We start from the raw sequence: 144,179 nt of genomic DNA, 5'->3' as shown, positions 1-144,179 counted from the left end.
AACCGATCTCCTCCCCTTGTAACCGATCTCCTCCCCCCTAGTAAGTGATTTCCTCCCCCTAGTAACCGCTCCCCCTCCCCCTAGTAACCGATCTCCTCCCCTTGTAACCGATCTCCTCCCCCCTAGTAAGTGATTTCCTCCCCCTAGTAACCGCTCCCCCTCCCCCTAGTAACCGATCTCCTCCCCCTAGTAACCGCTCCCCCTCCCCCTAGTAACCGATCTCCTCCCCTTGTAACCGATCTCCTCCCCTTGTAACCGATCTCCTCCCCCTAGTAACCGATCTCCTCCCCTTGTAACCGATCTCCTCCCCTTGTAACCGATCTCCTCCCCCTAGTAACCGATCTCCTCCCCCTAGTAACCGATCTCCTCCCCTTGTAACCGATCTCCTCCCCTTGTAACCGCTCCCCCTCCCCCTAGTAACCGATCTCCTCCCCTTGTAACCGATCTCCTCCCCTTGTAACCGATCTCCTCCCCCTAGTAACCGATCTCCTCCCCCTAGTAACCGCTCCCCCTCCACCTAGTAACCGATCTCCTCCCCCTAGTAACCGCTCTCCCCCCCTAGTAACCGATCTCCTCCCCCTAGTAACCGCTCTCCCCCCCTAGTAACCGCTCCCCCTCCCCCTAGTAACCGATCTCCTCCCCTTGTAACCGATCTCCTCCCCCCTAGTAAGTGATTTCCTCCCCCTAGTAACCGCTCCCCCTCCCCCTAGTAACCGATCTCCTCCCCTAGTAACCGCTCCCCCTCCCCCTAGTAACCAATCTCCTCCCCCTAGTAACCAGTCTCCTCCCCCTAGTAACCGATCTCCTCCCCCTAGTAACCGATCTCCTCCCCTTGTAACCGATCTCCTCCCCCTAGTAACCGATCTCCTCCCCCCTAGTAAGTGATTTCCTCCCCCTAGTAACCGCTCCCCCTCCCCCTAGTAACCGATCTCCTCCCCTAGTAACCGCTCCCCCTCCCCCTAGTAACCAATCTCCTCCCCCTAGTAACCAGTCTCCTCCCCCTAGTAACCAGTCTCCTCCCCCTAGTAACCGCTCCCCCTCCCCCTAGTAACCAGTCTCCTCCCCCTAGTAACCAGTCTCCTCCCCCTAGTAACCGCTCTCTCAGGGGGTCACATGACCGGTGTGGGCGTGGTCGGGGTACTTACCGCTCTTCCCCACTCCTCCGGCCCCTAACATGACGAGTTTGTACTCCCGGGACCCCGCCGGTCCTCCTCCCCCTCCCCCACACGAGGGCCGCCCGCCCGGCTCCATCACCTTCCCGACACACAAGATGGCGGCCCGACCGGGCTTCCTGATAGGCGGGACCCGTACAACGTCACCGGCCCCGCCCACCCTCTCACCATGGTGACTGGAGAGGCGGGAAGAGCGCGAGTGACGTCATCCTTCCAGCCTGAGGGCGTGGCTGTCATGAGAGTGCGACCAATCAGATTCCAGAGAGATGACAGTTCTATATGACAGAGGAGAGGGCGGAGCCTTCCTCGGCTATACAACCCAATCAACAAACTTCAGGGTGACTCCGCCCCTTCCCTCAGGAAGAGGTCACACCCCTGGCTCTGATTGGACACAAAGTGCGGTCACCCGGCTCTGATAGGACAGGAAGTGAGGTCCCTGGCTCCGATTGGACAGGAAGTTTATTCCCCCCAACTCTGATTGGACACAAAGTGCGGTCCCCTGGCTCTGATTGGACAAGAAGTTGGGTCCCCCCGGCTCTGATCAGACAGGAAGTAGGGTCCCCTGGCTCTGATTGGACAAGAAGTGGGGTCCCCCGACTCTGATTGGACAGGAAGTGAGGTCCCCTGGCTCTGATTGGACAGGAAGTGGGGTCCCCTGGCTCTGATCGGACAGGAAGTGGGGTCCCCTGGCTCTGATTGGACAGGAAGTGGGATCCCCATCTCAGATTGGACAGGAAGTGGGGTCACCCGGCTCTGATTGGACAGGAAGTGGGGTCCCCGGCTCTGACTGAACAGGAAGTGGGGTCACCCGGCTTTGGACAGGAAGTGGAGTCCCCCAGCTCTGATTGGACAAGAAGTGGGGTCACCCGGCTCTGATTGGACAGGAAGTGGGGTCACCCGGCTCTGATTGGACAGGAAGTTGGGTCCCGGGCTCTGACTGGACAGGAAGTGAGGTCCCCTGGCTCTGATCGGACAGGAAGTGGGGTCCCCATCTCAGATTGGACAGGAGGTGGGGTCACCTGGCTCTGATTGGACAGGAAGTGAGGTCCCCCGCTCAGATTGGATAGGAAGTAGGGTCCCCTGGCTCTGATTGGACAGGAAGTGGGGTCACCCGGCTCTGATTGGACAGGAAGTGGGGTCCCCTGGCTCTGATTGGACAGGAAGTGAGATCCCCGGCTCTGACTGAACAGGAAGTGGGGTCACACGGCTTTGGACAGGAAGTGGAGTCCCCCAGCTCTGATTGGACAAGAAGTGGGGTCCCCTGGCTCTGATTGGACACAAAGTGCGGTCCCCTGGCTCTGATTGGACAGGAAGTGGGGTCACCCGGCTCTGATTGGACAGGAAGTGGGGTCACCCGGCTTTGGACAGGAAGTGGAGTCCCTCGGCTCTGATTGGACAAGAAGTGGGGTCCCCTGGCTCTGATTGGACAGGAAGTGGGGTCCCCTGGCTCTGATTGGACAGGAAGTGGGGTCACCCGGCTCTGATTGGACAGGAAGTGGGGTCACCCGGCTTTGGACAGGAAGTGGAGTCCCTCGGCTCTGATTGGACAAGAAGTGGGGTCCCCTGGCTCTGATTGGACAGGAAGTGGGGTCACCCGGCTTTGGACAGGAAGTGGAGTCCCTCGGCTCTGATTAGACAAGAAGCGGGGTCCCCCGGCTCTGATTTCTATAGGAAGTGGGGTCCCCGACTCTGATTGGACAGGAAGTTGGGTCCCCGGCTCTGACTGGACAGGAAGTGTGGTCCCTGGCTCTGATTGGACAGGAAGTGGGGTCCCGACTCTGATTGGACAGGAAGTGGGGTCCCCTGGCTCTGATCGGACAGGAAGTGGGGTCCCCTGGCTCTGATCGGACAGGAAGTGGGGTCCCCATCTCAGATTGGACAGGAGGTGGGGTCACCTGGCTCTGATTGGACAGGAAGTGAGGTCCCCTGGCTCTGATTGGACAGGAAGTGAGGTCCCCCGCTCAGATTGGATAGGAAGTAGGGTCCCCTGGCTCTGATTGGACAGGAAGTGGGGTCACCCGGCTCTGATTGGACAGGAAGTGGGGTCCCCTGGCTCTGATTGGACAGGAAGTGGGGTCACCCGGCTCTGATTGGACAGGAAGTGGGGTCCCCCGGCTCTGATAGGACAGGAAGTGGGGTCCCCCGGCTCCGATTGGACAGGAAGTGGGGTCCCCCGGCTCCGATTGGACAGGAAGCGTGGTCCCCTGGCTCTGATTGGACAGGAAGTGAGGTCCCTGGCTCTGATTGGACAGGAAGTGGGGTCACCCGGCTTTGGACAGGAAGTTGATTCCCCCAACTCTGATTGGACACAAAGTGAGGTCCCCTGGCTCTGATTTCTATAGGAAGTGGGGTCCCCCTACTCTGATCGTAAAGGAAGTGGGGTCTCCCGACTCTGATCGGACAGAAAGTGGGGTCTCCCGACTCTGATCGGACAGGAAGTGGGGTCCCCAGCTCTGATTGGACAGGAAGTGGGGTCCCCCGACTCTGATCGGACAGGACGTGGGGTCTCCAGCTCTGATTGGACAGGAAGTGGTGTCCCTGGCTCAAATTGGACAGGAAGTGGGGTCACCCGGCTCTGATTGGACAGGAAGTGAGGTCCCCTGGTTCTGATTGGATAGGAAGTGGGCTCTCCTGGCTCTGATTGGACAGAAAGTGGGGTCCCCTGGCTCTGATTGGACAGGAAGTGGGGTTCCCCGGCACTGATTGGACAGGGAGTGGGGTCCCCCGACTCTGATTGGATAGGAAGTGAGATCCCCTGGCTCGTATTGGACAGGAAGTGGGGTCAACCGGCTCTGATTGGAAAGGAAGTGGGGTCCCCCTGCTCTAATTGGACAGGAAGTGAGGTCACCCAGCTTTGGACAGGAAGTGGAGTCTCCTGGCTCTGATTGGACAGGAAGTGTGGTGACCCGGCTCTGATTGGACAAGAAGTGGCGTCCCCCGGCTCTGATTTCTATAGGAAGTGGGGTCCCCCGACTCTGATCGGACAGGAAGTGAGGTCCCTGGCTCTGATTGGACAGGAAGTGGGGTCCCCTGACCCTGATTGGACAGGAAGTGGGGTTCCCCGGCACTGATTGGACAGGAAGTGAGGTCCCTGGCTCTGATTGGACAGGAAGTGGGGTCCCCTGACCCTAATTGGACAGGAAGTGGGATCCCTGGCTGATTGGACAGGAGGTGGTGTCCCTGGCTGATTGGACAGGAAGTGGGGTCCCCCTACTCTGATCGGACAGAAAGTGGGGTCCCCTGGCGCTGATCGGACAGGAAGTGGGGTCTCCCGGCTCAGATCAGACAGGAGGTGGGGTCATCGGCTTTGATTGGACAGGAAGTGAGATCCCCGTCTCTGATTGGACAAGAAGTGGGGTCCCCTGGCTCTGATTTCTATAGGAAGTGGGGTCCCCCGACTCTGATTGGACAGGAAATTGGGTCCCCGGCTCTGATTGGACAGTAAGGGTGGTCCCTGGCTCTGATTTGACAGGAAGTGGGGTCCCCGACTCTGATCGGACAGGAAGTGGGGTCCCCCGACTCTGATTGGACAGGAAGTGGGGTCACCCGGCTTTGGACAGGAAGTGGAGTCTCCTGGCTCTGATTGGACAAGAAGTGGGGTCCCCTGGCTCTGATTGGACAGGAAGTTTGGTGACCCGGCTCTGATTGGACAAGAAGTGGCGTCCCCGGCTCTGATTTCTATAGGAAGTGGGGCCCCCCGACTCTGATCGGACAGGAAGTGGGGTCCCCGGCTCTGTTTGGACAGGAAGTGGGGTCCCCCGACTTTGATTGGACGGGAAGTGAAGTCCCCTGACCCTGATTGGACAGGAAGTGAGGTCCCTGGCTGATTGGACAGGAAGTGGTGTCCCTGGCTGATTGGACAGGAAGTGGTGTCCCCCGACTCTGATCGGACAGGAAGTGGGGTCCCCTGGCTCTGATCAGACAGGATGTGGGGTCTCCCGGCTCAGATCGGACAGGAGGTGGGGTCATCGGCTTTGATTGGACAGGAAATGAGATCCCCGGCTCTGATTGGACAGAAAGTAAGGTCCCCGGCTCTTATTGGACAGGAAGTGGGGTCCCCTGGCTCTGATTTCTATAGGAAGTGGGGTCCCCCGACTCTGATTGGACAGGAAGTGTGGTCCTTGGCTCTGATTTGACAGGAAGTGGTGTCCCCCGGCTATGATTGGACAAGAAGTGGGGTCCCCTGGCTCTGATTGGACAGGAAGTTGGGTCGCCTGGCTCTGATTGGACAGGAAGTGGGGTCACCCGCCTCTGATTGGACAAGAAGTGGGGTCCCCTGGCTCTAATTTCTATAGGAAGTGGGGTCCCCCAGCTCTGATTGGACAGGAAGTGATATCCCCGGCTCTGATTGGACAGAAAGCAAGGTCCCCGGCTCTTATTGGACAGGAAGTGGGGTCACTCGGCTCCGATTGGAAAGGAAGTGGGGTCCGCGGCTCTGATTGGACAGGAAGTGGGGTCACCCGACTTTGATTGGACGGGAAGTGAAGTCCCCTGACCCTGATTGGACAGGAAGTGAGGTCCCTGGCTGATTGGACAGGAAGTGGTGTCCCTGGCTGATTGGACAGGAAGTGGTGTCCCCCGACTCTGATCGGACAGGAAGTGGGGTCCCCTGGCTCTGATCAGACAGGATGTGGGGTCTCCCGGCTCAGATCGGACAGGAGGTGGGGTCATCGGCTTTGATTGGACAGGAAATGAGATCCCCGGCTCTGATTGGACAGAAAGTAAGGTCCCCGGCTCTTATTGGACAGGAAGTGGGGTCCCCTGGCTCTGATTTCTATAGGAAGTGGGGTCCCCCGACTCTGATTGGACAGGAAGTTGGGTCCCCGGCTCTGATTGGACAGGAAGTGTGGTCCTTGGCTCTGATTTGACAGGAAGTGGGGTCCCTGACTCTGATCGGAAAGGAAGTGGGGTCCCCGACTCTGATTGGACAGGAAGTGGGGTCACCCAGCTCTGATTGGACAAGAAGTGGGGTCCTCCGGCTCTGATTTCTATAGGAAGTGGGGTCCCCGACTGATTGGACAGGAAGATGGGTCCCTGGCTCTAATTGGACAGGAAGTGTGGTCCCCGGCTCTGATTGGACAGGAAGTGGGGTCCCCCGACTCTGATTGGACAGGAAGTGAGGTCTCCAGCTCTGATTGGACAGGAAGTATGGTCACCTGGCTCCGATTGGAAAGGAAGTGGGGTCCCCCGGCTCTGATTGGACAGGAAGTGGGGTCACCCGGCTTTGGACAGGAAGTGGTGTCCCCCGGCTCTGATTGGACAAGAAGTGGGGTCCCCTGGCTCTGATTGGACAGGAAGTTGGGTCACCTGGCTCTGATTGGACAGGAAGTGGGGTCACCCGCCTCTGATTGGACAAGAAGTGGGGTCCCCTGGCTCTAATTTCTATAGGAAGTGGGGTCCCCCAGCTCTGATTGGACAGGAAGTGAGATCCCCGGCTCTGATTGGACAGAAAGCAAGGTCCCCGGCTCTTATTGGACAGGAAGTGGGGTCACTCGGCTCCGATTGGAAAGGAAGTGGGGTCCCCGGCTCTGATTGGACAGGAAGTGGGGTCACCCGGCTTTGGACAGGAAGTGGAGTCCCTCGGCTCTGATTGGACAAGAAGTGGGGTCACCTGGCTCTGATTGGACAGGAAGTGGGGTCCCCTGCCTCTGATTGGACATGAAGTGGGGTCACCCGGCTCTGATTGGACAGGAAGTGGGGTCCCCCGGCTCTGATAGGACAGGAAGTGTGGTCCCCTCTCTCTGATTGGACAGGAAGTGTGGTCCCCTCTCTCTGATTGGACAGGAAGTGAGGTCCCCGGCTCTGATTGGACAGGAAGTGGGGTCACCTGGCTTTGGACAGGAAGTTGATTCCCCAACTCTGATTGGACAAGAAGTAGGGTCCTCTGGCTCTGATTGGACAGGAAGTGGGGTCACCCGGTTCTGATTGGACAAGAAGTGGGGTCCCCCGGCTCTGATTTCTATAGGAAGTGGGGTCCCCCGGCTCTGATAGGACAGGAAGTGGGGTCCCCCGGCTCTGATTGGACAGTAAGTGTGGTCCCCTGGCTCTGATTGGACAGGAAGCGGGGTCACCCGGCTTTGGACAGGAAGTGCAGTCCCCCAGCTCTGATTGGACAAGAAGTAGGGTCCTCTGGCTCTGATTGGACACAAAGTGCGGTCCCCTGGCTCTGATTGGACAGGAAGTGGGGTCACCCGGCTCTGATTGGACAAGAAGTGGGGTCCCCCGGCTCTGATTTCTATAGGAAGTGGGGTCTCCCTACTCTGATCGGAGAGGAAGTGGGGTCTCTCGACTCTGATTGGACAGGAAGTGGGGTCCCCAGCTCTGATTGGACAGGAAGTGGGGTCCCCCGACTCTAATCGGACAGGAAGTGGGGTCCCCAGCTCTGATTGGACAGGAAGTGGTGTCCCCGGCTCAGATTGGACAGGAAGTGGGGTCACCCGGCTCTGATTGGACAGGAAGTGAGGTCCCCTGGTTCTGATTGGATAGGAAGTGGGGTCTCCCGGCTCAGATTGGACAGGTTGGGGTGTCACCTGTGTTAACAGTGACCTCGGTGACTATGTTGGGGCCGCTGTCCCCACTTCATCCCAGCAGGAACTGCTATGATAGAAGTTGGAGTGATCCCGGGACGGCCCCATATTCTGGGGGTTGTAGGGTCCAGAGACCCCCCTAGAAAGGAAAAATCTCTGAGGAGGTAATTTATAAATAGGGAGGACGGGTGACCCCGGGAGATGACCTCTGACATCTCAGATTTCGGGGAGGGTCAGATGAAGAACCCCACTTTGTTTCCCACCAGGGTACAGGTCACAGTGTGAAATGGGGGGCCGGGGGGATATTCCACTGTGAACAGCTGGGGGTACCCCGACATTTCAGGGTCAGAGTCTTATATTTGGTCCATGTACCAGAGGAATGAAGAATTACCCCCACACCCCATCTTCACAGCCCACTTCTGATTATTGAGGGGCCCCTCAGTCAGGGGACAGCCGTACATTTCGTGGTCCCTGAGTCAGCCCCCAGGTTCCTGGAGGAGGTCCCTTTAAGAATCATCTCTGAGGAGATTGTTTGATATGTTCAGAAAAAAGGGGTGGGGGCCCCTGAGATCTTTACCGCCCCGGGTACCCCACATATCTCTGTGTGTAACATGGAGGATGTACCATCCACAGACTGAGGGGATCAGAACTTCATCCCCCGGGTGATCTCTGTACATTGCAGATTCCTTCCTTCTGTTATTGTAAAGAAATAGCTGTGTGTTTCTCTGTGTCCATGTGCACCGTGAATGGGAGGGACTTTATAATTATCAATCAGCTGCTGCACCTGCAGGGCTCTAATGAAGAAAGTGGGAGGGTCTGCATCCCTTTACACGTGATTTCCTATTGGGAGAATTTCACCAAAAGTGACATTTGTGTTGCAGGGGATGCCTAATATCTGACTTGTACAGTGGGGCAAAAAAGTATTTAGTCATCCACCAATTGTGCAAGTTCTCCTGTAATTGTCATCATAGGTATACTACCTCAACTATGAGAGACAAAATGTGGAAACAAATGCAAATTTGCAAATTATGGTGGAAAATAAGTATTTGGTGTCCTACAAACAAGCGAGATTTCCGTCTCTCACAGACCCGTATCTTCTTCTATAAGAGGCTCCTCTGTCCTCCACTCATTACCTGTAATAATGACTCCTGTTTGATCTTGTTATCAGTATAAAAGACACCTGTCCACAACCTCAAACAGTCACACTCCAAACTCCACTATGGTGAAGACCAAAGAGCTGTTGAAGGACACCAGAAACAAAATTGTAGACCTGCACCAGGCTGGGAAGACTGAATCTGCAATAGGCAAGCAGCTTGGTGTGAAGAAATCAACTGTGGGAGTAATAATTAGAAAATGGAAGACATACAAGACCACTGATAATCTCCCTCGATCTGGGGCTCCACGCAAGATCTCACCCCGTGGGGGCAAAATGATCACAAGAACGGTGAGCAAAAATCCCAGAACCACACGGAGGGACCTAGTGAATGACCTGCAGAGAGCTTGGACCAACGTAACAAAGGCTTCCATCAGTAACACACTACGCCGCCAGGGACTCAGATCCTGCAGTGCCAGACGTGTCCCCCTGCTTAAGCCAGTACATGTCCGGCCGTCTGAGGTTTACTAGAGAGCATTTGGATGATCCAGAAGAGGATTGGGAGAATGTCAGATGGTCAGATGAAACCAAAGTAGAACTGTTTGGTAGAAACACAACTCGTCGTGTTTGGAGGAGAGAGAATGCTGAGTTACAACCAAAGAACACCATACCTACTGTGAAGCATGGGGGTGGCAACATCATGCTTTGGGGCTGTTTCTCTGCAAAGGGAACAGGATGACTGATCCGTGTACATGAAAGAATGAATGGGGCCATGTATTGTGAGATTTTGAGTGTAAACCTTCTCCCATCAGCAAGGGCATTGAAGATGAAACGTGGCTAGGTCTTTCAGCATGACAATGATCCCAAACACACCGCCCGGGCAATGAAGGAGTGGCTTCGTAAGAAGCATTTCAAGGTCCTGGAGTGGCCTAGCCAGTCTCCAGATCTCAACCCCATAGAAAACCTTTGGAGGGAGTTGAAAGTCCGTGTTGCCCAGCGGCAGCCCCAAAACATCACTGCTCTAGAGGAGATCTGCATGGAGGAATGGGCCAACATACCAGCAACAGTGTGTGACAACCTTGTGAAGACTTACAGAAAACGTCTGACCTCTGTCATTGCCAACAAAGGAGATATAACAAAGTATTGAGAGGAACTTTTCATATTCACCAAATACTTATTTTCCACCGTAATTTGCAAATAAATTCTTTCAGAAATCAGACGATGTGATTGGATTTGTTTCCACATTTTGTCTCTCATAGTTGAGGTCTACCTATGATGACAATTACAGGCCTCTCTCATCTTTATAAGTGGGAGAACTTCCACAATTGGTGGTGACTAAATACTTTTTATTGCCCCACTGTCTATTATTATTATAGTCTGGGATTTGATTTTATAGGCACATCACTTTACATAACAATTTAGTTTTTTCGGTTTTTGCTGCAGGTTCAGCAGATCATTAAGAGGATAGTGCAGCACATGATTTATTTATTTAACAATATATAAATCTTGTATAATAATAATAAAATATAAGTCCTGTATAATAATAATAATAATATATAAAGCCAGTATAATAATATATAAATCGTGAATAATAATATATAAATCCTGAATAATAATAATATATAAATCATGAATAATAATATATAAATCCTGAATAATAATAATATATAAATCCTGTATAATAATAATATATAAATCCTGTATAATAATAATATATAAATCGTGAATAATAATATATAAATCCTAAATAATAATATATAAATCCTGAATAATAATATATAAATCCTGAATAATATATAAATCCTGAATAATAATATATAAATCCTGAATAATAATATATAAATCCTGAATAATAATATATAGATTCAATATAATGTAGCGCTGGTAGATTTGTGATCTACCATCTGATAGGTAAATTTAGTAAATTGCTCGTTAGGGGAAGTTAGATTTGCCTCTGTTCCAGCTTGGCTGACGTTGTTCGTGTTTCCATACTGACCGGTGGGTGTCGTTGTTACTATCGGTCAGTGTTGGAAAGGCAACATGTCAAAGCATATGGATGGTCTTCTGTCCCGGAGACAACTCGGTGGAGGTGGTCCTCCGAGTGGGATTCTGGGAGAGGGTATTTATGGGACAGACGCCATGTTTTGGGGTCATTTTACAGCCACCCGATCGCCCTCCTGGCCAACAGGAATGCATTAGAGTGCTACCTCGTGGTCCTCCGTTCTGGAGGCCCGCGTCGCAGGGGTGGGCCCAGAAGCTTGTCTGGGGCCTTCCACAGCAGGCGAGGAATGGTCCTGAGCTGTCTATCCTGAGTGAAGAAGCTGGACAACTGAGGAGATCCCAGGGGAGGACCCGTCATGGAAGGATCATGCAGAGTGCTGGTCTGGAGAGGGGCCTGGTGACTCGGTTGGAGGACGTATCCTGAAGTAACTATACAGCATGGTACTGCCAGGTTGGCTTAAAGGTCCAAGTACTGTGTCTGACATTCACCACAAAACCAATACATCCTGTGGCAGAGGATCGTACGGGTTCATCCCAAACAAGTCTGTGGCAGAGACTATTGTTGGTGTTACGTACTGGCTGCTAGACAAGTGAGAGAGGTCTACCCAGGCGAGCAAAGATCGTGTCCCACAAGGGGAGCGCATTCTACTGAAATATTCAACTCTAAAGGACGTTTGTCAAGAATCCTACAGAAAGGTATTTGAGCTTTCCCTGCAGTTTCCCTTCTGCCTCTTTCCTGCTACTTCCTTCATTAATTGTTCAATAAAGCATTGAAAACGTACTCCAGTGTTGGTGCGTGTGTCGTCCAGAGGTAAACTCAGCGGAACCCCTAGACCCGGTGCCGGTGACACAGAGGGAAGGAGAGTGAAGGTAACAGACCCGCTTAAACCAGCAGCTCCACCGAGAGTTATTGCTACATAATATTATTATTTAGGGTATTATTATTAAAATCCTGAATAATAATATATATATTGTAGCGGGGTGCCTGTGAAACAGGTTCATATTTACAGGAAAAGTGATTGATGGGGATATATGTTCCTCGACGGATTCTTGGGCCTCATACACACGAGTCGCCGGTACAAACTCTGCTGAACACGTCTTTAAAAGCTGAAACCGGCGTTTAGAAACATCTGTTTTGCCGCGTTTGCATTGCGTCTAGAAGCGTCTGCAGAGCAGAGAATGACACTTTGTGACCCAACTTTGGGGCCCCATAAGTCAGGGCCACTTAGTGCTAGGAACCCTACATTTGGATGTATTATACTGTTATTCCAACTGTGTTAGCACACCAAATTTGGGGTTCCTAGCACTAAGTGGCCCCGAGATATGGGGCCCCAAATTGGGGTCGCAAAATGTCAAGCACTTTTCTGCAGCGGACAATGACATTTTGTGACCCGACTAGGGCCCCGTATCTCGGGGCCACTTGGTGCTAGGAACCCTGAGATACCCCCCAAGAGGCCCCGAGATATGGGGCCCCAAAATCGGGTCATAAAATGTTCCTTTAAAAACACTTATAAATGCAAACGCGGCTAAAGGCTGTACTGGTGTTTAGCCGCGTTTGGTGTCTGAAACGTGGAAAACTTTTGTGTCTGAACCCATTTTTTTGCTTCTGGAAAAATGAGGTTAAACACAACTGCCTAAAAACGCCAAGAAACGAGACTGTGTACATAGACACATAGGATAACATTGAATGGGTTCAGGGGCAGTTGAAAAAAGTGTCCAGCTGCCTCTGAACGCGAGTTTAACAGCGCCTCGTGTGCATGAGGCCTTAGATTTGCAATCTAAAATAATTCCAAGAAAGACTTCAGGGTGAAGAAGGATAGTTCTTTACCCTGTATAGGTAAAGTCCATTCCGGGGCTGGTTTTATTGGGAGTCTGATAGAGATCCATGGACCATGGACCGCAGTTTAAGGTTTTCTTTTCAGGTCTAGATTAAGGCAGCTGGTCCTAGCTCTCATGGAGAGAGAGAGCGCCTCCAGATGAGAAGACATCTAGGAGCCTCCATATGAGAAGACATCTAGGAGCCTCCACGTGAGGAGACATCTAGGAGCCTCTACGCGAGGAGACATCTAGGAGCCTCCACGTGAGGAGACATCTAGGAGCCTCCATGTGAGGAGACATCTAGGAGCCTCCACGTGAGGAGACATCTAGGAGCCTCCACGTGCGGAGACATCTAGGAGCCTCCACGTGAGGAGACATCTAGGAGCCTCTACGTGAGGAGACATCTAGGAGCCTCTACGTGAGGAGACATCTAGGAGCCTCTACGTGAGGAGACATCTAGGAGCCTCTACGTGAGGAGACATCTAGGAGCCTCTACGTGAGGAGACATCTAGGAGCCTCTACGTGAGGAGACATCTAGGAGCCTCCATATGAGAAGACATCTAAGAGCCTCCACGTGAGAAGACATCTAGGAGCCAGGCTGCTCATCCCTGATGTTGGATATCAAGGATTTGCATTTGTAAGGACGCTTACTACAAGACCAAGGACTAGTCAGTCTATGGACACAGTAAGGCTCAGTAGAACAGAAGTTTATTGTTCGATTGCTGGAAGAGCTGGTGGTTTAAGGGACCAGAACCTGTAGCAGTAGTGCTGTTGAAGAGTAGCCAGGTGGGCTTGTATTTTCAATTGTGTCTGAATGACGTTTAAACCCCTGCGTGGGATTCCGGAGTGGAATTTTGTTTCGTTTTTATCATTTAATAAGCGTGGGCTACAAGGCCCTTAACTATAAACGCCTATCTGATGTAGACTCTACATGAAAACACATCTACCACTGAGCTGAACAAGCCCCCATGCTAATATATATAGAAAGATATCTCTATATGCTGTATAATATTATTTAAATCCTTAATAATGTACATATATACACAGTGAGGACAGAAAGTATTCAGACCCCCTTAAATTTGTCACTCTTTGTTATATTGCAGCCATTTGCTAAAATCATTTAAGTTGATTTTTTTTCCTCATTATTGTACACACAGCACCCCATATTATACACACAGCACCCCATATTATACACACAGCCCCCCATATTGTACACACAGCTCCCCATATTGTACACACAGCACCCCATATTATACACACAGCACCCCATATTGTACACACAGCCCCCCATATTGTACACACAGCACCCCATATTGTACACACAGCACCCCATATTGTACACACAGCACCCCATATTGTACACACAGCCCCCCATATTGTACACACAGCACCCCATATTGTACACACAGCACCCCATATTGTACACACAGCACCCCATATTGTACACACAGCCCCCCATATTGTACACACAGCCCCCCCATATTGTACACACAGCCCCCCATATTGTACACACAGCCCCCCATATTGTACACACAGCCCCCCATATTGTACACACAGCCCCCCCATATTGTACACACAGCACCTCATATTGTACACACAGCACCTCATATTGTACACACAGCACCCCATATTGTACACACAGCACCTCATATTGTACACACAGCCCCCCATATTGTACACACAGCACCTCATATTGTACACACAGCCCCCCATATTGTACACACAGCACCTCATATTGTACACACAGCACTCCATATTGTACACACAGCACCTCATATTGTACACACAGCACCTCATATTGTACACACAGCACCTCATATTGTACACACAGCACCCCATATTGTACACACAGCACCTCATATTGTACACACAGCACCCCATATTGTACACACAGCACCTCATATTGTACACACAGCCCCCCATATTGTACACACAGCACCTCATATTGTACACACAGCCCCCCATATTGTACACACAGCACCTCATATTGTACACACAGCCCCCCATATTGTACACACAGCACCTCATATTGTACACACAGCCCCTCATATTGTACACACAACACCCCATATTGTACACACAGCCCCCCATATTGTACACACAGCACCTCATATTGTACACACAGCACTCCATATTGTACACACAGCACCTCATATTGTACACACAGCCCCCCATATTGTACACACAGCTCCCATATTGTACACACAGCACCCCATATTGTACACACAGCACCCCATATTGTACACACAGCACCTCATATTGTACACACAGCACTCCATATTGTACACACAGCACCCCATATTGTACACACAGCACCCCATATTGTACACACAGCACTCCATATTGTACACACAGCACCTCATATTATACACACAGCACCCCATATTGTACACACAGCCCCCCATATTATACACACAGCACCCCATATTGTACACACAGCACCTCATATTGTACACACAACACCCCATATTGTACACACAGCACCCCATATTGTACACACAGCACCCCATATTGTACACACAGCACCCCATATTGTACACACATCACCCCATATTGTACACACAGCCCCCCATATTGTACACACAGCACCTCATATTGTACACACATCGCCCCATATTGTACACACAGCACCCCATATTGTACACACAGCACCCCATATTATACACACAGCACCCCATATTGTACACACAGCCCCCCATATTGTACACACAGCACCCCATATTGTACACACATCACCCCATATTGTACACACAGCCCCCCATATTGTACACACAGCCCCCCATATTGTACACACAGCACCCCATATTGTACACACAGCACCTCATATTGTACACACAGCACCCTATATTGTACACACAGCCCCCCATATTGTACACACAGCCCCCCATATTGTACACACAGCACCCCATATTGTACACACAGCCCCCCATATTGTACACACAGCACCCCATACTGTACACACAGCCCCCCATATTGTACACACAGCACCCCATATTGTACACACAGCACCCCATATTGTACACACAGCACCCCATATTGTACACACAGCCCCCCATATTGTACACACAGCACCTCATATTGTACACACAGCACCCTATATTGTACACACAGCCCCCCATATTGTACACACAGCACCTCATATTGTACACACAGCACCCCATATTGTACACACAGCACCTCATATTGTACACACATCGCCCCATATTGTACACACAGCACCCCATATTGTACACACAGCACCCCATATTATACACACAGCACCCCATATTGTACACACAGCCCCCCATATTGTACACACAGCACCCCATATTGTACACACATCACCCCATATTGTACACACAGCCCCCCATATTGTACACACAGCCCCCCATATTGTACACACAGCACCCCATATTGTACACACAGCACCTCATATTGTACACACAGCACCCTATATTGTACACACAGCCCCCCATATTGTACACACAGCACCCCATATTGTACACACAGCACCTCATATTATACACACAGCCCCCCATATTATACACACAGCACTCCATATTGTACACACAGCACCCCATATTGTACACACAGCACTCCATATTGTACACACAGCACCCCATATTGTACACACAGCACTCCATATTGTACACACAGCCCCCATATTGGACACACAGCACCTCATATTGTACACACAGCCCCCCATATTGTACACACAGCACCCCATATTGTACACACAGCACCCCATATTGTACACACAGCACTCCATATTGTACACACAGCCCCCATATTGGACACACAGCACCTCATATTGTACACACAGCCCCCCATATTGTACACACAGCCCCCCATATTGTACACACAGCACCCCATATTGTACACACAGCACCCCATATTGTACACACAGCCCCCCATATTGTACACACAGCACCCCATATTGTACACACATCACCTCATATTGTACACACAGCACCTCATATTGTACACACAGCACCCCATATTGTACACACAGCCCCTCATATTGTACACACAGCACCCCATATTGTACACACATCACCCCATATTGTACACACAGCCCCCCATATTGTACACACAGCCCCCCATATTGTACACACAACACCCCATATTGTACACACAGCACCCCATATTGTACACACAGCCCCCCATATTGTACACACAGCACCTCATATTGTACACACAGCCCCCCATATTGTACACACAGCCCCCCATATTGTACACACAGCACCTCATATTGTACACACAACACTCCATATTGTACACACAACACCCCATATTGTACACACAGCCCCCCATATTGTACACACAGCACCTCATATTGTACACACAACACTCCATATTGTACACACAACACCCCATATTGTACACACAGCACCTCATATTGTACACACAGCACCTCATATTGTACACACAGCACCCCATATTGTACACACAGCACCTCATATTGTACACACAGCCCCTCATATTGTACACACAGCCCCCCATATTGTACACACAGCACCTCATATTGTACACACAGCCCCTCATATTGTACACACAGCACCCCATATTGTACACACAGCCCCTCATATTGTACACACATCACCCCATATTGTACACACAGCACTCCATATTGTACACACAGCACCCCATATTGTACACACAGCACCTCATATTGTACACACATCACCTCATATTGTACACACAGCACCCCATATTGTACACACAGCACTCCATATTGTACACACAGCACCCCATATTGTACACACAGCCCCTCATATTGTACACACAGCCCCCCATATTGTACACACAGCACTCCATATTGTACACACAGCCCCCCATATTGTACACACAGCACCCCATATTGTACACACAGCACCTCATATTGTACACACAGCACCCCATATTGTACACACAGCACCTCATATTGTACACACAGCCCCTCATATTGTACACACAGCCCCCCATATTGTACACACAGCACCCCATATTGTACACACAGCACCTCATATTGTACACACAGCACCCCATATTGTACACACATCGCCCCATATTGTACACACAGCACCCCATATTGTACACACAGCACCTCATATTGTACACACAGCACCCCATATTGTACACACATCGCCCCATATTGTACACACAGCACCCCATATTGTACACACAGCACCCCATATTATACACACAGCACCCCATATTGTACACACAGCCCCCCATATTGTACACACATCACCCCATATTGTACACACAGCCCCCCATATTGTACACACAGCCCCCCATATTGTACACACAGCCCCCCATATTGTACACACAGCACCCCATATTGTACACACAGCCCCCCATATTGTACACACAGCACCTCATATTGTACACACAGCCCCCCATATTGTACACACAGCCCCCCATATTGTACACACAGCACCTCATATTGTACACACAGCCCCCCATATTATACACACAGCACTCCATATTGTACACACAGCACCCCATATTGTACACACAGCACTCCATATTGTACACACAGCACTCCATATTGTACACACAGCACCCCATATTGTACACACAGCACTCCATATTGTACACACATCACCCCATATTGTACACACAGCCCCCCATATTGTACACACAGCCCCCCATATTGTACACACAGCCCCCCATATTGTACACACAGCACCCCATATTGTACACACAGCCCCCCATATTGTACACACAGCACCTCATATTGTACACACAGCCCCCCATATTGTACACACAGCCCCCCATATTGTACACACAGCCCCCCATATTGTACACACAGCACCTCATATTGTACACACAGCCCCCCATATTATACACACAGCACTCCATATTGTACACACAGCACCCCATATTGTACACACAGCCCCCCATATTGTACACACAGCACCTCATATTGTACACACAGCCCCCCATATTGTACACACAGCCCCCCATATTGTACACACAGCACCTCATATTGTACACACAGCCCCCCATATTATACACACAGCACTCCATATTGTACACACAGCACCCCATATTGTACACACAGCACTCCATATTGTACACACAGCCCCCATATTGTACACACAGCCCCTCATATTGTATACACAGCCCCCATATTGTACACACAGCCCCCCATATTGTACACACAGCCCCCCATATTGTACACACAGCACCTCATATTGTACACACAGCACCCCATATTGTACACACAGCACCCCATATTGTACACACAGCCCCTCATATTGTACACACAGCACCCCATATTGTACACACATCACCCCATATTGTACACACAGCACCCCATATTGTACACACAGCACTCCATATTGTACACACAGCCCCCATATTGTACACACAGCCCCTCATATTGTACACACAGCACCCCATATTGTACACACAGCCCCTCATATTGTACACACAGCCCCCCATATTGTACACACAGCACTCCATATTGTACACACATCACCCCATATTGTACACACAGCACTCCATATTGTACACACAGCACCCCATATTGTACACACAGCCTATCATATTGTACACACAGCACCCCATATTGTACACACAGCCTATCATATTGTACACACAGCACCCCATATTGTACACACAGCCCCCCATATTGTATACACAGCCCCTCATATTGTACACACAACACCCCATATTGTACACACATCACCCCATATTGTACACACAGCACCCCATATTGTACACACAGCCCCCCATATTGTACACACAGCACCCCATATTGTACACACAGCACCCCATATTGTACACACATCACCCCATATTGTACACACAGCACCCCATATTGTACACACAGCCCCTCATATTGTACACACAGCCCCCCATATTGTACACACAGCCCCCCATATTGTACACACAGCACCCCATATTGTACACACAGCACCTCATATTGTACACACAGCCCCCCATATTGTACACACAGCAACCCATATTGTACACACAGCCCCCCATATTGTACACACAGCAACCCATATTGTACACACAGCCCCCCATATTGTACACACAGCACCCCATATTGTACACACAGCACCTCATATTGTACACACAGCCCCCCATATTGTACACACAGCATCTCATATTGTACACACAGCACCCCATATTGTACACACAGCACCCCATATTGTATACACAGCCCCCCATATTGTACACACAGCATCTCATATTGTACACACAGCCCCCCATATTGTACACACAGCACCCCATATTATACACACAGCACCTCATATTGTACACACAGCCCCCCATATTGTACACACAGCCCCCCATATTGTACACACAACACCCCATATTGTACACACAGCCCCCCATATTGTACATACAGCACCCCATATTGTACACACAGCACCCCATATTGTACACACAACACCCCATATTGTACACACAGCACCTCATATTGTACACACAGCCCCCCATATTGTACACACAGCCCACCATATTGTACACACATCACCCCATATTGTACACACAGCACCCCATATTGTACACACAGCCCCCCATATTGTACACACATCACCCCATATTGTACACACAGCCCCCCATATTGTACACACATCACCCCATATTGTACACACAGCACCCCATATTGTACACACAACACCCCATATTGTACACACAGCCCCCCATATTGTACACACAGCACCTCATATTATACACACAGCACCCCATATTGACAGAAAAACACAGAATTGTTCACATTTTTGCAGATTTATATAAAAACAAAACCTGAAATCTCACATGCTCCTAAGTATTCAGACCCTTTGCTCAGTATTTAGTAGAAGCCCCTTTTGATGAGTCTTTTTGGGAAAGATACAACAAGTTTTTCACACCTGGATTTGGGGATCCTCTGCCATTCCTCCTTGCAGATCCTCTCCAGTTCTGTCAGGGGGGATGGTAAACGTTGGTGGACGGCCATTTTTAGGTCTCTCCAGAGATGCTCCATTGGGTTTAAGTCAGGGCTCTGGCTGGTCCATTCAAGAACAGTCACAGAGTTGTTGTGAAGCCACTCCTTCGTTATTTTAGCTGTGTGCTTAGGGTCATTGTCTTGTTGGGAGGTAAACCTTCGGCCCAGTCTGAGGTCCTGAGCACTCTGGAGAAGGTTTTCGTCCAGGATATCCCTGTACTTGGCCGCATTCATCTTTCCCTTGATTGCAACCAGTCGTCCTGTCCCTGCAGCTGAAAAACACCCCCACAGCATGATGCTTCCACCACCATGCTTCACTGTTGGGACTGTATTGGACAGGTGATGAGCAGTGCCTGGTTTTCTCCACACATACCGCTTAGAATTAAGCCCAGAAAGTTCTATCTTGGTCTCATCAGACCAGAGAATCTTATTTCTCACCATCTTGGAGTCCTTCAGGTGTTTTTTTAGTAAACTCCATGCGGCTTTCATGTGTCTTGCACTGAGGAGAGGCTTCCGTCGGGCCACTCTGCCATAAACCCCCGACTGGTGGAGGGCTGCAGTGATGGTTGACTTTCTACAACTTTCTCCCATCTCCCGACTGCATCTCTGGAGCTCAGCCACAGTGATCTTTGGGTTCTTCTTTACCTCTCTCACCAAGACTCTTCTCCCCCGATAGCTCAGTTTGGCTGGACAGCCAGCTCTAGGAAGGGTTCTGGTCGCCCCAAACGTCTTCCATTTAAGGATTATGGAGGCCACTGTGCTCTTAGGAACCTTAAGTGCAGCAGAAATGTTTTTTGTAACCTTGGCCAGATCTGTGCCTTGCCACAATTCTGTCTCTGAGCTCTGTGCCTTGCCACAATTCTGTCTCTGAGCTCTGTGCCTTGCCACAATTCTGTCTCTGAGCTCTGAGCCTTGCCACAATTCTGTCTCTGAGCTCTGTGTCTTGCCACAATTCTGTCTCTGAGCTCTTCAAGCAGTTCCTTTGACCTCATGATTCTCATTTGCTCTGACATGCACTGTGAGCTGTAAGGTCTTATATAGACAGGTGTGTGGCTTTCCTAATCAAGTCCAATCAGTATAATCAAACACAGCTGGACTCAAATGAAGGTGTAGAACCATCTCAATGATGATCAGAAGAAATGGACAGCACCTGAGTTATATATATGAGTGTCACAGCAAAGGGTCTGAATACTTAGGAGCATGTGATATTTCAGGTTTTCTTTTTTAATAAATCTGCAAAAATGTCAACAATTCTGTGTTTTTCTGTCAATATGGGGGGCTGTGTGTACAATATGGGGTGCTGTGTGTATAATATGGGGTGTTGTGTGTACAATATGGGGTGTTGTGTGTACAATATGGAGTGCTGTGTGTACAATATGGGGTGCTGTGTGTACAATATGAGGTGCTGTGTGTACAATATGGAGTGCTGTGTGTACAATATGTGGTGTTGTGTGTACAATATGGAGTGCTGTGTGTACAATATGGGGTGCTGTGTGTACAATATGAGGTGCTGTGTGTACAATATGGGGTGCTGTGTGTACAATATGGGGTGCTGTGTGTACAATATGGGGGTGCTGTGTGTACAATATGGGGGGCTGTGTGTACAATATGGGGTGCTGTGTGTATAATATGGGGTGTTGTGTGTACAATATGGGGTGCTGTGTGTACAATATGGGGTGCTGTGTGTACAATATGGGGGGCTGTGTGTACAATATGGGGTGCTGTGTGTACAATATGGGGGGCTGTGTGTACAATATGGTGCTGTGTGTACAATATGGGGGTCTGTGTGTACAATATGGGGTGTTGTGTGTACAATATGGGGTGCTGTGTGTACAATATGGGGGGCTGTGTGTACAATATGGTGCTGTGTGTACAATATGGGGGGGGCTGTGTGTACAATATGGGGGGCTGTGTGTACAATATGGGGGGGCTGTGTGTACAATATGGGGGGGCTGTGTGTACAATATGGGGTGTTGTGTGTACAATATGAGGTGCTGTGTGTACAATATGGGGGGGCTGTGTGTACAATATGGGGGGCTGTGTGTACAATATGAGGTGCCGTGTGTACAATATGGGGTGCTGTGTGTATAATATGGGGGGCTGTGTGTACAATATGAGGTGCTGTGTGTACAATATGGGGGGCTGTGTGTACAATATGAGGTGCTGTGTGTACAATATGGGGTGATGTGTGTACAATATGGGGTGTTGTGTGTACAATATGAGGTGCTGTGTGTACAATATGGGGTGATGTGTGTACAATATGGGGTGTTGTGTGTACAAATGAGGTGCTGTGTGTACAATATGAGGTGCTGTGTACAATATGGGGTGTTGTGTGTACAAATGAGGTGCTGTGTGTACAATATGGGGTTCTGTGTGTATAATATGGGGTGCTGTGTACAATATGGGGGGCTGTGTGTACAATATGAGGTGCTGTGTGTACAATATGGGGTGTTGTGTGTACAATATGGGGGGGCTGTGTGTACAATATGGGGGGCTGTGTGTACAATATGGGGTGTTGTGTGTACAATATGGGGTGCTGTGTGTACAATATGGGGGGCTGTGTGTACAATATGAGGTGCTGTGTGTACAATATGGGGTGTTGTGTGTACAATATGGGGGGGCTGTGTGTACAATATGGGGGGCTGTGTGTACAATATGGGGTGTTGTGTGTACAATATGGGGTGCTGTGTGTACAATATGGGGGGCTGTGTGTACAATATGAGGTGCTGTGTGTACAATATGAGGTGCTGTGTGTACAATATGGGGGGTGTGTGTACAATATGGGGTGCTGTGTATAATATGGGGTGCTGTGTGTACAATATGAGGTGCTGTGTGTACAATATGGGGGGATGTGTACAATATGAGGTGCTGTGTGTACAATATGGGGTGATGTGTGTACAATATGGGGGGCTGTGTGTACAATATGAGGTGCTGTGTGTACAATATGGGGGGATGTGTACAATATGAGGTGCTGTGTGTACAATATGGGGTGATGTGTGTACAATATGGGGGGCTGTGTGTACAATATGGGGTGCTGTGTGTACAATATGAGGTGCTGTGTGTACAATATGGGGTGATGTGTGTACAATATGGAGTGCTGTGTGTACAATATGAGGTGCTGTGTACAATATGAGGTGCTGTGTGTACAATATGGGGTGATGTGTGTACAATATGGGGGGCTGTGTGTACAATATGGGGTGCTGTGTGTACAATATGGGGTGTTGTGTGTACAATATGGGGTGTTGTGTGTACAATATGGGGTGATGTGTGTACAATATGGGGGTGCTGTGTGTACAATATGAGGTGCTGTGTGTACAATATGGGGTGCTGTGTGTACAATATGAGGTGCTGTGTGTACAATATGGGGTGCTGTGTGTACAATATGGGGTGCTGTGTGTACAATATGAGGTGTTGTGTGTACAATATGAGGTGTTGTGTGTACAATATGGAGTGCTGTGTGTACAATATGGGGTGCTGTGTGTACAATATGAGGTGCTGTGTGTACAATATGGGGTGCTGTGTGTACAATATGGGGTGCTGTGTGTACAATATGGGGTGCTGTGTGTACAATATGGAGTGCTGTGTGTACAATATGGGGTGCTGTGTGTACAATATGGGGGGCTGTGTGTACAATATGAGGTGCTGTGTGTACAATATGGGGGTGCTGTGTGTACAATATGGGGTGCTGTGTGTACAATATGAGGTGCTGTGTGTACAATATGAGGTGCTGTGTGTATAATATGGGGTGCTGTGTGTACAATATGGGGTGCTGTGTGTACAATATGAGGTGTTGTGTGTACAATATGGGGAGCTGTGTGTACAATATGGGGTGATGTGTGTACAATATGGGGTGCTGTGTGTACAATATGGGGTGCTGTGTGTACAATATGGGTGCTGCGTGTACAATATGGGGTGCGGTGTGTACAATATAAGGTGCTGTGTGTACAATATGGGGTGCTGTGTGTACAATATGGGGTGTTGTGTGTACAATATGGGGTGCTGTGTGTACAATATGGGGTGTTGTGTGTACAATATGGGGGTGCTGTGTGTACAATATGGGGGGCTGTGTGTACAATATGGGGGGCTGTGTGTATAATATGGGATGCTGTGTGTACAATATGGTGATGTGTGTACAATATGGGGTGCTGTGTGTACAATATGGGGTGCTGTGTGTACAATATGGGGGGCTGTGTGTACAATATGGTGCTGTGTGTACAATATGGGGTGCTGTGTACAATATGGGGGCTGTGTGTACAATATGGGGTGTTGTGTGTACAATATGAGGTGCTGTGTGTACATTATGGGGGGGCTGTGTGTACAATATGGGGGGCTGTGTGTACAATATGAGGTGCCGTGTGTACAATATGGGGTGCTGTGTGTATAATATGGGGGGCTGTGTGTACAATATAAGGTGCTGTGTGTACAATATGGGGTGCTGTGTGTACAATATGCGGTGTTGTGTGTACAATATGGGGTGTTGTGTGTACAATATGAGGTGCTGTGTACAATATGAGGTGCTGTGTGTACAATATGGGGTGCTGTGTGTACAATATGGGGGGCTGTGTGTACAATATGGGGTGTTGTGTGTACAATATGGGGTGCTGTGTGTACAATATGGGGTGCTGTGTGTACAATATGGGGTGTTGTGTGTACAATATGGGGGTGCTGTGTGTACAATATGGGGGGCTGTGTGTACAATATGGGGGGCTGTGTGTATAATATGGGATGCTGTGTGTACAATATGGGGGGCTGTGTGTACAATATGAGGTGTTGTGTGTACAATATGGGGTGCTGTGTGTACAATATGGGGTGCTGTGTGTACAATATGGGGGGCTGTGTGTACAATATGGTGCTGTGTGTACAATATGGGGGGCTGTGTGTACAATATGGGGTGCTGTGTACAATATGGGGTGCTGTGTGTACAATATGGGGTGCTGTGTGTACAATATGAGGGGCTGTGTGTACAATATGGGGTGTTGTGTGTACAATATGGGGGGCTGTGTGTACAATATGAGGTGCCGTGTGTACAATATGGGGTGCTGTGTGTATAATATGGGGGGCTGTGTGTACAATATGGGGGGCTGTGTGTACAATATGGGGTGTTGTGTGTACAATATGGGGTGCTGTGTGTACAATATGGGGGGCTGTGTGTACAATATGGGGTGTTGTGTGTACAATATGGGGTGCTGTGTGTACAATATGGGGGGCTGTGTGTACAATATGGGGTGTTGTGTGTACAATATGAGGTGTTGTGTGTACAATATGGGGTGCTGTGTGTACAATATGGGGGGCTGTGTGTACAATATGGGGGGCTGTGTGTACAATATGGGGGGCTGTGTGTACAATATGGGGTGTTGTGTGTACAATATGAGGTGCTGTGTGTACAATATGGGGGGCTGTGTGTACAATATGGGGGGCTGTGTGTACAATATGGGGTGTTGTGTGTACAATATGAGGTGCTGTGTGTACAATATGGGGTGCTGTGTGTACAATATGAGGTGCTGTGTGTACAATATGGGGTGATGTGTGTACAATATGGGGGGCTGTGTGTACAATATGAGGTGATGTGTGTACAATATGAGGGGCTGTGTGTACAATATGGGGTGCTGTGTGTACAATATGAGGTGCTGTGTGTACAATATGGGGGGCTGTGTGTACAATATGGGGGGCTGTGTGTACAATATGGGGTGCTGTGTGTACAATATGAGGTGATGTGTGTACAATATGAGGTGCTGTGTGTACAATATGGGGTGTTGTGTGTACAATATGGGGTGCTGTGTGTACAATATGAGGTGCTGTGTGTACAATATGGGGGGCTGTGTGTACAATATGGGGTGCTGTGTGTACAATATGGGGGGCTGTGTGTACAATATGGGGTGTTGTGTGTACAATATGGGGGGGCTGTGTGTACAATATGGGGGGCTGTGTGTACAATATGGGGGGCTGTGTGTACAATATGGGGCGCTGTGTACAATATGGGGAGCTGTGTGTACAATATGGGGGCTGTGTGTACAATATGGGGTGCTGTGTGTACAATATGGGGGGCTGTGTGTACAATATGAGGTGCTGTGTGTACAATATATTGTGCTGTGTGTACAATATGGGGGGCTGTGTGTACAATATGGGGTGCTGTGTGTACAATATGGGGGGCTGTGTGTACAATATGAGGTGCTGTGTGTACAATATGAGGTGCTGTGTGTACAATATGGGGGGTGTGTGTACAATATGGGGTGCTGTGTATAATATGGGGTGCTGTGTGTACAATATGGGGGGCTGTGTGTACAATATGGGGGGCTGTGTGTACAATATGAGGTGCTGTGTGTACAATATGGGGGGATGTGTACAATATGAGGTGCTTTGTGTACAATATGGGGTGATGTGTGTACAATATGGGGGGCTGTGTGTACAATATGGAGTGCTGTGTGTACAATATGGAGTGCTGTGTGTACAATATGAGGTGCTGTGTACAATATGAGGTGCTGTGTGTACAATATGGGGTGATGTGTGTACAATATGGGGGGCTGTGTGTACAATATGGGGTGCTGTGTGTACAATATGGGGTGCTGTGTGTACAATATGCGGTGTTGTGTGTACAATATGGGGTGTTGTGTGTACAATATGAGGTGCTGTGTACAATATGAGGTGCTGTGTGTACAATATGGGGTGCTGTGTGTACAATATGGGGGGCTGTGTGTACAATATGGGGTGTTGTGTGTACAATATGGGGTGCTGTGTGTACAATATGGGGTGCTGTGTGTACAATATGGGGTGTTGTGTGTACAATATGGGGGTGCTGTGTGTACAATACGGGGGGCTGTGTGTACAATATGGGGGGCTGTGTGTATAATATGGGATGCTGTGTGTACAATATGGGGGGCTGTGTGTACAATATGAGGTGTTGTGTGTACAATATGGGGTGCTGTGTGTACAATATGGGGTGCTGTGTGTACAATATGGGGGGCTGTGTGTACAATATGGTGCTGTGTGTACAATATGGGGGGCTGTGTGTACAATATGGGGTGCTGTGTACAATATGGGGTGCTGTGTGTACAATATGGGGTGCTGTGTGTACAATATGAGGGGCTGTGTGTACAATATGGGGTGTTGTGTGTACAATATGGGGGGCTGTGTGTACAATATGAGGTGCCGTGTGTACAATATGGGGTGCTGTGTGTATAATATGGGGGGCTGTGTGTACAATATGGGGGGCTGTGTGTACAATATGGGGTGTTGTGTGTACAATATGGGGTGCTGTGTGTACAATATGGGGGGCTGTGTGTACAATATGGGGTGTTGTGTGTACAATATGGGGTGCTGTGTGTACAATATGGGGGGCTGTGTGTACAATATGGGGTGTTGTGTGTACAATATGAGGTGTTGTGTGTACAATATGGGGTGCTGTGTGTACAATATGGGGGGCTGTGTGTACAATATGGGGGGCTGTGTGTACAATATGGGGGGCTGTGTGTACAATATGGGGTGTTGTGTGTACAATATGAGGTGCTGTGTGTACAATATGGGGGGCTGTGTGTACAATATGGGGGGCTGTGTGTACAATATGGGGTGTTGTGTGTACAATATGAGGTGCTGTGTGTACAATATGGGGTGCTGTGTGTACAATATGAGGTGCTGTGTGTACAATATGGGGTGATGTGTGTACAATATGGGGGGCTGTGTGTACAATATGAGGTGATGTGTGTACAATATGAGGGGCTGTGTGTACAATATGGGGTGCTGTGTGTACAATATGAGGTGCTGTGTGTACAATATGGGGGGCTGTGTGTACAATATGGGGGGCTGTGTGTACAATATGGGGTGCTGTGTGTACAATATGAGGTGATGTGTGTACAATATGAGGTGCTGTGTGTACAATATGGGGTGTTGTGTGTACAATATGGGGTGCTGTGTGTACAATATGAGGTGCTGTGTGTACAATATGGGGGGCTGTGTGTACAATATGGGGTGCTGTGTGTACAATATGGGGGGCTGTGTGTACAATATGGGGTGTTGTGTGTACAATATGGGGGGGCTGTGTGTACAATATGGGGGGCTGTGTGTACAATATGGGGGGCTGTGTGTACAATATGGGGCGCTGTGTACAATATGGGGAGCTGTGTGTACAATATGGGGGCTGTGTGTACAATATGGGGTGCTGTGTGTACAATATGGGGGGCTGTGTGTACAATATGAGGTGCTGTGTGTACAATATGGGGTGCTGTGTGTACAATATGGGGGGCTGTGTGTACAATATGGGGTGCTGTGTGTACAATATGGGGGGCTGTGTGTACAATATGAGGTGCTGTGTGTACAATATGAGGTGCTGTGTGTACAATATGGGGGGTGTGTGTACAATATGGGGTGCTGTGTATAATATGGGGTGCTGTGTGTACAATATGGGGGGCTGTGTGTACAATATGGGGGGCTGTGTGTACAATATGAGGTGCTGTGTGTACAATATGGGGGGATGTGTACAATATGAGGTGCTTTGTGTACAATATGGGGTGATGTGTGTACAATATGGGGGGCTGTGTGTACAATATGGAGTGCTGTGTGTACAATATGGAGTGCTGTGTGTACAATATGAGGTGCTGTGTACAATATGAGGTGCTGTGTGTACAATATGGGGTGATGTGTGTACAATATGGGGGGCTGTGTGTACAATATGGGGTGCTGTGTGTACAATATGGGGTGCTGTGTGTACAATATGGGGGGCTGTGTGTACAATATGGGGTGCTGTGTGTACAATATGAGGGGCTGTGTGTACAATATGGGGTGCTGTGTGTACAATATGGGGCGCTGTGTGTACAATATGGGGCGCTGTGTGTACAATATGGGGTGCTGTGTATAATATGGGGTGCTGTGTGTACAATATGGGGGGCTGTGTGTACAATATGGGGGGCTGTGTATAATATGGGGTGCTGTGTGTACAATATGGGGGGCTGTGTGTACAATATGGGGGGCTGTGTGTACAATATGAGGTGCTGTGTGTACAATATGGGGCGATGTGTACAATATGAGGTGCTGTGTGTACAATATGGGGTGCTGTGTGTACAATATGGGGTGCTGTGTGTACAATATGGGGGGCTGTGTGTATAATATGGGGTGCTGTGTGTACAATATGGGGGGCTGTGTGTACAATATGGGGGGCTGTGTGTATAATATGGGGTGCTGTGTGTACAATATGGGGTGCTGTGTGTACAATATGGGGGCTGTGTGTACAATATGGGGGGCTGTGTGTACAATATGGGGGCTGTGTGTACAATATGGGGGGCTGTGTGTACAATATGGGGTGCTGTGTGTACAATATGGGGTGCTGTGTGTACAATATGGGGTGTTGTGTGTACAATATGGAGTGTTGTGTGTACAATATGGGGGGCTGTGTGTACAATATGGGGGGCTGTGTGTACAATATGGGGTGATGTGTGTACAATATGGAGTGCTGTGTGTACAATATGGGGGGCTGTGTGTACAATATGGGGTGTTGTGTGTACAATATGGGGTGCTGTGTGTACAATATGGGGTGTTGTGTGTACAATATGGGGTGCTGTGTGTACAATATGGGGTGCTGTGTATAATATGGGGTGCTGTGTGTACAATATGGGGGGCTGTGTGTACAATATGGGGGGCTGTGTGTACAATATGGGGTGCTGTGTGTACAATATGAGGTGATGTGTGTACAATATGAGGGGCTGTGTGTATAATATGGGGGGCTGTGTGTACAATATGGGGTGCTGTGTGTACAATATGAGGTGCTGTGTGTACAATATGGGGGGCTGTGTGTACAATATGGGGTGCTGTGTGTACAATATGGGGGGCTGTGTGTACAATATAGGGTGTTGTGTGTACAATATGGGGGGGCTGTGTGTACAATATGGGGGGCTGTGTGTACAATATGGGGCGCTGTGTACAATATGGGGAGCTGTGTGTACAATATGGGGGCTGTGTGTACAATATGGGGTGCTGTGTGTACAATATGGGGGGCTGTGTGTACAATATGAGGTGCTGTGTGTACAATATGGGGTGCTGTGTGTACAATATGGGGGGCTGTGTGTACAATATGGGGTGCTGTGTGTACAATATGGGGGGCTGTGTGTACAATATGAGGTGCTGTGTGTACAATATGAGGTGCTGTGTGTACAATATGGGGGGTGTGTGTACAATATGGGGTGCTGTGTATAATATGGGGTGCTGTGTGTACAATATGGGGGGCTGTGTGTACAATATGGGGTGCTGTGTGTACAATATGAGGGGCTGTGTGTACAATATGGGGTGCTGTGTGTACAATATGGGGCGCTGTGTGTACAATATGGGGCGCTGTGTGTACAATATGGGGTGCTGTGTATAATATGGGGTGCTGTGTGTACAATATGGGGGGCTGTGTGTACAATATGGGGGGCTGTGTATAATATGGGGTGCTGTGTGTACAATATGGGGGGCTGTGTGTACAATATGGGGGGCTGTGTGTACAATATGAGGTGCTGTGTGTACAATATGGGGCGATGTGTACAATATGAGGTGCTGTGTGTACAATATGGGGTGCTGTGTGTACAATATGGGGTGCTGTGTGTACAATATGGGGGGCTGTGTGTATAATATGGGGTGCTGTGTGTACAATATGGGGGGCTGTGTGTACAATATGGGGGGCTGTGTGTATAATATGGGGTGCTGTGTGTACAATATGGGGTGCTGTGTGTACAATATGGGGGCTGTGTGTACAATATGGGGGGCTGTGTGTACAATATGGGGGGCTGTGTGTACAATATGGGGTGCTGTGTGTACAATATGGGGTGCTGTGTGTACAATATGGGGTGTTGTGTGTACAATATGGAGTGTTGTGTGTACAATATGGGGGGCTGTGTGTACAATATGGGGGGCTGTGTGTACAATATGGGGTGATGTGTGTACAATATGGAGTGCTGTGTGTACAATATGGGGGGCTGTGTGTACAATATGGGGTGTTGTGTGTACAATATGGGGTGCTGTGTGTACAATATGGGGTGTTGTGTGTACAATATGGGGGGCTGTGTGTACAATATGGGGTGATGTGTGTACAATATGGAGTGCTGTGTGTACAATATGGGGGGCTGTGTGTACAATATGGGGTGTTGTGTGTACAATATGGGGTGCTGTGTGTACAATATGGGGTGCTGTGTGTACAATATGGGGTGTTGTGTGTACAATATGGGGTGCTGTGTGTACAATATGGGGTGCTGTGTATAATATGGGGTGCTGTGTGTACAATATGGGGGGCTGTGTGTACAATATGGGGGGGCTGTGTGTACAATATGAGGTGCTGTGTGTACAATATGGGGGGATGTGTACAATATGAGGTGCTGTGTGTACAATATGGGGGGCTGTGTGTACAATATGGAGTGCTGTGTGTACAATATGGGGTGCTGTGTGTACAATATGGAGTGCTGTGTGTACAATATGAGGTGCTGTGTACAATATGAGGTGCTGTGTGTACAATATGGGGTGATGTGTGTACAATATGGGGGGCTGTGTGTACAATATGGAGTGTTGTGTGTACAATATGGGGTGCTGTGTGTACAATATGAGGTGCTGTGTGTATAATATGAGGTGCTGTGTGTACAATATGAGGTGCTGTGTGTACAATATGGGGTGCTGTGTGTACAATATGGGGTGCTGTGTGTACAATATGAGGTGCTGTGTGTACAATATGGGGGGCTGTGTGTACAATATGGGGTGCTGTGTGTACAATATGGGGTGATGTGTGTACAATATGGGGTGCTATGTGTACAATATGGGGGGCTGTGTGTATAATATGGGGTGTTGTGTGTACAATATGGGTGCTGTGTGTACAATATGAGGTGATGTGTGTACAATATGGGGTGCTGTGTGTACAATATGGGGTGCTGTGTGTACAATATGGGGTGTTGTGTGTACAATATGGGGTGCTGTGTATACAATATGGAGTGTTGTGTGTACAATATGGGGTGCTGTGTGTACAATATGGGGGGCTGTGTATACAATATGGAGTGTTGTGTGTACAATATGGGGTGCTGTGTGTACAATATGGGGGGCTGTGTGTATAATATGAGGTGCTGTGTGTACAATATGGGGTGCTGTGTGTACAATATGAGGTGCTGTGTGTACAATATGGGGTGATGTGTGTACAATATGGGGGGCTGTGTGTACAATATGGAGTGTTGTGTGTACAATATGGGGTGCTGTGTGTATAATATGGGGTGATGTGTGTACAATATGGGGAGCTGTGTGTACAATATGGGGTGCTGTGTATACAATATGGAGTGTTGTGTGTACAATATGGGGTGCTGTGTGTACAATATGGGGGGCTGTGTATACAATATGGAGTGTTGTGTGTACAATATGGGGTGCTGTGTGTACAATATGGGGGGCTGTGTGTACAATATGGGGTGCTGTGTGTACAATATGGGGTGCTGTGTGTACAATATGGGGTGCTGTGTGTACAATATGAGGTGCTGTGTGTACAATATGGGGTGATGTGTGTACAATATGGGGGGCTGTGTGTACAATATGGGGGGCTGTGTGTACAATATGGGGTGTTGTGTGTACAATATGGGGGGCTGTGTGTACAATATGAGGTGCTGTGTGTACAATATGGGGGGCTGTGTGTACAATATGGGGGGCTGTGTGTACAATATGAGGTGCTGTGTGTACAATATGGGGGGCTGTGTGTACAATATGGGGGGCTGTGTGTACAATATGGGGGGCTGTGTGTACAATATGGGGTGATGTGTGTAGAATATGAGGTGCTGTGTGTACAATATGGAGTGCTGTGTGTACAATATGGGAGCTGTGTGTACAATATGAGGTGCTGTGTGTACAATATGAGGTGCTGTGTGTACAATATGGGGGGTGTGTGTACAATATGGGGTGCTGTGTATAATATGGGGTGCTGTGTGTACAATATGGGGGGCTGTGTGTACAATATGGGGGGCTGTGTGTACAATATGAGGTGCTGTGTGTACAATATGGGGGGATGTGTACAATATGAGGTGCTGTGTGTACAATATGGGGTGATGTGTGTACAATATGGGGGGCTGTGTGTACAATATGGAGTGCTGTGTGTACAATATGGAGTGCTGTGTGTACAATATGAGGTGCTGTGTACAATATGAGGTGCTGTGTGTACAATATGGGGTGATGTGTGTACAATATGGGGGGCTGTGTGTACAATATGGGGTGCTGTGTGTACAATATGGGGTGCTGTGTGTACAATATGGGGGGCTGTGTGTACAATATGGGGTGCTGTGTGTACAATATGAGGGGCTGTGTGTACAATATGGGGCGCTGTGTGTACAATATGGGGCGCTGTGTGTACAATATGGGGTGCTGTGTATAATATGGGGTGCTGTGTGTACAATATGGGGGGCTGTGTGTACAATATGGGGGGCTGTGTATAATATGGGGTGCTGTGTGTACAATATGGGGGGCTGTGTGTACAATATGGGGGGCTGTGTGTACAATATGAGGTGCTGTGTGTACAATATGGGGGGATGTGTACAATATGAGGTGCTGTGTGTACAATATGGGGTGCTGTGTGTACAATATGGGGGGCTGTGTGTACAATATGGGGTGCTGTGTATAATATGGGGTGCTGTGTGTACAATATGGGGGGCTGTGTGTACAATATGGGGGGCTGTGTATAATATGGGGTGCTGTGTGTACAATATGGGGGGCTGTGTGTACAATATGGGGGGCTGTGTGTACAATATGAGGTGCTGTGTGTACAATATGGGGCGATGTGTACAATATGAGGTGCTGTGTGTACAATATGGGGTGCTGTGTGTACAATATGGGGTGCTGTGTGTACAATATGGGGGGCTGTGTGTATAATATGGGGTGCTGTGTGTACAATATGGGGGGCTGTGTGTACAATATGGGGGGCTGTGTGTATAATATGGGGTGCTGTGTGTACAATATGGGGTGCTGTGTGTACAATATGGGGGCTGTGTGTACAATATGGGGGGCTGTGTGTACAATATGGGGGCTGTGTGTACAATATGGGGGGCTGTGTGTACAATATGGGGTGCTGTGTGTACAATATGGGGTGTTGTGTGTACAATATGGAGTGTTGTGTGTACAATATGGGGGGCTGTGTGTACAATATGGGGGGCTGTGTGTACAATATGGGGTGATGTGTGTACAATATGGAGTGCTGTGTGTACAATATGGGGGGCTGTGTGTACAATATGGGGTGTTGTGTGTACAATATGGGGTGCTGTGTGTACAATATGGGGTGTTGTGTGTACAATATGGGGTGCTGTGTGTACAATATGGGGTGCTGTGTATAATATGGGGTGCTGTGTGTACAATATGGGGGGCTGTGTGTACAATATGGGGGGCTGTGTGTACAATATGGGGTGCTGTGTGTACAATATGAGGTGATGTGTGTACAATATGAGGGGCTGTGTGTATAATATGGGGGGCTGTGTGTACAATATGGGGTGTTGTGTGTACAATATGGGGTGCTGTGTGTACAATATGAGGTGCTGTGTGTACAATATGGGGGGCTGTGTGTACAATATGGGGTGCTGTGTGTACAATATGGGGGGCTGTGTGTACAATATGGGGTGTTGTGTGTACAATATGGGGGGGCTGTGTGTACAATATGGGGGGCTGTGTGTACAATATGGGGCGCTGTGTACAATATGGGGAGCTGTGTGTACAATATGGGGGCTGTGTGTACAATATGGGGTGCTGTGTGTACAATATGGGGGGCTGTGTGTACAATATGAGGTGCTGTGTGTACAATATGGGGTGCTGTGTGTACAATATGGGGGGCTGTGTGTACAATATGGGGTGCTGTGTGTACAATATGGGGTGCTGTGTGTACAATATGGGGTGTTGTGTGTACAATATGGGGGGGCTGTGTGTACAATATGGGGGGCTGTGTGTACAATATGGGGCGCTGTGTACAATATGGGGAGCTGTGTGTACAATATGGGGGCTGTGTGTACAATATGGGGTGCTGTGTGTACAATATGGGGGGCTGTGTGTACAATATGAGGTGCTGTGTGTACAATATGGGGTGCTGTGTGTACAATATGGGGGGCTGTGTGTACAATATGGGGTGCTGTGTGTACAATATGGGGGGCTGTGTGTACAATATGAGGTGCTGTGTGTACAATATGAGGTGCTGTGTGTACAATATGGGGGGTGTGTGTACAATATGGGGTGCTGTGTATAATATGGGGTGCTGTGTGTACAATATGGGGGGCTGTGTGTACAATATGGGGTGCTGTGTGTACAATATGAGGGGCTGTGTGTACAATATGGGGTGCTGTGTGTACAATATGGGGCGCTGTGTGTACAATATGGGGCGCTGTGTGTACAATATGGGGTGCTGTGTATAATATGGGGTGCTGTGTGTACAATATGGGGGGCTGTGTGTACAATATGGGGGGCTGTGTATAATATGGGGTGCTGTGTGTACAATATGGGGGGCTGTGTGTACAATATGGGGGGCTGTGTGTACAATATGAGGTGCTGTGTGTACAATATGGGGCGATGTGTACAATATGAGGTGCTGTGTGTACAATATGGGGTGCTGTGTGTACAATATGGGGTGCTGTGTGTACAATATGGGGGGCTGTGTGTATAATATGGGGTGCTGTGTGTACAATATGGGGGGCTGTGTGTACAATATGGGGGGCTGTGTGTATAATATGGGGTGCTGTGTGTACAATATGGGGTGCTGTGTGTACAATATGGGGGCTGTGTGTACAATATGGGGGGCTGTGTGTACAATATGGGGGGCTGTGTGTACAATATGGGGTGCTGTGTGTACAATATGGGGTGCTGTGTGTACAATATGGGGTGTTGTGTGTACAATATGGAGTGTTGTGTGTACAATATGGGGGGCTGTGTGTACAATATGGGGGGCTGTGTGTACAATATGGGGTGATGTGTGTACAATATGGAGTGCTGTGTGTACAATATGGGGGGCTGTGTGTACAATATGGGGTGTTGTGTGTACAATATGGGGTGCTGTGTGTACAATATGGGGTGTTGTGTGTACAATATGGGGGGCTGTGTGTACAATATGGGGTGATGTGTGTACAATATGGAGTGCTGTGTGTACAATATGGGGGGCTGTGTGTACAATATGGGGTGTTGTGTGTACAATATGGGGTGCTGTGTGTACAATATGGGGTGCTGTGTGTACAATATGGGGTGTTGTGTGTACAATATGGGGTGCTGTGTGTACAATATGGGGTGCTGTGTATAATATGGGGTGCTGTGTGTACAATATGGGGGGCTGTGTGTACAATATGGGGGGGCTGTGTGTACAATATGAGGTGCTGTGTGTACAATATGGGGGGATGTGTACAATATGAGGTGCTGTGTGTACAATATGGGGGGCTGTGTGTACAATATGGAGTGCTGTGTGTACAATATGGGGTGCTGTGTGTACAATATGGAGTGCTGTGTGTACAATATGAGGTGCTGTGTACAATATGAGGTGCTGTGTGTACAATATGGGGTGATGTGTGTACAATATGGGGGGCTGTGTGTACAATATGGAGTGTTGTGTGTACAATATGGGGTGCTGTGTGTACAATATGAGGTGCTGTGTGTATAATATGAGGTGCTGTGTGTACAATATGAGGTGCTGTGTGTACAATATGAGGTGCTGTGTGTACAATATGGGGTGCTGTGTGTACAATATGGGGTGCTGTGTGTACAATATGAGGTGCTGTGTGTACAATATGAGGTGCTGTGTGTACAATATGGGGGGCTGTGTGTACATTATGGGGTGCTGTGTGTACAATATGGGGTGATGTGTGTACAATATGGGGTGCTGTGTGTACAATATGGGGGGCTGTGTGTATAATATGGGGTGTTGTGTGTACAATATGGGTGCTGTGTGTACAATATGAGGTGATGTGTGTACAATATGGGGTGCTGTGTGTACAATATGGGGTGCTGTGTGTACAATATGGGGTGTTGTGTGTACAATATGGGGTGCTGTGTATACAATATGGAGTGTTGTGTGTACAATATGGGGTGCTGTGTGTACAATATGGGGGGCTGTGTATACAATATGGAGTGTTGTGTGTACAATATGGGGTGCTGTGTGTACAATATGGGGGGCTGTGTGTATAATATGAGGTGCTGTGTGTACAATATGGGGTGCTGTGTGTACAATATGAGGTGCTGTGTGTACAATATGGGGTGATGTGTGTACAATATGGGGGGCTGTGTGTACAATATGGAGTGTTGTGTGTACAATATGGGGTGCTGTGTGTATAATATGGGGTGATGTGTGTACAATATGGGGAGCTGTGTGTACAATATGGGGTGCTGTGTATACAATATGGAGTGTTGTGTGTACAATATGGGGTGCTGTGTGTACAATATGGGGGGCTGTGTATACAATATGGAGTGTTGTGTGTACAATATGGGGTGCTGTGTGTACAATATGGGGGGCTGTGTGTACAATATGGGGTGCTGTGTGTACAATATGGGGTGCTGTGTGTACAATATGGGGTGCTGTGTGTACAATATGAGGTGCTGTGTGTACAATATGGGGTGATGTGTGTACAATATGGGGGGCTGTGTGTACAATATGGGGGGCTGTGTGTACAATATGGGGTGTTGTGTGTACAATATGGGGGGCTGTGTGTACAATATGAGGTGCTGTGTGTACAATATGGGGGGCTGTGTGTACAATATGGGGGGCTGTGTGTACAATATGAGGTGCTGTGTGTACAATATGGGGGGCTGTGTGTACAATATGGGGGGCTGTGTGTACAATATGGGGGGCTGTGTGTACAATATGGGGTGATGTGTGTAGAATATGAGGTGCTGTGTGTACAATATGGAGTGCTGTGTGTACAATATGGGAGCTGTGTGTACAATATGAGGTGCTGTGTGTACAATATGAGGTGCTGTGTGTACAATATGGGGGGTGTGTGTACAATATGGGGTGCTGTGTATAATATGGGGTGCTGTGTGTACAATATGGGGGGCTGTGTGTACAATATGGGGGGCTGTGTGTACAATATGAGGTGCTGTGTGTACAATATGGGGGGATGTGTACAATATGAGGTGCTGTGTGTACAATATGGGGTGATGTGTGTACAATATGGGGGGCTGTGTGTACAATATGGAGTGCTGTGTGTACAATATGAGGTGCTGTGTACAATATGAGGTGCTGTGTGTACAATATGGGGTGATGTGTGTACAATATGGGGGGCTGTGTGTACAATATGGGGTGCTGTGTGTACAATATGGGGTGCTGTGTGTACAATATGGGGGGCTGTGTGTACAATATGGGGTGCTGTGTGTACAATATGAGGGGCTGTGTGTACAATATGGGGCGCTGTGTGTACAATATGGGGCGCTGTGTGTACAATATGGGGTGCTGTGTATAATATGGGGTGCTGTGTGTACAATATGGGGGGCTGTGTGTACAATATGGGGGGCTGTGTATAATATGGGGTGCTGTGTGTACAATATGGGGGGCTGTGTGTACAATATGGGGGGCTGTGTGTACAATATGAGGTGCTGTGTGTACAATATGGGGGGATGTGTACAATATGAGGTGCTGTGTGTACAATATGGGGTGCTGTGTGTACAATATGGGGTGCTGTGTGTACAATATGGGGGGCTGTGTGTATAATATGGGGTGCTGTGTGTACAATATGGGGGGCTGTGTGTACAATATGGGGGGCTGTGTGTATAATATGGGGTGCTGTGTGTACAATATGGGGTGCTGTGTGTACAATATGGGGGCTGTGTGTACAATATGGGGGGCTGTGTGTACAATATGGGGGCTGTGTGTACAATATGGGGGGCTGTGTGTACAATATGGGGTGCTGTGTGTACAATATGGGGTGCTGTGTGTACAATATGGGGTGTTGTGTGTACAATATGGAGTGTTGTGTGTACAATATGGGGGGCTGTGTGTACAATATGGGGGGCTGTGTGTACAATATGGGGTGATGTGTGTACAATATGGAGTGCTGTGTGTACAATATGGGGGGCTGTGTGTACAATATGGGGTGCTGTGTATAATATGGGGTGCTGTGTGTACAATATGGGGGGCTGTGTGTACAATATGGGGGGCTGTGTATAATATGGGGTGCTGTGTGTACAATATGGGGGGCTGTGTGTACAATATGGGGGGCTGTGTGTACAATATGGGGGGCTGTGTGTACAATATGAGGTGCTGTGTGTACAATATGGGGGGATGTGTACAATATGAGGTGCTGTGTGTACAATATGGGGTGCTGTGTGTACAATATGGGGTGCTGTGTATAATATGGGGTGCTGTGTGTACAATATGGGGGGCTGTGTGTACAATATGGGGGGCTGTGTATAATATGGGGTGCTGTGTGTACAATATGGGGGGCTGTGTGTACAATATGGGGGGCTGTGTGTACAATATGAGGTGCTGTGTGTACAATATGGGGGGATGTGTACAATATGAGGTGCTGTGTGTACAATATGGGGTGCTGTGTGTACAATATGGGGTGCTGTGTGTACAATATGGGGGGCTGTGTGTATAATATGGGGTGCTGTGTGTACAATATGGGGGGCTGTGTGTACAATATGGGGGGCTGTGTGTATAATATGGGGTGCTGTGTGTACAATATGGGGTGCTGTGTGTACAATATGGGGGCTGTGTGTACAATATGGGGGGCTGTGTGTACAATATGGGGGCTGTGTGTACAATATGGGGGGCTGTGTGTACAATATGGGGTGCTGTGTGTACAATATGGGGTGCTGTGTGTACAATATGGGGTGTTGTGTGTACAATATGGAGTGTTGTGTGTACAATATGGGGGGCTGTGTGTACAATATGGGGGGCTGTGTGTACAATATGGGGTGATGTGTGTACAATATGGAGTGCTGTGTGTACAATATGGGGGGCTGTGTGTACAATATGGGGTGCTGTGTATAATATGGGGTGCTGTGTGTACAATATGGGGGGCTGTGTGTACAATATGGGGGGCTGTGTATAATATGGGGTGCTGTGTGTACAATATGGGGGGCTGTGTGTACAATATGGGGGGGCTGTGTGTACAATATGAGGTGCTGTGTGTACAATATGGGGGGATGTGTACAATATGAGGTGCTGTGTGTACAATATGGGGGGCTGTGTGTACAATATGGGGTGCTGTGTGTACAATATGGAGTGCTGTGTGTACAATATGAGGTGCTGTGTACAATATGAGGTGCTGTGTGTACAATATGGGGTGATGTGTGTACAATATGGGGGGCTGTGTGTACAATATGGAGTGTTGTGTGTACAATATGGGGTGCTGTGTGTACAATATGAGGTGCTGTGTGTATAATATGAGGTGCTGTGTGTACAATATGAGGTGCTGTGTGTACAATATGAGGTGCTGTGTGTACAATATGGGGTGCTGTGTGTACAATATGGCGTGATGTGTGTACAATATGGGGTGCTGTGTGTACAATATGGGGGGCTGTGTGTATAATATGGGGTGTTGTGTGTACAATATGGGTGCTGTGTGTACAATATGAGGTGATGTGTGTACAATATGGGGTGCTGTGTGTACAATATGGGGTGCTGTGTGTACAATATGGGGTGCTGTGTGTACAATATGAGGTGCTGTGTGTACAATATGGGGTGCTGTGTGTACAATATGGGGTGCTGTGTGTACAATATGAGGTGATGTGTGTACAATATGGGGTGCTGTGTGTACAATATGGGGTGCTGTGTGTACAATATGAGGTGATGTGTGTACAATACGGGGTGCTGTGTGTACAATATGAGGTGATGTGTGTACAATATGGGGTGCTGTGTGTACAATATGGGGTGCTGTGTGTACAATACGGGGTGCTGTGTGTACAATATGAGGTGCTGTGTGTACAATATGAGGTGCTGTGTGTACAATATGGGGGGCTGTGTGTACAATATGGCGTGATGTGTGTACAATATGGGGTGCTGTGTGTACAATATGGGGGGCTGTGTGTATAATATGGGGTGTTGTGTGTACAATATGGGTGCTGTGTGTACAATATGAGGTGATGTGTGTACAATATGGGGTGCTGTGTGTACAATATGGGGTGCTGTGTGTACAATATGGGGTGCTGTGTGTACAATATGGGGTGTTGTGTGTACAATATGGGGTGCTGTGTATACAATATGGAGTGTTGTGTGTACAATATGGGGTGCTGTGTGTACAATATGGGGGGCTGTGTATACAATATGGAGTGTTGTGTGTACAATATGGGGTGCTGTGTGTACAATATGGGGGGCTGTGTGTATAATATGAGGTGCTGTGTGTACAATATGGGGTGCTGTGTGTACAATATGAGGTGCTGTGTGTACAATATGGGGTGATGTGTGTACAATATGGGGGGCTGTGTGTACAATATGGGGAGCTGTGTGTACAATATGGGGTGCTGTGTATACAATATGGGGTGCTGTGTGTACAATATGAGGTGCTGTGTGTACAATATGGGGGGCTGTGTGTACAATATGGGGTGCTGTGTGTACAACATGAGGTGCTGTGTGTACAATATGGGGGGCTGTGTGTACAATATGGGGTGCTGTGTGTACAATATGAGGTGCTGTGTGTACAATATGGGGTGCTGTGTGTACAATATGAGGTGCTGTGTGTACAATATGGGGTGATGTGTGTACAATATGGGGGGCTGTGTGTACAATATGGGGGGCTGTGTGTACAATATGAGGTGCTGTGTGTACAATATGGGGTGATGTGTGTACAATATGGGGGGCTGTGTGTACAATATGGGGGGCTGTGTGTACAATATGGGGTGTTGTGTGTACAATATGGGGGGCTGTGTGTACAATATGAGGTGCTGTGTGTACAATATGGGGGGCTGTGTGTACAATATGGGGGGCTGTGTGTACAATATGAGGTGCTGTGTGTACAATATGGGGGGCTGTGTGTACAATATGGGGGGCTGTGTGTACAATATGAGGTGCTGTGTGTACAATATGGGGGGCTGTGTGTACAATATGGGGGGCTGTGTGTACAATATGAGGTGCTGTGTGTACAATATGGGGGGCTGTGTGTACAATATGAGGTGCTGTGTGTACAATATGAGGTGCTGTGTGTACAATATGGGGGCTGTGTGTACAATATGGAGTGCTGTGTGTACAATATGGGGGGCTGTGTGTACAATATGGAGTGCTGTGTGTACAATATGGGGTGCTGTGTGTACAATATGGGGTGCTGTGTGTACAATATGGGGTGCTGTGTGTACAATATGGGGAGCTGTGTGTACAATATGGGGGGCTGTGTGTACAATATGGGGGGCTGTGTGTACAATATGGGGGGCTGTGTGTACAATATGGGGTGATGTGTGTACAATATGGGGTGCTGTGTGTACAATAATGAGGAAGTAAATGAACTTAAATGATTTTAGCAAATGGCTGCAATATAACAAAGAGTGAAAAATGTAAGGGGGGGGGGGGGGTCTGAATACTTTCCGTCCTCACTGTATATAGTAATCAATGCATTTTTATAGCCCTGATCGCTGTATAATTGTCAATGGTCCCAAAAATGTGTCAAAATTGTCCGATTTCTTTCGCCATAATGTCGCAGTCACAGATCGCTGCCATTACTAGTATATAAAAAAATTAAATAATAAAAATGCTATAAATCTATCCCCTATTTTGTAGACGCTATAACTTTTGCGCAAACCAATCAATATACGCTTATTGCAATTTTTTTTTTTTTTTTTTTTTAAATATGGGGATATTTTTTTATAAACAAAAAAAACCACAATATTTGGTACTTTTTATTATAACGCAAAAAATAAAAACTGCAGAGATGATCAAATACCACCAAAAGAAAGCTCTATTTGTGGAGTAAAGAAAGGGCATCAATTTTGTTTGGGTACAACGTCGCATGACCGCGCAATTGTCAGTTGAAGCGACGCAGTGCCGAATCGCAAAAAATGGCCTGGTCATTGAGGGGGTAAATCATTCCGGGGCTGAAGCAGGTAACAAGACTCGTGGCCACTCATTAAAATTAGAAGAAAAGAGGTTTAACCTTAAACTATGTAGAGGGTTCTTTACTGTAAGAGCGGCAAGGATGTGGAATTCCCTTCCACAGGCGGTGGTCTCAGCGGGGAGCATTGATAGCTTCAAGAAACTATTAGATAAGCACCTGAATGACCGCAACATACAGGGATATACAATGTAATATGACATATAATCACACACATAGGTTGGACTTGATGGACTTGTGTCTTTTTTCACCCTCACCTACTATGTAACTATAATAATAATATATAAATCTTGTATAATAATAATATATACAGTATGTGACAAAAGTAAGTACACCCCTCAGTGACATTTGTGTAAATCTTTTCTTCTATCTTTTCATGTGACAACACTGAAGAAATGACACTTGTCTACAATGTAAAGTAGTGAGTGTACAGCTTGTATAACAGTGTAAATTTGCTGTCCCTTCAAAATAACTCAACACACAGCCATTAATGTCTAAACCGCTGGCAACAAAAGTCAGTACACCCCTAAGTGAAAATCTCCAAATTGGGCCCAAAGTGTCAATATTTTGTGTGGCCACCATTATTTTCCAGCACTGCCTTAACCCTCTTGGGTGCGGAGTGTGACAGACCTAGCCGGGACAGAGGCTTTTGGAGGGGACTGAATGCCAGCCTCTTGCCTACCGATTATGGGCCCTGGATTTTGGGGGAACGGTGCTCTTTTTGAGGTGTATGCCTGGGGACCCTTGAAGTAATGTTACTTTGGATTCAGGTCCATGTCCCCCCCAAGACACACAGACTCTGGGATTCCTGTATATGCCATTTTAGAAATGGTGACCGATTTATACTGTTGGAAACATAGAAGATGCTGATGTCATCAACTCCATCCGCCTGTCTGTTGTCTGCTATAATGTGTTTATTGTAAATACGTCTAGTGTGGGCTCTAAGAGTCTTTCACCCATTGTTGTTTGTGTTAATTAACTCTGCTATTGTGTGAAGGAGTTCTGTGTTGATATTTATGATCATGTGTATTGTATAGTCGGTGCGCTAGGAGACGTCACGGCTGCCCTGAAAGGTCATATCTCTGAGTCACCTTGTCTGGTTAAAGGATTAATTAGCTCATGTTAATTAAGTTTCTGGTTACAGTTTGTATTGTCATCCTGGAGTTCTTTTTTTTGTGTGAGATCTCAAATAAAGCAGGCTATTCCTGATCTACTCCAAGACTGGTGTTATCTGGTTCTTGGTGGTTACTATAGCCAGATCCTTTGGTCTCGTGTTCCAGGACTTAGGAAGCGATATACTGACGGAAGCACTCAAGCGGAGTGTGGGACGTTCCGTCACCAGAGCTTCACAGGTTGTCACTGGAGTCCTCTTCCCCTCCTCCATGATGACATCACAGAGCTGGTGGATGTTAGAGACCTTGCGCTCCTCCACCTTCCATTTGAGGATGTCCCACAGATGATCAATAGGGTTTAGGTCTGGAGACATGCTTGACCAGTCCATCACCTTTACCCTCAGCTTCTTTAGCAAGGCAGTGGTGGTCTTGGAGGTGTGTTTGGGGTGGTTATCATGTTGGAATACTGCCCTGCGGTCCAGTCTCTGAAGGGAGGGGATCATGCTCTGCTTCAGTATGTCACAGTACATGTTGGCATTCATGGTTCCCTCAATGATCTGTAGCCCCCCAGTGCCGGCAGCACTCATGCAGCCCCAGACCATGACACTCCCACCACCATGCTTGACTGTAGACAAGACACACTTGTCTTTGTCCTCCTCACCTGGTTGCCCCCACACACACTTGTCACCATCTGAACCAAATACGTTTATCTTGGTCTCATCAGACCACAGGACATGGTTCCAGTAATCCATGTCCTTAGTCTGCTTGTCTTCAGCAAACTGTTTGTGGACTTTCTTGTCCATCATCTTTAGAAGAGGCTTCCTTCTGGGATGACAGCCATGCAGACCAATTTGATGCAGTGTGCGGCGTATGGTCTGAGCACTGACAGGCTGACCCCCCACCCCTACAACCTCTGTAGCAATGCTGGCAGCACTCATACGTCTATTTCCAAAAGACAACCTCTGGATATGACGCTGATCACGTGACCTCAACTTCTTTGGTGGACCATGGCGAGGCCTGTTCTGAGTGGAACCTGTCCTGTTATACCGCTGTATGGTCTTGGCCACCGTGCTGCAGATCAGTTTCAGGGTCTTGGCAATCTTCTTTGGCCATCTTTATGTAGAGCAACAATTCTTTTCTTCAGATCCTCAGAGAGTTCTTTGCCATGAGGTGCCATGTTGTACTTCCAGTGACCAGTATGAGAGAGTGAGAGCGATAACACCAAATTTAACACACCTGCTCCCCATTCACACCTGAGACCTTGTAACACTAACGAGTCACATGACACCGGGGAGGGAAAATGGCTAATTGGGCCCAATTTGGAGATTTTCACTTAGGGGTGTACTGACTTTTGTCAGATACTGTATATCCTGTATAATAATATAATGAAGACCGATCTTGTTGCATGACAAAGTTAATTTTAAGGTCATAGAACATCAGATGAAGGCCTGTTTACCCCTCTGATCCTGAATGCGGTCAGATGATGTCATGCGGTCGGGGACAGATCACACCAGACTCCACACGAGTGAATCAGTTTTTATTGTGAGTAAACAAATCCAGGAAAGGTAAGTTAGCATAGTACATAGTAGTGCTGCACAGAGGTACGCATAGTGTTTATATCACAAGAACGGGGGAGGGGGAGGGAGGATCCCGCGGGATCTCCCATAATAGTAGAATATTGCAGGATTCCAGGATGATCTCCCCTCCCTGCAAACATCTCCACTGACTGCATAATAGTCCGGGGCCCCCGGGGACCGCACACAGGAGGGGCCACACCCAGCTTGGCACAGACATCACACCAGAATAATCTGCAGAGATCCCATCTCCACGCCGCCCGGATCCCATCTCCACGCCGCCCGGATCCCATCTCCACGCCGCCCGGATCCCATCTCTACGCCGCCCGGATCCCATCTTTACGCCGCCCGGATCCCATCTCTACGCCGCCCGGATCCCATCTCCACGCCGCCCAGATCCCATCTCTACGCCGCCCGGATCCCAGATCTACGCCGCCCGGATCCCATCTCTACGCCGCCCGGATCCCATCTCTACGCCACCCGGATCCCATCTCTACGCGGCCCGGATCCCAGATCTACACCGCCTGTATCCCAGATCTACAACGTGCAGATCTACACCACCCGGATCCCATCTCTACGCTGCCCGGATCCCATCTCTACGCCGCCCGGATCCCATCTCTACGCCGCCCGGATCCCAGATCTACACCGCCCGGATCCCATCTCTACGCCGCCCGGATCCCATCTCTACGCCGCCCGGATCCCAGATCTACACCGCCCGGATCCCATCTCTACACCGCCCGGATCCCAGATCTACACCGCCTGGATCCCAGATCTACAACATGCAGATCTACACCGCCCGGATCCCATCTCTACGCCGCCCGGATCCCATCTCTACGCCGCCCGGATCCCATCTCTACGCCGCCCGGATCCCAGATCTACACCGCCTGGATCCCAGATCTACAACGTGCAGATCTACACCACCCGGATCCCATCTCTACGCCGCCCGGATCCCAGATCTACACCGCCCAGATCCCATCTCTACACCGCCCGGATCCCAGATCTACACCGCCTGGATCCCAGATCTACAACGTGCAGATCTACACCGCCCGGATCCCATCTTTACGCCGCCCGGATCCCATCTCTACGTCGCCCGGATCCCAGATCTACACCGCCTGGATCCCAGATCTACAACGTGCAGATCTACACCACCCGGATCCCATCTCTACGCCGCCCGGATTCCAGATCTACACCGCCCGGATCCCATCTCTACACCGCCCGGATCCCAGATCTACACCGCCTGGATCCCAGATCTACAACGTGCAGATCTACACCGCCCGGATCCCATCTCTACGCCGCCCGGATCCCATCTCTACGCCGCCCGGATCCCATCTCTACGCCGCCCGGATCCCATCTCTACGCCGCCCGGATCCCAGATCTACACCGCCTGGATCCCAGATCTACAACGTGCAGATCTACACCACCGTGATCCCATCTCTACGCCGCCCGGATCCCAGATCTACACCGCCCGGATCCCATCTCTACGCCGCCCGGATCCCAGATCTACACCGCCTGGATCCCATCTCTACGCCGCCCGGATCCCATCTCTACGCCGCCCGGATCCCAGATCTACACCGCCTGGATCCCAGATCTACAACGTGCAGATCTACACCACCCGGATCCCATCTCTACGCCGCCCGGATCCCAGATCTACACCGCCTGGATCCCAGATCTACACCGCCTGGATCCCAGATCTACAAAGTGCAGATCTACACCACCCGCATCCCATCTCTACGCCGCCCGGATCCCATCTCTACGCCGCCCGGATCCCATCTCTACGCCGCCCGGATCCCAGATCTACACCGCCCAGATCCCATCTCTACGCCGCCCGGATCCCATCTCTACGCCGCCCGGATCCCAGATATACACCGCCTGGATCCCAGATCTACATCGTGCAGATCTACACCACCCGGATCCCATCTCTACACCGTGCAGATCTACACCGCCTGGATCCCATCTCTACGCCGCCCGGATCCCATCTCTACGCCGCCCGGATCCCATCTCTACGCCGCCCGGATCCCATCTCTACGCCGCCCGGATCCCAGATCTACACCGCCCGGATCCCAGATCTACACCGTGCAGACCTACACCGCCCGGATCCCATCTCTACACCGCCCGGATCCCATCTCTACACCGCCCGGATTGCAGATCTACACCATGCAGATCTACACCACCCAGATCCCATCTCTACGCCGCCCGGATCCCATCTCTACACCAACCGGATCCCATCTCTACGCCGCCCGGATCCCAGATCTACACCGCCCGGATCCCAGATCTACAACGTGCAGATCTACACTGCCCGGATCCCATCTCTACACTGCCCAGATCCCAGATCTACGCCGCCCGGATCCCAGATCTATGCCTCCCGGATCCCAGATCTATGCCTCCCGGATCCCAGATCTACGCCCCCCGGATCCCAGATCTACGCCCCCCGGATCCCAGATCTACACCACCCGGATCCCAGATCTACGCCTCCCGGATCCCAGATCTACGCCTCCCGGATCCCAGATCTACACCGCCCAGATCCCAGATCTACACCGCCCGGATCTACACCGCCCGGATCCCAGATCTACGCCGCCCGGATCCCGGATCTACACCGCCCGGATCTACACCGCTCGGATCTCGGATCTACACCGCTCGGATCCCATCTCTACACCGTGCAGATCTACGCCGCCCGGATCACAGATCTACACCTCCCGGCTCTATACCGCCCGGATCTACACCACCCAGATCCCAGATCTACACCGCCCGGATCCCAGATCTACACCGCCCGGATCTACACCGCCCGGATCCCAGATCTACACCACCCGGATCCCAGATCTACACCTCCCGGCTCTATACCGCCCGGATCTACACCACCCGGATCCCAGATCTACACCGCCCGGATCCCAGATCTACACCGCCCGGATCTACACCGCCCGGATCCCAGATCTACGCCGCCCGGATCCCAGATCTACGCCGCCCGGATCCCAGATCTACACCGCCCGGATCCCAGATCTACACCGCCCGGATCCCAGATCTACACCGCCCAGATCCCAGATCTACGCCGCCCGGCTCTACACCGCCCGGATCCCAGATCTACGCCACCCGGATCCCAGATCTATGCCGCCCGGATCCCAGATCTACGCCGCCCGGATCCCAGATCTACGCCGCCCGGATCCCAGATCTACACCGCAGGGATCCCAGATCTACACCGCAGAGAACATATGACAGATTACAGAGAGATCTGATCGGTGTGTGGAGATTACAGAGAGATCTGATCGGTGTGGAGATTACAGAGAGATCTGATCGGTGTGGAGATTACAGAGAGATCTGATCGGTGTGTGGAGATTACAGAGAGATCTGATCGGTGTGGAGATTACAGAGAGATCTGATCGGTGTGTGGAGATTACAGAGAGATCTGATCGGTGTGGAGATTACAGAGAGATCTGATCGGTGTGTGGAGATTACAGAGAGATCTGATCGGTGTGGAGATTACAGAGAGATCTGATCGGTGTGGGGGGATTACAGAGAGATCTGATCGGTGTGGAGATTACAGAGAGATCTGATCGGTGTGTGGAGATTACAGAGAGATCTGATCGGTGTGTGGAGATTACAGAGAGATCTGATCGGTGTGGGGAGATTACAGAGAGATCTGATCGGTGTGGAGATTACAGAGAGATCTGATCGGTGTGGGGGGATTACAGAGAGATCTGATCGGTGTGGAGATTACAGAGAGATCTGATCGGTGTGTGGAGATTACAGAGAGATCTGATCGGTGTGTGGAGATTACAGAGAGATCTGATCGGTGTGGAGATTACAGAGAGATCTGATCGGTGTGGAGATTACAGAGAGATCTGATCGGTGTGTGGAGATTACAGAGAGATCTGATCGGTGTGGAGATTACAGAGAGATCTGATCGGTGTGGAGATTACAGAGAGATCTGATCGGTGTGGGGGGATTACAGAGAGATCTGATCGGTGTGGAGATTACAGAGAGATCTGATCGGTGTGTGGAGATTACAGAGAGATCTGATCGGTGTGGGGGGATTACAGAGAGATCTGATCGGTGTGGAGATTACAGAGAGATCTGATCGGTGTGGAGATTACAGAGAGATCTGATCGGTGTGGGGGGATTACAGAGAGATCTGATCGGTGTGGAGATTACAGAGAGATCTGATCGGTGTGGAGATTACAGAGAGATCTGATCGGTGTGGAGATTACAGAGAGATCTGATCGGTGTGGGGAGATTACAGAGAGATCTGATCGGTGTGGAGATTACAGAGAGATCTGATCGGTGTGTGGAGATTACAGAGAGATCTGATCGGTGTGGAGATTACAGAGAGATCTGATCGGTGTGTGGAGATTACAGAGAGATCTGATCGGTGTGGGGGGGATTACAGAGAGATCTGATCGGTGTGGAGATTACAGAGAGATCTGATCGGTGTGTGGAGATTACAGAGAGATCTGATCGGTGTGTGGAGATTACAGAGAGATCTGATCGGTGTGGAGATTACAGAGAGATCTGATCGGTGTGGAGATTACAGAGAGATCTGATCGGTGTGTGGAGATTACAGAGAGATCTGATCGGTGTGAAGATTACAGAGAGATCTGATCGGTGTGGAGATTACAGAGAGATCTGATCGGTGTGGAGATTACAGAGAGATCTGATCGGTGTGGAGATTACAGAGAGATCTGATCGGTGTGGAGATTACAGAGAGATCTGATCGGTGTGGAGATTACAGAGAGATCTGATCGGTGTGTGGAGATTACAGAGAGATCTGATCGGTGTGGGGGGATTACAGAGAGATCTGATCGGTGTGGGGAGATTACAGAGAGATCTGATCGGTGTGTGGAGATTACAGAGAGATCTGATCGGTGTGGAGATTACAGAGAGATCTGATCGGTGTGGAGATTACAGAGAGATCTGATCGGTGTGGAGATTACAGAGAGATCTGATCGGTGTGTGGAGATTACAGAGAGATCTGATCGGTGTGGGGGGATTACAGAGAGATCTGATCGGTGTGGGGAGATTACAGAGAGATCTGATCGGTGTGTGGAGATTACAGAGAGATCTGATCGGTGTGGAGATTACAGAGAGATCTGATCGGTGTGTGGAGATTACAGAGAGATCTGATCGGTGTGTGGAGATTACAGAGAGATCTGATCGGTGTGGGGGGATTACAGAGAGATCTGATCGGTGTGTGGAGATTACAGAGAGATCTGATTGGTGTGTGGAGATTACAGAGAGATCTGATCGGTGTGTGGAGATTACAGAGAGATCTGATCGGTGTGGAGATTACAGAGAGATCTGATCGGTGTGGGGGGATTACAGAGAGATCTGATCGGTGTGGAGATTACAGAGAGATCTGATCGGTGTGGAGATTACAGAGAGATCTGATCGGTGTGGGGGGATTACAGAGAGATCTGATCGGTGTGTGGAGATTACAGAGAGATCTGATCGGTGTGGGGGGATTACAGAGAGATCTGATCGGTGTGTGGAGATTACAGAGAGATCTGATCGGTAGGGGGAGATTACAGAGAGATCTGATCGGTGTGGGGGGATTACAGAGAGATCTGATCGGTGGGGGGAGATTACAGAGAGATCTGATCGGTGTGTGGAGATTACAGAGAGATCTGATCGGTGTGGAGATTACAGAGAGATCTGATCGGTGTGGGGGGATTACAGAGAGATCTGATCGGTGTGTGGAGATTACAGAGAGATCTGATCGGCGTGGAGATTACAGAGAGATCTGATCGGTGTGGAGATTACAGAGAGATCTGATCGGTGTGGAGATTACAGAGAGATCTGATCGGTGTGGGGGGATTACAGAGAGATCTGATCGGTGTGGAGATTACAGAGAGATCTGATCGGTGTGGAGATTACAGAGAGATCTGATCGGTGTGGAGATTACAGAGAGATCTGATCGGTGTGTGGAGATTACAGAGAGATCTGATCGGTGTGTGGAGATTACAGAGAGATCTGATCGGTGTGGGGAGATTACAGAGAGATCTGATCGGTGTGGAGATTACAGAGAGATCTGATCGGTGTGGAGATTACAGAGAGATCTGATCGGTGTGTGGAGATTACTGAGAGATCTGATCGGTGTGGAGATTACAGAGAGATCTGATCGGTGTGTGGAGATTACAGAGAGATCTGATCGGTGTGGAGATTACAGAGAGATCTGATCGGTGTGGGGGGATTACAGAGAGATCTGATCGGTGTGGAGATTACAGAGAGATCTGATCGGTGTGGAGATTACAGAGAGATCTGATCGGTGTGTGGAGATTACAGAGAGATCTGATCGGTGTGGGGGGATTACAGAGAGATCTGATCGGTGTGTGGAGATTACAGAGAGATCTGATCGGTGTGGAGATTACAGAGAGATCTGATCGGTGTGGAGATTACAGAGAGATCTGATCGGTGTGGGGGGATTACAGAGAGATCTGATCGGTGTGGGGGGATTACAGAGAGATCTGATCGGTGTGGAGATTACAGAGAGATCTGATCGGTGGGGGGGATTACAGAGAGATCTGATCGGTGTGTGGAGATTACAGAGAGATCTGATCGGTGTGGGGGGATTACAGAGAGATCTGATCGGTGTGTGGAGATTACAGAGAGATCTGATCGGTGTGGAGATTACAGAGAGATCTGATCGGTGTGTGGAGATTACAGAGAGATCTGATTGGTGTGTGGAGATTACAAAGAGATCTGATCGGTGTGTGGAGATTACAGAGAGATCTGATCGGTGTGGGGGGATTACAGAGAGATCTGATCGGTGTGGAGATTACAGAGAGATCTGATCGGTGTGTGGAGATTACAGAGAGATCTGATCGGTGTGGAGATTACAGAGAGATCTGATCGGTGTGTGGAGATTACAGAGAGATCTGATCGGTGTGGAGATTACAGAGAGATCTGATCGGTGTGGAGATTACAGAGAGATCTGATCGGTGTGTGGAGATTACAGAGAGATCTGATCGGTGTGGAGATTACAGAGAGATCTGATCGGTGTGGAGATTACAGAGAGATCTGATCGGTGTGTGGAGATTACAGAGAGATCTGATCGGTGTGTGGAGATTACAAAGAGATCTGATCGGTGTGGAGATTACAGAGAGATCTGATCGGTGTGGAGATTACAGAGAGATCTGATCGGTGTGGGGGGATTACAGAGAGATCTGATCGGTGTGTGGAGATTACAGAGAGATCTGATCGGTGTGGAGATTACAGAGAGATCTGATCAGTGTGGAGATTACAGAGAGATCTGATCGGTGTGGAGATTACAGAGAGATCTGATCGGTGTGGAGATTACAGAGAGATCTGATCGGTGGGGGGATTAAAGAGAGATCTGATCGGTGTGGGGAGATTACAGAGGGATCGCTGTGGGGGAATACGGAGGGATCGTTGTGGGGGATTACGGAGGGATCGTTGTGGGGGATTACGGAGGGATCGTTGTGGGGGATTACGGGTGATCTCATTGGTAGTTGGTCTCTTTGATATGTTGGCTTTGTACTGGATCTGTTTCTCGGAGCCTCGGGGAATGGAATGATTGAAGTGATCTCTATGAGATTATGGAGGGATCCTGTAACTATATGGGATCTGTTGAACATTCGCACAATGAAGCTGAGATCCAGTGCCCACATCCAATAAGGAAAGTGGGATCTGTTATGTGACATTATTAGGAGGGATGCTTCTTGGCCTGACATTCATTGCTCATCCCGCCGTTGTCCATTATATTCCCTGAATTCCGGATATTTCCTGATCTTACAGCCTGACACCAGTTACAATGGATCCCTCAGCCTATACAATAATGGCCGTTCATTGGCTCCTCTGAGGTGTGTTTAGGACGTCCCCTGCACAACAAGCCACACCCTCCCGTATTCTTCCACACCCCATTCCTTGGGAACATCCTTGGCATGGTGTGAGTTCCGGTCCTGCCACAGTTCCCGGGGATTGGCTCCACGGCCCGGCTGAGGGTCCAGTTAGTATGATTAATGAGCTGGAAAATACGGGACAGGGCTATTGCTGAAAAGCGTCGCTGAGAGCGTCACCTGACACGAGAGCCTCCAACCAGCCATCTTGGACATCGATCGCCACGCTGCTTTTCCTTTTGAGCTCATATATATATAGAAATATAAATAAGACACAAAGCAGGAAACACTGGGGGGGAGGCATCACCCTGCTAGTACAAAGGGAAGGCGCCCAATGGCCTCCACTGGCCTCAGGGCCCCCCCGGGGATGACATGCACAGGGCGTCCGGACAGACAGACAGACATGGCCTGTCCACACATGCAAACACAGGAATATAGTCCATAGAGAAGAACGAATGCCATCACCTTCTCTGGTGCTTGAGTTAGTGTTATAGTGTCCTGCAAAACATTAGAAGTCTAGAAAAGTTTGATCTACCACTAAAACGAGGGTCAACCCCTTCAGCGTTGGGCAGCCCTTCCATACGGGATGTAGGAGGTGCCGGGTCACTGGGGGGGGGTTATACAGGATTACACAAACATGGACAATCTCCTGCCCACCTTCCTTCCATCCACCGTGTTCTCCCTTCCACCCTGCTTTTCTGCCCCGCTCGGAGAAGACTCCGCAGCCCGCTAGTACTCGGTCAAGCCGTGCCACTTGGCAACCAGCTTTCGTGGGTTATCGCACACCTCCCTCCAATGTTCCATGCCGTTGGCCGTCACGCTGTGCGCCCCCAGGATGAGGCGGCCCACCACTTGGTTCTTGGTGGTGCGGTCAAAGTCGATGACCAGAAACTCGATGCTGATGTCTGGGAGGAGTTCGGAGGGGATGTCGTAGATAAAAGACTCATTGAAGACCGGGCTGAGCGTGCACTTCTTGACGTGAGTCTTCTTCTTGGCAATACGTTTCCTTCCATAGTAAACGTTCACCTTGACGTACGGATCTGTGGAGCAGAAGACACTCACACGTTAGACTGTTCTGGGACTATAATGTTCAACCATCTGCATACAAAGGTAATGGCTTCCAAGGAAGGCCAAAGAAACTACGTGGGACCTCAACATGCATAAGTGGAACTCCAGACAAAAGAAAGCATGCAATGGAAATGCGAGTGTTGCACTCACAGACCACTGTGACAACTTTTCCCGATATTCCAACCTGAAGGCGATCCACAAGTCTCCTACTGCCACTGGCTCCACCACATCAATCCCAGACTCAGCCACACACCGCGAGTAATTTCATTCGGTCATTCTGGTGACTACTTCACGCTCACCTTTTCGACAGTGCCACATACTTCTCCCTCACAAGGCCACATACTTCTCCCTCACAGTGCCACATACTTCTCCCTCACAAGGCCACATACTTCTCCCTCACAGTGCCAAATACTTCTCCTTCACAGCGCCACATACTTCTCCCTCACAGCGCCAAATACTTCTCCTTCACAGCGCCACATACTTCTCCTTCACAGCGCCACATACTCCTCCTTCACAGTGCCACATACTTCTCCTTCACAGTGCCACATACTCCTCCTTCACAGCGCCACATACTCCTCCTTCACAGTGCCACATACTTCTCCTTCACAGCGCCACATACTTCTCCCTCACAAGGCCACATACTTCTCCCTCACAGTGCCACATACTTCTCCCTCACAGTGCCAAATACTTCTCCTTCACAGCGCCACATACTTCTCCCTCACAGCGCCACATACTTCTCCCTCACAGTGCCAAATACTTCTCCTTCACAGCGCCACATGCTTCTCCTTCACAGTGCCACATACTTCTCCCTCACAGCGCCACGTACTTCTCCCTCACAGCGCCAAATACTTCTCCCTCACAGCGCCACATATTTCTCCCTCACAGTGCCACATACTCCTCCCTCACAGTGCCACATACTCCTCCTTCACAGTGCCACATACTCCTCCTTCACAGCGCCACATACTCCTCCTTCACAGCGCCACATACTTCTCCTTCACAGCGCCACATACTTCTCATTCACAGCGCCACAAACTCCTCCCTCACAGTGCCACAAACTTCTCCTTCACAGTGCCACATACTTCTCCCTCACAGCGCCACATACTTCTCCTTCACAGCGCCACATACTTCTCATTCACAGCGCCACATACTTCTCCCTCACAGCGCCACATACTTCTCCTTCACAGCGCCACATACTTCTCCTTCACATTGCCACATACTTCTCCCTCACAGTGCCACATACTCCTCCTTCACAGCGCCACATACTTCTTCACAGCGCCACATACTTCTCCTTCACAGTGCCAAATACTTCTCCTTCACATTGCCACATACTTCTCCCTCACAGCGCCACATACTTCTTCACAGCGCCACATACTTCTCCTTCACAGTGCCAAATACTTCTCCTTCACAGCGCCACATACTTCTCCTTCACAGTGCCACATACTTCTCCCTCACAGCGCCACATACTTCTCCCTCACAGTGCCACATACTTCTCCTTCACAGTGCCACATACTTCTACTTCACAATGCCACATACTTCTCCCTCACAGCGCCACATACTCCTCCTTCACAGCGCCACATACTTCTCCTTCACAGCGCCACATACTACTCCTTCACAGCGCCACAAACTCCTCCCTCACAGTGCCACATACTTCTCCTTCACAGTGCCACATACTTCTCCCTCACAGCGCCACATACTTCTCCTTCACAGCGCCACATACTTCTCATTCACAGCGCCACATACTTCTCCCTCACAGCGCCACATACTTCTCCTTCACAGAGCCACATACTTCTCCTTCACATTGCCACATACTTCTCCCTCACAGTGCCACATACTCCTCCTTCACAGCGCCACATACTTCTTCACAGCGCCACATACTTCTCCTTCACAGTGCCAAATACTTCTCCTTCACATTGCAACATACTTCTCCCTCACAGCGCCACATACTTCTTCACAGCGCCACATACTTCTCCTTCACAGTGCCAAATACTTCTCCTTCACAGCGCCACATACTTCTCCTTCACAGTGCCACATACTTCTCCCTCACAGTGCCACATACTTCTCCTTCACAGTGCCACATACTTCTACTTCACAGTGCCATATACTTCTCCCTCACAGCGCCACATACTTCTCCTTCACAGCGCCACATACTTTTCCTTCACATTGCCACATACTTCTCCCTCACAGCGCCACATACTTCTCCTTCAAAGCGCCACATACTTCTTCACAGCGCCACATACTCCTCCCTCACTCACAGCGCCACATACTTCTCCCTCACAGCACCACATACTTCTCCTTCACAGGGCCACATACTTCTCCCTCACAGTGCCACATACTTCTCCTTCACATCGCCACATACTTCTCCCTCACAGCGCCACATACTTCTCCCTCACAGTGCCAAATACTTCTCCTTCACAGTGCCACATACTTCTCCCTCACAGTGCCACATACTTCTCCCTCACAGTGCCACATACTTCTCCTTCACATCGCCACATACTTCTCCCTCACAGCGCCACATACTTATCCCTCACAGCGCCACATACTTCTCCTTCACAGGGCCACATACTTCTCCCTCACAACGCCACATACTTCTCCTTCACAGGGCCACATACTTCTCCTTCACAGGGCCACATACTTCTCCCTCACAGCGCCACATACTTCTCCTTCACAGGGCCATATACATCTCCTTCACAGTGCCACATACTTCTCCTTCACAGTGCCACATACTTCTCCTTCACAGCGCCACATACTTTACCCTCACAGCGCCACACTTCTCCTTCACAGCGCCACATACTTCTCCCTCACAGCGCCACATACTTCTCCTTCACAGCGCCACATACTTCTCCTTCACAGTGCCACATTGCCACATACTTCTCCCTCACAGTGCCACATACTTCTCCTTCACATCGCCACATACTTCTCCCTCACAGCGCCACATACTTCTCCCTCACAGCGCCACATACTTCTCCTTCACAGGGCCACATACTTCTCCTTCACAGGGCCACATACTTCTCCCTCACAGCGCCACATACTTCTCCTTCACAGGGCCACATACTTCTCCTTCACAGTGCCACATACTTCTCCTTCACAGTGCCACATACTTCTCCCTCACAGCGCCACATACTTCTCCTTCAGAGTGCCACATACTTCTCCCTCCCAGTGTCACATACTTCTCCCTCCCAGTGCCACATACTTCTCCTTCACAGTGCCACATACTTCTCCCTCAAATCGCCACATACTTCTCCCTCCCAGTGCCACATACTTCTCCCTCAAAGCGCCACATACTTCTCCCTCAAAGCGCCACATACTTCTCCCTCAAAGCGCCACATACTTCTCCCTCACAGCGCCACATACTTCTCCCTCACAGCGCCACATACTTCTCCTTCACAGCGCCACATACTTCTCCCTCACAGCGCCACATACTTCTCCTTCACAGCGCCATATACTTCTCCTTCACAGTGCCATATACTTCTCCCTTGTATTACTACATACTTCTCCCTCACAGCGCCACATACTTCTCCTTCACAGTGCCACATACTTCTCCTTCACAGCGCCACATACTTCTCCCTCAAAGCGCCACATACTTTTCCCTCACAGTGCCACATACTCCTCCTTCACAGTGCCACATACTTCTCCCTCACAGTGCCACATATGTCTGCCACCTAATCCCACACACTCCTCCTTCACAGTGACACTTACTCCTCCTTCACAGTGCCACATACTTCTCCCTCACAGTGCCACATACTTCTCCCTCACAGTGCCACATACTCCTCCTTCACAGTGCCACATACTTCTCCCTCACAGTGCCACATATGTCTGCCACCTAACCCCACATACTCCTCCTTCACAGTGCCACATACTTCTCCCTCACAGTGCCACATACTCCTCCTTCACAGTACCACATACTCCTCCTTCACAGTGCCACATACTTCTCCCTCACAGTGCCACATACTTCTCCTTCACAGCACCACATACTTCTCCTTCACAGCACCACATACTTCTCCTTCACAGTGCCACATACTTCTCCCTCACAGCGCCACATACTTCTCCCTCACAGCGCCACATAATTCTCCCTCACAGCGCCACATACTTCTCCCTCACAGTGCCACATATGTCTCCCACCTAATCCCACCTCACAGTGCCACATACTCCTCCTTCACAGTGCCACATACTTCTCCTTCACAGGGCCACATACTCCTCCTTCACAGGGCCACATACTCCTCCCTCACAGCGCCACATACTTCTCCCTCACAGCGCCACATATTTCTCCCTCACAGCGCCACATACTTCTCCTTCACAGTGCCACATACTTCTCCTTCACAGTGCCACATACTTCTCCCTCACAGTGCCACATACTTCTCCCTCACAGTGCCACATACTTCTCCCTCACAGTACTACATACTTCGCCCTCACAGCGCCACATACTTCTTCACAGCGCCACATACTTCTTCACAGTGCCACATACTTCTCCTTCACAGCGCCACATACTTCTCCTTCACATTGCCACATACTTCTCCCTCACAGTGCCACATACTCCTCCTTCACAGCGCCACATACTTCTTCACAGCGCCACATACTTCTCCTTCACAGTGCCAAATACTTCTCCTTCACATTGCCACATACTTCTCCCTCACAGCGCCACATACTTCTTCACAGCGCCACATACTTCTCCTTCACAGTGCCAAATACTTCTCCTTCACAGCGCCACATACTTCTCCTTCACAGTGCCACATACTTCTCCCTCACAGTGCCACATACTTCTCCTTCACAGTGCCACATACTTCTACTTCACAGTGCCATATACTTCTCCCTCACAGCGCCACATACTTCTCCTTCACAGCGCCACATATTTCTCCCTCACAGCGCCACATACTTCTCCCTCACAGCGCCACATACTTCTCCTTCACAGCGCCACATACTTCTTCACAGCGCCACATACTCCTCCCTCACTCACAGCGCCACATACTTCTCCCTCACAGCACCACATACTTCTCCTTCACAGGGCCACATACTTCTCCCTCACAGTGCCACATACTTCTCCTTCACATCGCCACATACTTCTCCCTCACAGCGCCACATACTTCTCCCTCACAGTGCCAAATACTTCTCCTTCACAGTGCCACATACTTCTCCCTCACAGTGCCACATACTTCTCCCTCACAGTGCCACATACTTCTCCTTCACATCGCCACATACTTCTCCCTCACAGCGCCACATAATTCTCCCTCACAGCGCCACATACTTCTCCCTCACAGTGCCACATATGTCTCCCACCTAATCCCACCTCACAGTGCCACATACTCCTCCTTCATAGTGCCACATACTTCTCCTTCACAGGGCCACATACTCCTCCTTCACAGGGCCACATACTCCTCCCTCACAGCGCCACATACTTCTCCCTCACAGCGCCACATATTTCTCCCTCACAGCGCCACATACTTCTCCTTCACAGTGCCACATACTTCTCCTTCACAGTGCCACATACTTCTCCCTCACAGTGCCACATACTTCTCCCTCACAGTGCCACATACTTCGCCCTCACAGCGCCACATACTTCTCCTTCACAGGGCCACATACTTCTCAGTCACAGCGCCACTTACTTCTCCTTCACAGGGCCATATACATCTCCTTCACAGTGCCACACACTTCTCCTTCACAGTGCCACATACTTCTCCTTCACAGCGCCACATACTTCTCCCTCACAGCGCCACACTTCTCCTTCACAGCGCCACATACTTCTCCCTCACAGCGCCACATACTTCTCCTTCACAGCGCCACATACTTCTCCTTCACAGTGCCACATTGCCACATACTTCTCCCTCACAGTGCCACATACTTCTCCTTCACATCGCCACATACTTCTCCCTCACAGCGCCACATACTTCTCCCTCACAGCGCCACATACTTCTCCTTCACAGGGCCACATACTTCTCCTTCACAGGGCCACATACTTCTCCCTCACAGCGCCACATACTTCTCCTTCACAGGGCCACATACTTCTCCTTCACAGTGCCACATACTTCTCCTTCACAGCGCCACATACTTCTCCTTCACAGGGCCACATACTTCTCCTTCACAGTGCCACATACTTCTCCTTCACAGTGCCACATACTTCTCCCTCACAGCGCCACATACTTCTCCTTCACAGTGCCACATACTTCTCCCTCCCAGTGCCACATACTTCTCCCTCCCAGTGCCACATACTTCTCCTTCACAGTGCCACATACTTCTCCCTCAAATCGCCACATACTTCTCCCTCCCAGTGCCACATACTTCTCCCTCAAAGCGCCACATACTTCTCCCTCAAAGCGCCACATACTTCTCCCTCACAGCGCCACATACTTCTCCCTTACAGCGCCACATACTTCTCCTTCACAGCGCCACATACTTCTCCCTCACAGCGCCACATACTTCTCCTTCACAGTGCCACATACTTCTCCCTTGTATTATTACATACTTCTCCCTCACAGCGCCACATACTTCTCCTTCACAGTGCCACATACTTCTCCTTCACAGCGCCACATACTTCTCCTTCACAGCGCCACATACTTCTCCCTCAAAGCGCCACATACTTTTCCCTCACAGTGCCACATACTCCTCCTTCACAGTGCCACATACTTCTCCCTCACAGTGCCACATATGTCTGCCACCTAATCCCACACACTCCTCCTTCACAGTGACACTTACTCCTCCTTCACAGTGCCACATACTTCTCCCTCACAGTGCCACATACTTCTCCCTCACAGTGCCACATACTCCTCCTTCACAGTGCCACATACTTCTCCCTCACAGTGCCACATATGTCTGCCACCTAATCCCACATACTCCTCCTTCACAGTGCCACATACTTCTCCCTCACAGTGCCACATACTCCTCCTTCACAGTACCACATACTCCTCCTTCACAGTGCCACATACTTCTCCCTCACAGTGCCACATACTTCTCCTTCACAGCACCACATACTTCTCCTTCACAGCACCACATACTTCTCCTTCACAGTGCCACATACTTCTCCCTCACAGCGCCACATACTTCTCCCTCACAGCGCCACATAATTCTCCCTCACAGCGCCACATACTTCTCCCTCACAGTGCCACATATGTCTCCCACCTAATCCCACCTCACAGTGCCACATACTCCTCCTTCATAGTGCCACATACTTCTCCTTCACAGGGCCACATACTCCTCCTTCACAGGGCCACATACTCCTCCCTCACAGCGCCACATACTTCTCCCTCACAGCGCCACATATTTCTCCCTCACAGCGCCACATACTTCTCCTTCACAGTGCCACATACTTCTCCTTCACAGTGCCACATACTTCTCCCTCACAGTGCCACATACTTCTCCCTCACAGTGCCACATACTTCGCCCTCACAGCGCCACATACTTCTTCACAGTGCCACATACTTCTTCACAGTGCCACAAACTCCTCCTTCACAGCGCCACATACTTCTCCCTCACAGCGCCACATACTTCTCCTTCACAGTGCTACATACTTCTCCCTCACAGTGCCACATACTTCTCCCTCACAGCGCCACATAATTCTCCCTCACAGTGCCACATACTTCTCCCTCACAGCGCCACATACTTCTCCTTCACAGCGCCACATACTTCTCCTTCACAGCGCCACATACTTCTCCTTCACAGTGCCACATACTTCTCCCTCACAGTGCCACATACTTCTCCCTCACAGTGCCACATACTTCTCCCTCACAGTGCCACATACTTCTCCCTCACAGTGCCACATACTTTGCCCTCACAGCGCCACATACTTCTTCACAGCGCCACATACTTCTTCACAGTGCCACAAACTCCTCCTTCACAGCGCCACATACTTCTCCCTCACAGTGCCAAATACTTCTCCTTCACAGCGCCACATACTTCTCCCTCACAGCGCCACATACTTCTCCTTCACAGTGCTACATACTTCTCCTTCACAGTGCCACATACTTCTCCCTCACAGCGCCACATAATTCTCCCTCACAGCGCCACATACTTCTCCTTCCCAGTGCCACATACTTCTCCCTCACAGTGCCAAATACTTCTCCTTCACAGCGCCACAAACTCCTCCCTCACAGTGCCACATACTTCTCCTTCACAGTGCCACATACTTCTCCCTCACAGCGCCACATACTTCTCCTTCACAGCGCCACATACTTCTCATTCACAGCGCCACATACTTCTCCCTCACAGCGCCACATACTTCTCCTTCACAGCGCCACATACTTCTCCTTCACATTGCCACATACTTCTCCCTCACAGTGCCACATACTCCTCCTTCACAGCGCCACATACTTCTTCACATCGCCACATACTTCTCCTTCACAGTGCCAAATACTTCTCCTTCACATTGCCACATACTTCTCCCTCACAGCGCCACATACTTCTTCACAGCGCCACATACTTCTCCTTCACAGTGCCAAATACTTCTCCTTCACAGCGCCACATACTTCTCCTTCACAGTGCCACATACTTCTCCCTCACAGCGCCACATACTTCTCCCTCACAGTGCCACATACTTCTCCTTCACAGTGCCACATACTTCTACTTCACAGTGCCACATACTTCTCCCTCACAGCGCCACATACTTCTCCTTCACAGCGCCACATACTTCTCCTTCACATTGCCACATACTTCTCCCTCACAGTGCCACATACTTCTCCTTCAAAGCGCCACATACTTCTTCACAGCGCCACATACTTCTCCTTCACAGGGCCACATACTTCTCCTTCACAGCACCACATACTTCTTCACAGGGCCACATACTTCTCCCTCACAGTGCCACATACTTCTCCTTCACATCGCATCATACTTCTCCCTCACAGCGCCACATACTTCTCCCTCACAGTGCCACATACTTCTCCTTCACAGTGCCACATAATTCTCAATCACAGTGCCACATACTTCTCCCTCACAGTGCCACATACTTCTCCTTCACATCGCCACATACTTCTCCCTCACAGTGCCACATACTTCTCCTTCACAGTGCCACATACTTCTCCCTCACAGTGCCACATACTTCTCCCTCACAGTGCCACATACTTCTCCTTCACATCGCCACATACTTCTCCCTCACAGTGCCACATACTTCTCCCTCACAGTGCCACATACTTCTCCCTCACAGTGCCACATACTTCTCCTTCACATCGCCACATACTTCTCCCTCACAGCGCCACATACTTCTCCCTCACAGCGCCACATACTTCTCCCTCACAGTGCCACATACTTCTCCCTCACAGTGCCACATACTTCTCCTTCACAGCGCCACATACTTCTCCCTCACATCGCCACATACTTCTCCTTCACAGTGCCAAATACTTCAACTTCACATTGCCACATACTTCTCCCTCACAGCGCCACATACTTCTTCACAGCGCCACATACTTCTCCTTCACAGTGCCAAATACTTCTCCTTCACAGCGCCACATACTTCTCCTTCACAGCGCCACATGCTTCTCCCTCACAGCGCCACATACTTCTCCCTCACAGTGCCACATATTTCTCCTTCACAGTGCCACATACTTCTACTTCACAGTGCCACATACTTCTCCCTCACAGTGCCACATCCTCCTCCACAGCGCCACATACTTCTCCTTCACAGCACCACATACTTCTCCTTCACAGCGCCACATACTTCTCCTTCACAGCGCCACATACTTCTCCTTCACAGCGCCACAAACTCCTCCCTCACAGTGCCACATACTTCTCCTTCACAGCGCCACATACTTCTCCTTCACAGTGCCACATACTTCTCCCTCACAGCGCCACATACTTCTCCCTCACAGTGCCACATACTTCTCCTTCACAGTGCCACATACTTCTACTTCACAGTGCCACATACTTCTCCCTCACAGCGCCACATACTTCTCCTTCACAGCGCCACATACTTCTCCTTCACATTGCCACATACTTCTCCCTCACAGCGCCACATACTTCTCCTTCACAGCGCCACATACTTCTCCTTCACAGCGCCACATACTCCTCCCTCACTCACAGCGCCACATACTTCTCCCTCACAGCACCACATACTTCTCCTTCACAGGGCCACATACTTCTCCCTTACAGTGCCACATACTTCTCATTCACATCGCCACATACTTCTCCCTCACAGCGCCACATACTTCTCCCTCACAGTGCCACATACTTCTCCTTCACAGTGCCACATACTTCTCCCTCACAGTGCCACATACTTCTCCCTCACAGTGCCACATACTTCTCCTTCACATCGCCACATACTTCTCCCTCACAGCGCCACATACTTCTCCTTCACAGGGCCACATACTTCTCCTTCACAGGGCCACATACTTCTCCCTCACAGCGCCACATACTTCTCCTTCACAGGGCCACATACATCTCCTTCACAGTGCCACATACTTCTCCTTCACAGCGCCACATACTTCTCCCTCACAGCGCCACACTTCTCCTTCACAGCGCCACATACTTCTCCCTCACAGCGCCACATACTTCTCCTTCACAGCGCCACATACTTCTCCTTCACAGTGCCACATTGCCACATACTTCTCCCTCACAGTGCCACATACTTCTCCTTCACATCGCCACATACTTCTCCCTCACAGCGCCACATACTTCTCCCTCACAGCGCCACATACTTCTCCTTCACAGCGCCACATACTTCTCCTTCACAGTGCCACATACTTCTCCCTCACAGCGCCACATACTTCTCCCTCACAGTGCCACATACTTCTCCTTCACAGTGCCACATACTTCTACTTCACAGTGCCACATACTTCTCCCTCCCAGTGCCACATACTTCTCCCTCAAAGCGCCACATACTTCTCCCTCAAAGCGCCACATACTTCTCCCTCAAAGCGCCACATACTTCTCCCTCACAGCGCCACATACTTCTCCCTCACAGCGCCACATACTTCTCCTTCACAGCGCCACATACTTCTCCCTCACAGCGCCACATACTTCTCCTTCACAGCGCCATATACTTCTCCTTCACAGTGCCATATACTTCTCCCTTGTATTACTACATACTTCTCCCTCACAGCGCCACATACTTCTCCTTCACAGTGCCACATACTTCTCCTTCACAGCGCCACATACTTCTCCCTCAAAGCGCCACATACTTTTCCCTCACAGTGCCACATACTCCTCCTTCACAGTGCCACATACTTCTCCCTCACAGTGCCACATATGTCTGCCACCTAATCCCACACACTCCTCCTTCACAGTGACACTTACTCCTCCTTCACAGTGCCACATACTTCTCCCTCACAGTGCCACATACTTCTCCCTCACAGTGCCACATACTCCTCCTTCACAGTGCCACATACTTCTCCCTCACAGTGCCACATATGTCTGCCACCTAATCCCACATACTCCTCCTTCACAGTGCCACATACTTCTCCCTCACAGTGCCACATACTCCTCCTTCACAGTACCACATACTCCTCCTTCACAGTGCCACATACTTCTCCCTCACAGTGCCACATACTTCTCCTTCACAGCACCACATACTTCTCCTTCACAGCACCACATACTTCTCCCTCACAGTGCCACATACTTCTCCCTCACAGCGCCACATACTTCTCCCTCACAGCGCCACATAATTCTCCCTCACAGCGCCACATAATTCTCCCTCACAGCGCCACATACTTCTCCCTCACAGTGCCACATATGTCTCCCACCTAATCCCACCTCACAGTGCCACATACTCCTCCTTCACAGTGCCACATACTTCTCCTTCACAGGGCCACATACTCCTCCTTCACAGGGCCACATACTCCTCCCTCACAGCGCCACATACTTCTCCCTCACAGCGCCACATATTTCTCCCTCACAGCGCCACATACTTCTCCTTCACAGTGCCACATACTTCTCCTTCACAGTGCCACATACTTCTCCCTCACAGTGCCACATACTTCTCCCTCACAGTGCCACATACTTCTCCCTCACAGCGCCACATACTTCTTCACAGCGCCACATACTTCTTCACAGTGCCACATACTTCTCCTTCACAGCGCCACATACTTCTCCTTCACATTGCCACATACTTCTCCCTCACAGTGCCACATACTCCTCCTTCACAGCGCCACATACTTCTTCACAGCGCCACATACTTCTCCTTCACAGTGCCAAATACTTCTCCTTCACATTGCCACATACTTCTCCCTCACAGCGCCACATACTTCTTCACAGCGCCACATACTTCTCCTTCACAGTGCCAAATACTTCTCCTTCACAGCGCCACATACTTCTCCTTCACAGTGCCACATACTTCTCCCTCACAGTGCCACATACTTCTCCTTCACAGTGCCACATACTTCTACTTCACAGTGCCATATACTTCTCCCTCACAGCGCCACATACTTCTCCTTCACAGCGCCACATACTTTTCCTTCACATTGCCACATACTTCTCCCTCACAGCGCCACATACTTCTCCTTCACAGCGCCACATACTTCTTCACAGCGCCACATACTCCTCCCTCACTCACAGCGCCACATACTTCTCCCTCACAGCACCACATACTTCTCCTTCACAGGGCCACATACTTCTCCCTCACAGTGCCACATACTTCTCCTTCACATCGCCACATACTTCTCCCTCACAGCGCCACATACTTCTCCCTCACAGTGCCAAATACTTCTCCTTCACAGTGCCACATACTTCTCCCTCACAGTGCCACATACTTCTCCCTCACAGTGCCACATACTTCTCCTTCACATCGCCACATACTTCTCCCTCACAGCGCCACATACTTCTCCTTCACATCGCCACATACTTCTCCCTCACAGCGCCACATACTTCTCCCTCACAGCGCCACATACTTCTCCTTCACAGGGCCACATACTTCTCCTTCACAGGGCCACATACTTCTCCCTCACAGCGCCACATACTTCTCCTTCACAGGGCCACATACTTCTCCTTCACAGTGCCACATACTTCTCCTTCACAGTGCCACATACTTCTCCCTCACAGCGCCACATACTTCTCCTTCACAGTGCCATATACTTCTCCCTCCCAGTGCCACATACTTCTCCCTCCCAGTGCCACATACTTCTCCTTCACAGTGCCACATACTTCTCCCTCAAATCGCCACATACTTCTCCCTCCCAGTGCCACATACTTCTCCCTCAAAGCGCCACATACTTCTCCCTCAAAGCGCCACATACTTCTCCCTCAAAGCGCCACATACTTCTCCCTCACAGCGCCACATACTTCTCCCTTACAGCGCCACATACTTCTCCTTCACAGCGCCACATACTTCTCCCTCACAGCGCCACATACTTCTCCTTCACAGTGCCACATACTTCTCCCTTGTATTACTACATACTTCTCCCTCACAGCGCCACATACTTCTCCTTCACAGTGCTACATACTTCTCCTTCACAGCGCCACATACTTCTCCCTCAAAGCGCCACATACTTTTCCCTCACAGTGCCACATACTCCTCCTTCACAGTGCCACATACTTCTCCCTCACAGTGCCACATATGTCTGCCACCTAATCCCACACACTCCTCCTTCACAGTGACACTTACTCCTCCTTCACAGTGCCACATACTTCTCCCTCACAGTGCCACATACTTCTCCCTCACAGTGCCACATACTCCTCCTTCACAGTGCCACATACTTCTCCCTCACAGTGCCACATATGTCTGCCACCTAATCCCACATACTCCTCCTTCACAGTGCCACATACTTCTCCCTCACAGTGCCACATACTCCTCCTTCACAGTACCACATACTCCTCCTTCACAGTGCCACATACTTCTCCCTCACAGTGCCACATACTTCTCCTTCACAGCACCACATACTTCTCCTTCACAGCACCACATACTTCTCCTTCACAGTGCCACATACTTCTCCCTCACAGCGCCACATACTTCTCCCTCACAGCGCCACATAATTCTCCCTCACAGCGCCACATACTTCTCCCTCACAGTGCCACATATGTCTCCCACCTAATCCCACCTCACAGTGCCACATACTCCTCCTTCATAGTGCCACATACTTCTCCTTCACAGGGCCACATACTCCTCCTTCACAGGGCCACATACTCCTCCCTCACAGCGCCACATACTTCTCCCTCACAGCGCCACATATTTCTCCCTCACAGCGCCACATACTTCTCCTTCACAGTGCCACATACTTCTCCTTCACAGTGCCACATACTTCTCCCTCACAGTGCCACATACTTCTCCCTCACAGTGCCACATACTTCGCCCTCACAGCGCCACATACTTCTTCACAGCGCCACATACTTCTTCACAGTGCCACAAACTCCTCCTTCACAGCGCCACATACTTCTCCCTCACAGCGCCACATACTTCTCCTTCACAGTGCTACATACTTCTCCCTCACAGTGCCACATACTTCTCCCTCACAGCGCCACATAATTCTCCCTCACAGTGCCACATACTTCTCCCTCACAGCGCCACATACTTCTCCTTCACAGCGCCACATACTTCTCCTTCACAGCGCCACATACTTCTCCTTCACAGCGCCACATACTTCTCCTTCACAGTGCCACATACTTCTCCCTCACAGTGCCACATACTTCTCCCTCACAGTGCCACATACTTCTCCCTCACAGTGCCACATACTTCTCCCTCACAGTGCCACATACTTCTCCCTCACAGTGCCACATACTTTGCCCTCACAGCGCCACATACTTCTTCACAGCGCCACATACTTCTTCACAGTGCCACAAACTCCTCCTTCACAGCGCCACATACTTCTCCCTCACAGTGCCAAATACTTCTCCTTCACAGCGCCACATACTTCTCCCTCACAGCGCCACATACTTCTCCTTCACAGTGCTACATACTTCTCCTTCACAGTGCCACATACTTCTCCCTCACAGCGCCACATAATTCTCCCTCACAGCGCCACATACTTCTCCTTCCCAGTGCCAAATACTTCTCCTTCACAGCGCCACATACTTCTCCCTCACAGCGCCACATACTTCTCCTTCACAGCGCCACATACTTCTCCTTCACAGCGCCACATACTTCTCCTTCACAGCGCCACAAACTCCTCCCTCACAGTGCCACATACTTCTCCTTCACAGTGCCACATACTTCTCCCTCACAGCGCCACATACTTCTCCTTCACAGCGCCACATACTTCTCATTCACAGCGCCACATACTTCTCCCTCACAGCGCCACATACTTCTCCTTCACAGCGCCACATACTTCTCCTTCACATTGCCACATACTTCTCCCTCACAGTGCCACATACTCCTCCTTCACAGCGCCACATACTTCTTCACATCGCCACATACTTCTCCTTCACAGTGCCAAATACTTCTCCTTCACATTGCCACATACTTCTCCCTCACAGCGCCACATACTTCTTCACAGCGCCACATACTTCTCCTTCACAGTGCCAAATACTTCTAATTCACAGCGCCACATACTTCTCCTTCACAGTGCCACATACTTCTCCCTCACAGCGCCACATACTTCTCCCTCACAGTGCCACATACTTCTCCTTCACAGTGCCACATACTTCTACTTCACAGTGCCACATACTTCTCCCTCACAGCGCCACATACTTCTCCTTCACAGCGCCACATACTTCTCCTTCACATTGCCACATACTTCTCCCTCACAGTGCCACATACTTCTCCTTCAAAGCGCCACATACTTCTTCACAGCGCCACATACTTCTCCTTCACAGGGCCACATACTTCTCCTTCACAGCACCACATACTTCTCCTTCACAGGGCCACATACTTCTCCCTCACAGTGCCACATACTTCTCCTTCACATCGCATCATACTTCTCCCTCACAGCGCCACATACTTCTCCCTCACAGCGCCACATACTTCTCCTTCACAGTGCCACATAATTCTCAATCACAGTGCCACATACTTCTCCCTCACAGTGCCACATACTTCTCCTTCACATCGCCACATACTTCTCCCTCACAGTGCCACATACTTCTCCTTCACAGTGCCACATACTTCTCCCTCACAGTGCCACATACTTCTCCCTCACAGTGCCACATACTTCTCCTTCACATCGCCACATACTTCTCCCTCACAGTGCCACATACTTCTCCCTCACAGTGCCACATACTTCTCCCTCACAGTGCCACATACTTCTCCTTCACATCGCCACATACTTCTCCCTCACAGCGCCACATACTTCTCCCTCACAGCGCCACATACTTCTCCCTCACAGTGCCACATACTTCTCCCTCACAGTGCCACATACTTCTCCTTCACAGCGCCACATACTTCTCCCTCACATCGCCACATACTTCTCCTTCACAGTGCCAAATACTTCAACTTCACATTGCCACATACTTCTCCCTCACAGCGCCACATACTTCTTCACAGCGCCACATACTTCTCCTTCACAGTGCCAAATACTTCTCCTTCACAGCGCCACATACTTCTCCTTCACAGCGCCACATGCTTCTCCCTCACAGCGCCACATACTTCTCCCTCACAGTGCCACATATTTCTCCTTCACAGTGCCACATACTTCTACTTCACAGTGCCACATACTTCTCCCTCACAGTGCCACATACTCCTCCTTCACAGCGCCACATACTTCTCCTTCACAGCACCACATACTTCTCCTTCACAGCGCCACATACTTCTCCTTCACAGCGCCACATACTTCTCCTTCACAGCGCCACAAACTCCTCCCTCACAGTGCCACATACTTCTCCTTCACAGCGCCACATACTTCTCCTTCACAGTACCACATACTTCTCCCTCACAGCGCCACATACTTCTCCCTCACAGTGCCACATACTTCTCCTTCACAGTGCCACATACTTCTACTTCACAGTGCCACATACTTCTCCTTCACAGTGCCACATACTTCTCCCTCACAGCGCCACATACTTCTCCTTCACAGCGCCACATACTTCTCCTTCACATTGCCACATACTTCTCCCTCACAGCGCCACATACTTCTCCTTCACAGCGCCACATACTTCTCCTTCACAGCGCCACATACTCCTCCCTCACTCACAGCGCCACATACTTCTCCCTCACATCACCACATACTTCTCCTTCACAGGGCCACATACTTCTCCCTCACAGTGCCACATACTTCTCATTCACATCGCCACATACTTCTCCCTCACAGCGCCACATACTTCTCCCTCACAGTGCCACATACTTCTCCTTCACAGTGCCACATACTTCTCCCTCACAGTGCCACATACTTCTCCCTCACAGTGCCACATACTTCTCCTTCACATCGCCACATACTTCTCCCTCACAGCGCCACATACTTCTCCTTCACAGGGCCACATACTTCTCCTTCACAGGGCCACATACTTCTCCCTCACAGCGCCACATACTTCTCCTTCACAGGGCCACATACATCTCCTTCACAGTGCCACATACTTCTCCTTCACAGTGCCACATACTTCTCCTTCACAGCGCCACATACTTCTCCCTCACAGCGCCACACTTCTCCTTCACAGCGCCACATACTTCTCCCTCACAGCGCCACATACTTCTCCTTCACAGCGCCACATACTTCTCCTTCACAGTGCCACATTGCCACATACTTCTCCCTCACAGTGCCACATACTTCTCCTTCACATCGCCACATACTTCTCCCTCACAGCGCCACATACTTCTCCCTCACAGCGCCACATACTTCTCCTTCACAGCGCCACATACTTCTCCTTCACAGTGCCACATACTTCTCCCTCACAGCGCCACATACTTCTCCCTCACAGTGCCACATACTTCTCCTTCACAGTGCCACATACTTCTACTTCACAGTGCCACATACTTCTCCCTCCCAGTGCCACATACTTCTCCCTCAAAGCGCCACATACTTCTCCCTCAAAGCGCCACATACTTCTCCCTCAAAGCGCCACATACTTCTCCCTCACAGCACCACATACTTCTCCCTCACAGCGCCACATACTTCTCCTTCACAGCGCCACATACTTCTCCCTCACAGCGCCACATACTTCTCCTTCACAGCGCCATATACTTCTCCTTCACAGTGCCATATACTTCTCCCTTGTATTACTACATACTTCTCCCTCACAGCGCCACATACTTCTCCTTCACAGTGCCACATACTTCTCCTTCACAGCGCCACATACTTCTCCCTCAAAGCGCCACATACTTTTCCCTCACAGTGCCACATACTCCTCCTTCACAGTGCCACATACTTCTCCCTCACAGTGCCACATATGTCTGCCACCTAATCCCACACACTCCTCCTTCACAGTGACACTTACTCCTCCTTCACAGTGCCACATACTTCTCCCTCACAGTGCCACATACTTCTCCCTCACAGTGCCACATACTCCTCCTTCACAGTGCCACATACTTCTCCCTCACAGTGCCACATATGTCTGCCACCTAATCCCACATACTCCTCCTTCACAGTGCCACATACTTCTCCCTCACAGTGCCACATACTCCTCCTTCACAGTACCACATACTCCTCCTTCACAGTGCCACATACTTCTCCCTCACAGTGCCACATACTTCTCCTTCACAGCACCACATACTTCTCCTTCACAGCACCACATACTTCTCCTTCACAGTGCCACATACTTCTCCCTCACAGCGCCACATACTTCTCCCTCACAGCGCCACATAATTCTCCCTCACAGCGCCACATAATTCTCCCTCACAGCGCCACATACTTCTCCCTCACAGTGCCACATATGTCTCCCACCTAATCCCACCTCACAGTGCCACATACTCCTCCTTCACAGTGCCACATACTTCTCCTTCACAGGGCCACATACTCCTCCTTCACAGGGCCACATACTCCTCCCTCACAGCGCCACATACTTCTCCCTGACAGCGCCACATATTTCTCCCTCACAGCGCCACATACTTCTCCTTCACAGTGCCACATACTTCTCCTTCACAGTGCCACCCTCACAGTGCCACATACTTCTCCCTCACAGTGCCACATACTTCTCCCTCACAGCGCCACATACTTCTTCACAGCGCCACATACTTCTTCACAGTGCCACATACTTCTCCTTCACAGCGCCACATACTTCTCCTTCACATTGCCACATACTTCTCCCTCACAGTGCCACATACTTCTCATTCACAGCGCCACATACTTCTCCCTCACAGCGCCACATACTTCTCCTTCACAGTGCCAAATACTTCTCCTTCACATTGCCACATACTTCTCCCTCACAGCGCCACATACTTCTTCACAGCGCCACATACTTCTCCTTCACAGTGCCAAATACTTCTCCTTCACAGCGCCACATACTTCTCCTTCACAGTGCCACATACTTCTCCCTCACAGTGCCACATACTTCTCCTTCACAGTGCCACATACTTCTACTTCACAGTGCCATATACTTCTCCCTCACAGCGCCACATACTTCTCCTTCACAGCGCCACATACTTTTCCTTCACATTGCCACATACTTCTCCCTCACAGCGCCACATACTTCTCCTTCACAGCGCCACATACTTCTTCACAGCGCCACATACTCCTCCCTCACTCACAGCGCCACATACTTCTCCCTCACAGCACCACATACTTCTCCTTCACAGGGCCACATACTTCTCCCTCACAGTGCCACATACTTCTCCTTCACATCGCCACATACTTCTCCCTCACAGCGCCACATACTTCTCCCTCACAGTGCCAAATACTTCTCCTTCACAGTGCCACATACTTCTCCCTCACAGTGCCACATACTTCTCCCTCACAGTGCCACATACTTCTCCTTCACATCGCCACATACTTCTCCCTCACAGCGCCACATACTTCTCCCTCACAGCGCCACATACTTCTCCTTCACAGGGCCACATACTTCTCCTTCACAGGGCCACATACTTCTCCCTCACAGCGCCACATACTTCTCCTTCACAGGGCCATATACATCTCCTTCACAGTGCCACACACTTCTCCTTCACAGTGCCACATACTTCTCCTTCACAGCGCCACATACTTCTCCCTCACAGCGCCACACTTCTCCTTCACAGCGCCACATACTTCTCCCTCACAGCGCCACATACTTCTCCTTCACAGCGCCACATACTTCTCCTTCACAGTGCCACATTGCCACATACTTCTCCCTCACAGTGCCACATACTTCTCCTTCACAGGGCCACATACTTCTCCCTCACAGCGCCACATACTTCTCCTTCACAGGGCCACATACTTCTCCTTCAGAGTGCCACATACTTCTCCTTCACAGTGCCACATACTTCTCCCTCACAGCGCCACATACTTCTCCTTCACAGTGCCACATACTTCTCCCTCCCAGTGCCACATACTTCTCCCTCCCAGTGCCACATACTTCTCCTTCACAGTGCCACATACTTCTCCCTCAAATCGCCACATACTTCTCCCTCCCAGTGCCACATACTTCTCCCTCAAAGCGCCACATACTTCTCCCTCAAAGCGCCACATACTTCTCCCTCAAAGCGCCACATACTTCTCCCTCACAGCGCCACATACTTCTCCCTTACAGCGCCACATACTTCTCCTTCACAGCGCCACATACTTCTCCCTCACAGCGCCACATACTTCTCCTTCACAGTGCCACATACTTCTCCCTTGTATTACTACATACTTCTCCCTCACAGCGCCACATACTTCTCCTTCACAGTGCCACATACTTCTCCTTCACAGCGCCACATACTTCTCCCTCAAAGCGCCACATACTTTTCCCTCACAGTGCCACATACTCCTCCTTCACAGTGCCACATACTTCTCCCTCACAGTGCCACATATGTCTGCCACCTAATCCCACACACTCCTCCTTCACAGTGACACTTACTCCTCCTTCACAGTGCCACATACTTCTCCCTCACAGTGCCACATACTTCTCCCTCACAGTGCCACATACTCCTCCTTCACAGTGCCACATACTTCTCCCTCACAGTGCCACATATGTCTGCCACCTAATCCCACATACTCCTCCTTCACAGTGCCACATACTTCTCCCTCACAGTGCCACATACTCCTCCTTCACAGTACCACATACTCCTCCTTCACAGTGCCACATACTTCTCCCTCACAGTGCCACATACTTCTCCTTCACAGCACCACATACTTCTCCTTCACAGCACCACATACTTCTCCTTCACAGTGCCACATACTTCTCCCTCACAGCGCCACATACTTCTCCCTCACAGCGCCACATAATTCTCCCTCACAGCGCCACATACTTCTCCCTCACAGTGCCACATATGTCTCCCACCTAATCCCACCTCACAGTGCCACATACTCCTCCTTCATAGTGCCACATACTTCTCCTTCACAGGGCCACATACTCCTCCTTCACAGGGCCACATACTCCTCCCTCACAGCGCCACATACTTCTCCCTCACAGCGCCACATATTTCTCCCTCACAGCGCCACATACTTCTCCTTCACAGTGCCACATACTTCTCCTTCACAGTGCCACATACTTCTCCCTCACAGTGCCACATACTTCTCCCTCACAGTGCCACATACTTCGCCCTCACAGCGCCACATACTTCTTCACAGCGCCACATACTTCTTCACAGTGCCACAAACTCCTCCTTCACAGCGCCACATACTTCTCCCTCACAGCGCCACATACTTCTCCTTCACAGTGCTACATACTTCTCCCTCACAGTGCCACATACTTCTCCCTCACAGCGCCACATAATTCTCCCTCACAGTGCCACATACTTCTCCCTCACAGCGCCACATACTTCTCCTTCACAGCGCCACATACTTCTCCTTCACAGTGCCACATACTTCTCCCTCACAGTGCCACATACTTCTCCCTCACAGTGCCACATACTTCTCCCTCACAGTGCCACATACTTTGCCCTCACAGCGCCACATACTTCTTCACAGCGCCACATACTTCTTCACAGTGCCACAAACTCCTCCTTCACAGCGCCACATACTTCTCCCTCACAGTGCCAAATACTTCTCCTTCACAGCGCCACATACTTATCCCTCACAGCGCCACATACTTCTCCTTCACAGTGCTACATACTTCTCCTTCACAGTGCCACATACTTCTCCCTCACAGCGCCACATAATTCTCCCTCACAGCGCCACATACTTCTCCTTCCCAGTGCCACATAGTTCTCCCTCACAGTGCCAAATACTTCTCCTTCACAGCGCCACATACTTCTCCCTCACAGCGCCACATACTTCTCCTTCACAGCGCCACATACTTCTCCTTCACAGCGCCACATACTTCTCCTTCACAGCGCCACAAACTCCTCCCTCACAGTGCCACATACTTCTCCTTCACAGTGCCACATACTTCTCCCTCACAGCGCCACATACTTCTCCTTCACAGCGCCACATACTTCTCATTCACAGCGCCACATACTTCTCCCTCACAGCGCCACATACTTCTCCTTCACAGCGCCACATACTTCTCCTTCACATTGCCACATACTTCTCCCTCACAGTGCCACATACTCCTCCTTCACAGCGCCACATACTTCTTCACAGCGCCACATACTTCTCCTTCACAGTGCCAAATACTTCTCCTTCACATTGCCACATACTTCTCCCTCACAGCGCCACATACTTCTTCACAGCGCCACATACTTCTCCTTCACAGTGCCAAATACTTCTCCTTCACAGCGCCACATACTTCTCCTTCACAGTGCCAGATACTTCTCCCTCACAGCGCCACATACTTCTCCCTCACAGTGCCACATACTTCTCCTTCACAGTGCCACATACTTCTACTTCACAGTGCCACATACTTCTCCCTCACAGCGCCACATACTTCTCCTTCACAGCGCCAAATACTTCTCCTTCACATTGCCACATACTTCTCCTTCAAAGCGCCACATACTTCTTCACAGCGCCACATACTTCTCCTTCACAGGGCCACATACTTCTCCTTCACAGCACCACATACTTCTCCTTCACAGGGCCACATACTTCTCCCTCACAGTGCCACATACTTCTCCTTCACATCGCATCATACTTCTCCCTCACAGCGCCACATACTTCTCCCTCACAGTGCCACATACTTCTCCTTCACAGTGCCACATACTTCTCCCTCACAGTGCCACATACTTCTCCTTCACATCGCCACATACCTCTCCCTCACAGTGCCACATACTTCTCCTTCACAGTGCCACATACTTCTCCCTCACAGTGCCACATACTTCTCCCTCACAGTGCCACATACTTCTCCTTCACATCGCCACATACTTCTCCCTCACAGTGCCACATACTTCTCCCTCACAGTGCCACATACTTCTCCCTCACAGTGCCACATACTTCTCCTTCACATCGCCACATACTTCTCCCTCACAGCGCCACATACTTCTCCCTCACAGCGCCACATACTTCTCCCTCACAGTGCCACATACTTCTCCCTCACAGTGCCACATACTTCTCCTTCACAGCGCCACATACTTCTCCCTCACATCGCCACATACTTCTCCTTCACAGTGCCAAATACTTCAACTTCACATTGCCACATACTTCTCCCTCACAGCGCCACATACTTCTTCACAGCGCCACATACTTCTCATTCACAGTGCCAAATACTTCTCCTTCACAGCGCCACATACTTCTCCTTCACAGCGCCACATGCTTCTCCCTCACAGCGCCACATACTTCTCCCTCACAGTGCCACATATTTCTCCTTCACAGTGCCACATACTTGTACTTCACAGTGCCACATACTTCTCCCTCACAGTGCCACATACTCCTCCTTCACAGCGCCACATACTTCTCCTTCACAGCACCACATACTTCTCCTTCACAGCGCCACATACTTCTCCTTCACAGCGCCACATACTTCTCCTTCACAGTGCCACAAACTCCTCCCTCACTGTGCCACATACTTCTCCTTCACAGCGCCACATACTTCTCCTTCACAGTGCCACATACTTCTCCCTCACAGCGCCACATACTTCTCCCTCACAGCGCCACATACTTCTCCTTCACAGTGCCACATACTTCTACTTCACAGTGCCACATACTTCTCCCTCACAGCGCCACATACTTCTCCTTCACAGCGCCACATACTTCTCCTTCACATTCCCACATACTTCTCCCTCACAGCGCCACATACTTCTCCTTCACAGCGCCACATACTTCTCCTTCACAGCGCCACATACTCCTCCCTCACTCACAGCGCCACATACTTCTCCCTCACAGCACCACATACTTCTCCTTCACAGCGCCACATACTTCTCCCTCACAGGGCCACATACTTCTCCTTCACAGTGCCACATACTTCTCCTTCACAGTGCCACATACTTCTCCTTCACAGTGCCACATACTTCTCCTTCACAGCGCCACATACTTCTCCTTCACAGCGCCACATACTTCTCCTTCACAGTGCCACATACTTCTTCACAAGGCCACATAAGTCTCCCACCTAATCCCACATACTTCTCCCTCACAGCGCCACATACTTCTCCTTCACAGCGCCACATACTCCTCCTTCACAGCGCCACAGCGCCACATACTTCTCCTTCACAGCGCCACATACTTCTCCTTCACAGCGCCACATACTTCTCCTTCACAGGGCCACATACTTCTCCCTCACAGGGCCACATACTTCTCCTTCACAGGGCCACATACTTCTCCCTCACAGCGCCAAATACTTCTCCTTCACAGCGCCACATACTTCTCCCTCACAGCGCCACATATTTCTCCTTCACAGCGCCACATACTTCTCCTTCACAGCGCCACATACTTCTCCTTCACAGGGCCACATATGTCTCCCACCTAATCCCACATACTTCTCCTTCACAGCGCCACATACTTCTCCTTCACAGTGCCACATACTCCTCCTTCACAGAGCCACAAACTCCTCCTTCACAGAGCCACATACTTTTCCTTCACAGGGCCACATACTTCTCCTTCACAGCGCCACATACTTCTCCTTCACAGGGCCACATATGTCTCCCACCTAATCCCACATACTTCTCCTTCACAGCGCCACATACTTCTCCTTCACAGTGCCACATACTCCTCCTTCACAGAGCCACAAACTCCTCCTTCACAGAGCCACATACTTCTCTCTCACAGTGCCAAATACTTCTCCTTCACAGGGCCACATACTTCTCCCTCACAGTGCCACATACTTCTCCTTCACAGTGCCACATACTTCTCCCTCACAGTGCCAAATACTTCTCCTTCATATGTCTCCCACCTAATACCACATACTTCTCCCTCACAGAGCCACATACTTCTCCTTCACAGGGCCACATACTTCTCCTTCACAGGGCCACATACTTCTCCCTCACAGTGCCAAATACTTCTCCTTCATATGTCTCCCACCTAATCCCACATACTTCTCCTTCACAGGGCCACATACTTCTCCTTCACAGGGCCACATACTTCTCCCTCACAGGGCCACATACTTCTCCTTCACAGTGCCACATACTTCTCCCTCACAGTGCCACAAACTCCTCCTTCACAGAGCCACATACTTCTCCTTCACAGGGCCACATACTTCTCCTTCACAGCGCCACATACTTCTCCCTCACAGTGCCACATACTTCTCCTTCACAGCGCCACATACTTCTCCTTCACAGCGCCACATACTTCTCCTTCACAGTGCCACATACTTCTCCCTCACAGTGCCACAAACTCCTCCTTCACAGAGCCACATACTTCTCCTTCACAGCGCCACATACTTCTCCTTCACAGCGCCACATACTTCTCCTTCACAGCGCCACATACTTCTCCTTCACAGGGCCACATACTTCTCCTTCACAGGGCCACATACTTCTCCCTCACAGGGCCACATACTTCTCCTTCACAGCGCCACATACTTCTCCCTCACAGTGCCACATACTTCTCCTTCACAGGGCCACATACTTCTCCTTCACAGGGCCACATACTTCTCCTTCACAGTGCCACATACTTCTCCCTCACAGTGCCACAAACTCCTCCTTCACAGAGCCACATACTTCTCCTTCACAGGGCCACATACTTCTCCTTCACAGTGCCACATACTTCTCCTTCACAGGGCCACATACTTCTCCTTCACAGTGCCACATACTTCTCCTTCACAGCGCCACATACTTTTCCTTCACAGCGCCACATACTTCTCCTTCACAGGGCCACATACTTCTCCTTCACAGCGCCACATACTTCTCCTTCACAGCGCCACATACTTCTCCCTCACAGCGCCACATACTTCTCCTTCACAGGGCCACATACTTCTCCTTCACAGCGCCACATACTTCTCCTTCACAGCACCACATACTTCTCCTTCACAGCGCCACATACTTCTCCTTCACAGCGCCACATACTTCTCCTTCACAGGGCCACATACTTCTCCTTCACAGCACCACATACTTCTCCTTCACAGCGCCACATACTTCTCCTTCACAGGGCCACATACTTCTCCTTCACAGCACCACATACTTCTCCTTCACAGCGCCACATACTTCTCCTTCACAGCGCCAAATACTTCTCCTTCACAGTGCCACATACTTCTCCTTCACAGTGCCACATACTTCTCCTTCACAGCACCACATACTTCTCCTTCACAGCGCCACATACTTCTCCTTCACAGGGCCACATACTTCTCCTTCACAGCGCCACATACTTCTCCTTCACAGTGCCACATACTTCTCCTTCACAGTGCCACATACTTCTCCTCCTTCACAGCGCCACATACTTCTCCTTCACAGCGCCACATACTTCTCCTTCACAGCGCCACATACTTCTCCTTCACAGTGCCACATACTTCTACTTCACAGCGCCACATACTTCTCCTTCACAGCACCACATACTTCTCCTTCACAGCACCACATACTTCTCCTTCACAGCACCAAATACTTCTCCTTCACAGCGCCACATACTTCTCCTTCACAGCACCACATACTTCTCCTTCACAGCGCCACATACTTCTCCTTCACAGGGCCACATACTTCTCCTTCACAGCGCCACATACTTCTCCCTCACAGCGCCAAATACTTATCCTTCACAGCGCCACATACTTCTCCTTCACAGCGCCACATACTTCTCCTTCACAGCGCCACATACTTCTCCTTCACAGGGCCACATACTTCTCCTTCACAGTGCCACATACTTCTCCTTCACAGTGCCACATACTTCTCCCTCACAGCGCCAAATACTTCTCCTTCACAGCGCCACATACTTCTCCTTCACAGCGCCACATACTTCTCCTTCACAGGGCCACATACTTCTCCTTCACAGGGCCACATACTTCTCCTTCACAGTGCCACATACTTCTCCCTCACAGTGCCACAAACTCCTCCTTCACAGAGCCACATACTTCTCCTTCACAGGGCCACATACTTCTCCCTCACAGCGCCAAATATTTCTCCTTCACAGCGCCACATACTTCTCCCTCACAGCGCCACATACTTCTCCTTCACAGGGCCACATACTTCTCCTTCACAGTGCCACATACTTCTCCTTCAGAGCGCCACATACTTTTCCTTCACAGCGCCACATACTTTTCCTTCACAGCGCCACATACTCCTCCTTCACAGGGCCACATACTTCTCCTTCACAGGGCCACATACTTCTCCTTCACAGCGCCACATACTTCTCCTTCACAGCGCCACATACTTCTCCTTCACAGGGCCACATACTTCTCATTCACAGGGCCACATACTTCTCCTTCACAGGGCCACATACTTCTCCTTCACAGGGCCACATACTTCTCCTTCACAGCGCCACATACTTCTCCTTCACAGGGCCACATACTTCTCATTCACAGGGCCACATACTTCTCCTTCACAGGGCCACATACTTCTCCTTCACAGTGCCACATACTTCTCCTTCACAGCGCCACATACTTTTCCTTCACAGCGCCACATACTTCTCCTTCACAGGGCCACATACTTCTCCTTCACAGCGCCACATACTTCTCCTTCACAGGGCCACATACTTCTCCTTCACAGCACCACATACTTCTCCCTCACAGGACCACATACTTCTCCTTCACAGCGCCACATACTTCTCCTTCACAGGGCCACATACTTCTCCCTCACAGCGCCAAATACTTCTCCTTCACAGCGCCACATACTTCTCCTTCACAGCGCCACATACTTCTCCTTGACAGTACCAAATACTTCTCCTTCACAGCGCCACATACTTCTCCTTCACAGGGCCACATATGTCTCCCACCTAATCCCACATACTTCTCCCTCACAGTGCCAAATACTTCTCCTTCATATGTCTCCCACCTAATCCCACATACTTCTCCCTCACAGCGCCACATACTTCTCCTTCACAGCGCCACATACTTCTCCTTCACAGTGCCACATACTTCATCTTCACAGGGCCACATACTTCTTCACAGGGCCACATATGTCTCCCACCTAATCCCACATACTTCTCCCTCACAGCGCCACATACTTCTCCTTCACAGCGCCACATACTTCTCCTTCACAGCGCCACATACTTCTCCTTCACAGCGCCACATACTTCTCCTTCACAGGGCCACATATGTCTCCCACCTAATCCCACATACTTCTCCTTCACAGCGCCACATACTTCTCCTTCACAGTGCCACATACTCCTCCTTCACAGAGCCACATACTTCTCCTTCACAGTGCCACATACTTCTCCCTCACAGTGCCACAAACTCCTCCTTCACAGAGCCACATACTTCTCCTTCACAGGGCCACATACTTCTCCCTCACAGTGCCACATACTTCTCCTTCACAGTGCCACATACTTCTCCCTCACAGTGCCAAATACTTCTCCTTCATATGTCTCCCACCTAATCCCACATACTTCTCCTTCACAGTGCCACATACTTCTCCTTCACAGTGCCACATACTTCTCCCTCACAGGGCCACATACTTCTTCTCCTTCACAGGGCCACATACTTCTCCTTCACAGCGCTACATATTTCTCCTTCACAGGGCCACATATGTCTCCCACCTAATCCCACATACTTCTCCCTCACAGTGCCACATACTTCTCCCTCACAGTGCCACATACTTCTCCTTCACAGCGCCACATACTTCTCCCTCACAGTGCCACATACTTCTCCCTCACAGTGCCACATACTTCTCCCTCACAGTGCCACATACTTCTCCCTCACAGCGCCTCATACTTCTCCTTCACAGTGCCACATACTTCTCCCTTACAGTGCCACATACTTCTGCCTTACAGTGCCACATACTTCTCCTTCACATTGCCACATACTTCTCCTTCACAGTGCCACATACTTCTCCTTCACAGTGCCACATACTTCTCCTTCACAGTGCCACATACTTCTCTTTCACAGTGCCAACTACTTCTCCTTCACAGTTCCAAATACTTCTCCTTCACAGCGCCACATACTTCTCCTTCACAGTGCCACATACTTCTTCACAGGGCCACATGTCTCCCACCTAATCCCACATACTTCGACCTCACAGCGCCACATACTTCTCCTTCACAGCGCCACATACTCCTCCTTCACAGCGCCACATACTTCTCCTTCACAGGGCCACATACTTCTCCTTCACAGTGCCACATACTTCTCCTTCACAGCGCCACATACTTCTCCTTCACAGCGCCACATACTTCTCCTTCACAGTGCCAAATACTTCTCCTTCACAGGGCCACATACTTCTCCCTCACAGGGCCACATACTTCTCCTTCACAGCGCCACATACTTCTCCCTCACAGTGCCAAATACTTCTCCTTCACAGCGCCACATACTTCTCCCTCACAGCGCCACATACTTCTCCTTCACAGCGCCACATACTCCTCCTTCACAGTGCCATATACTTCTCCCTCACAGCGCCACATACTTCTCCCTCACAGTGCCAAATACTTCTCCTTCACAGCGCCACATACTTCTCCTTCACAGGGCCACATATGTCTCCCACCTAATCCCACATACTTCTCCTTCACAGGGCCACATACTTCTCCTTCACAGCGCCACATAATTCTCCCTCACAGTGCCACATATGTCTCCTACCTAATCCCACATACTTCTCCCTTGCTGTGTAACCATCTTCTCCTCAGTCTCTTAAATAATTTCATAGATTTCCTTTTATTTCCAGCCAGAAGAAGCAGCATCTATATGACCTGCTGTATCCTGTCCTATCATTGTTATTTGGCGGGGGGGATAGAGATGGGGGACATCATTGCTGACACATTTTGATAGGCCAGGCCAGAGCTGGGGTCATGGTATTACTACCTAACAAGTTGCTGAGCTGGAACAAGCATGCTGCCAGTGAAATGTGAAAAGTCTGAACTCTCATCCTGCATCCTTACATCACCTCAAAGACCTGGATTCTGCACCTTTAAATTGCCAGCAATGGCTGCTCCCAGTGGGTTCCCATTAACCTTGCAGTTGTCTGATTGGCCAGAGTGCAGGGAGTAGAAGGCAAGTACAGTGACTCTGCCCTAGAATGGATTAATAGCTGCTACCTGACAGTCCGGTGATGTCCACCCTCGGGAGGTGTTTGGCCTTCAGCACAACAACGGTCATCCTCTGTGCCACGGGCTGGTAAGAGAGCGATACCTGCAACTCGCCCCGACTCATGCACTTCTGTGGAGAGAAGGACTGCAATTACAATGGTGGCTACAGCCTGATTTCCAACCTGCGAGCCTCTGGAGTTCCACTGAGGCTTGTTATCTGGCTACTGAATGCTGTGCTAATATCTCCATCCCTAACCACCTACACAAAACCACCCCCAACATGTCTGGTATTTTCACAGCACGAAAAATGGTTTAAGAGTTTTTGACCCAAAATGTGAGCTGTAACTGCTGACAGGAGATGACCTAGGAGGAAGGAGTTCTAGTGGGGGTTGGATCACTTGGCGATGAAGGTTTTGCTGACTAGAGCCGGGTATCTTGTAGAGGATAGAGCGCTGTGAGGAATTACCATGACTTGGACAAGACCTAAATATGAGGTGACAGGATAATAAAGTGAACATAGATTGGACGGTGAGGAAACCCTTTAACAGCTGACACCTTCAATCAATTGTCAGAATGACCAAAACCTACAAAAGTCTGTGAACCCCTATGACTGGGACAAGTGACAAAACGCAGCTGGCTGTGTATGTAATAGTAGGGAAGCCGATCCCGGAGATCCAGAAGATGGGCTTCAAGGATCTCATGACACGTGTGATTTAGCACTGTCATTGTGTTGACCTGGACATTAAGAAACCCCTCCCCCTATCCCCCCCCCCCCCCTGTTCGTGAAGATGGGCTTCAAGGATCTCACTAGACATGTGGGGCTCAGGAGTGATCTGGCATTGAGTTAACCTGGAGGTGAATAACCCCCCCCCCCCATGTTCCTGAAGATGGGCTTCAAGGATCTTGCGACACTTGTGATTTAGCGCTGTCATTGTGTTGACCTGGACATGCAGACCCCCCCCCCCCCATTCCTGAAGATGGGCTCCAAGGATCTCACTAGACATGTGGGGCTCAGGAGTGATCTGGCACTGTGTTAACCTGGAGGTGAAGACCCCCCCCCACATGTTCCTGAAGATGGGCTTCAAGGATCTTGCGACACTTGTGATTTAGCGCTGTCATTGTGTTGACCTGGACATGAAGAACCCCCCCCCCCGTTCCTAAAGATGGGCTTCAAGGATCTCACTAGACATGTGAGGCTGATTGGAGAAAAGCCAATGTAGCACCAATATTTAAAAAGGGCCCAAAAAACATCCCTGGGAATTACAGACCAGTTAGCCTAACATCAATAGTATGTAAACTCTTGGAGGGGATGATAAGGGACTATATACAAGATTTTAGTAATAAGAATGATATCATTAGCAGTAATCAGCATGGATTCATGAAGAATCGTTCTTGCCAAACCAATCTATTAACCTTCTATGAGGAGGTGAGTTGCCATCTAGATAAAGGAAGGCCCGTAGACGTGGTGTATCTGGATTTTGCAAAAGCATTTGACACAGTTCCCCATAAACGTTTACTGTACAAAATAAGGTTCGTTGGCATGGACCATAGGGTGAGTACATGGATTGAAAACTGGCTACAAGGGCGAGTTCAGAGGGTGGTGATAAATGGGGAGTACTCGGAATGGTCAGGGGTGGGTAGTGGGGTTCCCCAGGGTTCTGTGCTGGGACCAATCCTATTTAATTTGTTCATAAACGATCTGGAGGATGGGATAAACAGTTCAATCTCTGTATTTGCAGACGATACTAAGCTAAGCAGGGCAATAACTTCTCCGCAGGATGTGGAAATCTTAAAAGAAGACCTGAACAAATGAATGGGGGAGGGGCAACTACATGGCAAATGAGGTTCAATGTAGAAAAATGTAAAATAATGCATTTGGGTGGTAAAAATCTGAATGCAATCTATAGACTGGGGGGAGAACCTCTGGGGGAATCTAGGATGGAAAAGGACCTGGGGGTCCTAGTAGATGATAGGCTCAGCAATGACATGCAATGCCAAGCTGCTGCTAACAAAGCAAACAGAATATTGGCATTAAAAAGGGATCAACTCCAGAGATAAAACGATAATTCTCCCGCTCTACAAGACTCTGGTCCGGCCGCACCTGGAGTATGCTGTCCAGTTCTGGGCACCAGTCCTCAGGAGGGATGTACTGGAAATGGAGCGAGTACTAAGAAGGGCAACAAAGCTAATAAAGGGTCTGGAGGATCTTAGTTATGAGGAAAGGTTGTGAGCTCTGAACTTATTCTCTCTGGAGAAGAGACGCTTGAGAGGGGATATGATTTCAATTTACAAATACTGTACTGGTGACCCCACAATATATAAATACCGGACTGGTGACCCCACAATATACAAATACCGGACTGGTGACCCCACAATATACAAATACCAGACTGGTGACCCCACAATATACAAATACTGTACTGGTGACCCCACAATAGGGATAAAACTTTTTCGCAGAAGAGAGTTTAATAAGACTCGTGGCCACTCATTACAATTAGAAGAAAAGAGGTTTAACCTTAAACTATGTAGAGGGTTCTTTACTGTAAGAGCGGCAAGGATGTGGAATTCCCTTCCACAGGCGGTGGTCTCAGCGGGGAGCATTGATAGCTTCAAGAAACTATTAGATAATCACCTGAATGACCGCAATATACAGGGATATGTAATGTAATATGACATATAATCACACACATAGGTTGGACTTGATGGACTTGTGTCTTTTTTCAACCTCACCTACTATGTAACTATATATGTGGGGCTCAGGAGTGATCTGGCATTATGTTGATCTGGAGGTGAAGAATTCCCTCATGTTCCTGAAGATGGGCTTCAAGGATCTCACTACACATGTGGGACTCAGGAATGATCTGGCATTCTGTTGATCTGGAGGTGAAGACCCCCCCCCCATGTTCCTGAAGATGGGCTTCAAGGATCTTGCGACACTTGTGATTTAGAGCTGTCATTGTGTTGACCTGGACATGAAGAACCCCCCCCCCCCGTTCCTAAAGATGGGCTTCAAGGATCTCACTAGACATGTGGGGCTCAGGAGTGATCTGGCATTATGTTGATCTGGAGGTGAAGAATTCCCTCATGTTCCTGAAGATGGGCTTCAAGGATCTCACTACACATGTGTGACTCAGGAATGATCTGGCATTCTGTTGATCTGGAGGTGAAGACCCCCCCCCCCCCTCCCATGTTCCTGAAGATGGGCTCAGGAGTGATCTGGCATTATGTTGATCTGGAGGTGAAGAACCCCCCCCCCCTGTTCCTGAAGATGGGCTTTAAAGTGCAACTACAATCTATATTTTGCTAGGCTTAAAACAGCTACCATCCCCCTTCTAACTCCTAGCAGAAAATACCCAAGCTCAACCGCACAATTGGAAAATACTTGCTGAGATTTGGTGCTCAGGCTGGGGCATCCCCACTCTGCCGTTCAAACGTCCAAAGCAGCAATTAACCCGGCAACTCGATAACTCCTTAGTATTATCCTTTCTTTGGCTACATCATATACACAGGATCAATGCTGGCATCTTTCGTCTATTACAGCCTTAGTCATACAGTAGCATCATTGCTATGAGTAAGGCTGTAATAGACGAAACATGTCAGCATTGATCCTGTGTATATGATGTAGCCAAATAAAGGATAATACCAAGGAGTTATCGAGTTGCCGGTTTAATTTCTCCGCTTCTAACTACCCTGTAGTTGGAAGATTCTTATACTTACCTATTATCAGGGCACTCTGGTTCAGTCACATGATTGGCACCCAGAGGCGGCTTCAGGGGAGAGGAGGGACAGCCGACAGCAAATGCCCCATAGTAAGCCTATAGGTGACATCACTGCCCAGGCATTTCAGCTGTTGTTGATGATCTCTCCTGAGACCAATCACTGGAGAGATCATGTGACCGGACCGAAGCGCCCTGAGAATAGCTTCTACAGCGTAGTTAGAATAGGAATTAGAAGGGGTTTGCCAGAAGTTTTAAGCTTAGTTAAATATCGACTTGAATTCCACTTTATATATGTGGGAATCAGGAGTGATCTGGCATAATGTTGATCTAGAGAGGAAGAATTCCCCCATGTTCCTGAAGATGGGCTTCAAGGATTTCATGAGACATATGTGGATCAGGAGTGATCTGGGATTGTTGCCACAGAGGTGAACCCCCCCCCCCATATTCCTGAAGATGGGCTTCAAGGATCTTACAACACATGTGGGGATCGTATAATAGACTCCATGTACAAAGACTTACCTGAATGTTCCTTTTGGAGATCTCCCTGGTTAGCTGCACCTTGCCAGTGCTGGGGTCCACACCAGCCAGCGGCACCATCACCTCTCCAATGACATCATCTCGAGAGAAGCGGTCAAAGCTCAAGACAAGGAAGTGAAGGACGAGGTCCTGGAGCTGGCTGTAGGGGATACCATAAAAGGTGAAGGTTTCATCAAAGATGGGATTGAGGGTCTTCCTCAGAACCCGAGTCTTCACCCGATGTTTCTTGTCTGGAAGGATGGTCATCTTAATGTACGGGTCAGAACCATGGGACTGTTCATCCATCACTGGTAGATTGTGGGCCTCCTGTATAGTGACCACCAGAGCTTTCTTCGGGAAGTTATAATCTACAGAAAGGGTCAGTGTCCCGAGGGTCACGTCTTCATCTGGAGAGGATGGCGATGAAGTCTTACTGCCGCTGGAGGTCAGACTTTGACTTGGGCTTACTTCCTCCCCATAGTTCATAGTAATGGGCAGCTGGCTGACGGGTGTAGCGGTGGCCAGGCCATTCGGACCTTTCTCTGAGGTCATCAGACCCACCTCGACATTGTCCAGCAAGACATTTCCTGCCCGCAGGTTCTCGGCATCTACGGCTTGTTTATCTTTGCGGATGTTCAGGTGTTTCTTCTTATTGCTCAGCGTCTCGGGGTAGATACTGATCCCCTTCAGCATGTGGATGAACTTATATGGAGGATTCTTGTGTTTCTTCTCTGCCCGACTGACACAACAACTCCAGATAAAAATGGTGACTGAGACCGACACCACCAGGATGGCGGCCCCAAGGAAGCCGGCCGCAATGGGCGACATATCTGCAAGAAAAATGGAGAAGGGGCATTGCTATGTGATCAAAGACTACAGAATCAGGAAACACCATAACCATGGCCGGTACACCGACCTCTCCAAACATTGACCTCCCCTCCTCACATCAGGGTAGACTGACCCCCTCTGTACATAGACTACACTGACACTCCGACCTCCCCTCCTCACATCAAGGTGGACTGACCTCTCTGTACATAGACTACCCTCACACTCTGGCCTCCCCTCCTCACATCGGTGTGGACTGACCTCTCTGTACATAGACTACCCTCACACTCCGACCTCCCCTCCTCACATCAGGGTAGACTGACCCCTCTGTACATAGACTACCCTGACACTCCGACCTCCCCTCCGCACATCGCCGTGGACTGACCTCTCTGTACACTGACTACCATCACACTCTGACCTCCCCTCCTCACATCAGGGTAGACTGAACCCCTCTGTACAAAGACTACCCTGACACTCTGACCTCCCCTCCTCACATCAAGGTGGACTGACCTCTCTGTACATAGACTACCCTCACTCTCTGGCCTCCCCTCCTCACATCAAGGTGGACTGACCTCTCTGTACATAGACTACCCTGACACTCTGGCCTCCCCTCCTCACATCGGTGTGGACTGACCTCTCTGTACATAGACTACCCTCACACTCTGACCTCCCCTCCTCACATCGGTGTGGACTGACCTCTCTGTACATAGACTACCCTGACACTCCGACCTCCCCTCCTCACATCGCCGTGGACTGACCTCTCTGTACACTGACTACCATCACACTCTGACCTCCCCTCCTCACATCAGGGTGGACTGACCTCTCTGTACATAGACTACCCTCACACTCCGACCTCCCCTCCTCACATCAGGGTGGACTGACCTCTCCATACAAGGGCTACCCTCACACTCCAACCTCCCCTCCTCACATCAGGGTGGACTGACCCCCTCTGTACATAGACTACCCTCACACTCCGACCTCCCCTCCTCACATCAGGGTGGACTGACCTCTCCATACAAGGGCTACCCTCACACTCCAACCTCCCCTCCTCACATCAGGGTAGACTGACCTCTCTGTACATAGACTACCCTCACACGCCAACCTCCCCTCCTCTCATCAGGGTAGACTGACCCCCTCTGTACATAGACTACCCTCACACTCCGACCTCCCCTCCTCTCATCAGGGTAGACTGACCCCCTCTGTACATAGACTACCCTCACACTCCAACCTCCCCTCCTCACATCAGGGTAGACTGACCCCCTCTGTACATAGACTACCCTCACACTCCGACCTCCCCTCCTCACATCAGGGTAGACTGACCCCCTCTGTACATAGACTACCCTCACACTCCGACCTCCCCTCCTCTCATCAGGGTAGACTGACCCCCTCTGTACATAGACTACCCTCACACTCCAACCTCCCCTCCTCACATCGCCGTGGACTGACCTCTCTGTACACTGACTACCATCACACTCTGACCTCCCCTCCTCACATCAGGGTGGACTGACCTCTCTGTACATAGACTACCCTGACACTCTGACCTCCCCTCCTCACATCAGGGTGGACTGACCTCTCTGTACACTGACTACCATCACACTCTGACCTCCCCTCCTCACATCAAGGTGGACTGACCTCTCCATACAAGGGCTACCCTCACACTCCAACCTCCCCTCCTCACATCAGGGTAGACGGACCCCCTCTGTACATAGACTACCCTCACACTCCAACCTCCCCTCCTCACATCAGGGTAGACTGACCTCTCTGTACATAGACTACCCTGACACTCTGACCTCCCCTCCTCACATCAGGGTAGACTGACCTCTCTGTACATAGACTACCCTCACACTCCAACCTCCCCTCCTCTCATCAGGGTAGACTGACCTCTCTGTACATAGACTACCCTCACACTCCGACCTCCCCTCCTCACATCAGGGTAGACTGACCCCCTCTGTACATAGACTACCCTCACACTCCAACCTCCCCTCCTCTCATCAGGGTAGACTGACCCCCTCTGTACATAGACTACCCTCACACTCCAACCTCCCCTCCTCACATCAGGGTAGACTGACCCCCTCTGTACATAGACTACCCTCACACTCCGACCTCCCCTCCTCACATCAGGGTGGACTGACCCCCTCTGTACATAGACTACCCTCACACTCCAACCTCCCCTCCTCACATCAGGGTAGACTGACCCCCTCTGTACATAGACTACCCTCACACTCCGACCTCCCCTCCTCACATCAGGGTAGACTGACCCCCTCTGTACATAGACTACCCTCACACTCCGACCTCCCCTCCTCACATCGGTGTGGACTGACCTCTCCGTACACTGACTATCCTCACACTCCGACCTCCCCTCCTCACATCAGGGTAGACTGACCTCTCTGTACATAGACTACCCTGACACTCCGACCTCCCCTCCTCACATCAGGGTAGACTGACCTCTCTGTACATAGACTACCCTCACACTCTGACCTCCCCTCCACACATCAGGGTGGACTGACCTCTCTGTACATAGACTACCCTGACACTCCGACCTCCCCTCCTCACATCAGGGTGGACTGACCTCTCTGTACATAGACTACCATCACACTCCGACCTCCCCTCCTCACATCAGGGTGGACTGACCTCTCCATACAAGGGCTACCCTCACACTCCGACCTCCCCTCCTCACATCAGGGTGGACTGACCTCTCCATACAAGGGCTACCCTCACACTCCGACCTCCCCTCCTCACATCAGGGTGGACTGACCTCTCTATACAAGGGCTACCCTCACACTCCGACCTCCCCTCCTCACATCAGGGTGGACTGACCTCTCCAGAGTGAGGCCCTCTGGGGTGGAGTCATGTGACCAGTGTGGGGCCCTCTGGGGTGGAGTCGTGAGGCCCTCTGGGGTGGAGTCATGTGATCAGTGTTGGGCCCTCTGGGGTGGAGTCATGTGATCAGTGTAGGGCCCTCTGGGGTGGAGTCATGTGATCAGTGTGAGGCCCTCTGGGGTGGAGTCATGTGACCAGTGTTGGGCCCTCTGGGGTGGAGTCATGTGATCAGTGTGAGGCCCTCTGGGGTGGAGTCATATGACCAGAATGAGGCCTCCTGGGGTGGAGTCATGTGACCAGAGTGGGGCCCTCTGGGGTGGAGTCATGTGATCAGTGTGAGGCCCTCTGGGGTGGAGTCATGTGATCAGTGTTGGGCCCTCTGGGGTGGAGTCCTGTGACCAGAGTGAGGCCCTCTGGGGTGGAGTCGTCTGATCAGTGTCGGGCCCTCTGGGGTGGAGTCGTGAGGCCCTCTGGGGTGTAGTCGTGTGATCAGTGTTGGGCCCTCTTGGGTGGAGTCATGTGATCAGTGTGAGGCCCTCTGGGGTGGAGTCATGTGATCAGTGTTGGGCCCTCTGGGGTGGAGTCATGTGATCAGTGTTGGGCCCTCTGGGGTGGAGTCATGTGATCAGTGTGAGGCCCTCTGGGGCCATATGACCAGAGTGAGGCCCTCTGGGGTGGAGTCATGTGATCAGTGTCATATGACCAGAGTGAGGCCCTCTGGGGTGGAGTCATGTGATCAGTGTTGGGCCTCTGGGGTAGAGTCATGTGACCAGAGTGAGGCCCTCTGGGGTGGAGTCATGTGACCAGAGTGAGGCCCTCTGGGGTGGAGTCATGTGACCAGAGTGGGGCCCTCTGGGGTGGAGTCATGTGATCAGTGTGAGGCCCTCTGGGGTGGAGTCATGTGATCAGTGTTGGGCCCTCTGGGGTGGAGTCCTGTGACCAGAGTGAGGCCCTCTGGGGTGGAGTCGTCTGATCAGTGTGGGGCCCTCTGGGGTGGAGTCGTGAGGCCCTCTGGTGTGTAGTCGTGTGATCAGTGTTGGGCCCCCAGGGGTGTAGTCGTGTGATCAGTGTTGGGCCCTCTGGGGTGGAGTCATGTGATCAGTGTGAGGCCCTCTGGGGTGGAGTCATGTGACCAGTGTTGGGACCTCTGGGGTGGAGTCATGTGATCAGTGTGAGGCCCTCTGGGGTGGAGTCATGTGATCAGTGTTGGGCCCTCTGGGGTGGAGTCATGTGATCAGTGTTGGGCCCTCTGGGGTGGAGTCATGTGATCAGTGTGAGGCCCTCTGGGGCCATATGACCAGAGTGAGGCCCTCTGGGGTGGAGTCATGTGATCAGTGTAGGGCCCTCTGGGGTGGAGTCATGTGATCAGTGTGAGGCCCTCTGGGGTGGAGTCATGTGACCAGTGTTGGGCCCTCTGGGGTGGAGTCATGTGATCAGAGTGAGGCCCTCTGGGGTGGAGTCATATGACCAGAGTGAGGCCCTCTGGGGTGGAGTCATGTGACCAGAGTGGGGCCCTCTGGGGTGGAGTCATGTGATCAGTGTGAGGCCCTCTGGGGTGGAGTCATGTGATCAGTGTTGGGCCTTCTGGGGTGGAGTCCTGTGACCAGAGTGAGGCCCTCTGGGGTGGAGTCGTCTGATCAGTGTTGGGCCCTCTGGGGTGGAGTCGTGTGATCAGTGTTGGGCCCTCTGGGGTGGAGTCATGTGATCAGTGTGAGGCCCTCTGGGGTGGAGTCATGTGACCAGTGTTGGGCCCTCTGGGGTGGAGTCATGTGACCAGAGTGAGGGCCTCTGGGGTGGAGTCATGTGATCAGTGTAGGGCCCTCTGGGGTGGAGTCATGTGATCAGTGTGAGGCCCTCTGGGGTGGAGTCATGTGACCAGTGTTGGGCCCTCTGGGGTGGAGTCATGTGATCAGAGTGAGGCCCTCTGGGGTGGAGTCATATGACCAGAGTGAGGCCCTCTGGGGTGGAGTCATGTGATCAGTGTTGGGCCCTCTGGGGTGGAGTCATGTGACCAGAGTGAGACCCTCTGGGGTGGAGTCATGTGATCAGTGTTGGGCCCTCTGGGGTGGAGTCATGTGACCAGAGTGAGGCCCTCTGGGGTGGAGTCATGTGACCAGAGTGGGGCCCTCTGGGGTGGAGTCATGTAACCAGAGTGGGGCCCTCTGGGGTGGAGTCATGTGACCAGAGTGGGGCCCTCTGGGTTGGAGTCATGTGATCAGTGTAGGGCCCTCTGGGGTGGAGTCATGTGATCAGTGTAGGGTCCTCTGGGGTGGAGTCATGTGATCAGAGTGAGGCCCTCTGGGGTGGAGTCATATGACCAGAGTGAGGCCCTCTGGGGTGGAGTCATGTGATCAGTGTTGGGCCCTCTGGGGTGGAGTCATGTGACCAGAGTGAGACCCTCTGGGGTGGAGTCATGTGATCAGTGTTGGGCCCTCTGGGGTGGAGTCATGTGACCAGAGTGAGGCCCTCTGGGGTGGAGTCATGTGACCAGAGTGGGGCCCTCTGGGGTGGAGTCATGTGACCAGAGTGGGGCCCTCTGGGTTGGAGTCATGTGATCAGTGTAGGGCCCTCTGGGGTGGAGTCATGTGATCAGTGTTGGGCCCTCTGGGGTGGAGTCATGTGACCAGAGTGAGACCCTCTGGGGTGGAGTCATGTGATCAGTGTTGGGCCCTCTGGGGTGGAGTCATGTGACCAGAGTGAGGGCCTCTGGGGTGGAGTCATGTGATCAGTGTAGGGCCCTCTGGGGTGGAGTCATGTGATCAGTGTGAGGCCCTCTGGGGTGGAGTCATGTGACCAGTGTTGGGCCCTCTGGGGTGGAGTCATGTGATCAGAGTGAGGCCCTCTGGGGTGGAGTCATATGACCAGAGTGAGGCCCTCTGGGGTGGAGTCATGTGATCAGTGTTGGGCCCTCTGGGGTGGAGTCATGTGACCAGAGTGAGACCCTCTGGGGTGGAGTCATGTGATCAGTGTTGGGCCCTCTGGGGTGGAGTCATGTGACCAGAGTGAGGCCCTCTGGGGTGGAGTCATGTGACCAGAGTGGGGCCCTCTGGGGTGGAGTCATGTAACCAGAGTGGGGCCCTCTGGGGTGGAGTCATGTGACCAGAGTGGGGCCCTCTGGGTTGGAGTCATGTGATCAGTGTAGGGCCCTCTGGGGTGGAGTCATGTGATCAGTGTAGGGTCCTCTGGGGTGGAGTCATGTGATCAGAGTGAGGCCCTCTGGGGTGGAGTCATATGACCAGAGTGAGGCCCTCTGGGGTGGAGTCATGTGATCAGTGTTGGGCCCTCTGGGGTGGAGTCATGTGACCAGAGTGAGACCCTCTGGGGTGGAGTCATGTGATCAGTGTTGGGCCCTCTGGGGTGGAGTCATGTGACCAGAGTGAGGCCCTCTGGGGTGGAGTCATGTGACCAGAGTGGGGCCCTCTGGGGTGGAGTCATGTGACCAGAGTGGGGCCCTCTGGGTTGGAGTCATGTGATCAGTGTAGGGCCCTCTGGGGTGGAGTCATGTGATCAGTGTTGGGCCCTCTGGGGTGGAGTCATGTGACCAGAGTGAGACCCTCTGGGGTGGAGTCATGTGATCAGTGTTGGGCCCTCTGGGGTGGAGTCATGTGATCAGAGTGAGGCCCTCTGGGGTGGAGTCATGTGATCAGTGTTGGGCCCTCTGGGGTGGAGTCATGTGACCAGAGTGAGACCCTCTGGGGTGGAGTCATGTGATCAGTGTTGGGCCCTCTGGGGTGGAGTCATGTGACCAGAGTGAGGCCCTCTGGGGTGGAGTCATGTGACCAGAGTGGGGCCCTCTGGGGTGGAGTCATGTGACCAGAGTGGGGCCCTCTGGGTTGGAGTCATGTGATCAGTGTAGGGCCCTCTGGGGTGGAGTCATGTGACCAGGAAATCATGAGGTCATATGCATCACTCCCGGGGCCCCATACTGACAGTATATTGGCTCCTGACTGTACCGGTCCCCATAACATCTCTTACAACATCCCCGATGTACAGAGCTAGGGGACGGGGGCCCTTCTCTTACCGAAGCTGGGGGTGAGGGGCCCCTGGTAGGGGGTGTAGTACAGGGTGTGGCCCCTGGGTGGTGTAGCACAGTGTGTGGCTCCTGGGTGGTGGAGCACAGTGTGTGGCCCCTGGGTGGTGGAGCACAGTGTGTGGCCCCTGGGTGGTGGAGCACAGTGTGTGGCCCCTGGGTGGGATGTAGCACAATGTGTGGCCCCTGGGTGATATAGACCAGGGTGTGGCCCCTGGGGGACTCCTCTTAAAGAAGCTGGGGGTGAGGGGCCCCTGGGAGGGGATGTAGCACAGTATGTGGCCCCTGGGTGGGATGTAGACCAGTGTGTGGCCCCTGGGTGGGATGTAGCACAGTGTGCGGCCCCTGGGTGGGATGTAGCACAGTGTGTGGCCCCTGAGTGGGATGTAGCACAGTGTGTGGCCCCTGGGTGGTGTAGATCAGTGTGTGGCCCCTGGGTGGGATGTAGCACAGTGTGTGGCCCCTGGGTGGGATGTAGACCAGTGTGTGGCCCCTGGGTGGGATGTAGACCAGTGTGTGGCCCCTGGGTGGGATGTAGACCAGTGTGTGGCCCCTGGGTGGGATGTAGACCAGTGTATGGCCCCTGGGTGGGATATAGACCAGTGTGTGGTCCCTGGGTGGGATGTAGCACAGTGTGTGGCCCCTGGGAGGGATGTAGACCAGGGTGTGGCCCCTGGGTGGGATGTAGCAGAGTGTGTGGCCCCTGGGTGGGATGTAGACCAGTGTGTGGCCCCTGGGTGGGATGTAGCAGAGTGTGTGGCCCCTGGGTGGGATGTAGCACAGTGTGTGGCCCCTGGGTGGGATGTAGACCAGTGTGTGGCCCCTGGGTGGGATGTAGAACAGTGTGTGGCCCCTGGGTGGGATGTAGCACAGTGTGTGGCCCCTGGGTGGGATGTAGCAGAGTGTGTGGCCCCTGGGTGGGATGTAGACCAGTGTGTGGCCCCTGGGTGGGATGTAGACCAGTGTGTGGCCCCTGGGTGGGATGTAGACCAGTGTGTGGCCCCTGGGTGGGATGTAGACCAGGGTGTGGCCCCTGGGTGGGATGTAGACCAGTGTGTGGCCCCTGGGTGGGATGTAGCAGAGTGTGTGGCCCCTGGGTGGGATGTAGCAGAGTGTGTGGCCCCTGGGTGGGATGTAGCAGAGTGTGTGGCCCCTGGGCGGGATGTAGACCAGTGTGTGGCCCCTGGGTGGGATGTAGACCAGTGTGTGGCCCCTGGGTGGGATGTAGACCAGTGTGTGGCCCCTGGGTGGGATGTAGCAGAATGTGTGGCCCCTGGGTGGGATGTAGCAGAGTGTGTGGCCCCTGAGTGGGATGTAGCAGAGTGTGTGGCCCCTGGGTGGGATGTAGACCAGGGTGTGGCCCCTGGGTGGGATGTAGACCAGGGTGTGGCCCCTGGGTGGGATGTAGACCAGTGTGTGGCCCCTGGGTGGGATGTAGACCAGTGTGTGGCCCCTGGGTGGGATGTAGCACAGTGTGTGGCCCCTGGGTGGGATGTAGACCAGTGTGTGGCCCCTGGGTGGGATGTAGACCAGTGTGTGGCCCCTGGGTGAGATGTAGACCAGTGTGTGGCCCCTGGGTGGGATGTAGCACAGTGTGTGGCCCCTGGGTGGGATGTAGCACAGTGTGTGGCCCCTGGGTGGGAAGTAGCACAGTGTGTGGCCCCTGGGTGGGATGTAGACCAGTGTGTGGCCCCTGGGTGGGATGTAGACCAGTGTGTGGCCCCTGGGTGAGATGTAGACCAGTGTGTGGCCCCTGGGTGGGATGTAGCAGAGTGTGTGGCCCCTGGGTGGGATGTAGCAGAGTGTGTGGCCCCTGGGTGGGATGTAGCAGAGTGTGTGGCCCCTGGGTGGGATGTAGCAGAGTGTGTGGCCCCTGGGTGGCATGTAGCAGAGTGTGTGGCCCCTGGGTGGGATGTAGCACAGTGTGTGGCCCCTGGGTAGGATGTAGCAGAGTGTGTGGCCCCTGGGTCGGATGTAGCAGAGTGTGTGGCCCCTGGGTCGGATGTAGCAGAGTGTGTGGCCCCTGGGTGGGATGTAGCAGAGTGTGTGGCCCCTGGGTGGGATGTAGCAGAGTGTGTGGCCCCTGGGTGGAATGTAGACCAGTGTGTGGCCCCTGGGTGGGATGTAGACCAGTGTGTGGCCCCTGGGTGGGATGTAGCAGAGTGTGTGGCCCCTGGGTGGAATGTAGACCAGTGTGTGGCCCCTGGGTGGGATGTAGACCAGTGTGTGGCCCCTGGGTGGGATGTAGAACAGTGTGTGGCCCCTGGGTGGGATGTAGCAGAGTGTGTGGCCCCTGGGTGGAATGTAGACCAGTGTGTGGCCCCTGGGTGGGATGTAGACCAGTGTGTGGCCCCTGGGTGGGATGTAGATCAGTGTGTGGCCCATGGGTGGGATGTAGCACAGTGTGTGGCCCCTGGGTGGGATGTAGCACAGTGTGTGGCCCCTGGGTGGGATGTAGCAGAGTGTGTGGCCCCTGGGTGGGATGTAGCAGAGTGTGTGGCCCCTGGGTGGGATGTAGACCAGTGTGTGGCCCCTGGGTGGGATGTAGACCAGTGTGTGGCCCCTGGGTGGAATGTAGCAGAGTGTGTGGCCCCTGGGTGGGATGTAGACCAGTGTGCGGCCCCTGGGTGGGATGTAGACCAGTGTGCGGCCCCTGGGTGGGATGTAGACCAGTGTGTGGCCCCTGGGTGGGATGTAGACCAGTGTGTGGCCCCTGGGTGGGATGTAGACCAGTGTGTGGCCCCTGGGTGGGATGTAGACCAGTGTGTGGCCCCTGGGTGGGATGTAGACCAGTGTGTGGTCCCTGGGTGGGATGTAGCAGAGTGTGTGGCCCCTGGGTGGGATGTAGCACAGTGTGTGGCCCCTGGGTGGGATGTAGACCAGTGTGTGGCCCCTGGGTGGGATGTAGAACAGTGTGTGGCCCCTGGGTGGGATGTAGACCAGTGTGTGGCCCCTGGGTGGGATGTAGACCAGGGTGTGGCCCCTGGGTGGGATGTAGCAGAGTGTGTGGCCCCTGGGTGGGATGTAGCAGAGTGTGTGGCCCCTGGGTGGGATGTAGACCAGTGTGTGGCCCCTGGGTGGGATGTAGACCAGTGTGTGGCCCCTGGGTGGGATGTAGACCAGTGTGTGGCCCCTGGGTGGGATGTAGAACAGTGTGTGGCCCCTGGGTGGGATGTAGAACAGTGTGTGGCCCCTGGGTGGGATGTAGATCAGTGTGTGGCCCCTGGGTGGGATGTAGACCAGTGTGTGGCCCCTGGGTGGGATGTAGCAGAGTGTGTGGCCCCTGGGTGGGATGTAGACCAATGTGTGGCCCCTGGGTGGGATGTAGCAGAGTGTGTGGCCCCTGGGTGGGATGTAGCAGAGTGTTTGGCCCCTGGGTGGGATGTAGACCAGTGTGTGGCCCCTGGGTGGGATGTAGACCAGTGTGTGGCCCCTAGGTGGGATGTAGACCAGTGTGTGGCCCCTGGGTGGGATGTAGACCAGTGTGTGGCCCCTGGGTGGGATGTAGCACAGTGTGTGGCCCCTGGGTGGGATGTAGACCAGTGTGTGGCCCCTGGGTGGGATGTAGACCAGTGTGTGGCCCCTGGGTGGGATGTAGACCAGTGTGTGGCCCCTGGGTGGGATGTAGACCAGGGTGTGGCCCCTGGGTGGGATGTAGACCAGTGTGTGGCCCCTGGGTGGGATGTAGCAGAGTGTGTGGCCCCTGGGTGGGATGTAGACCAGTGTGTGGCCCCTGGGTGGGATGTAGACCAGTGTGTGGCCCCTGGGTGGGATGTAGAACAGTGTGTGGCCCCTGGGTGGGATGTAGACCAGTGTGTGGCCCCTGGGTGGGATGTAGACAAGTGTGTGGCCCCTGGGTGGGATGTAGACCAGTGTGTGGCCCCTGGGTGGGATGTAGCACAGTGTGTGGCCCCTGGGTGGGATGTAGACCAGTGTGTGGCCCCTGGGTGGGATGTAGATCAGTGTGTGGCCCCTGGGTGGGATGTAGCAGAGTGTGTGGCCCCTGGGTGGGATGTAGCAGAGTGTGTGGCCCCTGGGTGGGATGTAGACCAGTGTGTGGCCCCTGGGTGGGATGTAGACCAGTGTGTGGCCCCTGGGTGGGATGTAGACCAGGGTGTGGCCCCTGGGTGGGATGTAGACCAGTGTGTGGCCCCTGGGTGGGATGTAGCACAGTGTGTGGCCCCTGGGTGGGATGTAGCAGAGTGTGTGGCCCCTGGGTGGGATGTAGACCAGTGTGTGGCCCCTGGGTGGGATGTAGCAGAGTGTGTGGCCCCTGGGTGGGATGTAGCAGAGTGTGTGGCCCCTGGGTGGGATGTAGACCAGTGTGTGGCCCCTGGGTGGGATGTAGCAGAGTGTGTGGCCCCTGGGTGGGATGTAGACCAGTGTGTGGCCCCTGGGTGGGATGTAGACCAGTGTGTGGCCCCTGGGTGGGATGTAGACCAGTGTGTGGCCCCTGGGTGGGATGTAGAACAGTGTGTGGCCCCTGGGTGGGATGTAGCACAGTGTGTGGCCCCTGGGTGGGATGTAACACAGTGTGTGGCCCCTGGGTGGGATGTAGCAGAGTGTGTGGCCCCTGGGTGGGATGTAGCAGAGTGTGTGGCCCCTGAGTGGGATGTAGACCAGTGTGTGGCCCCTGGGTGGGATGTAGACCAGTGTGTGGCCCCTGGGTGGGATGTAGCAGAGTGTGCGGCCCCTGGGTGGGATGTAGACCAGTGTGTGGCCCCTGGGTGGGATGTAGCAGAGTGTGTGGCCCCTGGGTGGGATGTAGACCAGTGTGTGGCCCCTGGGTGGGATGTAGCACAGTGTGTGGCCCCTGGGTGGGATGTAGACCAGTGTGTGGCCCCTGGGTGGGATGTAGACCAGTGTGTGTCCCCTGGGTGGGATGTAGACCAGTGTGTGGCCCCTGGGTGGGATGTAGAACAGTGTGTGGCCCCTGGGTGGGATGTAGACCAGTGTGTGGCCCCTGGGTGGGATGTAGCAGAGTGTGTGGCCCCTGGGTGGGATGTAGCACAGTGTGTGGCCCCTGGGTGGGATGTAGACCAGTGTGTGGCCCCTGGGTGGGATGTAGAACAGTGTGTGGCCCCTGGGTGGGATGTAGACCAGTGTGTGGCCCCTGGGTGGGATGTAGACCAGTGTGTGGCCCCTGGGTGGGATGTAGACCAGGGTGTGGCCCCTGGGTGGGATGTAGCAGAGTGTGTGGCCCCTGGGTGGGATGTAGCAGAGTGTGTGGCCCCTGGGTGGGATGTAGACCAGTGTGTGGCCCCTGGGTGGGATGTAGACCAGTGTGTGGCCCCTGGGTGGGATGTAGCAGAGTGTGTGGCCCCTGGGTGGGATGTAGAACAGTGTGTGGCCCCTGGGTGGGATGTAGAACAGTGTGTGGCCCCTGGGTGGGATGTAGATCAGTGTGTGGCCCCTGGGTGGGATGTAGACCAGTGTGTGGCCCCTGGGTGGGATGTAGATCAGTGTGTGGCCCCTGGGTGGGATGTAGCAGAGTGTGTGGCCCCTGGGTGGGATGTAGCAGAGTGTGTGGCCCCTGGGTGGGATGTAGACCAATGTGTGGCCCCTGGGTGGGATGTAGACCAGTGTGTGGCCCCTGGGTGGGATGTAGACCAGTGTGTGGCCCCTGGGTGGGATGTAGACCAGGGTGTGGCCCCTGGGTGGGATGTAGACCAGTGTGTGGCCCCTGGGTGGGATGTAGCAGAGTGTGTGGCCCCTGGGTGGGATGTAGACCAGTGTGTGGCCCTGGGTGGGATGTAGCAGAGTGTGTGGCCCCTGGGTGGGATGTAGACCAGTGTGTGGCCCCTGGGTGGGATGTAGCAGAGTGTGTGGCCCCTGGGTGGGATGTAGACCAGTGTGTGGCCCCTGGGTGGGATGTAGCAGAGTGTGTGGCCCCTGGGTGGGATGTAGACCAGTGTGTGGTCCCTGGGTGGGATGTAGACCAGTGTGTGGCCCCTGGGTGGGATGTAGACCAGTGTGTGGCCCCTGGGTGGGATGTAGCAGAGTGTGTGGCCCCTGGGTGGGATGTAGACCAGTGTGTGGCCCTGGGTGGGATGTAGCAGAGTGTGTGGCCCCTGGGTGGGATGTAGACCAGTGTGTGGCCCCTGGGTGGGATGTAGCAGAGTGTGTGGCCCCTGGGTGGGATGTAGACCAGTGTGTGGCCCCTGGGTGGGATGTAGCAGAGTGTGTGGCCCCTGGGTGGGATGTAAACCAGTGTGTGGCCCCTGGGTGGGATGTAGCACAGTGTGTGGCCCCTGGGTGGGATGTAGCACAGTGTGTGGCCCCTGGGTGGGATGTAGCAGAGTGTGTGGCCCCTGGGTGGGATGTAGACCAGTGTGTGGCCCCTGGGTGGGATGTAGACCAGGGTGTGGCCCCTGGGTGGGATGTAGCACAGTGTGTGGCCCCTGGGTGGGATGTAGACCAGTGTGTGGCCCCTGGGTGGGATGTAGATCAGTGTGTGGCCCCTGGGTGGGATGTAGACCAGTGTGTGGGCCCTGGGTGGGATGTAGATCAGTGTGTGGCCCCTGGGTGGGATGTAGATCAGTGTGTGGCCCCTTGGTGGGATGTAGACCAGTGTGTGGCCCCTGGGTGGGATGTAGCAGAGTGTGTGGCCCCTGGGTGGGATGTAGACCAGTGTGTGGCCCCTGGGTGGGATGTAGCACAGTGTGTGGCCCCTGGGTGGGATGTAGACCAGTGTGTGGCCCCTGGGTGGGATGTAGCACAGTGTGTGGCCCCTGGGTGGGATGTAGCAGAGTGTGTGGCCCCTGGGTGGGATGTAGATCAGTGTGTGGCTCCTGGGTGGGATGTAGCAGAGTGTGTGGCCCCTGGGTGGGATGTAGACCAGTGTGTGGCCCCTGGACGGGATGTAGACCAGGGTGTGGCCCCTGGGTGGGATGTAGACCAGTGTGTGGCCCCTGGGTGGGATGTAGACCAGTGTGTGGCCCCTGGGTGGGATGTAGACCAGTGTGTGGCCCCTGGGTGGGATGTAGCAGAGTGTGTGGCCCCTGGGTGGGATGTAGACCAGTGTGTGGCCCCTGGGTGGGATGTAGACCAGTGTGTGGCCCCTGGGTGGGATGTAGCAGAGTGTGTGGCCCCTGGGTGGGATGTAGCAGAGTGTGTGGCCCCTGGGTGGGATGTAGACCAGTGTGTGGCCCCTGGGTGGGATGTAGACCAGTGTGTGGCCCCTGGACGGGATGTAGACCAGGGTGTGGCCCCTGGGTGGGATGTAGACCAGTGTGTGGCCCCTGGGTGGGATGTAGACCAGTGTGTGGCCCCTGGGTGGGATGTAGAACAGTGTGTGGCCCCTGGGTGGGATGTAGCACAGTGTGTGGCCCCTGGGTGGGATGTAGAACAGTGTGTGGCCCCTGGGTGGGATGTAGACCAGTGTGTGGCCCCTGGATGGGATGTAGCAGAGTGTGTGGCCCCTGGGTGGGATGTAGCAGAGTGTGTGGCCCCTGGGTGGGATGTAGCAGAGTGTGTGGCCCCTGGGTGGGATGTAGCAGAGTGTGTGGCCCCTGGGTGGGATGTAGACCAGGGTGTGGCCCCTGGGTGGGATGTAGCAGAGTGTGTGGCCCCTGGGTGGGATGTAGACCAGGGTGTGGCCCCTGGGTGGGATGTAGCAGAGTGTGTGGCCCCTGGGTGGGATGTAGACCAGTGTGTGGCCCCTGGGTGGGATGTAGACCAGGGTGTGGCCCCTGGGTGGGATGTAGCACAGTGTGTGGCCCCTGGGTGGGATGTAGACCAGTGTGTGGCCCCTGGGTGGGATGTAGATCAGTGTGTGGCCCCTGGGTGGGATGTAGACCAGTGTGTGGCCCCTGGGTGGGATGTAGATCAGTGTGTGGCCCCTGGGTGGGATGTAGATCAGTGTGTGGCCCCTGGGTGGGATGTAGACCAGTGTGTGGCCCCTGGGTGGGATGTAGCAGAGTGTGTGGCCCCTGGGTGGGATGTAGACCAGTGTGTGGCCCCTGGGTGGGATGTAGCACAGTGTGTGGCCCCTGGGTGGGATGTAGACCAGTGTGTGGCCCCTGGGTGGGATGTAGCACAGTGTGTGGCCCCTGGGTGGGATGTAGCAGAGTGTGTGGCCCCTGGGTGGGATGTAGATCAGTGTGTGGCTCCTGGGTGGGATGTAGCAGAGTGTGTGGCCCCTGGGTGGGATGTAGACCAGTGTGTGGCCCCTGGACGGGATGTAGACCAGGGTGTGGCCCCTGGGTGGGATGTAGACCAGTGTGTGGCCCCTGGGTGGGATGTAGACCAGTGTGTGGCCCCTGGGTGGGATGTAGACCAGTGTGTGGCCCCTGGGTGGGATGTAGACCAGTGTGTGGCCCCTGGGTGGGATGTAGCAGAGTGTGTGGCCCCTGGGTGGGATGTAGACCAGTGTGTGGCCCCTGGGTGGGATGTAGAACAGTGTGTGGCCCCTGGGTGGGATGTAGCACAGTGTGTGGCCCCTGGGTGGGATGTAGAACAGTGTGTGGCCCCTGGGTGGGATGTAGACCAGTGTGTGGCCCCTGGGTGGGATGTAGCAGAGTGTGTGGCCCCTGGGTGGGATGTAGCAGAGTGTGTGGCCCCTGGGTGGGATGTAGCAGAGTGTGTGGCCCCTGGGTGGGATGTAGACCAGGGTGTGGCCCCTGGGTGGGATGTAGCAGAGTGTGTGGCCCCTGGGTGGGATGTAGACCAGGGTGTGGCCCCTGGGTGGGATGTAGCAGAGTGTGTGGCCCCTGGGTGGGATGTAGACCAGTGTGTGGCCCCTGGGTGGGATGTAGACCAGGGTGTGGCCCCTGGGTGGGATGTAGCACAGTGTGTGGCCCCTGGGTGGGATGTAGATCAGTGTGTGGCCCCTGGGTGGGATGTAGATCAGTGTGTGGCCCCTGGGTGGGATGTAGACCAGTGTGTGGCCCCTGGGTGGGATGTAGCAGAGTGTGTGGCCCCTGGGTGGGATGTAGACCAGTGTGTGGCCCCTGGGTGGGATGTAGCACAGTGTGTGGCCCCTGGGTGGGATGTAGACCAGTGTGTGGCCCCTGGGTGGGATGTAGCACAGTGTGTGGCCCCTGGGTGGGATGTAGCAGAGTGTGTGGCCCCTGGGTGGGATGTAGATCAGTGTGTGGCTCCTGGGTGGGATGTAGCAGAGTGTGTGGCCCCTGGGTGGGATGTAGACCAGTGTGTGGCCCCTCGACGGGATGTAGACCAGGGTGTGGCCCCTGGGTGGGATGTAGACCAGTGTGTGGCCCCTGGGTGGGATGTAGACCAGTGTGTGGCCCCTGGGTGGGATGTAGACCAGTGTGTGGCCCCTGGGTGGGATGTAGACCAGTGTGTGGCCCCTGGGTGGGATGTAGCAGAGTGTGTGGCCCCTGGGTGGGATGTAGACCAGTGTGTGGCCCCTGGGTGGGATGTAGACCAGTGTGTGGCCCCTGGGTGGGATGTAGCAGAGTGTGTGGCCCCTGGGTGGGATGTAGCAGAGTGTGTGGCCCCTGGGTGGGATGTAGACCAGTGTGTGGCCCCTGGACGGGATGTAGACCAGGGTGTGGCCCCTGGGTGGGATGTAGACCAGTGTGTGGCCCCTGGGTGGGATGTAGACCAGTGTGTGGCCCCTGGGTGGGTTGTAGAACAGTGTGTGGCCCCTGGGTGGGATGTAGCACAGTGTGTGGCCCCTGGGTGGGATGTAGAACAGTGTGTGGCCCCTGGGTGGGATGTAGACCAGTGTGTGGCCCCTGGGTGGGATGTAGCAGAGTGTGTGGCCCCTGGGTGGGATGTAGCAGAGTGTGTGGCCCCTGGGTGGGATGTAGACCAGTGTGTGGCCCCTGGGTGGGATGTAGCAGAGTGTATGGCCCCTGGGTGGGATGTAGACCAGTGTGTGGCCCCTGGGTGGGATGTAGCAGAGTGTGTGGCCCCTGGGTGGGATGTAGCAGAGTGTGTGGCCCCTGGGTGGGATGTAGACCAGTGTGTGGCCCCTGGGTGGGATGTAGACCAGTGTGTGGCCCCTGGGTGGGATGTAGCAGAGTGTGTGGCCCCTGGGTGGGATGTAGCAGAGTGTGTGGCCCCTGGGTGGGATGTAGACCAGTGTGTGGCCCCTGGGTGGGATGTAGACCAGTGTGTGGCCCCTGGACGGGATGTAGACCAGTGTGTGGCCCCTGGGTGGGATGTAGACCAGTGTGTGGCCCCTGGGTGGGATGTAGAACAGTGTGTGGCCCCTGGGTGGGATGTAGACCAGTGTGTGGCCCCTGGGTGGGATGTAGAACAGTGTGTGGCCCCTGGGTGGGATGTAGACCAGGGTGCGGCCCCTGGGTGGGATGTAGAACAGTGTGTGGCCCCTGGGTGGGATGTAGCAGAGTGTGTGGCCCCTGGGTGGGATGTAGCAGAGTGTGTGGCCCCTGGGTGGGATGTAGAACAGTGTGTGGCCCCTGGGTGGGATGTAGACCAGTGTGTGGCCCCTGGGTGGGATGTAGCAGAGTGTGTGGCCCCTGGGTGGGATGTAGCAGAGTGTGTGGCCCCTGGGTGGGATGTAGCAGAGTGTATGGCCCCTGGGTGGGATGTAGACCAGTGTGTGGCCCCTGGGTGGGATGTAGCAGAGTGTGTGGCCCCTGGGTGGGATGTAGACCAGTGTGTGGCCCCTGGGTGGGATGTAGACCAGTGTGTGGCCCCTGGGTGGGATGTAGCAGAGTGTGTGGCCCCTGGACGGGATGTAGACCAGGGTGTGGCCCCTGGGTGGGATGTAGACCAGTGTGTGGCCCCTGGGTGGGATGTAGACCAGGGTGTGGCTCCTGGGTGGTGTAGACCAGGGTGTGGCCCCTGGGGGCCCTTACCGAAGCTGGGGGTGAGGCCGCTGATCTCCTCCATATTGCTCTCTCTCTCCGCCGTCACTTCATTCCTGATGATGCCGCAGATGATGCTGATCCGGGTGTTGGTCCTGATGCAAGCCCTGGCCCCGCCCATAGATGCCGAACGCCGGCCTCTCCCATTGCCGGAAACTGCCGAACGTACGAACATCCACCGCCATCTTGCTGCACCCTGCAGACCCAGACACAAGGCGTCTCCGGCGGACGGCCACCGCTCAGGGTATAGAAAGATGGAGGGGGGAGGTCATTTTATGAATATGGAAAGTGCCAAAGAGACTCACTGGAGGGGGGGCCACAGAGACTTGAGGGGGGACCACAGAGACTTGAGGGGGGACCACAGAGACTTGAGGGGGGACCACAGAGACTTGAGGGGGGCCACAGAGACTTGAGGGGGGGCCACAGAGACTTGAGGGGGGGGCACAGAGAATTGAGGGGGGGCCACAGAGAATTGAGGGGGGGCACAGAGAATGGAGGGGGGCCACAGAGAATGGAGGGGGGCCACAGAGAATGGAGGGGGGGGCACAGAGACTTGAGGGGGGCCACAGAGATTTGAGGGGGCCACAGGGACTGGAGGGGGGCCACAGGGACTGGAGGGGGGGCCACAGAGACTACGAGGCACAGGGACAGGAGGGGGCCACAGGTACTGGAGGGGGCATAGAGAATGGAGGGGGGCCACAGGGACTGGAGGGGGGCCACAGAGACTGGAGGGGGCCACAGGGACTGGAGGGGGGCCACAGAGACTGGAGGGGGCCACAGGGACTGTAGAGGAGGCACAGGGACTGGAGGGGGCCACAGAGACTGGAGGGGGCCACGGAGACTGGAGGGGGGCCACAAAGAATGGAGGGGGCCACAGGGACTTAAGGGGGGCCACAGGAACTGGTGGAGGGGCACAGAGACTGGAGCGGGGCCACCAAGATTGGAGGGGCCACAGGGACTGGAGGGGGCCCACAGAGAATTGAGGGGGGCACAGAGATTTGAGGGGGCCGCAGAGATTGGAGGGGGCCGCAGAGATTGGAGGGGGCCACAGGGACTGAAAGGGGCCACAGAAATTGGAGGGAGCCACAGGGACTTAAGGGGGGGTCACAGGGACTGGAGGGGCCACAGAGATTGGAGGGGGGGGCACAGGTACTGGAGAGGGGCCACAGGTACTGGAGGGGGTCACAGAGAATGGAGCGGGGCCACAGAGATTTGAGGGGGCCACAGGGACTGGAGGGGGGCCACAGGGACTGGGGAGGGCCACAGGGACTGGAGGGGGCACAGGGACTGGAGGGGGGCCACAGAGACTACGAGGCACAGGGACAGGAGGGGGCCACAGAGACTAGGGGGCACAGGGACTGGACGAGGGCCACAGGGATTGGAGGGGGCACAGAGAATGGAGGGGGCCACAGGGACTGGAGGGGGGCCACAGTGACTGGAGGGGGGCCACAGAGAATGGAGGGGGCCACAGGGACTGGAGGGGGGCCACAGAGAATGGAGGGGGGCCACAGAGACTGGAGGGGGCCACAAGGACTGCAGGGTTGCCACAGGGACTGTAGAGGAGGCACAGGGACTGGAGGGGGCCACAGAGAATTGAGGGGGGCACAGAGATTTGAGGGGGCCGCAGAGATTGGAGGGGGCCACAGGGACTGAAAGGGGCCACAGAAATTGGAGAGAGCCACAGGGACTTAAGGGGGGGTCACAGGGACTGGAGGGGCCTCAGAGATTGGAGGGGGGGCACAGGTACTGGAGAGGGGCCACAGGTACTGGAGGGGGTCACAGAGAATGGAGCAGGGCCACAAAGATTTGAGGGGGCCACAGGGACTGGAGGGGGGCCACAGGGACTGGGGAGGGCCACAGGGACTGGAGGGGGCACAGGGACTGGAGGGGGGCCACAGAGACTACGAGGCACAGGGACTGGAGGGGGGCCACAGGGACTGGTGGGGGAGAGCCACAGGGACTGGGGAGGGCCACAGGGACTGGAGGGGGCACAGGGACTGGAGGGGGGCCACAGAGACTACGAGGCACAGGGACAGGAGGGGGCCACAGAGACTAGGGGGCACAGGGACTGGACGAGGGCCACAGGGACTGGAGGGGGCACAGAGAATGGAGGGGGGCCGCAGGGACTGGAGGGGGGCTACAGTGACTGGAGGGGGGCCACAGGGACTGGAGGGGGGCCACAGGGACTGGACGGGGGCCACAGAGAATGGAGGGGGGCCACAGAGACTGGAGGGGGCCACAAGGACTGCAGGGTTGCCACAGGGACTGTAGAGGAGGCACAGGGACTGGAGGGGGCCACAGAGACTGGAGGTGGGCCACTGAGATTGAAGGGGCCACAGGGACTGCAGAGGGGGCCACAGGGAATGGAGGGGGCCACAGAGAATGGAGCGGGGTAACAGAGATTGGAGGGGGCCACAGGGACTTAAGGGGGGCCACAGGAACTGGAGGAGGGGCACAGAGACTGGAGGGGGGCCACCGAGATTGGAGGGGCCACAGGTACTAGAGGGGCACAGAGACTGAAGGGGGGCACAGAGATTGGAGGGGCCACAGGGACTGGAGGTGGGCCACAGAGAATTGAGGGGGGCACAGGGACTGGAGGGGGGCCACAGAGATTGGAGGGGGACACAGGGACTGAAAGGGGCCACAGAAATTGGAGGGAGCCACAGGGACTTAAGGGGGGGCACAGGGACTTAAGGGGATCCACAGGGACTGGAGGGGGTCACAGGGACTGGAGGGGCCACAGGGACTGGAGGGGGGCCACAGAGACCGGAGGGGTCCACAGAGACCGGAGGGGGCCACAGGGACTGAAAGCGGCCACATAGAATGTGGGCCCCTCCAATGTGGTCCCGCTCCATTCTATGTGTCCCCTTTCAGTCCCTGTGGCCTCCTCCGGTCTCTGTGGGCCCCTCCAATGTGGCCCCCCTCCAGAGACTGGAGGGGGGCACAGGGAATGGAGAAGGGCACAGGGAATGGAGGAGGGCACAGGGACTAGAGGAGGGCCACAGGGACTGGGGACACAGGGACTGGGGGCACAGAGAATGGAGGGGGGCACAGGGACTGGGGGAGGGCCACAGGGACTGGAGAGGGCACAGGGACTGGAGGGGGGCCACAGAGACTACGAGGCACAGGGACAGGAGGGTGGCCACAGGGACTGGAGGGGGGCCACAGTGACTGGAGGGGGGCCACAGGGACTGGAGGGGGGGCCACAGAGAATGGAGGGGGGCCCACAGAGACTGGAGGGGGCCACAAGGACTGCAGGGTTGACACAGGGACTGTAGAGGAGGCACAGGGACTGGAGGTGGCCACAGAGAATGGAGGGGGGCCACAGCAACTGGAGGAGGGGCACAGCGACTGGAGGGGGGCCACTGAGATTGGAGGGGCCACAGGGACTGGAGGGGGCCACAGAGAATGGAGGGGGCCACAGAGAATGGAGCGGAGCAACAGAGATTGGAGGGGGCCACAGGGACTTAAGGGGGGCCACAGGAACTGGAGGAGGGGCACAGAGACTGGAGGGGGGCCACCGAGATTGGAGGGGCCACAGGGACTGGAGGGGGGCACAGGGACTGAAGGGGGCCACAGGTACTGGAGGGACACAGAGACTGGAGGGGGGCCACAGAGATTGGAGGGGGCCACAGGGACTGAAAGGGGCCACAGAAATTGGAGGGAGCCACAGGGACTTAAGGGGGGCCACAGGGACTTAAGGGGATCCACAGGGACTGGAGGGGGTCACAGGGACTGGAGGGGCCACAGAGATTGGAGGGGGGGCACAGGTACTGGAGGGGGGCCACAGAGACTACAAGGCACAGGGACAGGAGGGGGGCCACAGGGACTGGAGGGGGCCACAGTGCCTGGAGGGGGCCACAGAGAATGGAGGGGGGCCACAGAGAATGGAGGGGGGCAACAGAGACTGGAGGGGGCCACAAGGACTGCAGGGTTGCCACAGGGACTGTAGAGGAGGCACAGGGACTGGAGGGGGCACAGGGACTGGAGGGGGGCCACAGAGACTACGAGGCACAGGGACAGGAGGGGGGCCACAGTGACTGGAGGGGGACCACAGGGACTGGAGGGGGGCCACAGAGAATGGAGGGGGGCCACAGAGACTAGAGGGGGCCACAAGGACTGCAGGGTTGCCACAGGGACTGTAGAGGAGGCACAGGGACTGGAGGGGGCCACAGAGAATGGAGGGGGGCCACAGAGATTGGAGGGGGGCCACAGGAACTGGAGGAGGGGCACAGAGACTAGAGGGGGCCACTGAGATTGGAGGGGCCACAGGGACTACTATGCAAGTGAAGGCCACAGGGACTGTAGAGGGGGCACAGGGACTGGAGGGGGCCACAGAGAATGGAGGGAGCCACAGGGACTTAAGGGGGGCCACAGGGACTTAAGGGGATCCACAGAATCTGGAGGGGGCACAGGGACTGGAGGGGGGGCACAGGTACTGGAGAGGGGCCACAGGTACTGGAGGGGGGCCACAGAGACTGGAGGAGGGCCACAGAGACTGGAGGGGGCACAGGGACCGGAGGGGGCCACGGAGACCGGAGGGGGGCACAGGGACTGGAGTGGGGCCACAGAGACTGGAGGGGGGCACAGGGAATGGAGGAGGGCACAGGGACTGGGGGTACATGGACTGGGGCACAGAGAATGGAGGGGGCACAGAGAATGGAGCTGGGCACAGGGACTGGAGGGACTGGGCCACAGAGACTAGGGGGCACAGGGACTGGAGGAGGGCCACAGAGACTAGGGGGACAGGGACTGGAGGAGGGCCACAGAGACTAGGGGGCACAGGGACTAGAGGAGGGCCACAGAGACTGGAGGGGGCACTGGAGGAGGGCCACAGAGACTGGAGGGGGCCACTGAGATTGGAGGGGGCCACTGAGATTGGAGGGGGCCACAGGGACTGGAGGGTGCCACAGAGAATGGAGGGGGCCACAGAGAATGGAGCGGGGCAACAGAGATTGGAGGGGGCCACAGGGACTGAAAGGGGCCACATTGGAGGGGCCCAGAGAGACTGGAGGGGGGCACAGGGACTGGAGTGGGGCCACAGAGACTGGAGGGGGGCACAGGGAATGGAGGAGGGCACAGGGACTGGGGGCACAGAGAATGGAGGGGGGCACAGGGACTGGAGGGAGGCCACAGGGACTGGAGGGGGCATAGAGACTGGAGTGGTCACTGGAGGGGGGCACAGAGACCGGAGGGGGCCACAGGGACTGAGCGGGGCCACAGAGATTGGAGGGGCCCACAGAGATTGGAGGGGGCACAGGGACTGGAGGAGGGCCACAGAGACTAGGGGGAACAGGGACTGGAGGAGGGCCACAGAGACTAGGGGGACAGGGACTGGAGGAGGACCACAGAGACTAGGGGGCACAGGGACTAGAGGAGGGCCACAGAGACTGGAGGGGGCACTGGAGGAGGGCCACAGAGACTGGAGGGGGCCACAGGGACTGGAGAGTGCACAGGGACTGGAGGGGGCCACAGAGACCGGATGTCATCAGTGAAGTCTCGCACCCCCGTCCTCTGCCTGTGATGTCATCGGTGAAATCTCGATCTCCGTCCTCTGCCTGTGATGTCATTGGTGAAGTCTCAATCCCCGTCCTCTGCCTGTGACGTCATCGGTGAAGTCTTGCACCGCCGTCCTCTGCCTGTGATGTCATCGGTGAAGTCTCGTTCCCCGTCCTCTGCCTGTGACGTCATCGGTGAAGTCTCGATCTCCGTGCTCTGCCTGACGTCATCGGTGAAGTCTCGCACCCCGTACTCTGCCTGTGATGTCATCGGTGAAATCTCGATCCCCGTCCTCTGCCTGTGAAGTCATCGGTAAAGTCTCGATCCTCGTCCTCTGCCTGTGATGTCATTAGTGAAGTCTCAATCCCCGTCCTCTGCCTGTGACATCATCGGTGAAGTCTTGCACCGCCGTCCTCTGCCTGTGATGTCATCGGTGAAGTCTCGTTCCCCGTCCTCTGCCTGTGACGTCATCGGTGAAGTCTCGATCTCCGTGCTCTGCCTGACGTCATCGGTGAAGTCTCGCACCCCGTCCTCTGCCTGTGATGTCATTGGTGAAGTCTCGATTCCTGTCTTCTGCCTGTGATGTTATCCTTGAAATCTTGATCCCCGTCCTCTGCCTGTGACTTCATCAGTGAAGTCTCGATCCCCGTCCTCTGCCTGTGACGTCATCGGTGAAGTCTTGATCCCTGTCCTCTGCCTGTGACGTCATTGGTGAAGTCTCCATCCCCGTCCTCTGCCTGTGACGTCATCGGTGAAGTCTCGCACCCCCGTCCTCTGCCTGTGACGTCATCAGTGAAGTCTCGATCCCCCGTCCTCTGCATGTGACGTCATCGGTGAACTCTCGATCCCCCGTCCTCTGCCTGTGACGTCATCGGTGAAGTCTCGATCCCCCGTCCTCTGCCTGTGATGTCATTGGTGAAGTCTCGATCCCCGTCCTCTGCCTGTGAAGTCTCAATACCTCGTCCTCTGCCTGTGACGTCATCGGTGAAGTCTCGATCCCTGTCCTCTGCCTGTGAAGTCCAGATCCTCGTCCTCTGCCTGTAATGTCACTGTTGAAGTCTTGATCCCCCGTCCTCTGCCTGTGACGCCATCGCTGAAGTCTTGATCCCTGTCCTCTGCCTGTGACATCATCGGTGAAGTCTCGATCCCCCATCCTCTGCCTGTGACGTCATCGGTGAAGTCTCGATCCCCTGGCCTCTGCCTGTGACGTCATCCCTGAAGTCTTGCACCCCCGTCCTCTGCCTGTGACATCATCGGTGAAGTCTCGCACCCCCGTCCTCTGCCTCTGACATCATTGGTGAAGTCTCGATCCCCGTCCTCTGCCTGTGACGTCATCGATGAAGTCTCGATCCCCATCCTCTGCCTGTGACGTCATCAGTGAAGTCTCGCACCCCATCCTCTGCCTGTGACGTCACCGGTGAATTCTCGATCCCCCCGTCCTCTGCCTGTGACGTCATCGTGAAGTCTCGATCCCCCATCCTCTGCCTGCGATGTCATCGGTGAAGTCTCGCACCCCCGTCCTCTGCCTGTGACATCATTGGTGAAGTCTCAATGCCCCGTCCTCCGCCTGTGACGTCATTGGTGAAGTCTCGATCCCCGTCCTCTGCCTGTGATGTGATTGGTGAAGTCTCAATCCCCCCTCCAATGCCTATGATGTCATCGGTGAAGTCTCGATCCCCCGTCCTCTGCCTGTGACGTCATCGGTGAGGTCTCAATCCTTGTCCTCTGCCTGTGACGTCATCGGTGAAGTCTTACATCCCCCATCCTCTGCCTGTGACGTCATCGGTGAAGTCTCAATCCTCGTCCTCTGCCTGTGACATCATCGGTGAAGTCTCGCATCCCCCATCCTCTGCCTGTGACATCATCGGTGAAGTCTCGCATCCCCCGTCCTCTGCCTGTGATGTCATTAGTGAAGTCTCAATCCTCGTCCTCTGCCTGTGACGTCATCGGTGAAGTCTTGCACCGCCGTCCTCTGCCTGTGATGTCATCGGTGAAGTCTCGTTCCCCGTCCTCTGCCTGTGACATCATCGGTGAAGTCTCGATCTCCGTGCTCTGCTTGACGTCATCGGTGAAGTCTCGCACCCCGTCCTCTGCCTGTGATGTCATTGGTGAAGTCTCGATTCCTGTCTTCTGCCTGTGATGTTATCCTTGAAATCTTGATCCCCGTCCTCTGCCTGTGACTTCATCAGTGAAGTCTCGATCCCCGTCCTCTGCCTGTGACGTCATCGGTGAAGTCTTGATCCCTGTCCTCTGCCTGTGACGTCATTGGTGAAGTCTCCATCCCCGTCCTCTGCCTGTGACGTCATCGGTGAAGTCTCGCACCCCCGTCCTCTGCCTGTGACGTCATCAGTGAAGTCTCGATCCCCCGTCCTCTGCATGTGACGTCATCGGTGAACTCTCGATCCCCCGTCCTCTGCCTGTGACGTCATCAGTGAAGTCTCGATCCCCCGTCCTCTGCCTGTGATGTCATTGGTGAAGTCTCGATCCCCGTCCTCTGCCTGTGAAGTCTCAATACCTCGTCCTCTGCCTGTGACGTCATCGGTGAAGTCTCGATCCCTGTCCTCTGCCTGTGAAGTCCAGATCCTCGTCCTCTGCCTGTAATGTCACTGTTGAAGTCTTGATCCCCCGTCCTCTGCCTGTGACGCCATCGCTGAAGTCTTGATCCCTGTCCTCTGCCTGTGACATCATCGGTGAAGTCTCGATCCCCCATCCTCTGCCTGTGACGTCATCGGTGAAGTCTCGATCCCCTGGCCTCTGCCTGTGACGTCATCCCTGAAGTCTTGCACCCCCGTCCTCTGCCTGTGACGTCATCAGTGAAGTCTCGCACCCCATCCTCTGCCTGTGACGTCACCGGTGAATTCTCGATCCCCCCGTCCTCTGCCTGTGACGTCATCGATGAAGTCTCGATCCCCATCCTCTGCCTGTGACGTCATCAGTGAAGTCTCGCACCCCATCCTCTGCCTGTGACGTCACCGGTGAATTCTCGATCCCCCCGTCCTCTGCCTGTGACGTCATCGTGAAGTCTCGATCCCCCATCCTCTGCCTGCGATGTCATCGGTGAAGTCTCGCACCCCCGTCCTCTGCCTGTGACATCATTGGTGAAGTCTCAATGCCCCGTCCTCCGCCTGTGACGTCATTGGTGAAGTCTCGATCCCCGTCCTCTGCCTGTGATGTGATTGGTGAAGTCTCAATCCCCCCTCCAATGCCTATGATGTCATCGGTGAAGTCTTACATCCCCCATCCTCTGCCTGTGACGTCATCGGTGAAGTCTCAATCCTCGTCCTCTGCCTGTGACATCATCGGTGAAGTCTCGCATCCCCCATCCTCTGCCTGTGACATCATCGGTGAAGTCTCGCATCCCCCGTCTTCTGCCTGTGACGTCATCGGTGAAGTCTCGATCTCCGTCCTCTGCCTGTGACGTCATCGGTGAAGTCTCGATCCCCGTCCTCTGCCTGTGACGTCATCAGTGAAGTCTCGATCCCCGTCCTCTGCCTGTGACGTCATCTGTGAAGTCTCAATCCCCGTCCTCTGCCTGTGACGTCATCAGTGAAGTCTCGATCCCCGTCCTCTGCCTGTGACGTCATCGGTGAAGTCTCTATCCCCCGTCCTCTGCCTGTGATGTCATCGGTGAAGTCTCGCACCCCCGTCCTCTCCCTGTGACATCATTGGTGAAGTCTTGATCCTCGTCCTCTGCCTGTGATGTCACTGGTGAAGTCTCGATCCCCTGTCCTCTGCCTGTGATGTTATCCTTGAAGTCTTCATCCCCCGTCCTCTGCCTGTGACATCATTGGTGAAGTCTTGATCCTCGTCCTCTGCCTGTGATGTCACTGGTGAAGTCTCGATCCCCTGTCCTCTGCCTGTGATGTTATCCTTGAAGTCTTCATCCCCCGTCCTCTGCCTGTGACTTCATCAGTGAAGTCTCGATCTCAGTCCTCTGCCTGTGATGTCATTGGTGAAGTCTCAATCCCCCGTCCTCTGCCTGTGACGTCATCGGTGCAGTCTCGATCCCCGTCCTTTGCCTGTGACGTCATTGGTGAAGTCTCGATCCCTGTCCCCTGCCTGTGACATCATCGGTGAAGTCTCGCACCCCTGTCCTCTGCCTGTGACATCATTGGTGAAGTCTTGATCCCCCGTCCTCTGCCTGTGATGTCATCTGTGAAGTCTTGATCCCCCGTCCTCTTCCTGTGACGTCATCGGTGAAGTCTGGATTCCCCGTCCTCTGCCTATGACGTCATCGGTGAAGTCTCGCACCCCCATCCTCTGCCTGTGATCTCATCGGTGAAGTCTCTATCCCCCGTCCTCTGCCTGTGATGTCATCGGTGAAGTCTCGATCCCCGTCCTCTGCCTGTGACGTCATCTGTGAAGTCTCGATCCCTATCCTCTGCCTGTGATGTCATCTGTGATGTCTCGATCCTTGTCTCTGCCTGTGGAGTCTCAATACCCCGTCCTCTGCCTGTGATGTCATCGGTGAAGTCTCGATCCCCCGTCCTCTGCCTGTGAAGTCTCGATCCCCCGTCCTCTGCATGTAATGTCATCCTTGAAGTCTTGATTCCCCGTACCCTGCCTGTGACGTCATCGCTAAAGTCTTGATCCCGTCCCCTGCCTGTGACGTCATTGGTGAAGTCACGATCACCTGTCCTCTGCCTGTAATGTCATCATTGAAGTCTTGATCCCCCGTCCTCTGCCTGTGACGTCATCGCTTAAGTCTTGATCCCCCGTCCCCTGCCTGTGACGTCATTGCTAAAGTCTCGATCCCCTGTCCTCTGCCTGTGACGTCATCGCTGAAGTCTTGATCCCCTGTCCTCTGCCTGTAATGTCATCGTTGAAGTCTTGATCCACCGTCCTCTGCCTGTGACGTCATCGCTGAAGTCTCGATCCCCCGTCCTCTGCCTGTGACGTCATCGCTGAAGTCTCGATCCCCTGTCCTCTGCCTGTGACGTCATCGCTGAAGTCTTGATCCTCGTCCTCTGCCTGTGACGTCATATGTGAAGTCTCGATCCCCAGTCCTCTGCCTGTGAAGTCTCGCAACCCGTCCTCTGCCTGTGATGTCATTGGTGAAGTCTGGATCCCCCGTCCTCTGCCTGTGACATCATAGGTGAAGTCTCGCACCCTTGTACTATCCCTGTGACGTCATCTGTGAAGTTTCGATCCCCCGTCCTCTGCCTGTGATGTGATCGGTGAAGTCTCGCACACCCGTCCTCTGCCTGTGACGTCATTGGTGAAGTCTGGATCCTCATCCTCTGCCTGTGACGTCATCGGTGAAGTCTCGATCCCGGTCCTCTACTTGTGATGTCATCGGTGAAGTCTCGCACCCCCGTCCTCTGCCTGTGACATCATTGGTAAAGTCTCGATCCTCGTCCTCTGTCTGTGATGTCACTGGTGAAGTCTCTATCCCCTGTCCTCTGCCTGTGATGTTATCCTTGAAGTCTTCATCCCCGTCCTCTGTCTGTGTCTTCATCAGTGAAGTCTCGATCCCCGTCCTCTGCCTGTGACGTCATCGGTGAAGTCTCAATTCTCGTCCTCTGACTGTGAAGTCTCGCGCCCCCGTCCTCTGCCTGTGATGTCATTGGTGAAGTCTTAATCCCCCGTCCTCTGCCTGTGACGTCATCGATGCAGTCTCGATCCCCGTCCTTTGCCTGTGACGTCATTGGTGAAGTCTCGATCCCCGTCCTCTTCCTGTGACGTCATCGGTGAAGTCTCGCACCCCCGTCCTCAGCCTGTGACATCATTGGTGAAGTCTCAATCCCCGTCCTCTGCCTGTGACGTCATCGGTGAAGTCTTGCACCGCCGTCCTCTGCCTGTGATGTCATCGGTGAAGTCTCGTTCCCCGTCCTCTGCCTGTGACGTCATCGGTGAAGTCTCGATCTCCGTGCTCTGCCTGACGTCATCGGTGAAGTCTCGCACCCCGTACTCTGCCTGTGATGTCATCGGTGAAATCTCGATCCCCGTCCTCTGCCTGTGAAGTCATCGGTAAAGTCTCGATCCTCGTCCTCTGCCTGTGATGTCATTAGTGAAGTCTCAATCCCCGTCCTCTGCCTGTGACATCATCGGTGAAGTCTTGCACCGCCGTCCTCTGCCTGTGATGTCATCGGTGAAGTCTCGTTCCCCGTCCTCTGCCTGTGACGTCATCGGTGAAGTCTCGATCTCCGTGCTCTGCCTGACGTCATCGGTGAAGTCTCGCACCCCGTCCTCTGCCTGTGATGTCATTGGTGAAGTCTCGATTCCTGTCTTCTGCCTGTGATGTTATCCTTGAAATCTTGATCCCCGTCCTCTGCCTGTGACTTCATCAGTGAAGTCTCGATCCCCGTCCTCTGCCTGTGACGTCATCGGTGAAGTCTTGATCCCTGTCCTCTGCCTGTGACGTCATTGGTGAAGTCTCCATCCCCGTCCTCTGCCTGTGACGTCATCGGTGAAGTCTCGCACCCCCGTCCTCTGCCTGTGACGTCATCAGTGAAGTCTCGATCCCCCGTCCTCTGCATGTGACGTCATCGGTGAACTCTCGATCCCCCGTCCTCTGCCTGTGACGTCATCGGTGAAGTCTCGATCCCCCGTCCTCTGCCTGTGATGTCATTGGTGAAGTCTCGATCCCCGTCCTCTGCCTGTGAAGTCTCAATACCTCGTCCTCTGCCTGTGACGTCATCGGTGAAGTCTCGATCCCTGTCCTCTGCCTGTGAAGTCCAGATCCTCGTCCTCTGCCTGTAATGTCACTGTTGAAGTCTTGATCCCCCGTCCTCTGCCTGTGACGCCATCGCTGAAGTCTTGATCCCTGTCCTCTGCCTGTGACATCATCGGTGAAGTCTCGATCCCCCATCCTCTGCCTGTGACGTCATCGGTGAAGTCTCGATCCCCTGGCCTCTGCCTGTGACGTCATCCCTGAAGTCTTGCACCCCCGTCCTCTGCCTGTGACATCATCGGTGAAGTCTCGCACCCCCGTCCTCTGCCTCTGACATCATTGGTGAAGTCTCGATCCCCGTCCTCTGCCTGTGATGTCATCGATGAAGTCTCGATCCCCATCCTCTGCCTGTGACGTCATCAGTGAAGTCTCGCACCCCATCCTCTGCCTGTGACGTCACCGGTGAATTCTCGATCCCCCCGTCCTCTGCCTGTGACGTCATCGTGAAGTCTCGATCCCCCATCCTCTGCCTGCGATGTCATCGGTGAAGTCTCGCACCCCCGTCCTCTGCCTGTGACATCATTGGTGAAGTCTCAATGCCCCGTCCTCCGCCTGTGACGTCATTGGTGAAGTCTCGATCCCCGTCCTCTGCCTGTGATGTGATTGGTGAAGTCTCAATCCCCCCTCCAATGCCTATGATGTCATCGGTGAAGTCTCGATCCCCCGTCCTCTGCCTGTGACGTCATCGGTGAGGTCTCAATCCTTGTCCTCTGCCTGTGACGTCATCGGTGAAGTCTTACATCCCCCATCCTCTGCCTGTGACGTCATCGGTGAAGTCTCAATCCTCGTCCTCTGCCTGTGACATCATCGGTGAAGTCTCGCATCCCCCATCCTCTGCCTGTGACATCATCGGTGAAGTCTCGCATCCCCCGTCCTCTGCCTGTGATGTCATTAGTGAAGTCTCAATCCCCGTCCTCTGCCTGTGACGTCATCGGTGAAGTCTTGCACCGCCGTCCTCTGCCTGTGATGTCATCGGTGAAGTCTCGTTCCCCGTCCTCTGCCTGTGACGTCATCGGTGAAGTCTCGATCTCCGTGCTCTGCCTGACGTCATCGGTGAAGTCTCGCACCCCGTCCTCTGCCTGTGATGTCATTGGTGAAGTCTCGATTCCTGTCTTCTGCCTGTGATGTTATCCTTGAAATCTTGATCCCCGTCCTCTGCCTGTGACTTCATCAGTGAAGTCTCGATCCCCGTCCTCTGCCTGTGACGTCATCGGTGAAGTCTTGATCCCTGTCCTCTGCCTGTGACGTCATTGGTGAAGTCTCCATCCCCGTCCTCTGCCTGTGACGTCATCGGTGAAGTCTCGCACCCCCGTCCTCTGCCTGTGACGTCATCAGTGAAGTCTCGATCCCCCGTCCTCTGCATGTGACGTCATCGGTGAACTCTCGATCCCCCGTCCTCTGCCTGTGACGTCATCGGTGAAGTCTCGATCCCCCGTCCTCTGCCTGTGATGTCATTGGTGAAGTCTCGATCCCCGTCCTCTGCCTGTGAAGTCTCAATACCTCGTCCTCTGCCTGTGACGTCATCGGTGAAGTCTCGATCCCTGTCCTCTGCCTGTGAAGTCCAGATCCTCGTCCTCTGCCTGTAATGTCACTGTTGAAGTCTTGATCCCCCGTCCTCTGCCTGTGACGCCATCGCTGAAGTCTTGATCCCTGTCCTCTGCCTGTGACATCATCGGTGAAGTCTCGATCCCCCATCCTCTGCCTGTGACGTCATCGGTGAAGTCTCGATCCCCTGGCCTCTGCCTGTGACGTCATCCCTGAAGTCTTGCACCCCCGTCCTCTGCCTGTGACGTCATCAGTGAAGTCTCGCACCCCATCCTCTGCCTGTGACGTCACCGGTGAATTCTCGATCCCCCCGTCCTCTGCCTGTGACGTCATCGATGAAGTCTCGATCCCCATCCTCTGCCTGTGACGTCATCAGTGAAGTCTCGCACCCCATCCTCTGCCTGTGACGTCACCGGTGAATTCTCGATCCCCCCGTCCTCTGCCTGTGACGTCATCGTGAAGTCTCGATCCCCCATCCTCTGCCTGCGATGTCATCGGTGAAGTCTCGCACCCCCGTCCTCTGCCTGTGACATCATTGGTGAAGTCTCAATGCCCCGTCCTCCGCCTGTGACGTCATTGGTGAAGTCTCGATCCCCGTCCTCTGCCTGTGATGTGATTGGTGAAGTCTCAATCCCCCCTCCAATGCCTATGATGTCATCGGTGAAGTCTTACATCCCCCATCCTCTGCCTGTGACGTCATCGGTGAAGTCTCAATCCTCGTCCTCTGCCTGTGACATCATCGGTGAAGTCTCGCATCCCCCATCCTCTGCCTGTGACATCATCGGTGAAGTCTCGCATCCCCCGTCTTCTGCCTGTGACGTCATCGGTGAAGTCTCGATCTCCGTCCTCTGCCTGTGACGTCATCGGTGAAGTCTCGATCCCCGTCCTCTGCCTGTGACGTCATCAGTGAAGTCTCGATCCCCGTCCTCTGCCTGTGACGTCATCTGTGAAGTCTCAATCCCCGTCCTCTGCCTGTGACGTCATTGGTGAAGTTTCGATCCCCGTCCTCTGCCTGTGACGTCATCAGTGAAGTCTCGATCCCCGTCCTCTGCCTGTGACGTCATCGGTGAAGTCTCTATCCCCCGTCCTCTGCCTGTGATGTCATCGGTGAAGTCTCGCACCCCCGTCCTCTCCCTGTGACATCATTGGTGAAGTCTTGATCCTCGTCCTCTGCCTGTGATGTCACTGGTGAAGTCTCGATCCCCTGTCCTCTGCCTGTGATGTTATCCTTGAAGTCTTCATCCCCCGTCCTCTGCCTGTGACATCATTGGTGAAGTCTTGATCCTCGTCCTCTGCCTGTGATGTCACTGGTGAAGTCTCGATCCCCTGTCCTCTGCCTGTGATGTTATCCTTGAAGTCTTCATCCCCCGTCCTCTGCCTGTGACTTCATCAGTGAAGTCTCGATCTCAGTCCTCTGCCTGTGATGTCATTGGTGAAGTCTCAATCCCCCGTCCTCTGCCTGTGACGTCATCGGTGCAGTCTCGATCCCTGTCCTTTGCCTGTGACGTCATTGGTGAAGTCTCGATCCCTGTCCCCTGCCTGTGACATCATCGGTGAAGTCTCGCACCCCTGTCCTCTGCCTGTGACATCATTGGTGAAGTCTTGATCCCCCGTCCTCTGCCTGTGATGTCATCTGTGAAGTCTTGATCCCCGTCCTCTTCCTGTGACGTCATCGGTGAAGTCTGGATTCCCCGTCCTCTGCCTATGACGTCATCGGTGAAGTCTCGCACCCCCATCCTCTGCCTGTGATCTCATCGGTGAAGTCTCTATCCCCCGTCCTCTGCCTGTGATGTCATCGGTGAAGTCTCGATCCCCGTCCTCTGCCTGTGACGTCATCTGTGAAGTCTCGATCCCTATCCTCTGCCTGTGATGTCATCTGTGATGTCTCGATCCTTGTCTCTGCCTGTGGAGTCTCAATACCCCGTCCTCTGCCTGTGATGTCATCGGTGAAGTCTCGATCCCCCGTCCTCTGCCTGTGAAGTCTCGATCCCCCGTCCTCTGCATGTAATGTCATCCTTGAAGTCTTGATTCCCCGTACCCTGCCTGTGACGTCATCGCTAAAGTCTTGATCCCGTCCCCTGCCTGTGACGTCATTGGTGAAGTCACGATCACCTGTCCTCTGCCTGTAATGTCATCATTGAAGTCTTGATCCCCCGTCCTCTGCCTGTGACGTCATCGCTTAAGTCTTGATCCCCCGTCCCCTGCCTGTGACGTCATTGCTAAAGTCTCGATCCCCTGTCCTCTGCCTGTGACGTCATCGCTGAAGTCTTGATCCCCTGTCCTCTGCCTGTAATGTCATCGTTGAAGTCTTGATCCACCGTCCTCTGCCTGTGACGTCATCGCTGAAGTCTCGATCCCCCGTCCTCTGCCTGTGACTTCATCGCTGAAGTCTCGATCCCCTGTCCTCTGCCTGTGACGTTATCGCTGAAGTCTTGATCCTCGTCCTCTGCCTGTGACGTCATATGTGAAGTCTCGATCCCCCGTCCTCTGCCTGTGAAGTCTCGCAACCCGTCCTCTGCCTGTGATGTCATTGGTGAAGTCTGGATCCCCCGTCCTCTGCCTGTGACATCATAGGTGAAGTCTCGCACCCTTGTACTATCCCTGTGACGTCATCTGTGAAGTTTCGATCCCCCGTCCTCTGCCTGTGATGTGATCGGTGAAGTCTCGCACACCCGTCCTCTGCCTGTGACGTCATTGGTGAAGTCTGGATCCTCATCCTCTGCCTGTGACGTCATCGGTGAAGTCTCGATCCCGGTCCTCTACTTGTGATGTCATCGGTGAAGTCTCGCACCCCCGTCCTCTGCCTGTGACATCATTGGTAAAGTCTCGATCCTCGTCCTCTGTCTGTGATGTCACTGGTGAAGTCTCTATCCCCTGTCCTCTGCCTGTGATGTTATCCTTGAAGTCTTCATCCCCGTCCTCTGTCTGTGTCTTCATCAGTGAAGTCTCGATCCCCGTCCTCTGCCTGTGACGTCATCGGTGAAGTCTCAATTCTCGTCCTCTGACTGTGAAGTCTCGCACCCCCGTCCTCTGCCTGTGATGTCATTGGTGAAGTCTTAATCCCCCGTCCTCTGCCTGTGACGTCATCGATGCAGTCTCGATCCCCGTCCTTTGCCTGTGACGTCATTGGTGAAGTCTCGATCCCCGTCCTCTTCCTGTGACGTCATCGGTGAAGTCTCGCACCCCCGTCCTCAGCCTGTGACATCATTGGTGAAGTCTCGATCCCCGTCCCCTGCCTGTGACGTCATCTGTGAAGTTTCGACCCCCCGTCCTCTGCCTGTGACGTCATCGGTGAAGTCTGGATTCCCCGTCCTCTGCCTATGACGTCATCGGTGAAGTCTCGCACCCCAATCCTCTGCCTGTGAGGTCTCAATACCCCGTCCTCTGCCTGTGATGTCATCAGTGAAGTCTCGATCCCCCGTCCTCTGCCTGTGAAGTCTTGATCCCCCCGTCCTCTGCCTGTAATGTCATAGTTGAAGTCTTGATCCCCCGTCCTCTGCATGTGACGTCATCGCTGAAGTCTTGATCCCTGTCCTCTGCCTGTCACGTCATTGGTGAAGTCATGATCCCCTGTCCTCTGCCTGTAATAACATCGTTGAAGTCTTGATCCCCCGTCCTCTGCCTGTGACGTCATCGCTGAAGTCTTGATCCCCCGTCCTCTGCCTGTGATGTCATCTGTGATGTCTCGATCCTTGTCCTCTGCCTGTGAAGTCTCAATACCCTGTCCTTTGCCTGTGATGTCATCAGTGAAGTCTCGATCCCCCGTCCTCTGCCTGTGCAGTCTCGATCCCCCCGTCCTCTGCCTGTAATGTCATTGTTGAAGTCTTGATCCCCCGTCCTCTGCCTGTGACGTCATCGCTGAAGTCTTGATCCCTGTCCTCTGCCTGTCACATCATTGGTGAAGTCTTGATCCCCCGTCCTCTGCCTGTGATGTCATCTGTGATGTCTCGATCCTTGTCCTCTGCCTGTGAAGTCTCAATACCCCGTCCTCTGCCTGTGATGTCATCAGTGAAGTCTCGATCCCCCGTCCTCTGCCTGTGCAGTCTCGATCCCCCCGTCCTCTGCCTGTAATGTCACCGTTGAAGTCTTGATCCCCCGTCCTCTGCCTGTGACGTCATCGCTGAAGTCTTGATCCCCCGTCCTCTGCCTGTGACATCATCGCTGAAGTCTCGATCCCCTGTCCTCTACCTGTAATGTCATCGTTGAAGTCTTGATCCCCGTCCTCTGCCTGTGACGTCATCGCTGAAGTCTTGATCCTCGTACTCTGCCTGTGACGTCATCTGTGAAGTCTCGCACCCCCATCCCCTGCCTGTGATGTCATCGGTGAAGTCTCGATCCCCGTCCTCTGCCTGTGACGTCATCGGTGAAGTCTCAAACCCCGTCCTCTGCCTGTGACTTCATCAGTGAAGTCTCGAACCCCGTCCTCTGCCTGTGACGTCATCGGTGAAGTCTCGATCCCCGTCCTCTGCCTGTGATGTCATTGGTGAAGTCTCGATCCCAGTTTTCTGCCTGTGACGTCATCGGTGAATTCTCGCACCCCGTCCTCTGCCTGTGACGTCATTGGTGAAGTCTCGCACCCCTGTCCTCTGCCTGTGATGTCATCGGTGAAGTCTCGCACCCCCGTCCTCTGCCTGTGATGTAATTGGTAAAGTCTTGATCCCCCGTCCTCTGCCTGTGAAGTCTCGCACCCTGTCCTCTGCCTGTGATGTCATTGGTGAAGTCTCGATCCCCTGTCCTCTGCCTGTGACGTCATTGGTGAAGTCTTGCACCCCCGTCCTCTGCCTGTGACATCATAGGTGAAGTCTCGCACCCCCGTACTATCCCTGTGACGTCATCTGTGAAGTTTCGATCCCCCGTCCTCTGCCTGTGATGTAATCGGTAAATTCTCGCACATCCGTCCTCTGCCTGTGACCTCATTGGTGAAGTGTCGATCCTCATCCTCTGCCTGTGATGTCATCGGTGAAGTCTCGATCCCCTGCCCTCTGCCTGTGATGTCATCGGTGAAGTCTCGATCCCCGTCCCCTGCCTGTGATGTCATCAAAGTCTTGATCCCCGTCCTTTGCCTGTGACGTCATCGGTGAAGTCTCGATCCCCGTCCTCTACCTGTGACGTCATCGGTGAAGTCTTGATCACAGTCCTCTGAATGTGATGTCATCGGTGAAGTCTCGATCCCCATCCTCTGCCTGTGACGTCATCAGTGAAGTCTCGCACCCCGTCCTCTACCTGTGACGTCATCAGTGAAGTCCAGAGCCCCCATCCTCTGCCTGTGACGTCATCAGTGAAGTCTCGATCCCCATCCTCTGCCTGTGACGTCATCAGTGAAGTCTCGCACCCCGTCCTCTGCTTGTGACGTCACCAGTGAAGTCTCGATCCCCCATCCTCTGCCTGTGACGTCATCAGTGAAGTCTCGATCCCCATCCTCTGCCTGTGACGTCATCAGTGAAGTCTCGCACCCCGTCCTCTGCTTGTGACGTCACCAGTGAAGTCTCGATCCCCCATCCTCTGCCTGTGACGTCATCTGTGAAGTCTCGATCCCCGTCCTCTACCTGTGACGTCATCGGTGAAGTCTTGATCACAGTCCTCTGAATGTGATGTCATCGGTGAAGTCTCGATCCCCCATCCTCTGCCTGTGACGTCATCAGTGAAGTCTCGATCCCCATCCTCTGCCTGTGACGTCATCAGTGAAGTCTCGCACCCCGTCCTCTGCTTGTGACGTCACCAGTGAAGTCTCGATCCCCCATCCTCTGCCTGTGACGTCATCGGTGAAGTCTCGATCCCCGTCCTCTACCTGTGACGTCATCGGTGAAGTCTTGATCACAGTCCTCTGAATGTGATGTCATCGGTGAAGTCTCGATCCCCCATCCTCTGCCTGTGACGTCATCGGTGAAGTCTCGATCCCCCTTCCTCTGCCTGTGATGTCATCGGTGAAGTCTCGATCCCCGTCCTCTGCCTGTGACGTCATCTGTGAAGTCTCGATCCCTGTCCTCTGCCTGTGATGTCATCTGTGAAGTCTCGATCCTTGTCCTCTGCCTGTGAAGTATCAATACCCATTCCTCTGCCTATAATGTCATCGCTGAAGTCTTGATCCCCCGTCCTCTGCCTGTGACGTCATCTCTGAAGTCTCGATCCCCCGTCCTCTGCCTGTGACGTCATCTGTGATATCTCGATCCCCCGTCCTCTGCCTGTGAAGTCGCGATCCTCGTCCTCTGCCTGTGACGTTATCGTTGAAGTCTTGATCCCCCGTCCTCTGCCTGTGAAGTCATCGCTGAAGTCTTGATCCCTGTCTTCTGCCTGTGACGTCATCGGTGCAGTCTCGATCCCTTGTCCTCTGCCTGTGACATCATAGGTGAAGTCTCGATCCCCCATTCTCTGCCTGTGACGTCATCGGTGAAGTCACGCTCCCTCGTCCTTTGCCTGTGACGTCATCGGTGATGTCTTGATCCCCTAGCCTCTGCCTGTGACGTCACCCCTGAAGTCTTGCACCCCGTCCTCTGCCTGTGACGTCATCGGTGAAGTCTCGCACCCCCGTCCTCTGCCTCTGACATCATTGGTGAAGTCTCGATCCCCCGTCCTCTGCCTGTGAAGTCTCAATCCTCGTCCTCTGCCTGTGACATCATCTGTGAAGTCTCGATCCCCCGTCCTCTGCCTGTGACGTCATCTGTGAAGTCTCGATCCCCGTCCTCTGCCTGTGACGTCATCAGTGAAGTCTCGCACCCCATCCTCTGCATGTGACGTGACCGGTGAATTCTCGATCCCCCCCTCCTCTACCTGTGACGTCATCAGTGAAGCACGATCCCCCATCCTCTGCCTGTGATGTCATCGGTGAACTCTCGCACCCCCGTCCTCTGCCTGTGACGTCATTGGTGAAGTCTTGATCTTCCGACCTCTGCCTCTGACGTCATTGGTGAAGTCTCAATGCCCCGTCCTCTGCCTGTGACGTCATTGGTGAAATCTCGATCCCCGTCCTCTGCCTGTGACGTCATCGGTAAAGTCTCAATCCTCGTTCCTCTGCCTGTGATGTCATCGGTGAAGTCTCGCATCCCCCGTCCTCTGCCTGTGACGTCATCTGTGAAGTCTCGATCCCCGTCTTCTGCCTGTGACGTCATTGGTGAAGTCTCGATCCCCGTCCTCCACCTGTGACGTCATCGGTGAAGTCTCGAACCCCATCCTCTGCCTGTAATGTCATTGGTGAAGTCTCAATCCCCGTCCTCTGCCTGTGACATCATTAGTGAAGTCTCGATCCCGTCCTCTGCCTGTGACGTCATTGGTGAAATCTCGATCCCCGTCTTCTGCCTGTGACGTCATTGGTGAAGTCTCAATCCCCGTTTTCTGCCTGTGACGTCATCGGTGAAGTCTCGCACCCCCGTCCTCTGCCTGTGATGTCATCGGGGAAGTCTCGATCCCCCGTCCTCTGTGATGTCATTGGTGAAGTCTTGATCCCCCGTCCTCTGCCTGTGAAATCTCGTACCCCCGTCCTCTGCCTGTGATGTCATCGGTGAAGTCTCGCACACCCGTCCTCTGCCTGTGACGTCATTGGTGAAGTCTTGATCCTCATTCTCTGCCTGTGATGTCATTGGTGAAGTCTCGATCCCCTGCCCTCTGCCTGTGACGTCATCGGTGAAGTCTCGATCCCTTGTCCTCTGCCTGTAATGTCATCATTAAAGTCTTGATCCCCCGTCCTCTGCCTGTGACGTCATCGCTGAAGTCTTGATCCCTATCCTCTGCCTGTCACATCAACAGTGAAGTCCCGCACCCCGTCCTCTGCCTGTGTCGTCACCGGTGAAGTCTGGCACCCCCGTCCTCTGTCTGTGACGTCATCGGTGAAGTCTCGATCTTCTGACCTCAGCCTCTGACGTCATTGGTGAAGTCTCAATGCCCTGTCCTCTGCCTGTGACGTCATTGGTGATGTCTCGATCCTCGTCCTCCGCCTGTGATGTCATTGGTGAAGTCTCAATCCCCGTCCTCTGCCTGTGACATCATTAGTGAAGTCTCGATCCCGTCCTCTGCCTGTGACGTCATTGGTGAAATCTCGATCCCCGTCTTCTGCCTGTGACGTCATTGGTGAAGTCTCAATCCCCATTTTCTGCCTGTGACGTCATCGGTGAAGTCTCGCACCCCCGTCCTCTGCCTGTGATGTCATCGGGGAAGTCTCGATCCCCCGTCCTCTGTGATGTCATTGGTGAAGTCTTGATCCCCCGTCCTCTGCCTGTGAAATCTCGTACCCCCGTCCTCTGCCTGTGATGTCATCGGTGAAGTCTCGCACACCCGTCCTCTGCCTGTGACGTCATTGGTGAAGTCTTGATCCTCATTCTCTGCCTGTGATGTCATTGGTGAAGTCTTGATCCCCTGCCCTCTGCCTGTGACGTCATCGGTGAAGTCTCGATCCCTTGTCCTCTGCCTGTAATGTCATCGTTAAAGTCTTGATCCCCCGTCCTCTGCCTGTGACGTCATCGCTGAAGTCTTGATCCCTATCCTCTGCCTGTCACATCAACAGTGAAGTCCCGCACCCCGTCCTCTGCCTGTGTCGTCACCGGTGAAGTCTGGCACCCCCGTCCTCTGTCTGTGACGTCATCGGTGAAGTCTCGATCTTCTGACCTCAGCCTCTGACGTCATTGGTGAAGTCTCAATGCCCTGTCCTCTGCCTGTGACGTCATTGGTGATGTCTCGATCCTCGTCCTCCGCCTGTGATGTCATTGGTGAAGTCTCAATCCCCGTCCTCTGCCTGTGACATCATTAGTGAAGTCTCGATCCCGTCATCTGCCTGTGACGTCATTGGTGAAATCTCGATCCCCGTCTTCTGCCTGTGACGTCATTGGTGAAGTCTCAATCCCCGTTTTCTGCCTGTGACGTCATCGGTGAAGTCTCGCACCCCCGTCCTCTGCCTGTGATGTCATCGGGGAAGTCTCGCACCCCCGTCCTCTGTGATGTCATTGGTGAAGTCTTGATCCCCTGTCCTCTGCCTGTGAAATCTCGTACCCCCGTCCTCTGCCTGTGATGTCATCTGTGAAGTTTCGATCCCCGTCCTCTACCTGTGATATCATCGGTGAAGTCTCGCACCCCGTCCTCTGCCTGTGACGTCACCGGTGAAGTCTCGCACCCCCGTCCTCTGCCTGTGATGTCATCGGTGAAGTCTCGATCTTCTGACCTCAGCCTCTGACGTCATTGGTGAAGTCTCAATGCCCCGTCCTCTGCCTGTGACGTCATTGGTGATGTCTCGATCCTCGTCCTCCGCCTGTGACGTCATCGTTGAAGTCTCAATCCACGTCCTCTGCCTGTGACATCATCGGTGAAGTCTCGCTTCCCCCGTCCTCTGTCTGTGACGTCATCAGTGAATTCTTGATCTCCGTCCTCTGCCTGTGACGTCATCAGTGAAGTCTCGATCCCCGTCCTCTGCCTGTGACGTCAGTGAAGTCTCAATCCCCGTCCTCTGCCTGTGATGTCATAGGTGAAGTCTCGATCCTCGTCCTCTGCCTGTGACGTCATCAGTGAAGTCTCAATCCCCCGTCCTCTGCCTGTGATGTCATCGGTGAAATCTCACACCCCCGTCCTCTGCATGTGACGTCATTGCTGAAGTCTCGATCCTCGTCCTCTGCCTGTGATGTCACTGGTGAAGTCTCGATCCCCTGTCCTCTGCCTGTGATGTTATTCTTGAAGTCTTGATCCCCATCCTCTGCCTGTGACTTCATCAGTGAAGTCTGATCCCCATCCTCTGCCTGTGAAGTCATCGGTGAAGTCTCGATCCCCTGTCCTCTGCCTGTGATGTTATTCTTGAAGTCTTGATCACCCTTCCTCTGCCTGTGACGTCATCGCTGAAGTCTTCATCCCTGTCCTCTGCCTATCACATCATTGGTGAAGTCTCGATTCCCCGTCCTCTGCCTGTGAAGTCTCGATCCTCGTCCTCTGCCTGTGACGTGATCGGTGAAGTCTCGATCCCTTGTCCTCTGCCTGTAATGTCATCGTTGAAGTCTTGATCCCCTGTCCTCTGCCTGTGACATCATCGCTGAAGTCTTGATCCCTATCCTCTGCCTGTCACATCATTGGTGAAGTCTCGATCCCCCGTCCTCTGCCTGTGAAGTCTCGATCCTCGTCCTCTGCCTATGACGTCAACTGTGAAGTCTTGATCCCCCGTCCTCTGCCTGTGATGTCATCGTTGAAGTCCCGATCCCCCGTCCTCTGCCTGTGACGTCATCGGTGAAGTCTCGATCCCCCGTCTTTTGCCTGTGACGTTATCGGTGAAGTCTAGATCCCCCGTCCTCTGCCTGTGATGTCATCGGTGAAGTCTCGCATCCCCCGTCCTTTGCCTGTGATGTCATCGGTGAAGTCTCGATCCCCCGTCCTCTGCCTGTGATGTCATCGGTGAAGTCTCGATCCCCCGTCCTCTGCCTGTGATGTCATCGGTGAAGTCTCTACCCCCGTCCTCTGCCTGTGATGTCATCTGTGATATCTCGATCCCCCGTCCTCTGCCTGTGAAGTCTCAAACCTTGTCCTCTACCTGTGACGTCATCGGTGAAGTCTCGATCCCCCGTCCTCTGCCTGTGACGTCATCTGTGATATCTCGATCCCCCGTCCTCTGCCTGTGAAGTCTCGATCCTCGTCCTCTACCTGTGACGTCATCGGTGAAGTCTCGATCCCCGTCCTCTGCCTGTGACGTCATCGGTGAAGTCTCGATCCCCGTCCTCTACCTGTGACGTCATCGGTGAAGTCTCGATCCCCGTCCTCTACTTGTGACGTCATCGGTGAAGTCTTGATCACAGTCCTCTGAATGTGATGTCATCGGTGAAGTCTCGATCCCCATCCTCTGCCTGTGACGTCATCAGTGAAGTCTCGCACCCGTCCTCTGCCTGTGACATCATCTGTGAAGTCTCTATCCCCCGTCCTCTGCCTGTGACATCATTGGTGATGTCTCGATCCCCCGTCCTCTGCCTGTGACATCATTGGTGATGTCTCGATTCCCCGTCCTCTGCCTGTGAAGTCTCAATCCTCGTCCTCTGCCTGTGACATCATCTGTGAAGTCTCGCATCCCCCGTCCTCTGCCTGTGATGTCATCAGTGAAGTCTCGCACTCCGTCCTCTGCCTGTGATGTCATCGGTGAAGTCTCGATCCCTGTCCTCTGCCTGTGACCTCTCGATCCCCGTCCTCTGCCTGTGACGTCTCGATCCCCGTCCTCTGCCTGTGACGTCTCGATCCCTGTCCTCTGCCTGTGAAGTCTCAATCCTTGTCCTCTGCCTGTGACGTCATCCCTGAAGTCTCGCATCCCCGGTCCTTTGCCTGTGACGTTATCGGTGAAGTCTCCATCCCCCGTCCTCTGCCTGTGACGTCATCGGTGAAGTCTCGATCCCCTGTCCTCTGCCTGTGATGTCATCGGTGAAGTCTCGATCCCCCGTCCTCTGCCTGTGACGTCATCGGTGAAGTCTCAATCCCTGTCCTCTGCCTGTGATGTCATCGGTGAAGTCTCGATCCCCCGTCCTCTGCCTGTGATGTTATCGGTGAAGTCTCGATCCCCCGTCCTCTGCCTGTGACGTCATCTGTGAAGTCTCGATCCCCGTCCTCTGCCTGTGACGTTTTAGTTGAAGTCTCGATCCCCAGTCCTCTGCCTGTGACGTCATCTGTGATATCTTGATCCCCCGTCCTCTGCCTGTGAAGTCTCGATCCTCGTCCTCTACCTGTGATGTCATCGGTGAAGTCTCGATCCCCGTCCTCTGCCTGTGACGTCATCGGTAAAGTCTTGATCCCCGTCCTTTGCCTGTGACGTCATCGGTGAAGTCTCGATCCCCGTCCTCTACCTGTGACGTCATCGGTGAAGTCTCGATCCCCGTCCTCTACCTGTGACGTCATCGGTGAAGTCTTGAACACAGTCCTCTGAATGTGATGTCATCGGTGAAGTCTCGATCCCCATCCTCTGCCTGTGACGTCATCAGTGAAGTCTTGCACCCCGTCCTCTGCCTGTGACGTCATCTGTGAAGTCTCGATCCCCCGTCCTCTGCCTGTGACATCATTGGTGATGTCTCGATCCCCCGTCCTCTGCCTGTGAAGTCTCGATCCTCGTCCTCTGCCTGTAACGTCACCTGTGAATTCTCGATCCTCCGTCCTCTGCCTGTGACGTCATCTGTGAAGTCTCGATCCCCCGTCCTCTGGCTGTGATGTTATCGGTGAAGTCTCGATCCCCCGTCCTCTGCCTGTGACGTCATCTGTGATATCTCGATCCCCCGTCCTCTGCCTGTGATGTTATCGGTGAAGTTTCGCACCCCCGTCCTCTGCCTGTGATGTTATCGGTGAAGTCTCGATCCCCGTCCTCTGCCTGTGATGTTATCGGTGAAGTCTCGATCCCCCGTCCTCTGCCTGTGATGTTATCGGTCAAGTCTCGATCCCCCGTCCTCTGCCTGTGATGTTATCGGTGATATCTCGATCCCCCGTCCTCTGCCTGTGACGTCATCTGTGATATCTCGATCCCCCGTCCTCTGCCTGTGATGTCATCAGTGAAGTCTCTATCCCCCGTCCTCTGCCTGTGACATCATTGGTGATGTCTCGATCCCCCGTCCTCTGCCTGTGAAGTCTCGATCCTCGTCCTCTGCCTGTGACGTTATCGTTGAAGTCTCGATCCCCCGTCCTCTGCCTGTGACGTCATCTGTGATATCTTGATCCCCCGTCCTCTGTCTGTGATGTCATCGGTGAAGTCTCGATCCCCCGTCCTCTGCCTGTAATGTTATCGGTGAAGTCTCGATCCCCCGTCCTCTGCCTGTGACGTCATCTGTGATATCTCGATCCCCCGTCCTCTGCCTGTGATGTTATCGGTGAAGTCTCGATCCCCCGTCCTCTGCCTGTGATGTCATCTGTGATATCTCAATCCTCGTCCTCTGCCTGTGACGTCATCGGTGAAGTCTCGATCCTATTCCTCTGCCTGTGATGTCATCGGTGAAGTCTCGATCCCCCGTCCTCTGCCTGTGACATCATCTGTGATATCTCAATCCTCGTCCTCTGCCTGTGACGTCATCGGTGAAGTCTCGATCCTCGTCCTCTGCCTGTGACGTCATCTGTAATATCTCGATCCCCCGTCCTCTGCCTGTGACGTTATCGGTGAAGTCTCGATCCTCGTCCTCTTCCTGTGATGTTATCGGTGAAGTTTCGATCCCCGTCCTATGCCTGTGACGTTATCGTTGAAGTCTTGATCCCCCGTCCTCTGCCTGTGACGTCATCGTTGAAGTCCCGATCCCCCGTCCTCTGCCTGTGATGTCATCGGTGAAGTCTCGATCCCCCGTCCTTTGCCTGTGACGTTATTGGTGAAGTCTCTATCCCCCGTCCTCTGCCTGTGATGTCATCTGTGATATCTCGATCCCCCGTCCTCTGCCTGTGAAGTCTCGATCCTCGTCCTCTACCTGTGACGTCATCGGTGAAGTCTTGATCACAGTCCTCTGAATGTTATGTCATCGGTGAAGTCTCGATCCCCATCCTCTGCCTGTGACGTCATCAGTGAAGTCTCGCACCCCGTCCTCTGCCTGTGACATCATCTGTGAAGTCTCGATCCCCCGTCCTCTGCCTGTGATGTCATCGGTGAAGTCTCGCATCCCCCGTCCTTTGCCTGTGATGTCATCGGTGAAGTCTCAAACCCCCGTCCTCTGCCTGTGATGTCATCGGTGAAGTCTCGATCCCCCGTCCTCTGCCTGTGATGTCATCTGTGATATCTCAATCCCCCGTCCTCTGCCTGTGAAGTCTCGATCCTCGTCCTCTACCTGTGACGTCATCGGTGAAGTCTTGATCACAGTCCTCTGAATGTGATGTCATCGGTAAAGTCTCGATCCCCATCCTCTGCCTGTGACGTCATCAGTGAAGTCTCGCACCCCGTCCTCTGCCTGTGACATCATCTGTGATGTCTCGATCCCCCGTCCTCTGCCTGTGAAGTCTCAATCCTCGTCCTCTGCCTTTGACGTCATCTGTGAAGTCTCGATCCCGCCTTCCTCTGCCTGTGACGTCATCTGTGAAGTCTCGATCCCCCGTCCTCTGGCTGTGACGTTATCCGTGAAGTCTCGCATCCCCCGTCCTCTGCCTGTGATGTCATCGGTGAAGTCTCGATCCCCGTCCTCTGCCTGTGACCTCTCGATCCCCGTCCTCTGCCTGTGATGTCTCGATCCCCGTCCTCTGCCTGTGACGTCTCGATCCTCGTCCTCTGCCTGTGACGTCATCCCTGAAGTCTCGCATCCCCCGTCCTTTGCCTGTGACGTTATCGGTGAAGTCTCGATCCCCCGTCCTCTGCCTGTGACGTCATCTGTGAAGTCTCGATCCCCGTCCTCTGCCTGTGACCTCTCGATCCCCGTCCTCTGCCTGTGATGTCTCGATCCCCGTCCTCTGCCTGTGACGTCTCGATCCTCGTCCTCTGCCTGTGACGTCATCCCTGAAGTCTCGCATCCCCCGTCCTTTGCCTGTGACGTTATCGGTGAAGTCTCGATCCCCCGTCCTCTGCCTGTGACGTCATCGGTGAAGTCTCGATCCCCTGTCCTCTGCCTGTGACGTCATCGGTGAAGTCTCGATCCCCCGTCCTCTGCCTGTGACATTATCGTTGAAGTCTCGATCCCCCGTCCTCTGCCTGTGACGTCATCGGTGAAGTTTCGCACCCCCGTCCTCTGCCTGTGATGTCATCGGTGAAGTCTCGATCCCCGTCCTCTGCCTGTGACGTCATCTGTGAGATCTCGATCCCCCGTCCTCTGCCTGTGATGTTATCGGTGAAGTCTCGATCCCCGTCCTCTGCCTGTGACGTCATCTGTGAGATCTCGATCCCCCGTCCTCTGCCTGTGATGTCATCGGTGAAGTCTCGATCCCCTGTCCTCTGCCTGTGATGTCATCTGTGATATCTCGATCCCCCATCCTCTGCCTGTGATGTTATCGGTGAAGTCTCAATCCCCGTCCTCTGCCTGTGATGTTATCGGTGAAGTCTCGATCCCTCGTCCTCTGCCTGTGACGTCATCTGTGATATCTCGATCCCCCGTCCTCTGCCTGTGATGTTATCGGTGAAGTCTCAATCCCCGTCCTCTGCCTGTGATGTCATCGGTGAAGTCTCGATCCCCCGTCCTCTGCCTGTGACGTCATCTGTGATATCTCGATCCCCCATCCTTTGCCTGTGATGTTATCGGTGAAGTCTCGATCCCCGTCCTCTGCCTGTGATGTTATCGGTGAAGTCTCGATCCCTCGTCCTCTGCCTGTGACGTCATCTGTGATATCTCGATCCCCCGTCCTCTGCCTGTGATGTTATCGGTGAAGTTTTGCACCCCCGTCCTCTGCCTGTGATGTTATCGGTGAAGTCTCGATCCCCCGTCCTCTGCCTGCGATGTTATCGGTGAAGTCTCAATCCCCGTCCTCTGCCTGTGATGTTATCGGTGAAGTCTCGATCCCCCGTTCTCTGCCTGTGACATCATTGGTGATGTCTCGATCCCCCATCCTCTGCCTGTGAAGTCTCGATCCTCGTCCTCTGCCTGTGATGTTATCGTTGAAGTCTCGATCCCCGTCCTCTGCCTGTGACGTCATCTGTGATATCTCGATCCCCCGTCCTCTGCCTGTGATGTTATCGGTGAAGTCTCGATCCTCGTCCTCTGCCTGTGATGTCATCGGTGAAGTCTCGATCCCCCGTCCTCTGCCTGTGATGTTATCGGTGAAGTCTCGATCCCCCGTCCTCTGCCTGTGATGTTATTGAAGTCTCGACCCCCCGTCCTCTGCCTGTGACGTCATCGGTGAAGTCTCTATCCCTCGTCCTCTTCCTGTGATGTCATCGGTGAAGTCTCAATCCCCCGTCCTCTGCCTGTGATGTTATCGGTGAAGTCTCGATCCTCGTCCTCTGCCTGTGATGTTATTGTTGAAGTCTCGATCCCCCGTCCTCTGCCTGTGACGTCATCGGTGAAGTCTCTATCCCTCGTCCTCTGTCTGTGACGTCATCGGTGAAGTCTCGATCCCCGTCCTCTGCCTGTGACGTCATCTGTGATATCTCGATCCTCGTCCTCTGCCTGTGACATCATCTGTGATATCTCGATCCCCCGTCCTCTGCCTGTGACGTCATCTGTGATATCTCGATCCCCCGTCCTCTGCCTGTGACGTCATCGGTGAAGTCTCTATCCCCCGTCCTCTGCCTGTGACGTCTCGATCCCTGTCCTCTGCCTGTGAAGTCTCAATCCTCGTCCTCTGCCTGTGACGTCATCCCTGAAGTCTTGCATCCCCTGTCCTTTGCCTGTGACGTTATCGGTGAAGTCTCCATCCCCCGTCCTCTGCCTGTGACGTCATCGGTGAAGTCTCGATCCCCTGTCCTCTGCCTGTGACGTCATCGGTGAAGTCTCGATCCCCCGTCCTCTGCCTGTGACGTTATCGTTGGAGTCTCGTTCCCCCGTCCTCTGCCTGTGATGTCATCGGTGAAGTTTCGCACCCCCGTCCTCTGTCTGTGACGTCATCGGTGAAGTCTCGATCCCCGTCCTCTGCCTGTGATGTCATCGGTGAAGTCTCGATCCCCCGTCCTCTGCCTGTGATGTTATCGGTGAAGTCTCGATCCCGCGTCCTCTGCCTGTGACGTCATCTGTGAAGTCTCGATCCCCGTCCTCTGCCTGTGACGTCATCTGTGAAGTCTCGATCCCCCGTCCTCTGTGACGTTATCCGTGAAGTCTCGCATCCCCCGTCCTCTGCCTGTGATGTCATCAGTGAAGTCTCGATCCCCGTCCCCTGCCTGTGACGTCTCGATCCCCGTCCTCTGCCTGTGATGTCTCGATCCCCGTCCTCTGCCTGTTACATCTCGATCCCCGTCCTCTGCCTGTGACGTCTCGATCCCTGTCCTCTGCCTGTGAAGTCTCGATCCTCATCCTCTGCCTGTGACATCATCCCTGAAGTCTCGCATCCCCCGTCCTTTGCCTGTGACGTTATCGGTGAAGTCTCGATCCCCCGTCCTCTGCCTGTGACGTCATCGGTGAAGTCTCGATCCCCCGTCCTCTGCCTGTGATGTCATCGGTGAAGTCTCGATCTCCCGTCCTCTGCCTGTGACGTTATTGTTGAAGTCTCGATCCCCCGTCCTCTGCCTGTGACGTCATCGGTGAAGTCTCTATCCCTCGTCCTCTGCCTGTGACGTCATCGGTGAAGTCTCGATCCCCGTCCTCTGCCTGTGACGTCATCGGTGAAGTTTCGCACCCCCGTCCTCTGCCTGTGACGTCATCGGTGAAGTCTCGACCCCCTGTCCTCTGCCTGTGATGTTATCGGTGAAGTCTCGATCCCCCGTCCTCTGCCTGTGACGTCATCGGTGAAGTCTCGATCCCCCGTCCTCTGCCTGTGATGTTATCGGTGAAGTCTCGATCCCCGTCCTCTGCCTGTGATGTTATCGGTGAAGTCTCGATCCCCCGTCCTCTGCCTGTGATGTTATCGGTGAAGTCTCGATCCCCCGTCCTCTGCCTGTGACGTCATCTGTGATATCTCGATCCCCCGTCCTCTGCTTGTGATGTTATCGGAGAAGTTTCGATCCCCGTCCTCTGTCTGTGACGTTATCATTGAAGTCTCGATCCCCCGTCCTCTGCCTGTGATATCGGTGAAGTCTCGATCCCCCGTCCTCTGCCTGTGATGTTATCGGTGAAGTCTCGATCCCTGTCCTTTGCCTGTGACGTCATCTGTGATATCTCGATCCCCCGTCCTCTGACTGTGATGTCATCGGTGAAGTCTCGATCCCCGTCCTCTTCCTGTGACGTCATCTGTGATATCTCGATCCCCCGTCCTTTGCCTGTGATGTTATTGGTGAAGTTTCGCACCCCCATCCTCTGCCTGTGATGTTATCGGTGAAGTCTCGATCCCCCGTCCTCTGCCTGTGACGTCATCTGTGATATCTCGATCCCCCGTCCTCTGCCTGTGATGTTATCGGTGAAGTCTCGATCCCCGTCCTTTGCCTGTGACGTCATCTGTGATGTCTCGATCCCCCGTCCTCTTCCTGTGATGTCATCGGTGAAGTCTCTATCCCCCGTCCTCTGCCTGTGACATCATTGGTGATGTCTCGATCCCCCGTCCTCTGCCTGTGAAGTCTCGATCCTCGTCCTCTGCCTGTGACGTTTTTGTTGAAGTTTCAATCCCCCGTCCTCTGCCTGTGACGTCATCTGTGATATCTTGATCCCCCGTCCTCTGCCTGTGAAGTCTCGATCCTCGTCCTCTACCTGTGACGTCATCGGTGAAGTCTCGATCCCCGTCCTCTGCCTGTGACGTCATCAGTGAAGTCTTGATCCCCGTCCTTTGCCTGTGACGTCATCGGTGAAGTCTCGATCCCCGTCCTCTACCTGTGATATCATCGGTGAAGTCTCGATCCCCGTCCTCTACCTGTGACGTCATTGGTGAAGTCTTGATCACAGTCCTCTGAATGTGATGTCATCGGTGAAGTCTCGATCCCCCGTCCTCTGCCTGTGACGTCATCTGTGATATCTCGATCCCCCGTCCTCTGCCTGTGATGTTATCGGTGAAGTTTCGATCCCCGTCCTCTGTCTGTGACGTTATCGTTGAAGTCTCCATCCCCGTCCTCTGCCTGTGATGTTATCGGTGAAGTCTCGATCCCCCGTCCTCTGCCTGTGATGTTATCGGTGAAGTCTCGATCCCCCGTCTTCTGCCTGTGACGTCATCTGTGATATCTCGATCCCCCGTCCTCTGCCTGTGATGTTATCGGTGAAGTCTCGCTCCCTGTCCTCTGCCTGTGATGTTATCGGTGAAGTCTCGATCCCCGTCCTCTGCCTGTGATATCGGTGAAGTCTCGATCCCCCGTCCTCTGCCTGTGATGTTATCGGTGAAGTCTCGATCCCCGTCCTCTACCTGTGATATCGGTGAAGTCTCGATCCCCCGTCCTCTGCCTGTGATGTTATCGGTGAAGTCTCGATCCCTGTCCTTTGCCTGTGACGTCATCTGTGATATCTCGATCCCCCGTCCTCTGCCTGTGATGTCATCTGTGAAGTCTCGATCCCCGTCCTCTTCCTGTGACGTCATCTGTGATATCTCGATCCCCCGTCCTCTGCCTGTGATGTTATCGGTGAAGTTTCGCACCCCCATCCTCTGCCTGTGATGTTATCGGTGAAGTCTCGATCCCCCGTCCTCTGCCTGTGACGTCATCTGTGATATCTCGATCCCCCCGTCCTCTGCCTGTGATGTAATCGGTGAAGTCTCGATCCCCGTCCTTTGCCTGTGACGTCATCTGTGATATCACGATCCCCCGTCCTCTGCCTGTGATGTCATCGGTGAAGTCTCTATCCCCCGTCCTCTGCCTGTGACATCATTGGTGATGTCTCGATCCCCCGTCCTCTGCCTGTGAAGTCTCGATCCTCGTCCTCTGCCTGTGACGTTTTAGTTGAAGTCTCGATCCCCCGTCCTCTGCCCGTGACGTCATCTGTGATATCTTGATCCCCCGTCCTCTGCCTGTGAAGTCTCGATCCTCGTCCTCTACCTGTGACGTCATCTGTGAAGTCTCGATCCCCGTCCTCTGCCTGTGACGTCATCGGTGAAGTCTTGATCCCCGTCCTTTGCCTGTGACGTCATCGGTGAAGTCTCGATCCCCGTCCTCTACCTGTGACGTCATCGGTGAAGTCTCGATCCCCGTCCTCTACCTGTGACGTCATCGGTGAAGTCTTGATCACAGTCCTCTGAATGTGATGTCATCGGTGAAGTCTCGATCCCCATCCTCTGCCTGTGACGTCATCAGTGAAGTCTTGCACCCCGTCCTCTGCCTGTGACGTCATCTGTGAAGTCTCGATCCCCCGTCCTCTGCCTGTGACATCATTGGTGATGTCTCGATCCCCCGTCCTCTGCCTGTGAAGTCTCGATCCTCGTCCTCTGCCTGTGACGTCACCTGTGAATTCTCGATCCCCCGTCCTCTGCCTGTGACGTCATCTGTGAAGTCTCGATCCCCCATCCTCTGGCTGTGATGTTATCGGTGAAGTCTCGATCCCCCGTCCTCTGCCTGTGACGTCATCTGTGATATCTCGATCCCCCGTCCTCTGCCTGTGATGTTATCGGTGAAGTTTCGCACCCCCGTCCTCTGCCTGTGATGTTATCGGTGAAGTCTCGATCCCCGTCCTCTGCCTGTGATGTTATCGGTGAAGTCTCGATCCCCCGTCCTCTGCCTGTGATGTTATCGGTGAAGTCTCGATCCCCCGTCCTCTGCCTGTGATGTTATCGGTGATATCTCGATCCCCCGTCCTCTGCCTGTGACGTCATGTGTGATATCTCGATCCCCCGTCCTCTGCCTGTGATGTCATCGGTGAAGTCTCTATCCCCCGTCCTCTGCCTGTGACATCATTGGTGATGTCTCGATCCCCCGTCCTCTGCCTGTGAAGTCTCGATCCTCGTCCTCTGCCTGTGAAGTTATCGTTGAAGTCTCGATCCCCCGTCCTCTGCCTGTGACGTCATCTGTGATATCTTGATCCCCGTCCTCTGTCTTGTGATGTCATCGGTGAAGTCTCGATCCCCCGTCCTCTGCCTGTGATGTTATCGGTAAAGTCTCGATCCCCCGTCCTCTGCCTGTGACGTCATCTGTGATATCTCGATCCCCCGTCCTCTGCCTGTGATGTTATCGGTGAAGTCTCGATCCCACGTCCTCTGCCTGTGATGTTATCAGTGAAGTCTCGATCCCCCGTCCTCTGCCTGTGATATTATCGGTGAAGTCTCGATCCCCCGTCCTCTGCCTGTGACGTCATCTGTGATATCTCAATCCTCGTCCTCTGCCTGTGACATCATCGGTGAAGTCTCGATCCTCATCCTCTGCCTGTGATGTCATCGGTGAAGTCTCGATCCCCCGTCCTCTGCCTGTGACGTCATCTGTGATATCTCAATCCTCGTCCTCTGCCTGTGACGTCATCGGTGAAGTCTCGATCCTCGTCCTCTTCCTGTGACGTCATCTGTGATATCTCGATCCCCCGTCCTCTGCCTGTGATGTTATCGGTGAAGTCTCGATCCTCGTCCTCTGCCTGTGATGTTATCGGTGAAGTTTCAATCCCCGTCCTATGCCTGTGACGTTATCGTTGAAGTCTTGATCCCCCGTCCTCTGCCTGTGACGTCATCGTTGAAGTCCCGATCCCCCGTCCTCTGCCTGTGACGTCATCGTGAAGTCTCGATCCCCCGTCCTTTGCCTGTGACGTTATCGGTGAAGTCTCGCATCCCCCGTCCTTTGCCTGTGATGTCATCGGTGAAGTCTCAAACCCCCGTCCTCTGCCTGTGACGTTATCGGTGAAGTCTCGCATCCCCCGTCCTTTGCCTGTGATGTCATCGGTGAAGTCTCGCATCCCCCGTCCTTTGCCTGTGATGTCATCGGTGAAGTCTCAAACCCCCGTCCTCTGCCTGTGATGTCATCGGTGAAGTCTCGTTCCCCCGTCCTCTGCCTGTGATGTCATCGGTGAAGTCTCTATCCCCGTCCTCTGCCTGTGATGTCATCTGTGATATCTCGATCCCCCGTCCTCTGCCTGTGAAGTCTCGATCCTCGTCCTCTACCTGTGACGTCATCGGTGAAGTCTTGATCACAGTCCTCTGAATGTGATGTCATCGGTGAAGTCTCGATCCCCATCCTCTGCCTGTGACGTCATCAGTGAAGTCTCGCACCCCGTCCTCTGTATGTGACATCATCTGTGAAGTCTCGATCCCCCGTCCTCTGCCTGTGACGTCATCGGTGAAGTCTCGCATCCCCCGTCCTCTGCCTGTGATGTCATCGGTGAAGTCTCGATCCCCCGTCCTCTGCCTGTGATGTCATCGGTGAAGTCTCTATCCCCCGTCCTCTGCCTGTGATGTCATCTGTGATATCTCGATCCCCCGTCCTCTGCCTGTGAAGTCTCGATCCTCGTCCTCTACCTTTGACGTCATCGGTGAAGTCTTGATCACAGTCCTCTGAATGTGATGTCATCGGTGAAGTCTCGATCCCCATCCTCTGCCTGTGACGTCATCAGTGAAGTCTCGCACCCCGTCCTCTGCCTGTGACATCATCTGTGATGTCTCGATCCTCCGTCCTCTGCCTGTGAAGTCTCAATCCTCGTCCTCTGCCTTTGACGTCATCTGTGAAGTCTCGATCCCCCGTCCTCTGCCTGTGACGTCATCTGTGAAGTCTCGATCCCCCGTCCTCTGGCTGTGACGTTATCCGTGAAGTCTCGCATCCCCCGTCCTCTGTGATGTCATCGGTGAAGTCTCGATCCCCGTCCTCTGCCTGTGACCTCTCGATCCCCGTCCTCTGCCTGTGACGTCTCTATCCCCGTCCTCTGCCTGTGACGTCTCGATCCTCGTCCTCTGCCTGTGACGTCATCCCTGAAGTCTTGCATCCCCCGTACTTTGACTGTGACGTTATCGGTGAAGTCTCGATCCCCCGTCCTCTGCCTGTGACGTCATCGGTGAAGTCTCGATCCCCTGTCCTCTGCCTGTAACGTCATCGGTGAAGTCT

General features: G+C 53.0%; 1 protein-coding gene across 2 annotated transcripts; it reads right to left on the bottom strand.

Annotated features, from left to right (window-relative positions):
- Window positions 1-46,117: 46,117 nt before the first annotated feature.
- On the bottom strand, window positions 46,118-108,221 carry SYT11 (synaptotagmin 11). 2 transcript variants are annotated; one of them, XM_073608831.1, is made up of 4 exons: window positions 108,061-108,221; window positions 89,596-90,422; window positions 85,367-85,487; window positions 46,118-55,054 (listed from the first exon to the last, which is right to left on the bottom strand). In XM_073608831.1, exons 1-4 carry the CDS (start codon window positions 108,188-108,190, stop codon window positions 54,744-54,746), a joined length of 1,389 nt encoding a protein of 462 aa, XP_073464932.1. In that variant the 5' UTR covers window positions 108,191-108,221; the 3' UTR covers window positions 46,118-54,743. The 2 variants fall into 2 exon arrangements, with proteins under 2 accessions (XP_073464932.1, XP_073464931.1); XM_073608830.1 differs by having other exon boundaries at window positions 85,364-85,487; window positions 108,061-108,219.
- Between the last annotated feature and the right edge of the window lie 35,958 nt (window positions 108,222-144,179).

This window comes from Aquarana catesbeiana, linkage group LG13 (genome assembly GCF_042186555.1).
Source record: "Aquarana catesbeiana isolate 2022-GZ linkage group LG13, ASM4218655v1, whole genome shotgun sequence".
In the NCBI taxonomy this organism is placed as follows: domain Eukaryota; kingdom Metazoa; phylum Chordata; class Amphibia; order Anura; family Ranidae; genus Aquarana; species Aquarana catesbeiana.
Note: the sequence above shows the minus strand (reverse complement) of the source record. Positions and strands in the feature narration are given on the sequence as shown.

Excerpts from the sequence above, each read along its gene's own strand:
- SYT11 (XM_073608830.1), bottom strand. The coding sequence starts at position 108,190 with ATGGGCGGGGCCAGGGCTTGCATCAGGACCAACACCCGGATCAGCATC. Across the intron at positions 90,423-108,060 it reads CGGCCTCACCCCCAGCTTCG|ATATGTCGCCCATTGCGGCC; the intron begins GTAAGGGCCCCC and ends TTTTTCTTGCAG. Across the intron at positions 85,488-89,595 it reads TCTCCAAAAGGAACATTCAG|AAGTGCATGAGTCGGGGCGA; the intron begins GTAAGTCTTTGT and ends TTCTCTCCACAG.